Genomic DNA, 117,937 nt, shown 5'->3' with positions numbered 1-117,937 from the left:
GACGATTCCCAGTCCCTTACCTTCTATAGAGGGTATTTTTTCTTCGGTAACAATTGCTTGTTTCATATTGTCATCCAATTCTTCGGGCTGGGTAAAACAAAAGCGATTCAAAAATCACAATAAATGAAACATTTTATGATGATGCCAGTGTTTAACAAAGCGATTGTTTGTTTCTGTCCATGTATGTACTTTTTATTACTGAATGGAGGAAAATTACTAAATGGAATGCATGCATTGAAGATACATAATCGAAGCTCCTTCCAAAATTAAAGTTATGAAAACCGAAATAATCTAATAAAACTATGATGCAAATTGTATATTATGAGAAAGCAATTTGAATTTTGTTTCATATTGATGTGAAACGCTTAAACTACGGAAGGACGATCTTCTCTCAAGTAATATGTTATATCAGAAAAATAAAAAGTAGCAATGAAAGATTGATCCCTAAATTTTGTAATAGGTCTCCCATTTGAACACACTATAAGTCGCTCCTTTGTCACGTTATGAGGCAAACAACGCTAGTAAGATACTTTGAGTTGATATTATGTGTAATAGTTAAATTATCACAGACATATAACACTAGGTCAAAATTCGTAATGCATAGTCAATTGTTATTAACATAGGCACAAAACAGCGCAGAACAGACAGTGAAGAACTGGTGCACACAACAGAGTCAATTCATGAAAAAAGATATATGAACCTCTGGCCAAAAGACCAAGAAGTCATATCAGGTGTTTCAGAAATAGCGAGCGCATCATGCCCAACGTGTGACACCCGCCATATATCAATCTGTAAGTAAATATATAGTGGTCACTAACTGAAGACCGATGTCACTGATGCCATCAACGATCATTTGTCGAAGAGGGATATAGCATTTACCTTCCAGCTTGTGATACCTGCCAAAAAGTGTTTAATTGTGGATACAAGTCTTTCTCTGGTGTAACGTTCATTTAAAAGTTTGTAAGGCAGACGTCCATGTCTCTCTGCAAAATCTCGATATAATATTATTGTAAAAATGGTAACCTTGAGAGTTATAACCGGACAAGAAATTCCTGAAAAAACAGGCAACCGCTACGGTTGTCACATTACAGTGTAACGCCCTTCCCTGTAGAGATTTTATCTTGAAGTATCCCTCACATGGCCAAGGCGTGTGAAGGTCATTGACTCAGATCGTACGAGAAGCAGATAAGAGATAGTGTGATAGTTTAATTAATTATTGGTTAAGATTTCAGTGAGAACAATCGAGAACGGGAAATTCCATGGTGTGATCTTATTTAATCCTAAGAAACTATCAAAGACGGCGGGAAAATTACCACGTGATATTTTTTTTTAATTATGTACGTTTAGAGCTGTATTAAACTTTGTAGAGAGCTTAGACTAGAGAACTCGAGATCAGATCTTTGACGATGAACGACATGGTCGCCATCTTGCAATAAAGTACAAGGTTGTATTACAATCTACATCTTGGTGTGTCAGCTCCAAAGACTGGTACCTCAACTCGTAATTCCCACTAAATACGAGCGCGATAAGATTACTGTGGCAATAGCCTGGATATATGTTGCCAGTACGTGACTTTTTACCTATACATAATTTATTACAATATGAGGGAAACCTTTTCTAGGACATATTCTGTGGACGATCTAGGCAATTGTTTTTGATGAGTCAAGTTTTCTGGGGATTTACGTTAACCTCGCTAAAATCTACTCTGTACACATAGTACAGGGGCTGAAGGCAATACAAGGTTAACTCACATCTACATCTGATCCAAGTTCAGACTCGCCATAACCTTCGTCGAATTCCAAAATAGCAGATTCATCTCTAGGAAATGCCTCTCCTGCAGTACCTTCATCCATATTGTCTGGAGGACTTCCCAGTTCACTCTCGGGTTTTCCAAGTTTGTGTGCACTTTGAACGCCATTGCCTTCAACAAAAGCAAAATTATTTTAATGAAAACAAAAGTTAATGTCTGTGAGCTAGGAAGATCTAATAATAAACTACGACGACTCCAACATTACAAAATTACAAGTAATGTAGAAACGATCACACGTGTATCAATACAAATCACAGATGTATGTTACAAGAACAGCTTAATGTCTGATGATTTCGAAGAAGTGTAACTTTACCCTATTCTCATTATCTCATGTAAAAAGAAAATGAACTTTCACACTTTCTCCGCTTCTAAGTTCAAAGAGTTGGATTCTTTACAGGGTCTTATATTAGCGAAGAACGAAGCATTGCAAAAGCAATGACCATTCTCGTTCGTGCTTGTCTTTATGAGAAGTCGAAATCTTTGATCCCTCCTGTTTGAATTTTATACTTACATTGAGTGAAGTAATTCTCAACAGCCTGAAACATTTCCTCATCATATACGACCTGCAGATGTAGCGGTAATTCCATCCTTGCGGCTTCTCTTTTATTTCCTCGGTTACAAGGAGAGGTTCTAGGCTACTAGCAAGCCTTCCATTCTTACAGCTGGACTTAAATATATAGAGATTAATAAAGCTGAGAAAGTTGCATGACAAACGAAGAGACCCTTCGATGATATTCCTCACTTCATGCACACCATGCCCTCCCTCCGTGAATCGTTTATCAATAAATGATGCTCTTCTTCCACCACTTTAGCTGCTTTTCGTTTGTAACTTTGTTGACATCTTTTTAAAGCATTCAATAAATCCATCATACGTTTTACGACAGCAGCTATGGCAGCTTCGTTGTCAGGTGTCTCCCTGGACAGACGGTTCAACTGATTTTCTAAATCCTCAAGACATGTTGTCCATGGTATTTCGTCCAAATCTACGGTTACACAACATCTAAGGAATAAAGAGTAAATTTATCTTAATTGAGAAATATTTTCTGTCTACTAGGTTGTTGATAAAAAGTTGTATTTTGTAATGTTATTATTTGTAAAATAAAAATTCACTATTCAGAATACATACCATTAGATGGCGTAGATTCTTCGGAATCTGAAAATAAATTAGCAAATCTAGTGTAGCTCTCCTTCATGTCCTTGCTGCCAAGATAGTCAGTCTTCAACTTCATTGCATCTTCCAAAGCCGAATGCGGAGACGACACTACATCCATTACTCTATCAAACCATTGGTCTTTCTTGTTGACAAGACAACTGTTTGCATAACTTTTGAATTTTGTATCAACTAGGTATCCCAGCTGAGAATCTTTATCTACGAGGGAAGGTAATCCCATCAGCATTGCTTCCAAGCCGAGAAAGCCATACTCTGCAGGATTCTCTGCAATAACACAAAGATGGCACCGGAGGAGGTACGTAACGAGCTGAGTGGGGCTATATTCTGGCGTAGTTCTTAGATCCAGAAAGTCTCTTTGCTTGTTTTCGGTAATGCATGTACGGAACGCCTCTTCATTCTGAACACCTGCCACGTATATATTCCACCTTGGCGGGCGCATTCGTGTACTTTTCAAAGCTGTTGTGACATTACTGATAGCAGCTGCTTTTGTTATGAATTCTTCTTGAGCATTTTTGGTAAGAACTTCTCCATACGACACTACTACAGGTTCATTTATATTCGGTGGAAACTTGACGTCTCGAACAGTGAATTCTTCCCCAACCTTAGGTATGAGTTCAATATGGGGCACGCTCTTCTCTGGAATAGCTCTGTATTCATTCTCAAAGTGCTCGTACATGGAAGGACCGATAGACACCACTGCGTCGGCCTCCTCGGCTGCTCTAAAGCATTTTCATGTCGATCTGCTCTCGTTCTCTGGATGCCAGCTGACAGTATTGTGGATGGAAATGGTTGATCTGGTACAACTTCGCGTAAGGAAACAGATCCTTGCGGATGCTAGCCGCAGCATCACATGTTTTTGGAGCATAACCGACCACGCACTTGATATTCTGCAAATCCTTTAGGTGTCCGTAGTAGCTTTTATAATTGGAGAGCCAAAGTAATTGGACTGGGTCATCTTTTGGTCGACATACTCACTTCTTGTTGCCGTAATCAATTTTATTCCTGCTGCTTGTATATCTGCTTGTTGTTGTGAACTGATTGTCACATCGAGGGTTGTTGCATATAGTTTTAGAGCCTCTCCTCTTCTCGTGTGTAAATCTTTCAAAATAACTCTATGAAAGTACGGTAAACCACACTTGCCAATGTCCCAAGAATCAAAGACGAACAACGCCCCCAGTGTGTTGCTACCAGGAAGAAGAACTAACTTTGCATCGTGAAATAGATTTTTCTGGACATCTTCAGCTACGGCAGACGTCAACGGTTTTAGACCAACCACGAACTTGACATTTTTCAATTCAGACAGAGAAGGATAGTAGATCTCATGATTTAACAGCCAATGGAAGCCTGGTGGATCATTCATAGGTGTTGATCTTGTCTTTCTTCTTGCGGGTATTAGAGTCACCCCTGATTCTTGAGCACTAAGCCTTGTGTCCTCGTCTAACTTGTCAGCCACAATTGTTGAGAAAATACTGGGCTTGGTATCTGATCGCGAATCTACATGCTTGGCGTAGAAATCGTTGATTATTGACTCATTTAGTATGGGTAGTTTTGTGAAGGGACCGTGCTTCAACCCATTATTACCCCAAGAGGCGGATAGGAATAAAGCCTTGTCGGATAAATCTTCACCGTTATCTCCATATTATGTCTGCCCAGCAATTGAAACTGGCGAATACAGCTGTAAATAAATAAATAAATAAATAAATAAATAAATAAATAAATAAATAAATAGTAACGACGATAGCATTCAATTAATAAGTTGACGATTAAGTAACTGATATATTACATCTAAAGTTAGTAATATTCACATCTCTTTAACTGAATGTATTCGCAGCGCATTTTATGTGTGCTAGCGTGTTTGTAAGCTTATGTGTTGTGCTTCATTGAACCAATGGTCCAAATTGCAACAATGTAGCTGTCCTTGCATCGCAGTATGATGTTCACAACTGAAATGTGAAATGAAAGACAATAAATAAGTAAATAAATTATAAATATTATTTCGCACAACAGAAGATTAAATTAATCTTTACGGCCCTGATACCGCTTTTGCGGCCGAGGTCGTACGGCGGAAGGGCCCGAGCGTGCAAGGGCCCGTACGCCGTACGACCAAGGGCCGCAAAAGCCGTATCAGGGCCGTAAAGGTTTTCTCATATACCTTATGGAATGATAAATATGTAGTTTACATAATATTCAACATTGTTTAGGGGATGAAAATGCGTGCGATATCAAAATTCATCGTCATTTGTGTCAGTTTTTCAGAAATACGATGGCCGCTTCCCGTCGCGGATTGACATACATAATGACGTCATTTGTTTTCCTGCAGAATTCTGGAACGCGCAAAGCAACATCCGTACTGAACGTGACCACAGAGAGCAAGGCTGAAATCGAGGTGTAAGAAGGACAAAAGCGTGATGTCAGTTTCTGGTATTTATACTGAACAGGCACGCACTTAGTATACACAGGATTTCACTATAATTTAGAAATAAAAGCCAATGTCACCGGCGCGGCTCCAATGTCGCCACGCGCAACTGCCATCTGAGCGAGCAGCCGTTTTCCTAATCTCGCGCTGGCTTTGTGTACGAATGGAATGTTTGCGGATACCAACGCCCGTAGTAACCAGAATCGAGATAGTTCAGAATGCACGCGATTGCCCATATTTGGGCACCGGGCCGGGGCGTGATACGTAAAAAAAAATGCACGGATCTGAGGGCGCTTTCTTTGAATAGCTTTACACATTCACGTTAATGTAGGTATATGATAACAAGGACTAAAGTCAATGTCTTTGAAACAAGATGAATAAACATCGTTGTGTAAAGCAAAATTACACCGAAAAACATTCAGAAGAGAGGAAAAATACACTGCCATAAGAACAGCATGTGTATATTCAAACAAGTTATGTTATGTACGACGAAATGTCATTGACAGTCCGTCTATAGGATGCATAGTATTTCAGTGACTCATGGACTAGCGTGATCGTGCGTGACCTGGCCAAGAGCTAATCAACTGATCTTTGCTAAGGGATGGACCATTAGATCTTGGGAGGGGGTGGTCAAAAACAGAAAAAAAATTCAGAGCAGAAAGTTAGGAAAAAAAAATCTTCAAACTAGTTTGCAAAATAAAAAATAAATAAGAAGACAAATGCGTAAAAAGAATCTGCAACAGTCTTCAAAATCTTGATTTTTTTTTAAATTTTACCGACAGGAAGCAACTTTCTGTATTTTTAGTACATCCTCCAGGCACATTTTTAATTTTAATTTATACATTTAGAGTGACTGTATCCCTTATACTGGAAGTTGTGATTATCTTATCTTTTAAGGACTTTTGTATTCTGATCACTTGGAAATTATAAAATTGTAGAGCCTGTTTTCTACTTGTTTCCTGCATACAAACCAAGCAGGTACACTAGGTAAAACATTGAAACTATGGTATGGTTGTCAAGACAGAAAGTTATATTTGCCTTTTAAGATCAAGGTAAACAGATGCAGGCCACATCAGGTTCATTTTTTTCACAGCATTTTATTGCAATGTTGAATGCATGATGAATAATGGGTGAACAAGTAGAAACACGTCAATAATGATAAAACAACATATCAAGTCATTATGTATTATTTTGCTTTTAAAAAGGCATTTTCAATTCTTTTTTCTCAAAAAACAGCCTCAAAAAACAAGAGCAACACATTTTTAACATTCAACAATACACTACGTAAAATGCCATCTATCCAACAAATCCCAACACAAAAACACACAAAAGGGTTGAACTTTGAAAGTTTCTCGATAACAAATACTGAATAAATCTGCATGAATAATCGTTTGTGTGTAGCAAATGCTGAATGACAATTATCTGAAGAATTTTTCCACCACAAAAAAGAGCATGATTTAAACAAATCTTAAGGGACTTATGTAGCAAATTTCAAAGAAATTGGACAAGCCCTTTCAGAGAATACAGATTTTTTGACCATGAATGGCATAAATTGCCCTAAAAAGACAAATATTGAAATTTCACCACATCTACACACATCCAATCAATTTGGACATGCTGCTACAGAGAAATAGATGTTTTGATCAAAAAAGGCAACAATTGCTCTAAAAACACAAATATGCAAATTTCACTATATTTTGCAAACAGCTTCTCAGCTTGTCAAAATCAATTGTAAATCATGAGATATGCATGATGTTTGGTGGGGTGAATGTAGGCATTTCACCACGCAGTAGAAAGGGAAGCCAGGAAACCAAAATAGTCAATTTTCAAAACTATAGGAAGCTACTGAGGAGCAAGAAGACCATGTTTCAGAGGAAGATGTGTAATCTGAAAAAAATGCTCCCCAAGTGCCATCAAATAACACCATATTCTCTATTTTTCAAAAGCTCCAATGACAGGAGGGGAGACACCCCCCTCCTAACCTCCCCCCACAAAAATACTCCCCAAGTGCCACCAAATAACACCATTTTAATCTCTATTTTTCAAAAGCTCCAATGGCAGGAGGGGGACACCCCCTCCTGACCTCCCCCAGCAAAAATACTCCCCAGGTGCCACCAAATAACACCATTTTTAGTCCCCACGGACACCGTCCGGGGGGACTTATAGGTTTGGTCATGTCCGTGCGTGCGTCCGTGCGTGCGTGCGTCCGTGCGTCCGTCCGTTCACGCAGATATCTCAGAGACGCCTGGAGTGATTTCGTTCAAACTTGGTACAAGGATAGTACCCTACCTCATACAGATGCACGTCGATTTGTTTCACAATGCGATCAAATTTGGCCGTGTTAGAGGACTTTTTAGTTTTCACCTCCATAGACCCCCATGTATAAGGCAGTCCATAGACTCCCATGTATAAGGCAGATCTCCATAGACTGCCATGTATAAGGCCACGAATTATAAAAATTTAGTTTCTCATCGTATTCATATTGCAAAAAGGATGCAGTGACACAGTTTTTAGTGCCCACAGATAAAGTCCAGGGGGCTTATAGATTGGGTCATGTCCGTCCGTGAGTCCATCCGTGAGTCCATCCGTTCACGCAGATATCTCAGACACTTTGACAAAATGTCACGTGACCTTGGTGACCTTTGACCTCGAATATACATATTTGTCCATAACTCAGTAACCACAAGTGCTAAACATTTCATATATGGTATGATGGGACACCCTATGACGCCACATATTGTACCTCATTAATTATGTGCATATCTAATTTTGAGCGAGCCAATAGACCTAGAGGTCTGATTTTCAGTATATATGGATAACTTAGCAATACAATTTTTTGACAAAGTGTCACGTGACCTTGGTGACCTTTGACCTCAAATATACATATTTGTCCATAACTCAGTAACCACAAGTGCTACACCCTTCATATTTGGTGTGATGGGACACCTTATGACGCCGCATATTGTTCCTCATTATTTATGTGCATATCTAATTTTGAGTGAGCAAATAGAGCAAGGGGTCTGATTTTTGGTATGTAGGGATAACTTAGCAATACAATTTTTTTGACAAAATGTCACGTGACCTCAATGACCTTTAACCACAAATATACATATTTGTCCATAACTCAGTAACCACAGGTAATACACCCTTCATATTTGGTATGATGGGGCACGTTATGACGCCACATATTGTACCACATTAATTATGCACATATCTAATTTTGAGCGAGCCAATAGAGCTAGATGTCTGATTTTTGGTATATAGGGATAACTTATCAAGACAACATTTTTTACACAATATCACGTGACCTCGGTGACCTTTGACCTCAAATATACATATTTGTCCATAACTCAGTAACCACAAGTGCTACACCCTTCATATATGGTATGATGGGACAGCTAATGACGCCACATATTGTACCTCATTAATTATGCGCATATCTAATTTTGAGCGAGCCAATAGAGCTAGATGTCTGATTTTTGGTATATAGGGATAACTTATCAAGACAATATTTTTTCACAAATGTCACGTTACCTCGGTGACCTTTGACCTCAAATATACATATTTGTCCATAACTCAGGAACCACAAGTGCTACACCCTTCATATTTGGTATGATGGGACACCTTATGACGCCACATATTGTACCTCATTAATTATGTGCATATCTAATTTTGAGCGAGCCAATAGAGCTATATGTATGATTTTTGGTATATAGGGATAGACTATAGGATAGAAATTGTTTGACAAAATGTCATGTGACCTCGATAACCTTTTACCTAAAATACACGATTATGTCAATAAATAAGTAACCACAAGTGCTATGTCCTTTATATTTAGTAGGACTGGAGACCTTATGACAACACATGCTTTACCTCATTAATTAAGCACATATATATTTGTGGGCAAGTCAATATAGCTTGAGGTCTGAATTTTGGCATATATGGATTAATTAGCAATACATTTTTTTTCAAAATGTCTCGTGACCTTGATGACCTTTGACCTTGATTATGCATATTTGTGCATAACTTAGTAACCACAAGTTCTTTACGCTTCAATTTTGATAGGATAATAGACCTTAAGATGTCACATCTTGTACCTCATTTATTATGCGCATATGTATTTCTTGGCTGGCCAATACAGCTAGAAGTCTGATCTTTTTCCCGATTTAGAACCATAACTTAGACATGCCTCTTGTTTCAAATGGGAACAATGACATAGACCTATGTGTCCATACATCTGAACATATACACTCCAGTGATACTTCTTAATGATCACATTTCCCTGCCCCATCAAGACTAATACTCCTATTACAAGTGGGGACTATGTCATTGTCAATGACTTGTAAACTCTATTTTCAAGAGCTCCAATGGCAGGAGGGGGACACCCCCCTCCTGACCTCCCCCCACAAAAATACTCCCCAAGTGCCACCAAATAACACTATTTTAATCTCTATTTTTCAAAAGCTCTAACGACTGGAGGGGGACAACCCCCTCCTGCCGTCCCCCGTGACCATTTGCGTGGTCGCTTGTGGCGCTTTGCACCACATCTTAGCCCTCTTTATCCTCAGACAGCGACGAACTAAAATCTGAAAATTTACTTTGAAAAAAAAAATTGCACAGCTAATCTCAATTGCAATAAAAAAACATTAGAAATTTACAATAGTAAAAAAATTTTCACAATTTCATTGTGACCACCCCCCTCCCAAGATCTAATGGTCCATCCCTAACAACTCCTTGCCTGTCGACATGTTCCATTAAAAAAAGTACCATAAATATGCAATACATGTACTGTAGTACTGCGGACTATTAACTTGTGTCTTTCCGTCACTTCCTAAATCGGTCACACTATTGCAGCGCCTGACTTCCCGATTTTTAAAGAGCGTAACAGTTTATTCGAGAGCACTTCTCTGTCAACCTGCTGACTTACGTGACTGTCAACGAGTATATCGAAACTCCGCAGATCGATGCGGTAAATGAAAGCCTGTATGGCTATCGCGAATGATTGCAATGTTCTTTGCATAGTTCCATTATCCATAATAGCACAAGATATGACGTCACAAAATTAATGATGGATTGATGATAGAAAACAAAAGGCGTTGAATCAGTATACTGTAGGTGTAATAATTTATTTTGTCATCAATGTGGGCGTGTGTAGAGAGGGTCATATTTTTCGTTCTGACCTATGAAGTGATCAATGTCTGGTGAGTTTACGTTTATGTTTACCTACAGTCACGTGATAATATCGTCATGACAAATGTCGGGCTGGAACTCTTTCACTTCCGCATTCCAATACAGGCAGACAAATGCAATTCCATTGTACTCTGTTAGGATATCGATCTACAGTGCGATGGTGATATCGCTGCAGTTGACTGCGACAAATATAAAGTCAATGTGCCTCACCTGCCGTTTAAAAATAGCCACGGGGCGAGATATATGGTATATTTGACAGCCAAATTAGCCTTACAATCTCCCTTCTGTCGCCGAGGAATCAGAAAACGACGATGTGGGAAATATATGCTCCAGGAACTGACAGACAAGTTTTTGTGTGAATGGTCTACGACTGTCGGGGGGTTATTTTTGCACCAGTGAGAAATTCATGTTCAAGAGATTGTTTTCTGGAAATCAAAGCGTAAATAGAAGGCATTTACATTCACATATCGGTAACGTTTTGATGATTCACTCAACTAAATAAATGTACCCATATACTTGTGCGAGTCCCAAGAATGTACCCTTAGTTAGGTTTGAGTTTGGTTGAGCAAACTAGCTGCGGGCAAAATTTGCGTTTTTGATCTACTGTAAGTTTCTTCAGTTTACGATTAAAAACTGACGTTAACTTATATACCCTACACTAAACGTCATGATACATTCTCCGTCTAAATAAGTTGGGAAAATCCCTTTTGAATGAAGAGGGTGTAACATAGATACAGCAGGTACACAATAAATGGCGATTTTGTGACTCTAGGAGAAAACGAAATATCAAAGTTGAGACTATTAAAATTCCTTGTCGGGGCGAAACAAATACTCACTGAGAAGTAGGTCACGATTTCGTTGGGTCAAGAGCGGTGTCCTATCGCAGGGCACTGTCAAAATTATCCACGAACGGGACTGCTGCTGAGCCGGAGCTATGATGACGGACGGTTAATAGTCTGTCCTGGCTACCTGTACAACTGTGCTCGATATCACGTGATAACTACAGGTCAGCGTCTGTCTCGCCTGCACGGGTCATTCGTTATTCGTTCAGATCACGGTTCTTTCGTTGTTTCTCAGCAAGTAAGTATAAGAAAATATTAAGCACGTTTGAAGTATGTGACATCACAGACTGTTGTTATTTCGGATATATATTAATATCCAACAGGTCTTTTGTGGAAATGAAGAGATTGAATTATGACGTTATATTGTAAAATCCTTTAAGAAGTGGTCAACATTTGCTTAGGTGCCTACGTACTTAAACAACGTTAATTTGGTTAAAACTCGTAAATGTTGTGCTAAATAGTCCCATCTAGGAATGCCTCCTTACATCTCAATAGATGTGGTGAGAATGAAAACAAAATTACTGTGGAGCCCAAATTTGCACAAACTTTACCTTTGCAGCTTAAAATTGACAAACATGCTGCCATGGTTGACAGGTGAAGATAATGAGTATACGGGAAAACTAGTTTTCAAAGTCAGTCATGGCTCAAAAAATGACGGAAAATGAAGTGGAAAATAAATAACATGATCTAAATCTGGATACCCCTACGCGGACAACAATGCATGTTGTGCGCGCTTTTGGCACACTTCCAGCGCGCTCTGTATACCTGAAACAAAGGAGGCTGTTCTATCAATCTTCACGATACCTGCAAACACATCACAGACGAATTACTGGGAGTGTAAGGTTTATTCTTCTGAAAATAAATTATCAAAAAAAACCTTTAAAACAGCCATGCTTCTATTGCTACGCGCATGTTGAATGGTTTGATCTCCATGGCAGCCTCTTCCAAGTCATGATCAATCAAACAGTCAAGGAAAGAAACTTTGAATCGATAAACCCTGGGCTATTAAATATTTGCCGATAGCACAGTTCCCTAATGTGTATTTGCTGTTAACCAGCAAAGGAGGCGATAAATCATCTAATTGGCCATGTTAAGAGAGCAACGGACCCCTTGACACGCTAACTCTATGTAATAACGCTTTGTTGCCGTTTGCCAGGTCGTGTCAATAGTGTCAAAAGTCAGTTACATAGCCGTGATATTTACAGATTGGTCGCTATGAGTTTATGATTTTCCTTCATCATTGATAAGAGTTAGAACGTATGCATTATGTAAACAGACGTATCAGGACTGCATGTTATCTACTTTTATGAAATATTAAATTTAAACTAATGATGTTTACAAAAATACTTGTTATGAGATGACTGAAATCTCCGATCGCGGTCGAGTCACTCGCTCGGAAGGCATTTACAATAAGGCTATCCTAAATAACACCATGGTGTAGATTCGGCTTATTGTTCCTAAGGAGATTGTTGACACTTTATTAATACATTAACTTCCCCCGTTAGGGTGCTTACACAAACAGCCATTCCATTTCTCAAGTGCCGCCAACTGGTAAATTTAATCAATTTCGCAAAATCATCACAAAACATGTTTTGAAGGCTGATATACCAATTTTACTTATGTTTGACCTTGACCTAAAATTTGGCGGGGAGAGTAGAAATATGCCCGCCAACTAAATTTTGATGCCCACTGCCCTCTAGTATCTACGGTCTGCCCGCTCCCCACTCCCCACAAAAATTAAAGCTCCTCACTGCCCTCTCCCGACTATCGAAATTCCCCATTGCTCACTAGATGCCCACTATAGGCAACCCAGATCAACGCAAAACCGTACGAGCAGTTAGCAGTATACCTTGGAACATTGCTCCCCTCGAAGTTAGGGGCTTAATCTCCCCTCAAATTCTATCAACCACGGCATTCCCCTCCCTCTACGTATCTTCCGGTGCCCACTGTCACAATTTTTCTCCCCGCCCACTGAAAAAAATGAAATTTCTTTGCCGCCCACAGTATATATCGATTTTTTCTCCCTGCCCGCTCATTAGTTTTTAAATTTGCGCGCCCGCTGAAAAACTTCGCACGAACACCCTTTTGCTGGAACAGCTTAGTCGGTAGCACCTGATTTCTGGCTCGAAGTCATGGGTCTCCTCGAATTTCTGTGTCTGATTTAGTATTTGTTCCAAATAAAAAATCACAACAAAAAATAAGCTAAGTGAAATTATGCATTTCTTGGTCTAATCAATCTTCTATGCATGGAAAGAGAAAAGTCAGCCAAACAAAACTTTCCCCGAAAAAAGCAATCCTGCTTCTTAAAGTTTCTTTCATCATAACGTAAACCTACACATCAAGTTTTAAATTTTCAACAAATTGCGAGTGGGTGACTCGCACACTGAAAAATCAATGTATTTTATAAGTTACATGATATATATACCAAATTTCGAAACGATCCGAAAGTAGTTTCAGAGATCATTTTTTCACCAAAAAGGTAATATGACATTAACCCTTTGAGCACTGTAATTTTTGCCCTAAAAATATCAGGGCAACATTTCACCAATTTGTATGAGTTTTTCTGTAATATTTTCCATGATTTTGGACTAGATGGACATACATTTTCATGGGCTTAACTTTTTGGCAAAAATTTTGGGAAAAATCAGAAAAAATTGTGTACATCTCAAAGAAATAGTTGGTGTCATATTGTATAAAGGCAACAAAAAAAACCGCTTTGTCACTCAAAGGGTTAAACTGGTCCAATAATCATTTCCATTGAAGGTAATAAATTACCGGGTCCATGGGACATTTGTGATTTACAAATTTAAGTAGGGCCATCCTGAACCACTGATAGTTAGTGGTGGTACCAGGTGTCCGGAATGGGTAAGCGTACGCTGCTAGCATGCTACATCCGTCAGGATTGATCAAAAAAGTGTCTACATATTGTATGAAATTATATAGTATATAAATCACTGTAATTAGTCAAAGCCGGGAATGCTGTCACTTATCATTTGAGTGACCGAGGTGTCATATTTGGCCACAATGTCATCATATCGACCGTAGAACTTTTTGAAAGTCCTCACGAGTCTTTTGGATGTATATCCCTGTCTCACTAGTTTTGATACCAATAAGCTGTGTCTCATTTGAAAATCAGCGTAGGAATCACAAGCCCTACAATATCTGAGAAGTTGAGACACGTACACACCATAAGCAGGTGCAGATGGAATATTACTTGACAAGTGGGGATAATTTATGATTTCAAAATCGAAATTATCCCTTTTGTCATACAGCTTAGTGTGTAGCCCATCATTACCCACTTGTAGGAACAGATTAAGATATGAAGCTGAGTTCTCACTCTCGATTGTTTCTTTGATTTCCAAAAATTGCCCCAAAATACAAATATGAACATTTCATCACAATTTAAAGATACTGAATTAAAGTCAAGCTTAGACATATGCACATCAATTACACTCACCCTTAGACATATACTCATCAAGTTTCAAAGCACAAAAACATTTTTAGAGAAATGATTGTTGACCAAAACTGGGGGAAAATTGCCTAAAATACAAATTTCACCACAATTTGATCAAACTATGGGCGCCCCTAGGAAAATGCAATGAGTTTCAAAGCAATCAGACACACAGTTTCAGATAAAAATGATTTTTTTTAACTAAAATGAGAAAAATAGGCCCAGAAATGCACATATGACAATTTCAACACCATTTGAAGAAAACCGAACTGAGGTCACCATAGGATCATGCAAACCAAGTTTCAAAACAAGATGAAGAAAAGTAATTTCTGAGATGATTTCTGAACAACAATCGAGAATAATCAAGTATAAAAATTTCACCACAATTTAACCAAATCTAAATTAATTTACCTTAAGAAAGTTTCAACCAAATCTGGTCAGTGGTTACAGTTTTAGCAACTTGAAGGTTTTTGCTTTTTTTTTTCCTCATTTGCATATTTTTAACACTGATGCGTTCATTTTAATAATTTCACATCTTCACCCCTAATACTGAGATGGTAGGTGTTGTAGTTGTTGAGTTTTTGACGTGGATGGACATACATACTACATTCATGGTTACACACACACATGGATAGAGTACATTATAACTTGCAAATAAGACTAACTTATCATCTAAGCTCCCTTTGGTATATATAAATATGTCAAATATGAGCTAAAAACTTCATAAAGCTGCGAAAAATAAAGGTGAAGAAAGAGGTTTGAAATGAGATATCAACAAAGCAAAGAAGTTTGACCTGAGATTCAAGAAGATACGAAACCAGATATGGCAATTAAACATCCAGCATAAAAATTTTGCCAAGAGAGTCATGTCAATAGGTCAAACCCGGAATTCGAATGGACCACGGTACAAACAAACCCACGTGTGTAAACGCGCATAGACGAACGTGTATTTCCATATGCGTTAGTGCACATGTGGGTTTGTTTGTACCGCGATCACGTGATCTCTTGGGCGTACTGAGTCTGTAGAACGCACCGCGTCCTTTTTATTCCGGAGTAGAACCATTTAATCACCATCTGAAGTTATGGGATCTTTCTTTTTATCTTCTTTTCTAATTTTGTAGTGTAAGAGTTCCAGAGAAGAATGGGTTGAGAACAACATAGGAAATTTGCTACAACATAAAACTCTAGTCCGAAATTTAATCATGTAAATTTAGTCACCACTTGAATTTGCAAGATCTTTCTTTGGAACTTCTATTCTAAATTTTTTTTGTTGAGAAGGCTCCAGAGAAGAACAGTTATGATTAACATAGGAAATTTGCTAACACATTGAAATATATAAATTCATCATCATTTCACCTAATGTGAATAGGGCTAGCATTAGGAATCTGCATACCACATAGTGTGAAATTGATATGTGGATTGGTGAAAAATACTTGAACAATGATGAAAACAAACAAACAAATTTAGCGCTTTTTGAATAAATCTGAATGTGAGCATTGTTAGAAGCAGTGCTCCCAGGAGAAAAACTTATAGAGTACTGACTAATTTACATAACAATATATGTAATTGTTATGGTAATGAGTTTCTATTGTTTACCAAATATTAAGGAATGGAAGCCACTACTCTATAATGCTCTGGGGAGAACACTGAGAAGCATATCCATCAAATATGAAAGCATCACAACAGAGTATGTTTATGAAACAAAACAATTGATGGCTATGTGTCAATATATTTTATTGCACGATCAATGTACATCCACTGACAGTGTAATATATACAATATATCATGGAGAATATCATGAATTAAAGCATACCAGTATATTGATGGTGCAAATACAGTAATCTGATCAGTCGAGATGTGAAAATAACCATGCTATGTTCGTGATAAAGCACGGTCAAGCTCTGGGCAAGAGCAAATCCTTTTTTGATGTTCCAAACGAGAATTTCAATATACTGTTATGATACAATAGCACATCCAGCAACGGTATACCACTTGGATTTGACCAGTTCACTTCATATATGCACTTGCTATCGCTCATGTACATATGTTGTGAACTGGTCAAAATTTAGTGACATACTGTTACTGGGTGTGGTTTATTGCTCAAATATTTCACCTGCAAATTTATCAGCATTCTTCAAACCTTCTACAAAATTTTCAGCATTGCTTTATGTGCCATGAGTCAGTTTTAGGAATAATGTCTTCACACACTAGAGTGTCAATGTACTGATGAACACATTTGTCAAAGCAGTGTATGATATCCTGGAGCAATTTTTGAAGAGTTCACACAGCAGGTCAACCGGTGTCATTTATATGTCTCTCATTTGTTTTTATTTACAAACCAGTACTTTATGTATATGCTATGATGATGAGTCAGACTGATGGGAAGTTATATCAAGGTTACCCTGTTACAACTTTTGACGATGCCAGATAGCCCAGCTCATAAAACAGTAGGGGTATTTGTGACCAAAAAACAGAGACACATCTTCACGAACCTTCCCTTTGCTAGGATTCAGTCACCTATTTTCACCATGAGTGAAGCTGTTTGTAGCGGCTGGCCTGATGTACCTCATTTGTATCGTGATCATGTGATAGGAAACACATTTACCTTATGTCAACTTTTGTACAGTGACATGATGCAGCATCACAGTATGTAATGGTTACATAGGACTCACATAGATCTACCACGTGCTCAACTGATGACCGATGACCTTAGAAGCTGGTCTAAAGATGAGAGAGACTGTGGCCACCATAACATTCTTAGCAGAGTCATTTTGGGTAAAACTCCTCACTGTGAGTCACTTCTGAAATGGCAAACATTCTGTTTTTGCTATTAGAATGTTTTACTGTGTTTCAACTCAATAAATCTGATGTATACAAGGTCCTATTGGAAGGTCATCATAACAATGATGAAAACTTATACAGTGCCAATATCTCAAGGAAAATTGCTCAAGGGGCTGTACAATTTAAAAAGATCACAATCATTTGGCATATGCCTTGTTTATATAAAAGACACATATACAACAGAATTTCAGATGACATCAATTTAAAATTTTCATGTCCTGAGTATTCAGTTCATTCTATTGTCACGACTGCTCCAGTGTCCTAGCAAAAACGTTCATACAAGTAATCATCCTGTTGAGTGCCAATTTAGCCACTGAAATTAAAACTATGCTAGAATTTGAGGTGAAAGAAAAACAATGTTTTGTTACTCCAACTTTAACTGCCCCATTGAAATGCCACATAAAGATTGGAATTATACTTGACGGTTAAACACCTCACAATCACATGTATCTTTATATAATGAATGTGAAGTCAGAATGTTCGCTCTATCAAGGTTTCACTGATCACCTACAAAGTAGCTTTTCCACAGTCTTCTTGGAGTTGAATATACAGTCATTGACACTCACACCCCTGTAAGATGCTCCTGTTATCATCAGTGGCAACTGCCCTGCTGTAAGGTAATCGTCTACGTCATCTACAGGGTAGGGAACATAGATATAGACAACTAGTTATTCGATGTTGAGAATGCATGTACATGAAGTGAAGGAGTTTAGCATGCACTTTGATAATAACTTTGTAATACCTAATGGTGTGACTGCAGTCAGGAGTTTGTGCAGATTTAACTCATCATGGCCCAGATCTGTTTACAACATGTGATGTAAGCATGCAACAAATATGGTTTTCTACCATTGCTCATGTTAGCTGTGACTTGTAAGTTGTCACTTTTTGAAAAAGAGCTCAGAATATAACTTCAACTACATTTTGATCATCTTTATCTGTCAAATAAAGAGGAACTATAGGTGAAAAATATATCTTTAGATGAAGTTACTGATTTATGGTAAATTGTAGACAATCATTTTGCTATTCTTTAAATGCTTGCCCAAATTTGTCCAATTACAGAAAAGAGCGGGTGCAAAAAATATCCTTGCTAGCAATTTTACTTCTCTTTGTTTGTACGCTTGAATAACACACCAAGAAGTTGCAAGAAGCTAAGCAGTGTGTTAGCATTATGTATATGTCAAAACTCACTCGGCAGGGGGTTGGGGGATGGGTGAGGGACACAATAACACTTCTGCTTACCAACAACCTGGCTATGGCCCACTCTGTACTGTGTGATGCAGTCCTTTTGGATTGTGACCAGAGACTTCAAAGGGGTGGCTGCAATGCCAATGTGATCTTTCAGTGTTTCCAGGGCAGTGTTCAGCAGAAACTCTGGACTCACTCCATCAGCTTCTCCAAAAAGGTCATTGAACCAGTGACCTCCCATCATGCACTACAAGAAAATGATTACATGTGCAAGGAGCATGTGAGTTAGAAATGTGTTGCAGGAATTTGACACTAAACTTGTCAGAATTTTAACTTGACTCAGAGGGCGCTGTTCAATGCCCCTTTCCTAGACCATCCACACTTGTGATATTATCAAAGGCAGCTTTGCTTTGATTCCGTGGTGTCTTTAGCCACATAAGCTACATGAATTAACATAATTGACTTGATATTATAGTGACACTTTGTTGACATGAATATGTTCAATCATTCGCAAAACTGGGCTAGCACCTGGCTCTTCCATAGATAGCATTTGAAAACCAGATCTTCATGTGTGCTGTATCAATGGGATAATACTCACTGTGATTCTGGTAGTCCCTGGCCCTGGTCTGTCATGCTGTGGAAATGTACAGGAATCATATACAACACCCAGCAACTTTGACCTTTCCCAGGACGGTACTAGGTATCCAAAACCCTGTCCACAAAGAGAAAAGAAACTGTGATCACAAAGTTTTCGACATTTTTCTCATGTTTACATGTCAATGACAACAATGCTGGAGTTCTGCATTGTGTTTATAATTACAGATAAAATCAGTATTATTTTATGCAAATTATTTGGGTACACTGGTGAATGACTTAATGATAATGGTTATGTTTCCCTTTCACTTTAACATTGTCAGAATTGACATTCACAGAGGTGACAAAAAATTTTCTATCAGTCTATTGTTGTTATAAAGACCCTATCAAATTACAAATATAGAGGTAAGTACAGGAGATGTGTTTTGTTTCATAATGGAGGGATTTTGTCTACTCTTGGACATGTCTCTATTTATGATATCACACTATTACACTGGTTGATTTTTTTCCCAAGCAAAGAGGTAAAATTTCAATGGTTTTTACCTCTCTAATATGGACATCTTGCTATTATGGGCATTTTGAAATGCTAACTGGGTACACTTGGCAGAAAGATTTCAGTGTGATGGGTAAGAAGTTGAGACAAAGCATCAAGCTAACAAACACATCATGTAATATTCAGTGATAGCTTTACTCAATAATTCATTACCTCTTCCGGTAGAACAGCACCTTCAAACTCCAAATTTATGACAGCCACCGTCACGCTGTCGATTTGATTCAGAATCTCTGCTAAGGAACTGTGTTCATCTGGTAAGACAGCGGCTAACACTGAAACAGTAACACAAGTATGGTGATCATTACTATCACAGAATTCAATTGTTTCTTTCTCAATTTTCCCCAGACGCTTTTAGGTACATTTGTAGTTTGCCTCAAAATGTATGTACCTTGATGGACAACAACACTCAATACAGTTAACTACACTACATTTGCTATTCTCACAAATTAAATTTCTGAGAATTGAGAGACATATCAATTGCATTACTGTATTTATATCAAATCGATGTTGTTCAGAAAGACAGTCCTTCACATGAGGTCACAAGTTCAGAGGTCATTTGGTCAAAGCTAGTCCCAAACTACACAATGAGTTATGACGGAAATGAATATGCATACATGGTATTCATATTTCCTGTGAGTAATTGGTGATACCCAGGTTGGTACATACGTGTCAGACGAACACTCAATATCATCTTCTTGGTCATGCTTGCATCATTCAGTTTCAAAGACTTGCATTGACCGATTTTTGGACTGGCAAAGTCAAAGGCCATTGCAACAAGTTTTTTCATAGTTTGCAAAAAGTTGTTTATAGTTTGACTGTCACCACTGGATTTACCATATCCATTGTTACACTTACACCACAAATCATCTTATGAGTTTCATGTCATTTCAAACAGCACTACACACTGCCCCTTTTGATGGGTAGGCTCTACTTGCATTTAAAATGCATGTGTCTGCAAAATTTCATGCTAATGTGATGTGAACTTGTTCAAACCCCCCCCCCCCCCCCCACCCCCCCCCCCCCCCCCCCCCCCCCCCCCCCCCCCCCCCCCCCCCCCCCCCCCGATTCCCTGTAAACAGGTCCACAATCACCATTGATAACAATGGGTTTGGACTAAACCATAGTGGTGAAAGGGTTAAGGAAAAGACGGACAGAGAGAAAGAGAGAGAGATAGAGAGAGAAGGAGGACAGGATGTACACTTCACTGAAATAGAAATTAACCATGGCTTACCTTTGGCAGGCAAGGTACTGATGACATGATCTGCATCAAAATGTTTGTCTTCAGAGCTGATCTAATGCACGAATGAACAATTTGTATGCAAAGGATGACAGATATTGTTATGCACATCAATGATGATGGAGATTTACCACAAAGCAAGTCCATATACAGTGACAAAATATCCATTTTCCGAACCGCATTAACCTGTGAGCTTGGAAAGTCATATCCCCTGCTCTCCTTTGAAGTACAGTGAGTATTTTGTTTTTCAAATTTCCACTCAAGGTTTAAAACAGGACCAAGACGATGATGGAGCATCTCGTAACATACAAGAAATTACAGAATCAAAAGTACTGTGGTATGTTATGTTGGCAAGCAACAAGGGTTTGACAAAATAAGGCAATATATTGCTACACACCAGTATCAAATTTACCAATATTTGCAATTCAACATGGCTGCCAACCCTGTGTTAACTCCATGGGGAAACATAAAACAAAATTTTTAGACTTTCGAAAAACAAAGACAGTGAAAATTGTTCTTACACCAAGAGCTTTAAAATGAGCTCCCACAAGTGGTAGATATAGAATTGTAAGAGTTTGAGAGTCCGAGTGTCTGTCCCCACGGCACTTTCTACCTTGAACTGTGTGCACAGCTTTCACAACAATCACACACTATTTTGTAATATGCCAAAATTTATGAATCTGATTTTTTTTATTTGCCCCGGAGTATCAAATTACCAAATAGCTTAATCTAAGCAAAATCTCACAATGATTCATATACCTACCTTAACCATATTCTCTGCTGTAAATTCCATTGATGTACAAGGTGCACATTTGTGAATTTCAACCCCATACTTTGTTGTTAGGGTTTCTGCCAAGGTGTCTGTCAGTCCTTGTAGTCCCTGTTTCAGTGTCCATATTGGCCATCGTTCTTTCCTTGCTCTCTGAACTAAGGCACAGCTGTCTTTGGGCACAGGGTCTGAATAATTTATGAATAGACGACTCTGAGAATATGTTTTTATCAAAAACGTGATTTGGGGAATGTTAATATGACATTACACAACGGTATAATCAAATTTATAGTGACTGACTTTTTACTGCAGAGAAAACATGATCAGATATTTATGCAGTACTTCCGTGCATACTTCAGTTACAGGCACACCATCGGACATAGAGGGCGCACTTTGTAAGCTGACTGTAAGGATTAAGCATGAGGTTCATGAATTATTGATATACATGTATGATGCACACACAGGAACTATGACTTGGTCTCTTGCTAAAAGATTCTTTTTACCTTTCTTGCCGAATAATTCCCCTTTGACGATTGATCCGTGTTGCCTTGCAGGATTGAAAATGACTGGAAAACAGGACTTGGCACTCAGCTGCCTGGCATCACCAGCAAACACACCGATACAGAGTGGATCAATGACGTAGTCGGCCAGCTGTGATCAAATGATAACATAAAATGTGAAAAATGTCTACATAAAAATTTGGATAGACATTTTTTTGAACTTGAATATTATCAAAATTTATCGACCGAATAGAACGTATTCACTCAATGACATCTTTTTACTGAAATTTATTGCAATTTGAAGAGAGAAGTTACGCTGACAGATACAAATGACACTATAAAATTGCGTTTGAAATTTGATTTGTTAATATGAGGCAAGGGAAATATGTCAAACTGAAAGTGACAAAAACTCAGGCATGGTGGTCAGCACTGACAATGCATTGCTAAATTGTTAAAATATACCAGTAATAACAGTGTTTTTTACAACAAAGCAAATCAAACTTTGGAAAATATGCAACAGCAGCTCAAGATGATTATTGGAGAGGAACTAAAAAAGCGGTTTTTTTTAACTTAAGACGGAACAAATATGAAATAATGTAAAATATGTAAAGACACAGTTGATAGACCTTTGACATTCAGAAGTGAGTTACAGAGTTTTAACAATTTGTTAGATTTTCCCTTTTTTTTATCTCATTTACATATTTTTGCCGCTGACATGTTCATTTGAACAAATTCACATCTCCACTCCTGGGTGCACCTTAGTACACCAATTACTAAGATGGTAGGTGCTGCAGTTTTGAAGTTTTTGATGTGGACGAACATACATCCGCACATACTAACATACATACATACATATGTACAGGCATACAGATGCCGCCGACCTGTACCATATGAGCTCTCCTTGGTTTACATATACCAAATGTGAGCTAAAAATTAACCCTAATTCTGCAAATTTCAAGTTGGCTAAAACCACCAATGCATGCTGTGTCCCCTACATCATATATGTTGCATTTTAAGACAGACGTGTATATTTGAAGGTCCCTGAAAACAGAGACACTGTAAACCAGCGTGCGAAATTAACGCTGGTCCGCTGGTCCGAGACCAACAGAATCCCGACGGACCAGCAGTTTTTCCAGACCACTGGTCCTTCGGACCAGCGCAAAATTCACATAATAATTTTGAAATCGAATTTGTTTGGCTATATATCCAACTATTTGTTGGTCTGATCCAGCTCCGCTTGCATGAGTTGTTTTTCCTAGTTTTGCTACTGCAGTACATAACGAATTACCAACTCTTCGGACAGAGAACGACAGCCACTATAGCTAAAACGTTTTAAAATAGCGCACGCAATAGGCCAAACCCGGAATTCGAATCGACCACGGTACAAACAAAGCCATGTGCGCAAACGCGCATAGACGTACGTGTATTTCCATACGCGTTAGTACACATGTGGGTTTGTTTGTACCGGCATCACGTGATTATTTGGGCGTACTGAGTCTGTAGAACCCACGCGTCCTTTTTATTCCGGAGTAGAACCATTGGCCGATTTCACATGCAGGCAATTATTTGGACCAATCACAATTTTTGATACTAACAAAGTTTGTTAGAAGGTCATAGGTCTTGCAAGTCTGCTGTCACACGTGCGCGACCTGACTATGCTGTTCTAATTGCTCTACCAATATGTAGTGTGAGCCCCAAAAGAAGAATACAAAAACAAACGACAAGGAGAAGCAACAGGCAAGAAGGGAATACGATGCCAAAGAAAAAAAATTGTGCTGTTCAGATAACCCGACCTACCCTATTTTGTGCCCGCCGACCCTAAACTTTTATAACTACGTAAACACGGAATTAAAAAAAAAACCAAAGGAAAAACCCGCAAAATCGAGTGTTCGTTACTTGGCGTTTGAGATTACTTGAACGAGGATGTCTCTTACGTTTTTATTCCTTTTATATGTATGATACGTTTTTCTGGAAATGTTGTAGTCAGTGTTTGATCACCCGAACCCCTGAAAAAGTGCATATTTGAAAATAAAATATTTTGAAAAAAAATCCTCGTCGACTTACCTATCTTTTTTTTAAAGCCACGATATCGGTGCAGCACAATTTATTATTGATTTTTTTTGCCTAATCCAGAAAGAAAAAAAACCGCGATCTTTTCGGCATGCATGGCAGAATGAGTTCCGCGACTGGTTTTTACTTGATAAGTCGAAGATGTATGTACTGCATGCCATGCCGACGAGCACTACATACGGTGATCTCTCTGCCCGTTAGGTAGCGGCATATCTTGTAAATCTGCTTTCTCAACTTATTCTAAGGATCCGTTTGTGGTTGGTACTGACAACTTTAGACTCTCGAATTTAGTCTCACACGTACAGTTAGTCAGGTTCATAAAATCGCAGTGGAACACGCTAAGAACCGCAATATAATACTGAGACTTGTTCCCATGTAGTAGAGATATGAGATGAAAACTGAAAGACTTTTCCCATGTTTATTTGAAATGAAAACTGGAATTATTTCCCATGTTAATTGAAAATGAGGACTGAAAGAATTTTTTCATATTAATTTGGAATGAAAAATCATGAGGGGAACGCTCCATTAACTTGGACGTACCCGAGTAACCCGAGTTGGTTATCAGAGGATTAATCTCTATGTCAACATATGCGAACAGATTATCTTTTAGTGTAAACAAAACATTAGCACTGCCGGAACTACTTTTAGCATGGCCCATGCCGTGACGGCTCTTGTCCGGCACTCATGATTTCCGACCAGCGTTAAAAGGCCGTCCAGCACTTGCTGTTACTTTGAGGTCATCATTTAGTTCATAAAATTGCATGAAGAGTTTACAAAAACAATGGTACTATAGAATCCCTTTCAAATAAAATGCTGTTTAAACAATACTAGCAGTTAATTAACGTACGCTGATTTTGCATACCAAAAGCTATTTTTGTATGAATGTTTATACCCCTATAAAAGAAAGTACGGTAGCGAAAATCAGCACAACAAAACAGGACTTTTACTAAAACGTACTCTTTCAATTTCAGTTCAGACTCACATTGCGGAAAGGTGCATGCAATGCAATGAAAGTCACGAGCAAACTTTGGTGTCAACGGATCCAGTCTTTGAATTATCAATGAACACTCACTTATTTTTCTGGTCAAAAGCCAAAGGCTACTTGTCCATCGCAACAAGCCTCTCTGTTTGAATCCGCGTGTTCATTTTTAGCCGGATGCCGGCCAAATTGACCAGCAACTTCCGTATTTTGGCCGGCTTCGCTCTCTAGCCCCGAAATTCTGGTTTTGATAATAATATTTTGATATTTGTTGTCTTGCAAGCCGGAGATAGCCTATGTGGCTATATGTAGTCTAGCAATTTACGCGGTGAACTTGTTGCTATCTAGTATCAGCCTGTAGTACCGCGATCTGCGAACGTGTACTGTACTGGGAATCGCTCTCGAGGTCATCCTTGCTTTCCCGACTACAGCCCGAATTATTCCGACGTTCACATCGGGTGCAGCTTACCATTGGACTGACGTTACGCCCACCAATAGCCGGCCATTTCCGAATAAAGCCGACGTTTGTTTCTCTCAAACGCGAAAGAGAAGAAAGTCTCAAACGCGGAAGAGAAAGTCGACGCTTCAGAGCTTTTGTTTTCTGCGTAAGAGTTGGGCCTTGTCTGATGGGTAGGTTTTTGATCAAATGTAAAGCAACCAAAAGTTACTGAGTCTCATTTTTCATACTTTTGAAACGCCACGTCAATCCATCCATAGTCGATCATAGATCTACATCGCGTTTTGTGGAGGGGCCGTGGTTAAGCGGAAGGGAAAGTCTACGCGGGAGTCTACGCTTGAAAACGTTGATTTTCTGCGTAAGAGTAGGACTTTATCTGTTGGTTTTGGGAGGTTTTAGATCAAATCTAAATAAACAAACGATTACTTGGTCTCATTTTGCGTACTTTTGAAACGTACGTACCACAGCCCCTCTGTCTATCCACCGGTCTGGAAACGCCTATTGTAAAAGGTGTCAATCACCTGGACCGCACAGCCAAACCACGATACGAGGGGCAGTCACGTGATGATGCGTAGCTTGGGTTTGTCCTGCATGCCACAGTCCCCGATTGTGTGTACGCTTTTCTCGAATTTTCGCTGTTTTTGGCTCTATTAAGTGTTCTCTGCGTCTATCTACGACACGAAGACAGAAATCATCATATCTTGAAACCGGTGTTTGTTTTTCGTGATCCTTCTCCCATCGTAAATGATGATAGTGTGCGATAATTTCTGGGGTTGATCGCTGCGAGTGTGTTGACGTAGCACAAGCAACGGCTGGAATCAAACCGGAAAATTTGTCGTCGCTTTCTCTTGCAATGCTAGTATTCAGTGCCTCCAAATATGATAAAATATGTTTTCTGTGTAATATTCTGTGAAATCATGTCTGTTAACTGAGCAGAATAGGAAAGACAACTGCAGAAATGCATGGATAGAGGGACTGTGGGTCGACCGATATTGCATTATGTGTAAGCTTACTGTGTCACAATCGACTAATCGACTGCAGCTGTGTTGTACACATACGGGGTCGTACAGGTTGACGTTGGGTGTCGTCAATTTGGAATTTTATCAAACATGAACACTGGAATTTAGCTCTCTTTTCAATTATATTCAACATCACCAAAAATCAATGGTAAGCTTGCGAATTCGTTTTATTGTGAAATTAATACCGTGAATTAAATCACTGAAAATTGTGCCGTCCGCCGACCGGCCTCGTTAACTGCCTCTACTATTTCTCCTTTCTTATAATATGTACGAGTGGCCATACTGTTTACAGACGGATCCGGCTAGCAATTCATTGACTTAAATTCGCTCCATACGAGATGTAATGTCACAGGATACGCGCAGCTCTTGGAGTCCTTACTCACTCGTTAAGTTGTTTGCAAGTGCAGAAAAATCTCGCCACATGGAAAGAACGTTTCATGCTGTGCTGATCACATTTGCATATACGATCAATGCGCGTTACTGAAGTGAAGCGTCCGAAAATAGGAAACTTGAATGAAAATGAACGAAGAACAATATTTTGTTTCACCATAATTCTAAAACTTAGTTTAGAGCCTAAATTAAAGAATAAACTAGATTACTTGCATTGAAAAAGGGCAGTTCACTTTTTCCTGTCAACATAGTTCCATGTGCAAGCATATGTGTGTGCCCGTGGTATTGAGTGAGTCGTTACAGCCCTGACGTTCCTATCATAGCACCAGCTCGATAAGATAATCGCAACAATGGAAAATTAACACCTTGGGGATTAAAAGTCTTCTGTTTGTCACCCGAGTTGGCAGGCAGCAACTCGGGTTTCAGGTACCATCAAAGTTAATGGAGCCTTCCCCTAATGTGAAAGACTTTTTCCCATGTTAATTTTGGAATGAACTATAAAACCTTTTTCATAGAGATCTGGTTCTTGGTGATACCTACCTGTAGTCATGGCATATATTATTGAGCAAAAAAAGATTAAATTTTAAATATATATTTGTTCATTTATTTGTATCAATATTATATAACAAAACCAGAGTAGGAGAGACTGATAATGTACCATGTTATCAGCTCTTTTCAATTGAAAGTACATTTTTGAGGGCTTTTTGTCAGTTTTCTGTTGGACCAACATACATCAAGAAGGACCAGTAGATTCCCTTTGCTATTGGTCCTTCGGACCAGCATGCATTTTAAGTTAATTTCACACACTGCTGTAAACATACATTTTACTGACTAAACCTGCGATAACACATAGTACTAAGTTGGTGAAACATGTATACATAGATTTGGCTCAACACCGCTTTTTACCAACTCAGCAGATCTAGGGAAGTGATACTGCCTTGCAGGATGAGGGTTAATATATTAGGTCAGTATTTTAGGATTGGGCTAAAAAAACTCCACAGAAGGAGAGTGTTATCTTACCTCTTGGCCCAGCCTTTTCCTGATAAAATCATGAACACTTTCATCGTCCAGGATTTTCTCCTTGATGAACGGTTCTTTGAGAATGTGTGAAATGAGAGGCTTTGAGAAAGGCGGCCTTCTTGTCAGCAGTGATTTCAGACTGGAAGGCAGTTGATGCAGCTGTTGGTTTGCATAGATGAAACGTTTCTTTGCACCAGGGTGGTCACGAAGTACAGGAACAACGCTGTCTGCAAGGCCAAGATCAGAAATCTAAAATAAAAGATGCAAGAAGTTTTAAACGACCAGTAATCCAGAGACATTAACTGGCAGACAGAGGCTTTACAATGATAATTTAATTCTTTCCCCACCAAATAAACCCTGTAACAGTCCTTCCACACAATTGTAAACAATGAGAAAATTCAGTGCAAAGTTGAAAGTTCAAAAGGTTGAAGTTCTTTTCTTGCTTAAAGCTTACTTTAGTTGGCATGATTCAATCTCCATAGGCTGTATCTTTTGGCTATTTTTTCAGAACTTTTGTTCTGTGGTTTCCCTACACTTTCTGCATTGAATCCCTAAACTGTAATTTAATGCCAAGTATTTAGCATATCAACACAACCTATATGAGTATAATCTCCATTGTTATTGTTGAAAATTGTATTCAAATCCGGACTAGAATTCATTGTAAACAATAAACAATGATCACTACACACATACAAGCTGTGTTGACAAAAAGAATACTCGAAATTTCAGCATGACAAACGGATTAGGGTCAGACACGGTAGTTGATATACAGAAGCAGAATACTGAAAAACTTGCCACAAGTTAAAGCTTATGTCCCTTTCACTTACCAGTTCCAGGCTGTTTCTTCCCACCACCCCAGCGGGTCTCATACTGCGTGGTCCATGTTCAAAGACACCGCCATCTTCATTAACAGTTGTGTTGACCCATCCACCAAGCCGACTGCTGGCCTCTAGAAGAATTATCTTGGATAGAATAAAAAAAAGATTTACAAGTCATGTCAGTGGTACAACTGGCATGTGTTACCACACACACTTGAAATTCAATGTGTTTTACTCAGCTCAATAGCATGGTGCAAAATTAAATTTGAGATTGTTGGTGTAATATCGCAATGCTGACATTCAAAAGGAACAACTGAAATAGAATACAAACTATATTCATGACTCCTGAGGAACCTTGCAGTCCTGGGTATACGTGAATTAGCATTTTGTCACTTACATAGTTCAAAGGCAGGGAATTAATACTTGTACTTCATATGTGTACTTGCAACAAATTTTCTGTTGCTTATGTTCACCAAAGGAAAATGCTATTTGATGATACTACTACGAAACAGGTAGTACATGTAGTTAGACAGAATCAGAAAATATAAAATTATTAGCTCGTTTTATTGAAACAGCTTATAATGTAGGGAAATCCCTTTGTCATTACCAATGTTAATTTATTTTATCCATTCTTTTTTACAGTGACTTGTAAGCCAAACAGAGCTGGTTGTACTACAGTTCTTTTCGTGTCAAGTACAGTATGTTAGATTTTTCCTCTCTTTACCTGTAAATGTCACTATTATACGTGAACCATAACACACCATTGATGCAATGGTGCTGGTATGCATTCATAGTAGCCTAGGCAATCTCAGCATTTCAATATCTGAAAACCAATTAGCCACAAAACAGTTGTAACTTGTATTATAGTCAGCATAAGCAAGTCCCTATTACTACTCTCTTCTGCTTGCTATGGATACGTCCGATAGCTGTACACCATTGTTACTTTACATCGATTTATTTTTTAGAGTCACACAGGGCGGTAAGTTGATGAAAGGCATCGGGTATAAGTTAACATCACTGAACATGGTTCAGCTCAGACAGTGATGTAACCCCTAGCTATCGTAAGGTTGACTACATCACTGCAGCTTGTGCAATCTGATTAAAATCAGATGTAGAGCACGGCGACGTCTTTACTTACGCGGTATAGAGGCGACAGCAAGAGAATACCACGTAAGTAAAGACGTTGCTGTACTCTACATCTGATTTAATCAATGCAGCTAGACAGAGCTAGTATTGCCCCAAGACTGAGGCTTCTGCGCCTTCGTCCCATGACGGACGTCTTTTTTACGTCTATGGTCTACACGTACGAAAATAACGACGTTGTTGACATACCGTGGTCGGACGAAGGCCGAAAGACGTTGAGATCTTGACTACACATGGAGCCTGGAGGTAATAGAGTTTAGACGAATGTCTATTACCTCCATTATGACATGGTCTACATAACGTGCAGGCCTGTGATTACTCTCTTTACATTACAATTACAGACTGTACCTAAACTCAGCCGTACAGCCCTGTGACTGCTTTGTAAAAAGAAAAATCAAATGGGACCACCTTGTCAAGTATGTGCTGTTACAGGAGTACCAAGCTAGGTACTTCCGTGGCAGCATACTTGACAACGTCCATCACAAGGCCTTACACCATGGAGCTACCAGCAGCAGCAGAATGAGCAAAGCTAGCCCTGCGTACAGGTCTGTGTGTTCCCGGCGTTACACGGCCTCCACCAAAGCCCTGCAACGGTCTATGGAGATAACTGGCGAGATTCAAAATGGCGATCTCCATGGTAAACAACTTGTCGAGTACGTTATGTTTCAGAAAACGAGCGGTTTTTGACGTTTACAAGTTGATCGCATCTTTTCTGGGGTAGGCCCGGTTAGGAGGTAAAGGTAGGCAGGGAAAGGATTTTGCCCTGATAGAGTAGAATTTCGGCCAAAAAGGCCGTTTTTTTTTCGTTGCGGTCCGGATCCGGACCACAGAGTCGTCAGTTATCTCCATAGACCGTTGCAGGGCTGTGGTAGAGGCCGTATAACGCTTGGAACACACAGACCTGTACGCAGGGCTAGAGCAAAGCGTGGGACAGTCCACGTCCGCACCTTCTGAAAACGGGCTGCTGATGATTTCGCTAGGTAGTATGCAGATGCCAGACCACTTATGCCTCCTCCAAGAACAACGACCGAAGATGCAGACATGTCAACAGTCGTCTCACATCGTATAGCACAGAAACATGTTTGGAAATCGACGCTGAACTGCGTGTTCCACTACATCACGGACGCCGCCATATTTACAGATTGCATTGATCATGCGCGATGAACCGAGCGAGGTCAAGCAGGGTTCAGTTTTACAACAAGCGAGTGATGTTTGCAGTGCAGTGGGACGACACAGAACAAAGCGATTCACGTCTGTTGGCAAACACAAAGGGATACGCCGTACCATCGGCAGATGTCTTTTCATTTATCGAGTCTGTCATTGGGATTTTCAGTAAGTTGACGTTTTAAATATTACACTGAGGTGGGTTAGAGTCGAAAACAGAAAAGGGGAGGGGCCGCATGCACGTACCGTGGCGTTTATATAGCTACACTTCTCATGCTGGTCTGGCGAGTGACATACTGACATACCATGGTTTCGCATCCATGGGTTTCGACGTATAATTATAGGTCAAATTGTTTCGCGTACTCGTGGAAATATACCTATGTGTTGTGTTGCATTATTCTCGATATAATAAACGATAAATTGATTAAGTCCCCCGGTGATTGGTTAGGGCCTTAAAAATTCATGACCACATACAAACTGATCTGACCGGCCCGTTCGTGTAAAATGCATGTTGATCTAAATTTGTGTCAATCACACTTTAGCTGAAATGGCATATAAATGTAGTATTTATTAGATATTATGGTATTTTAGTCAAACGCGAGTCTACTAGATTTCCTTGCTGTGCTTGGCTGTGACTCACATATTCCCAACCGAAGTCCAAAGTCTACTGTGTTCTCGAGTGTGCTGTTCGATTCAGTCGCTTGGTTTCTGAGGCATCAGTGAATGGCCAAACCGCTGTGTTTGTTTCTGCAAGTGAATGTTCCGCGTGTTTTATGAAACAATGATGTATTTTGCAAATTGCCATACGTCCCTTCCTACCTCAATTCCGAAACATGGCCAAGATACTTGATATATGATGAGCTTGCCATATAGCTAATCCATGGAGGGGGCGAGTCCCGTGCCTGAAGTTATAGTAACGTACACTGACACCCCTCACGTGTCGTGTGTTCGGGCTATTGACGGCGTTTTTGTCCTCCCCGAGCAGCAGAGGTAGTTGACGAGATGCCTGGACACCAAACTTTATAACTTGTAATTTGCGAGTTTACCATTCTGATTCTCTGAGTCCGTAAACCATGATCGGATCCATCTGGCTGCCCGCCAACCTCGTAAACTTGTGTTTAGTTTACGTTTATATAGCTGAAATATCTAGGATAACTGTTGTTGTGTGAAATATGGTTCATATGATATCAGACATATGGTGAGGGGTAAGCAAAATTGGAAACGCCATATTGAGTGTATTATCAGCAAATCGTACAATATGTTCATATATTAGTGTAACTGTTGTACATATGGTACCAGACTGCAATAATATGATGCTTTCCCATACACAATTTACATATACCGAAAATATTTGTATAACACATGTATAACCTAGCATTAATATACTAGTATACAGTCATCTGTAATCTAAATATGCCCATATACGGTCAAAGGGGCGTTCCTTGGTATTCAAAATGCCCATGTGAGGGCGCTGTTTTTAAAACGCGGCCACCCGCTTAAAATCTGTGATTGGTTAGATTTTCTCTTTCCATGGTAACTGTTGCAAAATTGGAACAGGTGACTGTGGTATATGTACTATGTATTGTATTATAACCTCGTTTTTGTTCGAAACAACTCACACGTTGCGCGAACAATGCACTTTGCACTCTAAGGTCACTGATATTTTATCCTCGTCACCACTTGTAGTATATGTACTATGTATTGTATAGAGAGAGACGGAGGCCGTTGTTCACTAGTCTCAAGCATGAGGAGAGTCATACTTTATTCTGCACATGCGCACTACCATAATACGTCATTACATGAATACATTAGCATAAATTACAGTGACAGTATACCTTAAGTGAGCTTTGATACAACTCACACCATTTTGGTATTCTTTATTGGTATTGCAGTTGGAACATTCTCTGGCATGTCACAGTTGCCTTTTCTGCAAATGCCAATTGTCTGAAATCAAAATTGTATTCACATGAGAAGTTAGATTTTTTTGAAAAGATTTGTGAATACACATTCTTAATATTCCATTCATTTCAATATTTATCGTTTCAATCTTCAGATCTATGGAACACAGCTGTCTCTCCTGACTGATTCTTATATTCCTGTCACTCCTGTGTCTCACATTTGTGTCTCTGTCTGTCTCCTGTCTGTTTGTCTGTCTGTCACACCACTTGTCTTCACTAGCATATTCCCCATTTCCCAATTAAACCCCTTTTTCTGCGTACACCCTCGGACTCTGGAACTTTTCCCTAACTTCTCCCTGTTGTTCCGCCTCTGTCCGTAAATTCTTGCCAGGTTTGACGTTGCACAGCAATGGCATGCATGCTCTGCTGTTTTGATCAGAAGACAGAAGACAATGTGGGATCAGCAGCGGCCGAACAGGTTCCCGCGGCATCTAGTCAGAGACAAATATCAGGAAGTAAGAAATTTAAATATTTTTATTTTTTTGGTATCAATCAATTAATCAATCAATCAACTAGTCTTGCTATAATGGCAAGGGTTGTACGGTATGCATGGAATATTGAGTTATTCTGGTAACTTAGTAATAAAAAATGATATGTTTCCATCGCTTCATCAAGTTTAAATTCTTAAAAGGCAGCATTCCAACAAATAACTGGACTGACACATAAGAACCGGAAAGAGACTTTGTAAATTGAATGGAAGGTGTCGTCAGAACTCTGCTCAAAGGTTGCCAGGGACCCCTACGACCGATGTAAACACTGTATCTGGGGTACGTCGGTGATTGCAAGATGAAGGTAAAATGTTTACAATGAATATTGTAAAATTTAAATGATACAGCTACCGTATGTTGACGAGCTGCATCTAGACATCATGCATAAAATACATTGTAAACAACAAAGTTGCACACGCACAGTTCCGACGACGCCCTCCTTTCTTTAACTTGCATGACAGGCTATTAGTATGGAGTATTTGATGCGTTGACACAACATCGTGCACTTCACACAATCTTCATCAACGCACAACAACCAAATCATAGGATTTAAGGTAGTATATGCACCTCGAAAGTGAAAGACTTAAACTTTTCCTCTAACTTTGCTCAAGGGATCTTTCAATCATTATCTTTCAAAATCAAGAATAAAAATAGGGGGTCACCGAGCAAATTTTAGTACTAGAGAAACAAATTACCCAAGATTTACCGATATTAGAAATTCAAAATGGCCACCATCCCTGTGTTAACTCTATTGAGAAAAGTAAAAATTTTCGAATTTCGAAAAACTAACCGCGTTAAAAGTTTTCTTTCACTGAGAGCTTTAAAATGAACTCCCACATTTGCTATATCAGAAGAGAATTGTAAAAGTTTGAGAGTCTGAATATCTGTTCCCAAGGTGCATTCTACCTTAAGTCATACCGTAAGTCATTAGTATTTTTATCTTTTATTCATCAGATAAATTAGTACAGGTTAAAGCGGAAAGCGAAAGACTCATGCTGGACAAAAATTACTATGACGCCATCGCAAAGCTTGAGGAGAGACTGAAGCTGGAAAGAGAAATCCACGGAAAATCCACTCAGCATGAGGATATTGCTGTCACCCTCGGCCACCTCGGGGAAATGTACTTTCGACTGGAAAACTACGGAAAGGCGCAACTCTTCCTGATCGAATCGCTGGACATGTGGAAGAGGCTGCACCCGGATTACACGGAATACGTGGACGAACGCCTCGCCTCCATGCTGACGATTCTCGGGAATGTGTGGGAGAAGCAGAAGGACTTTGAGAAAGCTGTGAAATATCACGAGGAGGCGCTGAAGATGAAGAAGGCGATAGAGGCGGGAGTGGCAACAAATGACGGAAGAGCGCCTTACCTTTCAACTCCAGGGCCAGCTGGATCAAGTTCTTAGTTTCTACCACAAGTGCCTATGCTAATTTTTGTTTACATCTTGTACAGAACACTATGGATACAAAATATTGGTCATTTGTAACTTTTAGACTGCCTTTAATTGAGAAAATGTTTTCGTCTGATTTTTTTATGTAAGTATGGTTAATGGTAAAATGTACTTTTGTCAATACTTTTTCTCACATACAATGATTCTTTACAAAATTTTGTTCAATTTGGCTTGTGCCTCATAGAAATACCAGGTTGGAGGCGGGTTAATATTGTAATTGGCAACTGTGTTGCATCCCAAGTCACAAACATCTTGCATATATTTGATTTCTGTACGTACGTATGTAATTCCAAGATTTTCAGAGTTGTAAAAATACAGCTTCGCAAAACATACTGTAAACATATATAGGCACTTGCCAGAACTATCTGACACTCCAGGTGTAGGGGAATTATCTATCATGGCACGGGAAAATTCCAGTACTCAGGGTTGTCAAGGGGGTTAGCAAATCAGTGACAGCTGCTGAGAGAGATTGCCTCACCTCCCCCTCCCCTCACACACAAACCCTGACCCTTTCCATTTATATCTGAGGGGTATACAATTTTAACGCTCAAAGCAATCCGTATTGTTACTGTGATCCTTTTCCAAGTTTGATTTGATGTACAAACTTGTTCCGAAAGAGGGTCACCAAATGAAACTAATTTCAAAGACAGGAGCAAGGGGACAATTTTTGAGGGTGATAACTTAAGGAAGTCTTTCAGTTGCCGCGCCATGATTTGGTGTGCAGGATTTTAAAGCACTATGGAAAATGCTGCACATAAAACTGATGGGTTTCTATATGCTCAGTGTGCACTGTACCAGGCTGACTTTGACCTTGACATGCAGATTGGACTGTAATAGCTGTCATTTCTGTAAGAAATTTGCTGCGTTTGAAGGTTGAACTTGACACAGTGGGAATATTTTAGAAGTCTATCAAAGACACTGATGGGAATCTTAGTCCAAAAAAGAGAAACTAAAGTATAAATTGTGTCAGTTACTTTACAGCTAGCAAAGACATCGTCATCAGATTCATGCTTGCGTTTGATTAGATATGATGCCTCAAATTCAGTGATGATGATGTCACCAAGACAGCAGAACAGTTGTCAAGGAAACAGACCAATTGCTTTCAAAATGCTTTTCAATCTGGAAACGTTTACTGCCATAAGTGCGATGAAATCTTTACAATCAGTGCCTTCATTTGTGAATTAATGGATAAAAAAGCAAGTGCAGTGAGCTATCCTTGAACTTAGTAGGTCAGAAATTGAATGATTCAGACACATGTTTCTGTGTATGATGAAAAGGGTAGTTTCTCACCAACAATGTTCTTGAACATCATTTAGCTTCCATTAAATCCATTCTTTGCATAAAGTATCTTCTAATGTGATGGATCATTTTGACTGTTTTCATACAATGTCAAAGGGAAAAAAATTCAAAATAGATTTCCTGTTCTAAATCTTTACATATTGAAACTTTTTTGATAAATTTTAGGCATATTTTTCCTAGTACTCATCATGTATATAAGTCAATGTAGCGGTTATAGGTATAGATATGCGTCTAGTCCTCCAGATATTTTGAGTTTAAAAATTGGTGAGAGACTGATTTTTTTGTGAAAATGTTTCTTTGCAAAGTGAAGCTCCCATCTACACTGTTCTTTGTTCTACCTACAACCAAATAGGTAAATTTATGGCAGTCGTTCACCATCTGTGAATTGGATTTTACCTCCTGTCAACAAACCACAATGGGAACACTGTTCCATTGGAACCTTTGACCTCTTGTGAATGACGAATTATGCCAATTTTACTACTGGTTGAAGCCAGTTCAGAGGTCAATCTCTGTCAGTACATGCAAAATTATATTATCTTGTTTGTCGAACGGTGTCGGATGTGGGGTGTGAAAATTCTGAACGAGTGCTTTGGACAATCTTTAAAAAATAAAACCCGAAATGCACTATCTTGCAGTTTTACAAATCAACATCATCCGTATGGTTCAAGTTGCTTCATAATACGATGCATTTTGCCTCTGAAGATGCCATCGTTTTCACACCAAAATTGATTCCAGTGTTCCTGGAGTTGTTGCTGTCGTCACGAAAACTCACACAGATTGTGCCTTCACAATGGAGTTGTGCGATAGTCAGTTTAAGCCCCAGAGGGGGGAACCTCTGAAATACACAACAAATGTTGGGGATATAGATAAGTATTTGCCAGGAAAGTGAGCCCAAAAGGGGAGGGAAATTACCTCACTTTTGGGTCCCATGGCTTTATTTTTTACAGACCTGTGTGGGCTCTATGCAGGAGACTGTGTCATAGATGCTATAATGACTGTCCCCATGTTGGAACTTTCTTGACTGCCCCTACCCCAGGGGATTGGACATTCAGGAAATTTCACAAGATTGATTTCCAAATCCCCTACATAGGCCCACAGTGGGGGAGTGTGGGGGGTTGGGTCTGTCAAGGATGTTTACATTGGCTGCTTCATAACAGAAGGATTTTTTACAGTGTGTTTTACTGTATCAATTATTGGTTTGTATGTATTGATATTATGATGTATACTGCTTGAAGTTAGTTTTACCATATTGTTTCAGTTTAAAATGTTTAAACTTTTAAAGTGATAAGCAATAACAATCTGTGCCTTTTAAGAGACATTTTTATCTCTCACGTGTATCACTCTATCGTTGTAGTGTAGCCTAGCCAATATTATATGGTACTCTTTGTATAACTGGTTTCTATTCCACTACAGGTGTGATTTTTAATAACGTTTTGATAGCCTAATAGTATACAGAAAGTTGGCCAAATTATGTATATTTTTTTCACTGAGCTGAACAATATACTGTTGATACCGTGTAATTGTACAGACCTCTAGTATTGTACTGGCAGTCTGCTCATAATGGATATGTCAATTACAAGTTTAACGTAATTTCACCCCGATTCCCTGTGAACTGGTCCACAATCATACCAATCACAATGGGTTCAGGCCAAACCAAAGTTGTGAAAAGGGGTCAATGGCTGTACTCATATGTGATATTTTTTTTCTGTTTTTGTCTTTAACGTCAACCAATCTTTATCGTTCTACTCCTAACCGCATGTTGAGATACATGGTGTGCAGCTTGTCAACTAAGCATGTACATTGTGGACAATTAACTCTTTGAGCGCCAAAGTCAATTTTTGTTCCATTTATAAAATATACTCTGGTAAATTTTTTTCAGATGATTGCAAAAATTTTGGTAAAAAACTGCACTAAATAAAGTATGATGTCTTTTTGGTCCAAAATTATCCAAAAAAAATAATGGAACAATTCGCAAAAAGTGGTAAAATGTTGTACTAACATTTTGGTGGGAAAAAATTACGGCACTCAAAGGGTTAAGTCAATTCTTGTCTGGACTAAAATTCAAATGTTAACAATAACAGTGCAACCTACATGTATAGATGCTAAATAGTTTGATGTTTCACCATGCTTTGGGGAGCAGAACAAAAACTTTCAATGACATACTGAACAAAAGTAACAGGAAAAAATTATCAATAGTTACAGCTACCAACCAAGCACAGAATAATCACAGGATTGTCTCCATATCTATGATGTGATGTAGATAAGATGGGTAACACGGTAGCACTCTACATGTGTGCTCGATTGAACTATTGTCAAAGTGGGTCACTCAACTACCAGTTCAATTTATTTATGTGAGCACCAGACTAGACACAGGTACCTGGTACAGTGTATTAGAGGTCAAATATTGGTCCTTGGTAGGACAAGCCGACATGTATTGTCAACCATCCAACCACAAGCTGATTTGACACGTTGAAATATTATGTATCAGTTTGCTATTGTGTTTTGGTCACCTGCATCCAGAAAATGAAAAATATGAAAAAAAACACGAAAAACTCCCAAATGGTCAATGCAATTGCCAAGAAGCATCTTACAGGCCAAAAAAAGCATTTCATTTTGGCCTATATGCCAAGGCTCCTATATGAAAGGAGATTTCTTATCGGGGAGCATGTTTCTGCTGTAGACTTTAATGTAGTGATAGCTTGGAATCTACACTGGTTTTAATTTAAACGACGAACCTTGAGGCACTGAATAATTAATTAGTAGCTATGAAATAGCCAAGCGTTTATCAAAAGTGGATCATGCTGCTTCGCAGACTCTACTGTTAATTGAATTCAGCGTGTGTGAATGAAAGTGTGCCTGAAAAGGCCAGTAACTGTAAATTGTGATGATTTCTGCAACTCTTTTTGCTTTGTATGTCAATTGCCAGTTCTTGTTTTACTCTCATGGAGCATGTTGAAACACCAACCGTTTAGCTTCTTAATAGGGGGTCTATGCATGTAAAATACATCATTATTGTTCACAAGTGTATTCAGTCCAGACCAGAATTCACTTGTGAATATATAAGGACAGCGATTGCAGTCTGCACATGTATAGACTGACCTGAAAACAGAATACTGTATCTCAACATGCTTTTAGGGTTTAGAAAACAAAACTAGTTAACATAAAAAGCAAAATAGGTAAAAATATCTTCAAAAGTTGCAACTACTGGCCCTTTAAAGAAAAGTGTTGGGTTCTGCTATGTTTCTTCAAGATGTTTGTGCAAGGCTGATACAGTCTTGTACAAGTAACTGTTATAAACTGATGCTTAATATCAACTGCCTCAACAGTACAAGATTTAAAACTTTTGCTCAAACTTTCCCACCGTGAGACTTTCAACATTGCTCATAAAAATCGGGTCACTGCACAAGGTTAAGTAGTCGGGAAATAAATTACCTAACATTAACTGAAATTTGAAATTCAAAATGGCCACCATTCCGATAAAATTTTCCATTTTCAATAAACTAAGATGGTGAAAAATTTTCTTACACGAGGAGCTTTAAAATACCCCCACAAGTGATAAATCAGAAAAGTGCTGAACAAATTTGAGAGTCTGAATATCTGTCCCCGGTGCACATTCTACCTTAATCAAACAAAGGCTGCTAATTTGGAAATCATATTTACGGAGGGAACAATTTGACCCCGTACAACGTTATTGATTAAATAGTTTGGTATGTGTTACTTATATGTAGATGTCATGAGAAGAGAGATAATTAGGAAACCCAACAGAGTTGAAAAGCTCGGTTTATATAGCTGTAAGATTTCCAGCCTAATTCTTCAGTCAGCAATATACAATCATGTTGAACTGTATGGTAATGGCCAGCGTTCACAGCCTGTATATATCAACGTCATTGCTGACTAGTGGATTTTAGTCCAGACAAGAATTCATTTAATTAACAATAACATGGCGTATTGGACAAAATGCATTGTGTTGGCAAGGCCAATACTTTGTTTCTAAAAACACCATAGGGATTAATTTTTTTTGTTGAACAGAAAATGCTAAAAATAGTACAGTCATTCAGGGACGAGACAAACAATGTTCTCGTCAATAGAGGGCGCACTATAAATCAGATTATTTTCTCAGTAAGTTTAATTCGTCACAGATCGAAACGATAATCACACAGGTTATTTGAAAAGTGAAGAATGTGTGCCAATGTTTAATTATTTCCTCTCATGTGTTAACAGCTGATGCGGTGATTTTGCTCATCGCAGACAGCTGATTAGATCTGAAAATTGATCGATAAGTAATGTCAGATCTACTGCTAATTTATTTAGAGTAATTTTTGTTTGTTTTACTTTTTTCTGTATGTATATGTTGTTCTATTTTCGATTCTTTGAGTAGATTTAGAAAGAGCCTCCATCCATTGAGACAAATCGTTTTTGAAAATGTTATGGCTGAAGCTTCATGAAAACAATCAGTTTTTACCGTCGTGAATTATATTATGTCTCCAAGCAACTCCTGACGTCATAGTTCATCACACTTTTAGTTTTTCTTTCTTCTGTGTGCGGTTTTCATCAATCAAAGGGCAATAATTTTCAATATTTATCTTCCTTTGTTTACTGCAAGGAATGTGTTAAAACCGTTGAAAAAGATATTTCATGATACCTTTTGTACAGGGAAATATTTTTTTAGATTCGGATTAGTCAAAACCCGTCACGGAGAAATTGTAAATTATTTTGTAAATTTAAACAACGTAACAGATGGATGGAAGGATTTTCAAATGATGGGTGTATAAATATTTGAAGAGTTTAATATTAACATATATTAATGTTCGATCTGGTGTTCCTAACATGTGTACATTTTATTGAGAGAGGAAATTTCTGATGTGAAAATTTAAATATGGATGGAATTATTTTAGACAATTTCTTCACAAAAGATTGGCTCTGTGTAGTAGAACGGCGTGTTCAGTATTTTTATTTGAAATTAAATATATATCACAAACATGCAACTGAGTGTAAATATTCCCTAAGTGGTCAAAAAATCTAATAAAACATACTGGTGGCCATCGTTCCCGCAGGACGTCGACAGCGGGACGCTTCGTCAGAGTGACGACGATGTAATTTGCACGTAGGGGCGCAGTAAGCCATACCCGTTGCCATGGTCACTCCTCAGCCTCTCAGGAGAACGCGGGCGACTACAGCGCTATCGTGCGGGTCCACGTCCAAAATCCTCCATGAATTATTCACTGCCTGTTTTTAACGTGCCCCATTCAAATCGACTGTCTGCCGCAAACATCATCGGATCCAATATTTGCAAGCTACGTGTGCCTTTTCCTAAGTTTAATGTAATTCAAAAACTAAAATGTTTCCAGTTGGTTTGCATGTTTGAACATGTGTATACTATGTATGTATGTGTGTATGTATGTATGTATGTATGTATTATGTATGTATGTATGTAGTACGTACGTACGTACGTACGTATGTATGTATGTACATGTATGTATGCATGTATGTATGTACGTGTGCCTTTGTGCGTCTGTGTTTTAAGGCTATATGTTCACTCACAGTTACTATAGCAATTTGCAAGTGCGTTTATTATCATATTTATCCGGGGTACGTTCTGTTCGTGTATAATTCAGTTTTACTTCCTGCTATGTTTGGCCCAGTGCCTGGGTTATGATCCTCCAGGTCGCGTTGTCATTTTAAAATGTCAACACGAAAGGCAGTCATGATATTACTTGTACTCTAGCAATCATGGAGATAGAAACGATCGCTTCCACCTTCATGTAGGGATCTACATGGAAAAGCGAGTCTACATCCTTCTGTCTTCCTTTTGTTCGATCAACAGTGATGGTGCCAGGGTTTCAGCACGTTTCTCAGATTTGCCAAGAATGAATTGACAATGTCAGTTTAGGAGTTTACGAAAGTCTCGATGCTGAATGTCGAAAACATGTATCAATGAAGACACCAGGCTTAGTTCTTTTGCCCAATAGTAATGAAATCCTAATTACTGTATGGGAAATGTAACCTGTCAAAAACTCGAATTATTGACCGTCCTCGCCGAAAACTAACCATTCACTTGACCACCTTCGAGAAGCATTGAGCGATATCGAGTTGCAGATCATCAGTTCAACACTAATCTCGACGAAAAATGCCGAATTTACCATGGGGTTCTCGGGCGCATTGTTTGGTTGCGTGCGTGTGTGTTTATTTGTCACACGTGATTTGTTTAATGTATACAACAAAGAATCAATAAAGGGTAGTACTTCTGTTTATTTGTGTTTGTCAATTAAGAGCTGTTTTTGTTTGTCTGTTTGTTTTCAGTGTGTGATGGATCAGAAGAGAATTGTACGAAAAAATTATAGTAATAGTCGATCGACTATCTGTTTCCCGAGGCATATTCTATAGGGTGTATTTGAATGAAAAAAGTATGTTGTTGTCGCTGTTCAGAGTAAAGCCTCAAGGATTCACATCATTGATGGTACCCTGCAAGTTCACTAGCTCTTCGTTAGTCAAGACATAAAGGTGATGAACCCCTTTCGTATTTTCACGGTGATGGTTTCCATGCTTCTGTCCTTTTTTGTCAATTTTGAGTAAGCGTTCGCTGCTGAGATAAGAGTTTGATGTGAGCTGTGCTTAATATCTAAAAGAAGCACGAATGCATGGAGCAGAAATTCCATAATAGATGGGACTTACAGTCGAAGAGCAGTAAACCCATCGGAGTTATCGTGTGGTTGTAATTTCCACGTCTTTGGCCAGTTTCCAGAACCGCGCTCCTTGGCGCGATTTTGTCTCTTCACTTGATAATGTTTGACAAGATAGTGCGGGTTTTGCGAAGTCGGCTTGTCAGGAGCGAGCAGGCGATGGCTGCCTCCCTGGGTGATTCTTTAATAAATCACCAGGTTTTCAAGTTGGTCACCTTTAATTTAGTGGATTTTAATAAGCTAATGAACGACCGACCATACATTACTCTGAACAAACGGTCAAATGTGTCGTCGTGGTTTTGTGAAAACTGGTTTGCCTCGAGTAATGAAAGTGTTGTCTGCCGAATCACTGACAGTACAGGCTGTCGTGGTTGAATAAAAACATATATAATACAGCAAGTGGAATGTGGTTTCGTAATTAAAAACTGTTCTGTCTTTCTTTGACGGTTAATTATTAGTTTGCATGCATGGACACTGTTATCACTGCATCCTGATGGAGATTTAACGGCAAGGCTTCACGGAGGGGGCCTAGTCTTGTTTAGACTACAATTGCATGTAAACAGTTTTGGGTGTCATCATATCACTCCTGTGTCAGGTCATGATACCAGACAGACTGTGGTACGGTTGTCTTGTGCGATCTGACCACGAAGCCCATATCTGCTGGTTTTCCTGAATGTATTATAGAATATATACCTGCAACGTGTAGTACTGTTGCATATTCTAACAACATATGAGAGAGATCTTTATTGATAGTTTTTCTAGAATTTGAACGTGTTACAATTGTCGTGCTTGTTCTTATTCTGTACTAAGGGGTCTCATTTTTTCGAAAACCTCTCAGCCGATCATGTAATATGACGTCAAAGCAAATTCAATAATCCAAATCATACAAGGTAATAAATTACCAGGTCCTTTGGTAGAAAAAAAAATCGAAAATAAAGTATTTACAAGGTAGCGAAGGACCATCGTGAACCATGAATTCAATCATAAGTGGTGTGGTACCAGGTGTTTCGGTTTACATAAACACAGCAATCTTCAATTAAAGGGGGCTCAGCACCCAACACAGCATATTTTGTTCAAATTCACTCTTTTTTTGCAAATATTCATTCAATTTTAATTAATTTGTTAAACCAACATTAAAATATTGGTTTGGTTCATCTTTTACCTTGTCAAGAAGTCGTAAGTTGCGTGACGAACAGGTGTCAATTTATGCAAACGCATGCAAATCGCCCTGATTTCCTGGCTTCTTTTTCCTCCCAATTTTAAGATTTTAAGAATTTAATCCACTCTGGCTGGGTCAAATTTCCTGAAATTTTCACACCATGTTCTTTAAATGCCATACAACAAAACGACTATTTGCCAATAAAGTTCTTTCATTTTGAATAAGAGGCATTCTAATTTTGCTATCGCGTTTTTAATCACTTTTTTGATCGTCAGTCGTTCAACCCATGTCATTTTAGAATGATAATAGATAATGCAAAATAAAATAGTCGTTTTTTTCTACATATACTCTTGTCTCAAGTGAAATATTACATTGCAGAAAAAAGTATCAAGTTTTAGACTTCAATCATTTGTTATCATAAAAAATACCAAAATTGAGGTTATTTTACCCCTTATATACACCCCCTTCATCCTCTTTAGATTCTCTGCTTTTTGAAAATATATAGTATAAGAGGGTTTCCTTGTCATCTTCGATGAGAAATATTCCTTTGAAAAAACTGTGTTGGCAACATGCAGTCCCACGTTACAGATATTTTACAGCTAAATTGTAACCTACTTAAAAAAAATCCGGGATTTTTGGTACATTTGCATATATCAATACAAGGTAAAAGATTTTTGTACGAACACTAGTGGCAAATGTTATCGCTCACAACCGAGGCTTTGGTCAGACTACAATTTGTCAAAAATGACATTACATTATGTACGCAATGTCACGGTGCTGTTCTTTGCAGGAAGCGAATATTTTTCAATCAAAACGGAGAAGAACGAGAGGATTTACTGGTTTATACAGAGCAAAATAATGAAATTTATAAAAAATACAGCCATACTTTCAGACTACAAGCCAAACAACGAAGCCTACAGACGGTAGTAGGCCTAAATAGCCAAGACACAAATGTCGTTGAGATCTCCCCAACGGGCAACCGAAAAAACTACTCACGCACGACTGCGTACACGTGTTACCCTTAAATGCGACCCATATACCAGCTTGTTGTTCACTCGCTTCAAATACCCCCCCCCCCCCCGGCTATGTGTAGAGATTTTTAAAGCACCTTGTATTCCAAACAACGGATAACCTGTACGGTCAAAGTTGACTGAGCTCCCCCTCGGCCCATAGCCAAATGCTTTGTGTATACTGAAACTCCATAATATATGAGGAGTGAAGGCAACCTTTCGCCCTCTACAGGCGCATTTCAAGGTACTGGATAATAAATACCAACAGTGTCTTGAAAACATGATTTTTTTTTGAAGTCGCTTGGCGGTCATACGCACACATCGCGAGATAAGGCCGACATGTGGTTTCAATCGTTCGAGTCGAGAGAAGTGACCAATACAAGTACAAACACAGCGGTAAAAATTAGACAAATGTACGTCGTACAAATTCATGCTTTAGGTTTACAATGTTGAATGCAGGCTTCCAAAATGTTTGTTATCACCATACAAAAATGTCATATCGAAATTTAACTTAGGGCCTGGACAGAAGGGGGTGGTTGCGATGGAAGGGAGGGGGGGGGAGAGAAGCAGGAGCAGGAATTCACCATATTCATTTAACTGTTTAGGGGAGGGTCATGTCACATGCACCGATAAGGGGGAGGGTCACAAATTGTTGTGCAAGATATGGAAGAGATCCAGGGATCGAAATTAGAGGTAGTCTAGCTTCCAAAGACTACCAACTTTTTCCTGGGGCTACCAAAACCATCATGAAATGGTAGCCAACACGGACTACCAAAGCCTGGGACATGAAATTCAGTCAGAACTGGAACTTGGTATGCGATGTCCGTCACTTTGGGACGAGCTGAACGCAGTCAAACCTAGCTAACTAGCTGGACACAGAAAGGCCAGACTATGACTTTGTTGTGCGAATTGCAAAGTACGGCGGAATTTTGCAACATAGTTTCAATATCTGAGATGATGTACTTGGTTGACAGGCACAGGAAATGATGGCCAACGAAAATGCATTTTCACTACGTTTAGATCATAATGTATCAATCACAGTTACACCGAAATTATTGTCTAGTCTCCTCCCCTGCACAGAAAGCCCATGCTCTATTATAGCTCTGTTTGCTACAGTGTATGTCTCACCGGCTAAGAGGAAGTCGTTGTCATGGCGACTATCAAAATTTGCATAGAACTCTTAGTATGACATGGGATGTCACTGAGTCACCAAACTTTTGAGTGTCACCGTTGTACGATTAATCATACCGTATTACTGGTTTCCTTTTGGTATTAAAGGTGTACAAGTATTCACATCAAGTGAATAGAAAATTCACTTCATGGGCAGAATCTTGAATAGAATAGAAAAATAGTACATTTCTTGCTTGGTTAAGGGGAAAAAATATCCCTAAACTACAAAATGTATGGGCTACCAACCATTGTCATCGGGCTGCCAACTTCAGAAAATGGTAGCCCGACTGGACTACCAGGGAAAAAAGTTAATTTCAAGCCCAGAGATCAGCTTAGATTTTAAACACTGAACTGAAAGGAGAATGCCAAAAGCAATGACATTGTAAGTGTATGGGGAAATTATGAAATATCCACAAGAAAGTACAGATAGAGCACTGTGAGTCTATTACAATTGGCGTTGTTTACAAACTGGCATTCTTTCTACTGGCAATGCGCCCAGATTTCCAGTATTCCAAGTTAAATGTAAATTATTTGGCATAGGGGCTAGCCTCTTGCTTTTGACCAAGGAGAAGGGCGGGCAGCATTCTTAATCAGTGAGGGTCAGTACGTATTTTTGTAGTGTTTATGCATTGTAATATTTATGCATTCAGTTTTTGAAAAGCACCCGGCTAGCCGCCTTTTGTTGATTCTGTCTACGTAATTTGAAGCACATTTGCTGAAAAAAGCTATCTCATAAAAAACACACACAATGTACGAAGCTTACTGACATGATTTTGTCGAAGAGAGTGGAAAAAAAATAGAACTGAAAAAGTTGTGAACATTAAAGGTATACTGTCACCTGTTCCAATTTTGCCACAGTTACCATGGAAAGAGAAAATCTGACCAATCACAGATTTTAAGCGGGTGGCCGCTTTTTAAAACAGCGCCCTCACATGGGCATTTTGAATACCAAGGAACGCCCCTTTGACTATATATGGGTATATTTAGATTACAGGTGACTATATACCTTTAAAGCCTGCCGCTTCATCGAAGTACATTGAAGCACCGAGCATTAGCCTCCCAAACACACCACCCATTGTGTTTGATGTTGATACACAATTTGTAATGTGAAAACCAAATGAACTTGAAGCTGTCAACAATGACATTCGATATTGTACACGTACAGGGTCAATTAACGAGTCAAAAACAAGGTATTTCGAAATGATTTTGATCATAAAACACGAATCCCTCTTCAAAAACAAACAAGCAAAAATGCAAACAAAGAAAACAGGGGAAAAGAGCAGGAATATGAATTTTCAAAAAAAAATTAGTGTTTCGCCCTCAAGTATGAATAAATATTTCGTTGGTGAACACAACAACATATATACGATTTCATTGCTGCGGGCCTGGCTACGGGCGGTCACTTTGCAATGTCACGTGATCTCCACACGCGTACTTCAGTGAAGAAGACGTGAGGAAAATCACTTTCTCCGGCGCATACGGTGAGGAACTTGCATCGCGAGGCAAGAAATACCAAACACGTTGGATATTTTGCTCAACCGCTCGCGATGGACAAAATTGAACTCACGAACAATCGACCCCACACGAGAGTAAACTAGCTCAGCAAACAGCCTCGAACGAGAAAATGTATATTCCGCCAGTAGTTCCCGCTCAGCGATTTTTGAGTCGCGATGAACATTGACTACGATTCGGTACAGACAGACCGACGCCAGGTGCAATTAGAATACTGTAGTGTGAAGCTTGACTTGACGAACCGTGCTATTGTGAATTTATGTGGCCCGTTCACCTTAAACGAACCTTTGACCTGACTGTAAATGCAGAGGTGTTAAGTCTCTTCAGCTAGTCACTCTGACCAGTTAATAGCTGACCTGCTGTAAGAGTCAATTTTAGTCGAATAGTTGAATAATTACCAGTTACACAGATCGCATTCGACGGGGAACCTATTTGACATGTAATGTCAAGTTGATACCATTAAAAGGATATAGGCTAACTGATGAAGAGAGAGAGAGAGAGAGAGAGAGAGAGAGAGAGAGAGAGAGAGAGAGAGAGAGATGTTACATCATGTGTTGTCAGACAGCACACACGACACGAATTACAAAAGTAAGCTTACACATATTCAGCGAATAAAACGCTGAAGCGCGCGTGCCCTCATTGTGATCGGTAAACGACGCGGAAAGATTTAAAGGTATCCTCGAATTCCAACAGCGCGCGCACGCAGTGAATAATCAGGAGGCCTTTATACATAAATTACCGAAACAGACTAGCGCATTGGCTACCCTTACTCACAGTCATCGCTTGGCGCTGCGTGCGACTCAGGGACAGACTAGCTTCTCGTTTTGTGCTTGCGTCACCGTCCGTACTGTTCCTATCATTAAGTGGACATCAAAACGCGGTAGACAAGGTGAGTTTTTTTAAAAACTAGTCTTATTTTCATTTCTCATGTCGAAAAGAGAGTGTAAAGAAAGAGGTAAAATCAATGAGACTGGAGTGACCGCGAAGGACAGGAGCAAGTTGCTTGAATAAGCCGTTGACAACAGTTTTGGTATCACACCCCATCACATCATATCAGATCATGGTTATTATTATGAAAAGGCGTTCCGCGTTGAACAAAGTACAAAGTCACCTGTCTATTAAGTTCTAACTTCCCTGTGGTTAATAATATTTTCCGTTTCACCTGGTCACCCCCTCCCTCGAATTAACTAAAATGCCTTGTTCACCTGCGAATATGCACATGACGTTGGATCTATGGACTTGATGTGCAAAGATGAGCGTTAAGAGCTTTCTGCTGCGATTGTACATACTTCGAAAACGGTTGATAAACGCCCGGGCCCCTCCAGCTAATATATATTTCACACGACTTCACATACCCTACACTGTTCGTGTCGCCAACTTTCAGAGGTAAAAACACCACCATACAATGGCGGGACTGTGTTAGGCTCATCGCGTATACTTAGAAGCCGGACTCGACAGAAATAATATAGGAGGGATTTGTGCTCGCTTTGGGGTCAACTTTCCGCGCCGCCGAGGTGTGGCAAGGGGCTCCGGTTGCCAGCCACGTTTCTCAGGCGGCGGTAAAAACATTCCATTTTCCACGTCGAGTGTTATTAAGCGGGTCTCGTTACCACTTTCCAAGCTTCCCGCTGTTTTTTTTTTGTCGATCCCAGCGTACTCTCTGTAAAGCAGTGCCCCGGCCTTAAAAATACCTGCGTAGCCGGGAGCGAACCACTACGTGTCGAAATTCGAGTACCAATTTCCGATCTGCTGAGCACAGGATGAAAAAAAACCAGCGAAATAGAGTCATCAGCCTTTCAAATATGGCATATTCTTTTTGTGTGTGTGCAATCTGAGCAGGTAACAGAATATTCGGCTGCTTCCGTACATTGTTTTTCTGTTTGGGCTACAGCCCTTGCTTGCCCATTTTGAAACTCGACGTGTGCGTTAAACGAAGGCCTGAGCCAAACAAGTTTCCATTACGGGTCATTTATATAAGCAACTTGAGCCCTTCAAGTCGGTAAGAAAGCTGTATGACACCTATGCTACGAAGTATACCACGGACAAAAGGTAAAACTAGCAAGAATGCACGATGCAAATATGGAAAATTCATTCAAATAGTCATGTCAAAGGGGATGGAATAATTTTGACCTGTATCTTGTGTTGAGCTAAACTAGAATAATAAGTTTCGGGTTAGCAAACGGTCGTGTTTAAGGTAGTTTGCACATCGGAAGTAAAAGACAAAAATGTTTGCTAAAACTTTCCAAAGAAAACGTTTAACCATTCCCTTTCAAAATGAAGAATAAAATCGGGGGTAACCGTACAAATTTTGGTACGTGAGGGCCATACATTTGCCTACTAGTATATCTGAAATTCAAAATGGCCGTCACCCAGCCCTCTCTGTTAACTCCGAGTGAGGGTAAAATAAATTTTTGATTTTTCACAAAAATAAGATAGTAAAGATTTTATTTACGTCAAGAGCTTCAAAATGAGCCACACAAGTTGTGGATCAGAAATTTAAAAAGTAGTGTAAAACCGTTTCCGCGTTGAAATATCTGTCTCTTAGGCGCATTCTAACTTACGCCGGTAGAACGCACCTCGGGGACAGACATTCGGACTCTCAAACTTTTACAATTCTCTTCTGATATACCACATGTGGGGGTTCATTTTAAAGCTCTTGGTGAAAGAAAACTTTTTCGTGGCATATTTTTTCGAAATTCGAATTTTTTTATTATCTCCATAGAGTTAACACAGGGATGGCAGCCATTTTGAATTTCTAATATCGGTAAATCTTGGATAATTTGTTTCTCTAGTACCAAAATTTGCACGGTGACCCCCTATTTTTATTCTTGATTTTGAAAGAGAATGATTGAAAGATTCCTTGAGGAAAGTTAGAGCAAAAGTTTAAGTCTTTCACTTTCGAGGTGCATACTACCTTAAAAATTCTGAAATGGGCTGCCAAAGTTGTGCCTCGATTTTACAGGCTTTTTTTCATGGCGACCTTCTTTTTTGTCAGCGAAGTCTTGCCAAATAATACAGAGCAGTTACTCAACGTAAGGGCGTCACAAAATTCCGTCAATAATTTATACGAGTTCTGTCGACAGCTTTGTCAACACGGTAATCGTGCAGGCATGCTGGGCTGGTAAAATTCGTGACATGCTGTCCGCCTGAAACAACGAATTTTTGTGTTGCTCCGCCAAACAATGGCGCCGTTACATCTTAATCTGTCGACTTGGTGGTGTTATCGGGGAAGACTACACCGCTCAACAGAACGTGGCCTAATTATCATTTAAGTATCAGAAAATGGTTGATAGGGGTCGAGAATGCTTCTTTTGTCAGTGTCCACATAACCTAGATCCATTTTCGGTTCCTTTTCAGCGTGCTCAGGCCCCGACAATACCATAGAAACAGGACGTGCGCCTAAGCCATGCCAACGCGCCAGTGTCGACGCATTTTCTGTCCATATGTCAGTCTGTCAATCCGCCCATCACCATTGTTTCCTAGCTTTCTCCACAGTGTGTCTTTCTTCGCGCAGTCTTTTATACCGAAATCAATAAATGTCATGTAACTGTACTTTCTGTCCTTGTTTTGCACGCTGTGCCCTTTCATTCTCTCGTGTTAGTCTATTTCAAGCACTGTACAGTTTCTTTACAAACGGCTGTAAACAATCTTTGATTGAGAAATTCAGGCGCTTGAGGGACGCTTTTGATTCTGAATTTCTCTTCCTTGTTTTGAGGAGTACGCGAAGTGGTTTTGTCCGATATCATTTCTTTCTGCTCTGTCTACATTCACAGCCTGTCAGTCACGTCCCTAAAATATTTTTTTTCCACGGGTATCATGAAATGAACTCTTCGGAGAAAGCTGGTCAAATTTGAAATTATAATACTGAGTGAGACTTACCCCGGCCCGGCAGCATTGCTAGATTTTTCGCCTTACTGTTTGCAAAAACTATTCAAGTGACAGTTTAGTGAAAATATATCTACTCCACTCTTTGAAAGCGAGAACAAATTGTACTCTTTCGATCTGACTAGTGTCCTATAAAGGCACCTGAACTCGCTTCGCGACCCGCACGCACCGCGTAAGACTGAAAGATCCGTCGCTCGAGTAGAGAGCGCCCTCGAGCGACGGATGTTTCAGTCGGTGGGGGGGGGGGGAGGGGGGGAGGGGGGGGCCTTCAAGTCCATGATCCATGGGTTCCCAGACACTTCTCACCAAAACCACTTCGCACCAAAACAACCTCGTACCAAAATCTCTTCGCCCCAAACGTCACGTCGCCCAAACCGTTCACCCCCAAAACAATGCCACTTCGCCCCAAACTTATCGCTAACCGTTAAAACCTGAAAATAATAACCAACCACAGCCATCGAAGTTTTAATCACTTTTCTATCATCCCCCGGGCTGAAATCATGAAATTGTACGCATTTTGAGAAAATGACATCGTGCAATTCCGCGCAGGACACCTGAGTTGTAGCGTTCAGTGACAGTAGTTTGCGTGTTTCTTTTCACTAAAATACCGTTTTTGGTTTCGTGCAAGAATAAATGGTTCGTGGTAGCCAAAATACCCACATTAATGCGTCTGAGTTGCAGGTAAAAGCAACGTCATGATAAGTCGTGGCATCGTTGTTTTAGGACGAGTTGACGGTACTATACTTTAGGCGAAGTGGTTTTAGTACGAGGTTGTACTTGGGGCGAAGTGGCGTTGGGCGAAATAGTGTACTTGGGACGAGGTGGTTTTGGTACGAAATGGTTTGGGGGCGAAGAAGTGTGGGCGAACTGGTTTTGGTGCGAAGTGTCTGGACCCCGATACATGCACGGTCTGAAATCTCTGAAGGGTCCGTTCCTTAACAACACACATTTGCCTGTAACATTTAACACACTGCATTCAGCGTTCAAACAAGGTTTGGTGGTAACGATCTCATAGCTATAGCTATCTTAGCTAGAACTATAGCAATTTCGCTACAGAAGAGCGCTATACGAATCAGATTGCCACGACTAAAATTGCCATGGGACATTGTGTATTTTATAAATGGGCAATGTGCAGTTCTATACTCGTGCGTAATAACATTTGTCGTCCCATATGGAGACAACAGAATCACAGGCGCCCATGGGTTGGGTAGTCTGCTAGATCGATCGATTTTCTGCTCGATCTATCGATCGCATGCTCGATCTGCCCGCCACGCGTGGCGGGCAGATCGAGCACGGTATCGATACTAGTAGATCGATCGAGCAGAAAATCGATCGATCTAGCAGAGTACCCAACCCACGGGCGCCTGTGAACGGAATGAGCGGTTTATTAGTGCTGTTGATAGATGGTATGTGTAACGAGACACGTCATCATGGACGCACCATTAGAAAAAAAATAAAAATGCAATCACGTACACCAAGAGTGACTGACTGACACGGTGACGTCCCCACCCAATGGTTTATACAACCTGTGGACAAATACGGAATATATATCAATTCGATGCACCCTCAACATTAATTAATTTTGCAAATAAGAGCAATAGTTACATCAGTGTCCTAGAAATACCCCTGTTGTATAAAGCCAAATAAAAAAGTGTTCTTGCGGTGACGTATACCTCCGAAAATTAAGGTCGGTAGGTTGGAAGTAAGTTTTTTCCTTTTGTTGGCTGAGACCCATAGAATACGGTAAATTTAGAATATTTACGCGAAATTATTTTGAAAATGCGAAAAAATGTTCAGGGTCAGCGGCCAGGTTTCCTGGGGTAGGTCGGGTTTAATACCAAAAATTACATTTTTATTTGGCCTGATAGTGCAAAATTTAGCTATCCAATGAGGTCAAGATGACCATTATGTTGCCTATTTGTGTTCACATCTTACCATATTCTCACTCTTGAGAAAACTTATTTATATTTAAAAGAAATTTACATAAATTCAGTTCTGATAATTTCACCAGATTTCGAATGTTCCTTTTTTTTGCAGAAGTGTGGGTTTCCCTCTCGAACCGAGTGACTTCTAGCCAATCAGGGGACGCGTCACCATGGCAGCGAACTCGTTTGAATATCCCACCATGCATTTTCAAGTCATGGAGAAATTCGGCAGTAAACGTCTCAAGAGCCCTCATGGGGTCGCTCTCTCGCTGAACGGTGACGTCATAGTCGCCGACCGCGGCAGCAAAAGAGTACAGTTCTTCACGTGGAGCTGTCGGTATATGACGAAACTGGACGTGGCTGAGGACCCTATAGACATCGCCCCCATCACTCGCGAAAGATACGCCATAACCGATCACGTAAACGCAGTGGTGTACATCGTCACGCAAAACGGGAAGATTATTCGGACAATCGGCGAAGGCATACTGAAAGCTCCGACTGGGGTGGTGGCCTTTGGGGAGAAAAATGCCGTCAGCATTTACGTGGTCGATTCGGAAGACGGCTGCATTCACGTCTTCAGTCTCCTGGGGAAGCAGGTGAAGGTCATCGGTTGCTATGGAAATGAAGACGGACAATTGCAGCGACCGTCTTACATCGCGCTCAACAGCAAGCAGGAACTCGTCGTGTCGGACTCCGGCAACAACCGAGTGCAAATCTTCACCAGCGAGGGAGACTTCGTGCGCTGCTTCGGGGCCAGCGACGACGACAACGAGAACTCGGAGGGCTTCAACGACCTCAGGGGCGTGGCGGTCGACGTGCACGACAACATCTTCACAGCCTGCAGCGGAGGCGTTCTGATGTACTCGCCGAGCGGGAAGTTTATCTGCCGAGTGGACTCTGACGATGACGAACTAGGCACGCCCGTTGGCGTCGCTGTCACTCAGCGAGTGCCCTGTGAAGTCGTTGTATCCGACTCGGACTGCAACCTTATAAGAATATACGACCGGGAACAGTGAATGAGCACACTGTATGCTACAATCAGTTTGGATCAGTTTAATCTCAGAAAAAAGTAAAAATTTTGATAACCAACAAGATGTAACATTTTATGAACGTTTTCAACCTGTGCGGTTTCAAATTAGAGAAACATGAATATATAAAAAGCTAGGTTACAGCCTTACTGGATGTATTACATACATACACACATACATACAAACAAACATACATACATACATACATACATACATACGTACGTACGTACATACATACATACATACATACATACATACATACATACATACATACGTACAAAGGAAACGTTCACACTCTGAACATGTCTTTTTGTTTAGCTGCAATCCAAATTCGACCAAAGTATGACGTCACTGTGAACCCTTCCCTAGGGACGGTCACTTTGGAATCAAAGGCGTACCAGTTGTTTATTGTAGGCAAGCCAGGCAGTTTTGTCGCGTTTATTTTCGATGTCGAAGTAGCAGGCCTAATACTCTACAACTGGTCATTTTTCACAGTCTAGCGCTTTAAGACTAGAGTTAAGAGACAGAGCAATAGACAAGTTTACGAGAGCGATAGACAAGCGTACATTTTCTGCGATGTAAAAACACTGGAAATTTAGGTAATGTCAAAACACTGGAAATTCTAGAGAATTCCCGGACAATTATCAAGTGCAATTTTCATCCTTTGCCATATACTGCGAGACACTGCACCTAATAATTATTTTGTACCCATAGATTTTCATCTGCAGTAAATGCATGTTCTGTTAGTACTCAATAAGTTCTTTCAGACCTATTATATTGAGCATTAGGATTTAAAATGTGTCCTTTTTAAAATATCTTCCAGGTTTCCGATGGAGTGTATGTACGTGCATGAAGTTCTTATTCCGTTTCAGTTGAAATAAATACTTATTTGAAGCTCGCGTGTTTGTTTGGTTTGGTTTTAAAATTTTATTTAGGTAATTGTAAAACATGCATCAGCATAAATTGAATATCAGCCTGTCAAATATTGTGGTTTTGTTTTGCTGGAGTCAAAAATTGACTTGAATGCGTGACTGTAAGTAGCTGTACTATTTCAAAGTAATTCCTCATGTACTTATTATATACCGTACCAATGGAAGTGAAATACATGAGCGGAGTGAACGCGATGCGCCCGGGAGGGGAAAGGGGGTCGATCCGGGATGATCAAGGCACAGCTTACTGAGCATCCTCAACGCTGATGCACCACGTTCGCCTTGATCCGACGATGAACTCTCAAAATCCTATAGCGTCGGCAATTGATTCATTACACTCTTCACAGCGACCATTTTTGCTCACCGACACCGACTTGAACCAAGGACTCAAAGACCGATTTTATATATATATATATATATATATATATATAATATATATATATATATATATATATATATATATATATATATATATATACCCATGGTACATATCTTAAACTCCTTCCCATAGGTCACGTGAATCAGTTTGTTGACGGGCCGGACGTATACGTGCAATAATTTGCTACAATATATTTCATCTCTGCACTGTAAAGAAATATAATTTCTCGCGGTTCGATAGTATAGAGAGAAATTGATGTCTTCACGTTACGTAAATTTGGCACGTGGCATTAATGATTAATGCGTGGGCGGGGCTACGGAGCTATAAGTTGGAAGTTTGGAATTAGGTATTCAGTCTAGCCAGGCACTTCAGCAGCCTACAGACGGGTTCGTCCAAGTTATCTTCAAAAACAATGTTGTTGTTGTGTTTTCGTATTTAGGGAATGAACGAAAGTGGTGAAGTCCGACACCACCCGTGGTCCTGTGTTATGCACTGTTTTCGGACACAGCTTTCCAGAGAATTTCCCTAATCTAAGGTTTTTTTACCTCTGGTTTTTCCTGGACGGCACAGGTGACGCGGGTAATACATTTCAACCGCTTCCGCCACGCCATTAGCTCCCGCACCCAGTTATAATGTGTACTGTATACTTTGCTCTACTTGTCTGTAATAAAGCTGCCCTCTGGCTGATCCCAAGCTGCCCCTCTGGCTGATCCATCATTATGAATGAATGGAGTGGAACGTAATTCATTTATTAGAATGAGAGTATAGAGAAGACAAACAACTTCAGACGGACAGTGACAACGCCCTCTAACACAATTGCTAACGAGTCGTTTGTTTTCTTGTTTAGAACTTTGGGACCAAGCTTACAAAACATGTCCGGAGATATTGTCTTTGAAAAGTATCCATCTGTATATCTATATTTCGTAATGATATTCCAAAGCGGCAAATTAAAAACTTTCAATATGGAGAAACTTTTTCAAATGATAGCCCCTGTATATATCCTTAACTTATTTCCTTAATCTCGGAGCAAAACCGGAGCAAGATATCGATTTGTACACAAAGAATGCCATGGGAAGGTTACCGTGATATGGGTCAAAGGTGAGCTAAATACCACGTCCACGCGACGCGTATGTAATCTTAAGTTGATAGGCTGTGACGTGCATTCGTTGGTTCCAAAGTTGCCGACAACATTTTGTGCCAGCTACAGCGAGGGCTTTCCGTATCCTTCCCGGGCCAGCCTTCACCTCGACAGAGTGGGTTTTGGTTTTCATGCCGTCCATAAAAATCGCAATTCAAATGCGGAATTAATTGTAAAATCTGTCGATCGGGAAGTGATATCTCCTAGATCGTAACAACGCGAGAATGTCAAACAAGTCGTTGTCACGTGATATTAGGATATGACGTCATGTCGTTCACTGCAGACAAAGGTATTAGCTTTTACAGACGGTACAGGTTATCCGCCGATGAAAAATCGCATTCACAAATTGTCGATTTTCGACGGTTCTTGTTATTTATGCGATAGGAGACAATGTGAATGTATATACATTTTGCTGAGAATCTCGTAACTGCCAAAGGATCTCGAGTGGATACAGTAAAATCTTCCTGACGTCACGACAAAGGTAAGCCATTTCAACGATTAGTCGTGTTGCTGGAATTATCCGAGTCGCCTGGTCTACTAGTACTTGCAGTAGTTGAGCGGACCACGTAATGACTAGGGCGAAACTTGATAATGATGTACACATCAAATATACACAAGATCTGGAGTCGTTTGGAAACCGAATTGATTTGCCCTAGATTCTGTCTTCAGGATTTCCACTACCGTTATAATTCACGTGGAGTGCCCCCTGTAGCTTCGCCGGATATTATGATAGGCAAGCAGTTGACTTTGCCCCAATGTTGTTGTGATAAGGTTCGAACAAGCAAGTCTGAGTTCTCCTTTCGGCGCTTTACACGTGCTTCCCTAAGGTCTCGGCGCGTCGTGGTTTGCAATATGTTGAGTTGTGATACGAGTTTTAAAGCGTCACTTCAGTATTTTCGCAACACATAATCTTTCATTCACAAACTGGCTTATACCCATCACAGTTTGGTTGTTGACAAATGAAACATCAAAAGCGACTTACTTCAAGAAAAGAAGGAAGTTTTCGAATATAAAAAGCTAGCGATACAGAACCAAAACCAAGTTTTTTACATAATTTGCATTTAAGGTTGGTGGAGTGTATAAACAATCGCAAATGGCTGTGTGGATATTGACTCAGTAGGTCACCATACATGTACACACAGAGCGACAATGTAACGAGTTCTCAGGTTCTGGAACTGAGCGACACAGAAATGCGCGGTATTTCTTCGAAATGGCGGCAATTCAACGGCAGACAACCCATAACCCGCGTAACAGTTACAATGTAGCAAAACAATATTGATTGACAAAAATAGCGATGACACTCATTTGGACAATACATATGCTGTCATCATGATCTAATACATCTGTAATGGCATCACATTCCTTGATCATCGAGGAACTTTCCACAAACAGTGACGTAGAATTCCTGACAATAATCCCTGTCCTATGACAGAATTAGAGAGAGATAAACCCAAAACAGAAATGTTATTGTTCTTCAGGCGGACGGATAGGAATGCTATCGGCATGGAGAGAATACTTTTATCATATTCGGCATATGTTTGATACAGTAGTGTGCCGCTCACTCAGTGGTGGCTCGATATTTCACAGGCCAAGGTTCAACAGCGTTACTGTGTAAATATTACACAACAAAGATAATGGTCAAAGTAGCCATTAATAAAAACACAAAACAATACTGTCCTCTTTATATGATAAGTAGTGGTCATTTGTTCAGTACGTCCGTAAAGAGTCTCAGAAACAATGGCGACATTGAGCTGAGCAATTGCGTTCGAGATTTTGCATCCTGTGCTGGCTCAGACAAAAACACAGTACTCTACACAAGTGTCAAGATATTAAACCAACAATTAGCTGTTTCCTGCAACATTCCGTCTGGAAATAGTTAAGACCGGTTTAATTTTATTTGTATCTTTTATTTCAGTTGGTTATTGAGACCAACGAAAAACGGCAAAATTTGAGAACTCTGCGCTCTCTTTTTGAAGCTTCGAAAAAGTATCTGAGTCGGTAGGTTTATAACATGGCAGGTAAAAGTGGCGGAAAACATAATTCTCGCCCCCCAGCCACGTTCGCGCTTTGAAAGACTGGTGCTATCACAGACAAACAAAGATATCTATGTTTGTCTGTAGTGCTATTGAAAGAGGTCTCAAATAAGCTTTGGATATAGTAACACATCCTAGTGAAGACACGGAAAATAACGAATTTGTCATGATGCCTATTGCAATAAAAATTTGATTGTATTCAACAGCAGTTCTTTCCATGAAATTCCAACATATAATGAACAATGTTATAAGGCGAAGTTAACGAGATCTTTAACAATAACGAGGCAAAAATTTGTCGGGACATTGTGCTAATAAAGCTTAAACAGGCACAGATTTCCTGAATCTCAAAACCTCACTGTTGATCGCTGGCCTGAAGTCTTTTTGTTGATATATTTTGAAAGTCTTCGAGCAAGTTAACGGCATCCTTGTGTTTTTTTGAGACAATAAAATATCTATGCTTCCTACTGAGCCAACAAAGAGACAGGTCGCCATTTTGGCGCAAATATCAGTAAATTTGCCGGTATTTTCCCACTTCGGCTCAATACATTACTAATTATTGATTGTGCCAGTTTGAACCTTTAGTTTCGCCCTTTTTATGACGTAATAAATAAAGTATTGTACAGTATCGCTCGATGATGTGTCTGCAAAGTTTCGACGGGCGTACCATTACCTTAAAGAAGGGTCAGGTGTCATTATCGATCAAGAGGAAGACAGGTTTCACTTCTCTATACGTAAAATGAAAACAGTTAAAGGGCCAGTAATGCTAACTTTTGATGAATTTTTTCTTTGTTTTTATTTTGTACATCAATTGCAACTTCTTATTCTACTCCCCAAAGAATGTTGAAACGCCCACTATTTAGCTTGTCAACTTAGCATCTATATGTGTAAAATGCATCGTTATTGTTTACATTGGAATTCAAGTCCAGATCAGAAGTCCCTTTTCAACGATAGCAATTGCAGTTTACAACCATAGGGGCTGAGTTGACAAGCTGAACAATGTGTATATCAACATTCTTTGGGGAGTAGGACAAGGAATTATGGTTCACATTCAAAAATAGTGAAAAAAATTATCAAAAGTTGGCACTATACTGGCCCTTTAATCATTAAATCCATGAAAAATAAGTGGCAAAAGGACATGACATTCCCCATAAACCCAATTCCCGTATGTGAAGCCGCATGCGTTGAAATCCTTCACTTAAAAAATCGATAAGTAAAGCCCAAATAGCTGCGAACGTGTTGTAAACTGATCTCAAAATATCTTGTTTTCTAAGACATCTCTTTGAATAAGACCTAATAAAGACTGAAAAAGTGTATAACACTGTCATAACGTCGAAAGTGGCATGTAAATTCAAACGTTTTAACATCATTTTAGATTTCCCGCCATTTTCAAAAAATAATCATATGACAGAGAAAATAAAGATTACAACAACAAAATGTTGGCCATCGTGTGTTTGCATTCAAGTAAATGGCATCATGCTTGTTTCTGGTAGGACAAAGATGTGTGTGTAGGAAGTACTGTGTTTTTTGTACTATTCTTGGGGACGCCATTTTATGAGCGCGGCACCCGTTCATTATTTAACCTGTTAAAAGTGTAGGCTTGATCCAAATCAGCGAGCAGTGATACTTCTATATAAATGTCCTTCAGTTAGCACATTTACACAATCCAACTTTGGTTTGAAAATAAAATCATGAAAATAATGTATAAAATTTGCAGCTATTGGGGCTTTAAATAATACATGAAGTGTACATATTTGGTATCAAGAATAACGTTAATAAATGCAGACATGTACCATGAAGAGAGAACACGTCTGTCCTTGATATTCATCATTCATTTCCTGTTTTCGCTGTACATGAAGGCCAATGGCCTGTAGTACTGAATAAATATCACTTACTTACTCACTCACTTACTTAGTCAACACCTATCTATTAAACAGCCATCAGTTGTAGTGCTATTAGTACATGTATGTTTGAATCACGTGCGAGTGGTTTAATCTGAATTAATATTGCAATAGTATTATCACAGTCCTTCTTAAATATAACGAGTATCGGTAATGACGTACACTTCGCATCGTTAATCACATCTCGTAGCATTCGTAATAATGCTGTATATACTGAGTCAAAGAAGGCTGATACTGTGATAGTAGGAAGTTGTTAACCCATTTAAAATAAAGCGGCGTCCTTTACTATAATTGATGTCTGCCGTTCTTAGATCATTCTGAAAACAAATGAACAGATAATAAAAAATGGCTAAGTATGGCATTTCATTTGTGATTCATTAGATGTACATTTAAGCATGTTAAGTATACGATGTATTGATCTACTGATATACTGTCGTCATAATCTACCGTGACTAACTGAATATTTACCAACTGACAAGTGGGCGAGGTGCTGATATCACTGCCATTGCGATCGAGTTAATCATTAAACAAGAGCTGAACATGTTTCGATACACTAAAATGGCTGCCGGTGTCACTGTTCACAGTATGGCCTGACAGATAAGAAACTGAAGGGGCAGGTTAGCCAAACAAAACGTTTACCGAGGTCATAACAGCACGATGCATCGAAAAATTACAGAGAAAATAATATTTGTTTTATTGTAATTTTAACCGGCCGGGTTCGAGGCTGCGAGTGGGACGCTCCTGGGACGAGGCCACCTTAATGTTGACCTCAATTGGCTTCGACCTTCGAGCGTTGTGGATGCATGAAAAAAATTACATATGATTCATTTTGGAAGTACGGTTTTGTGTGTAGGGGTGTTGCTGTTTAAAATTCATAAACACAAGATATGTGACAGGGTAGAAATCTACTTTGCCGGTTCATGGATATAGGCAATTGAAAAGTTGCTTATATGTAACTGTGTTTGTCTACACACTTGACATAGATCCCCGTCCCCCCAACTGCGCCTAAACATTCATTCCTGCGCGATGAAATAACCACCTACGGATAAATCTAAGCAGACCCATTCCACTTGACAAGTCGAGTGGGCGCTAAATTATTTGCGGGATCTCTTTCGGTCTTTTAAACAAACATCCATGCCACGATTTACGGCGCTTTGTTCTCCGTCCCAGGGCAGCATACATGTATCGTATCACATCGCAGCCCAAACGTACGGCAGACTCCTGTTTTCGCACACAGATGGGCAACTTCTTGAGTACCCTCTACCGCAGGATTACCACCATCCACTCCCAGACTGTCAGGAGCGTGACCAACCTGCATATTGATGAGTTGTTAAAGGTGAATTTGACGGCAGCTTTGGATCTTTTTTAGAGACACTTCGTGTTCGTGTCGGCTACATGGACGATCTACCCTTTTTAGATCACCACAGTGTGGTAGGCGATTCTATCCAGTGTCAAACTTTCGTGATTCGTACTCAAACGAGCCAGCATCCAACGAAGATTCGTGTGAAAACTTTATTTGCTACAGAAAGCCTGAACACAGGTTGTGTCTTCAAACAACCTGCTTTTGCTGTCACGGTGACAGCAATATAACACTCAGGCTATTAAATGACCGTTTATTAGTCCATTGTAGCCGGAGACATCAACATTGATAACTTAATAGGAAAAAAACTGATCAAATAGAAATCGAGTAAGCTTACAAAACTACGTGATGTAGTACCTTCGAGTTGACATAGTTCATGATCTGAGCTGTTTCTTCGCGTTCTTGAAAGTAATGGCATTCGCCGTGTTCAAGTTGTCAAGTGTTGTAAATTATGTGATTATATTGCCACTTCTTGTCACCAAAACACGATTATTCACTCTGTATTCTATGCTTGACCGATGTCGGCGTACATTTAATCATTCTTGGCGTTATTATTGATATACCCTACATTCAAAGTTCAAACACTACCATGCAATTCAACCTTAATCTGTGACAAGAGGTCACTGGACCAATAGTGGAAACATGCACACGTGATACTAACCAACCAATCGGGAATGAAACTGGCGGAAAATTAGGTAGATTTCTACGTACAGTTTTTGCCAGTCATTTTGAGGCATACGCTGTACCATAGCAGCTCGCGATTCGATAAAGAGACTGTGCGCTGTGTGTGGTAGTTCTGATGTTAACTCCTTGAGTGCTGTAATTTTTCCCACAAAAATTTTAAGCAACATTTCCTCAATTTTTGTGAAGTTTTCCAAAATTGTTTTGATAATTTTGGACCGAATGGACATTGCATTTCGTGGGCTACAGATTTTTATCAAAATTTTGTTGAAAATCTGTAAAAAACTGACTAGGGTATATATTAAAGGTGACAAAATTGACTTTGGCGCTCAAAGGGTTAAAGCGGAAAGTTATGGGGCAATACAGTTCTTATTGTTCTAAGACGACAGGAGGGATTGTTAAGTATTTAATTGCACAGCTTCGGTCGTCATTTTCTCTAAAAAGAGGTTGACGGTCATGTAGATATCTCGACGGCTATGAGACTATCTAGATAGTAATAGTTCAACGATTTTATAAATAGATGCTGTAGTGTAAAATATAAAATGGTACTGGGAAAATTTACTTTCAAACGCGATTAGAAATAACATTTATTAGCAGTGATATTAATCCGTTGGCCTTCTCTTCTATTTCAGTCTGGTGAGATGGGTGCAGCATTATCAGGACGGGTTGTCCATAAAGAGATGGATGATCGCTTTCTGCAGTGTCCGATATGTCTAGAAAGATTCCAGAAGCCCAAAATCCTACCATGCTTCCATTCATTCTGCGAGACTTGCATAGCGTCTGACGCAGAGAGGAGGAAGAGGCCAAAGTGTCCCCTCTGCAGGAAAACGTTCATGATACCGAAGGCGGGCGTGCAGGCGATGGCGGACAACCAGCTCCTGAACAATTTGCTGGAGTTGGTCTCGCGGTCCGAGAGCAAGTACGGCGGCAGATGTGCGAGAGCTGCTCCAAGTATCCGGTGGCGTCGTACTGTATCGAGTGTGGCCAGTCTTTCTGCACTGGTTGCACTGACAGTCACGGCAAGATCCGCGTTACCAGGAACCACAAACTGGTCACTATGGAAGAATTTGAGATCATGCACAGCGACGAGTCTCCCTTTATGAAACCGGTTATCTGTCCAAGCCACGAGGGCAACCAACTAAAGCTCTATTGTCGAACTTGCGAGATACCCATATGCTTGGAGTGTTCTGTGTACGAACATTCAAAACCCGATCACGATCATGAAGAGATAGACGAAGCAGCCGCCCTGACGAGATCGAAGGTTGAGGACCTGAAGAGCTCCCTGCAACGCGAAATCTCGACGATAGACAGGACTATGACGCTGCTAACGGAAATGACGAAAGAGCTCGAAGAAGCCAATGAGAACGCAGGGCACGACATGGGCGACCACTTCACTAAAATTAGATTGCAGATAGATCAGCAGGAGCAAGAGTTGCAGGAAGAGTTGGAGCGGGAATACGGAAGCAGGATGAAAACCTTGAAAGCAAAATTGGAAAAGCTGAAGAAGCTGAGGGGAAACTACGACGGGTGTCGGTCGTTCGCAGAAGACTTGTTGAAACAGAGCAACGAAGTCGGGATACTGTGCCTGGAAAAGCAGCTTGACGAACGCGTGAAAAAGTTCCCCGAGGAAGACATCGAGCACATCCCGGTGTTGGTGGCGCTGAAATTTGAGAAAGCAAGAGTGTGGAGAAGAAGGTCGTCAAAGACAAATTGGGTAAGATAGTGACCGGTGAAAGAAAGAAGAAACGTGAAGCCCCTTTGATTTGTCCGACTTTTGAACTATTTTCATCATTCGGAAAACACGGTGAAGACGATGGGCAATTCCATTATCCCGATGGGGTAGCAATCATGCCAGACGGCAACCTAGTCGTCGCTGACACCGGAAACGGGCGTATCAGCTTTTCGACAGAGACGGCGAATTCCTGAAGATGTTCACCATCCCCGAGATGGAGGATGAAGTGATTCCCATGGCAATAGAGGTGCTGAACCAAGACGAGCTGATCGTGTCCGACTTTGCCAAACAAGACCGTGATAATCTGTGATTTGGAGGGCAAAGTCAAGATGATATTTTGGGACGAGGATCGTCTTAAGAGACCCTGTGGTATTGTCAGCTGTGACAGAAAGGGCGTCTTCTACATATCTGATATTACCACGAACTGTATTCAGGTCTTTTCAAGGTATGGGTCTTTTCGGGACACGATGGCACATGAAGGCGACGGGGATGGTGAAGTCCTCCGGCCTTGCTTCATGGCGAGGAACAGCCGCGGGAGCATCATAATCGCCGACAATCAGAATAACCGTGTCCAGGTGTACGACAAGGACGGAAAGTACTCTCACAAGTTCGGCCAACAGGGAGACGCGGATGGCGAGTTCCAGCATCCGAGAGGCATTGCCCTGGATAAGAGCGACAACATCTTCGTGACCAGCGACGACAAAGTCCAAATGTTCACACCTGACGGGCAATTCATCTGTCGGGTCGATGCCGCCGAAGACGAGCTGAACGTTCCAAGGGGAGTGGTTGTCACTTCTGATGACCCATACAAAGTCATTGTCACGGACAGCCAAAACCACCGGGTTGTCATCTTTAAACAGAAAAAATAGATTACAAACGGATGACTTAGCCATCGAGAATACATTGTGTTTGGCCGAGAAAATAAGAGAGATTCGTTTCTGGTCCTAAGTTGACAGTTCACAAAACAAATGCAGTGATACAATTCTGTTGTTGTGTTTTCTTATCTTTTCTCTACACCTCTTTGGTTTCAGGTTTCGGCAACAGGTTTCGTTAACTTTGTACTTATTGCAAATTATGTTTTCTTTCTACATAGTATTTTATGGGTGCGAAGGACGGGGAGAGAAAAAACTGTCTGTGTGACTTGCCATTAATTTTTCTGTTGCGACACATTACTTGCTTTCAAATATTGTTACTGCGTCAACAGTTTATTTAAGGAGAACTACTATGGACAGGATTTTTGCCGAAGATACCAAGGACGGATGGGGGCATGAGGCGTAAGTTTATGACCAGAAAGAACTCTTTTTGTAACTTATCGTGATAGACAAATTTCGGAACTTTTTTTCACCCGAGCAGCTGTATTTTAATTACAAGCCGAAAGAGCGTTTATTCCCACGCACATTGTATAAATACGCGGTGAACATTTAATGACTGTGACCAATGTCATTGACTGTGAAACTGAACTTGGAAATCGTACACACGTTGAGCTATCTTCGCTCCTGCCGCTGTGTTGCTTTTATTTTCCTTGAACCGTGTCAAGCGGATTCGCTCTAGAAGTGGGCAGTGATCAGTTGTGGTAATGTTAGCGTTTTACATTTTGCTGGTTTTACTCCAATGATTATATGTTGTCATGGCTGCTGCCTGCCTACAAAAGGTTTGTTGTTGTGAAGTGCGCCCTCTCGGGCCAATTATGGTTTTGCACGCAACAACGTTCATGTTTTCTGACATCTGCGATGTTGTTTAGCAAAAAGTTCAACAGTGCTCGTCGGCAAGGTGAATAGAGTACAGGAACAATAAAATAGCACTAAACTTTGTTCAACAAGTCTGTGATTTGAATGAGTTGTTGAAACCGTGGTATTTATGTTTCTTTTCGTTTAATTGTTAAGACTGTGCGCCTGCTGGAAAGTGAAAGACTTAAAAGAGAGAGTGTCGTCGGAACTCTGCTCAAAGGTTGCCAGGAACCCCCACGACCGATGTAAACACTGTTCCTAGGGTACGCTGGCGATTGATGAAAGTTAAAATGTGTCAACAATGAATATAGTAAAATTTAAATGTTGTTGCAGCCATGTTGACGTGGTGTACCAGATATCATGCATAAAACACACTGTTTGCAAACAAGAAAGTCGCACACGCGCAGTTCCGACGACATCCTCCCTCTAAATTTATGGTCAAATTTGAGAGTCCGAATATCTGTCCCTGGGGCATGTTTTACCTTTAACTGTACAATACGGCTGAACACGATGTCTATAAAACAAACTGCATGGCGTTCAGCCAATCGTAATGCGCATACTCTTTTAGCCAATGGTACTGAAACATTTTCATGTGAAACAATAAAGAGACATACATGTATAGTTATTGTACGTGACGTCATTTATATCAACTTTGACCAAGTCCAACATGACACAGTTAGCAATACATAAGGCCAATTTACCATTATATGACCCGTACCAAGAATGGAAGTTTGAAATTTCTAATCACTGTATGATGCTCATCTTTTAGGTAGTATGCGCTTCAAAAGTGAAAGACTTAAACCTTTGCTCAAACTTTGCTTTAGGAATATTGCAACCATTCTCTTTCAAAGTCAAGAACAAAAATAGGGATCAAATGTTGGCACAAAAGACAAAAATTACATAAGCTTTATCGATATTTGAAATTTAAAATGGCCGCTTTCATTGTATTATACTCCGACCTATGGAGAGAAAAAAACATTAATTTTCAATTTTTGAAAAACTAAGCATGTGAAAACGTTTTTTATACCAAGAGTTTTAAAATGAACGCCAACAAGTGGTAGATCAGAAAAGAATAATAAAAGTTTGGGCGTCCAAATATCCGTTTCCGAGGCGCATTCTACGTTAAGGTAGTATGCACCTCGAAAGTGAAAGACTTAAACTTTTGCTCAAACTTTCCTTAAAGAATATTTTAATCATTCTCTTTCAAAATCAAGAATAAAAATCGGGGGTCACCGTGAAAATTTTGGAATTAGAGAAACAAATTACTCAAGATTTACCAATATTTGAAAGTCAAAATGGCCGCTATCCCTGTGTTAACTCTATTGAGAAAAAAATAATTTTTCGATTTTCGAAAAACTAAGCCGGTGAAAAGTTTTCTTACACCAAGAGCTTTAAAACGAACCCCCACAAGTGGTAGATCAGAAAAGAATTGAAAAAGTTTGAGAGTCCGAATATCTGTCCCGAGGCGCGTTCTACCTTAAAGGGGACAGCAGCTGTTTTTGATAATGCGGCTGCATTATTTTTGTTCTATTGGGTGAATACAGTTTGGTGAAAACATTCGATTGATTTTTCTCTGAAAAAAAATGAATTCTTGTCATGACCGAAATCTAGTTTTGTCAAAATAGAATGGATATGGCGACTGTGTTTGCGGCATTGGCAAGTTGGACATCGATGTATTTCAACATGACTCATGTGGGCGAAGGAAAAATATTATACAAATAGGACCAAGGAAATGGGCGGGGGATCACAAAGCACGGCAAATAGAACACTTATGCGGAAAAAAAGAAAAGTTGATCGCCTGTTTTATCAGAAAATCCAGGTCCGCCTCGGTAATTATGGTCATTTTATCCGTTGATATGTAGTTGAAGTAAATATATAAACTACTGTATTTTATTTTTTGTTGGGATAGTATTCGATGTTGCCTTTCAACTTGTTCACAAAAACTTTTAACACGTGGTAAGGAGAAAACAATTAATATTCGTTAGAGAAGTTACATGTGGACAAATGTAAACACACGCATAAACAGTGTCTTACACTTTCTGTCGCTGGGGGCGTAGTGCAGCAAGGTGTACCATATCGGTCTATCTGTTTGGTCGGACTTGATTGGGGCGACCCGTGTAGACCGGTGCACGCGGGCCAACTGAGTTCGTACTTGATTGGTTCGGAGATTGTGCGTGCGCAGCTATTCTGGGATCCCGACTACAATATTGCGGCCACGTGACGGAAAAAAAAAACCGGTGAAGCTCCGGTCAGGTAAACCGGGGCGCCTCAATCAAGTCCACCCACTATGTCACAGCTCTCCCAGAAGAGCTGCTGTATAATTGCATTTCAAAGAGGGACCACGATTTATTGTCGTTGATCATGCGGAATCCTAGCTCGGGTGAACTCCAGAACTCTTCCCTGTGACAAGAACTGAATTCTCCTGTCCTGAAGACCAAACGAAGACAGAGTCAAACTAAAATAAGTTTGTAAAATAAAAGCCATCTTGCAAACACTTACATACTCACTTTATATTTTTACCATTCAGAAAGTACACCGCTGTTGTTTACCTGTAAGAAATAATTACAATGAAGTCTTCCCGCGTGCCGACAAACGTCCTGGTGATATTTTCATGCCCTCCCCCCCCCAAAAAAAAAATAAAAAAACCCCCAAAACACAAACAAACAAACTTGGCTTTGCTAATGTGTCACAGCAGGATCTTTCGCTTCCCTTTGGTGAATTGACCCAGCTTATTTCGACAAGAGCTTGTGTAGCTTGGCTTGAAACAGTTGAAGGTTACTCTGGCAAACTCCGAAAACGTCAATGTGGTTGAGTTGTGTCTTTTTTATTGGGGAGGCGCCATGTTTTCAAGTCAACGCCATCAATAGATTAATTTTTAGCTCACATTTGGTGTACCAATGTGAGGTTATCGTATAAGCTGAAGCCGGTGGCGTGTATGCATATGTGTATTTATGTAGGTACGTACGCATAGTATCAACATCAAAAACTCGCTAACCGCTGCACTTTTTAGCTTGGTATTTGGTGTGTAGATGCATCCTGGGCTATAGATTGAATTTTGTTCAAATGAAATTTGCATTGCCAAAATTATGCGAATGAGCGTAAAAGACGTGAAAATGGTCAAAAATAAATAACTCAATAACCACAGTTTCGATTGCTTTGATAATTAGTGTGCCAGTGGTGGACCTTATACAGTTTTATGTTTACAACTTTTACATGTAAGACACACAAGAACTCATAAGAAATGAAGATCCAGGATAATTCAAGATGTCATAATCACCCAACAGTGGAAGACATTTCGCTATCTGTAACTGCTGCTGTTTACATTCGAATGACAGGATAGCATTTAAATAAACCCCAAGGTTGTAAATAGCTCAACTACTTAACATTTCCTGCCTCCTGGCCATTGTAGGTCTTTATGTAAATACGGTTAATATCAAGGCGTGGGAAATTCGACATCCGGGGGATAGTGGGATGAAGGATATGTAGAAGATTGACGAGGTAGCATTAATTTGTTTACCTGATCCTTTGTACATTATTTTTCTCCACTCTCCCACTTTTTTTTCAGATCATAATCACCCCCACAGTGGAAGACATTTCGCTATCTGTAACAGCTGCTGTTTACATTGGAATGACAGGATAGCATTTAAATAAACCCCAAGGTTGTAAATAGCTCAACTACTTAACATTTCCTGCCTACTGGCCATTGTAACTCTTTATGTAAATACGGTCAATATCAAGGCGTGGAAAATTCGACATGGGGGGATGGGGGATATGTAAGATTTACGAGGTAGCATTAATTTTTTTACCGGATCCTTTGTACATTATATGTCTCCACTCTCCCACTTTTTCTTTTTTTGAAGCCTAATCTGGCTGATTTTTTTATTGACATTTGCCAATGTATATGTAGGATCTGCTTGTCCCATTGCTACAGAAGTTGATATACGTGTTTCTAAAGTTGACCTCCATACTTTTGTTGCAGACCTTATTTGCTTTTGTCATTCTTGTTTTTCAGGTGCGCTGCGTAGAAATTATTGTCATAATGTAGAATTTTGCCATACTTAACAGACAGAAAACAACATTCATCGTTAATCTTTGGTACCAATACTAGTATGTACCAATCCCGATCAAATGTGAGCAACACCGTGTCATTGGCGATATTTTTCCCTACGATGTTAAAAATTGTTGCCGGTAGTTCGCTTTCAGTTTTTGCCCGTGGTACAGCTAATCCCGCATTCTGTCGGTGTGCCATAACATAACTGAACCAAAGCCGACTCTTACCACGCAGCCAGAAGGTGTGTCCAATACGTTGGTCTGCCAACTCACAAGTTTGCTCTATCAAATCTCTTTCTATAACAATGGTTCGCTGGCCTGCAGTGATAAATCTGCAATATCTCGTTGCTTCATTCCTCGTTAACTGAGTTGCCGATGAGTAAAACGTTCTTTCCTGCAAAACACCTTGTAGTCAACAGGCCTACAATTTGTTATGGCAACTCTATGGCGCCCGCACTCGAAATGAGCTTGCAAGCATAAAAAAGAAACACAGCGCAAGTATGGTACAGGCATGAAAGCAAACTACCAATCAAAGGATCGCAGTTAGGTGAATTGATAAAGGGACAGTGCAGGTACAAAAGCAACACTGTGACGTCAGCATGCCATTTATTTCATCAAACGTCCGTTGCAAGTAAGCTAGAATCTATATTTATAATTAAGCATGGTTTATCATATGTTGATGCCCGTCCAATGACAACCCAACTTTTGAGTATAACCTGAACATTAAGTCTTTCTGTTGAACAATTTTGAGGACTGTGCGTGCCAGGCGTCACAGTTGGAGCGGCGACTTCAGGATGATAGCAATACAAGGTGCGCAACGGAAGTGAAAGCTGGTGTGGTTTACCGGTACCTCAACTTATGTTTTGTAAAAGATATAGAATGCGAAACTGATACGCGAATGAGATTACCCAATACCGTGATCAAAATGTTTCTCTTTAAATGTGACATCGTCCGATAAAAAAGTCTTTACGGGAATACTGAGTCTACAATTGCTTGCTCTTACTTACTATATGTTCAAGGAAGAGGCATCGTGCAATCAAAGTATTGTACATGTTGTACCGATAACAAGGTAGACAGAACGCGACGGCGGGCGCATTACAAACTGACGAGCAGAATTTCCAACCATCTTCTTGCCTCGCTCCTATAAATTCAAAAAAGTGCAATAGAAATATGAGTAACTTTCAAAAGATAATTTCTACTTTACTTCAAGTTTCCTGAAAACACCAAATTGAAATTAAATTCAATCTACCAACATGACCCTTATGTATAGTTATGTTATTGACAATTTTGTTGCAAATCGTGTTCTTCAAGTGCAGTTCAACAAAGACCAATAAATGTCTCCGATTTGAGCAGAACACATGAGAGGCTCGTCACTGCCCCTATAGTTATAAAAGTTGTTACAACCCAAACACAAGCCAAAATTTCTGCGCCAAATGTCGGACAAATAGACATCCCCGCATATACCTAGTGTATTTAATGAAAGGGAACTAAGCAAATAATAAACTAAATACAAGGTAATGCAATTGCTTTCAACTTGGCGAGACTTGGAAACTTAAACAACCTAACATGCCATCATTTTTTTTCAACGAAAATAGTGTGAATACCCGATGGAATTGCGTGAGCTTGCACCATCGGCGTTGATTGTGAACAGCGCCCTCCACCACGGACGTACTACGCATGACGCCGGGTCCCGAAGAGCATCCTTTTTTGCCACAGTTCACGAAGATTTTCGGCGTTGTAGTAGAACAGGGACTCTGGTCGGATAAACGGCCCGCGAAGGCATAACTGCACGAAACTCCCTCCTCGGTTGCGTTACAAAAGTTCCTGTGTCACGCTCCCCATAGAAGATAAATATCTACACAGTAGAAAAATCCATATCAGGTTAAGGGTGTCGCCGAAGACGTCAAATTTTATCACTGACGATGAAATCATTGCCGGAAAGCAAACATACCCGTTGAGCCCCGCAGATCCGACTGCTTACAGAAGGTAAACAGCTTGTCAACGCACGGGCTTTTATAGCACCGATGTTGATATCTCCTGATCTCACCTGGTACCACAGAAAGGCAAAACACATGTTTACCTGGTCTCATCGTCAGCAAATTCCTTGTTTAACGTATTATCCACGGACTTTAATGCATTAAGCTTTTTTGTTCAAAAGGAGAGAGAGAGAGAGAGAGAGAGAGAGAGAGAGAGAGAGAGAGAGAGAGAGAGAGAGAGAGAGAGAGAGAGAGAGAGAGAGAGAGAGAGAGAGACAGACAGACAGACAGACAGACAGACAGACAGACAGACAGACGGAGAACAGACAGACGGACATGTAGACAGACAGACAGATCGATAGAGATACAGAGACAGACAGACAGAGAGAGAAAGACAGAGAAAGACAGAGGTGTAGAAGAAATGTTTCATTTTTCGAAACGTTCATATTTCTAACTCTACAATAGATCATCAACATCCTCTGTGCGCAGCATAGGGGCTACGTTATGAACATGTTCTAATTCTTTGCATAATGGAAGACTGTGGGGCTCACAGTTTTGGCAAGTTCCACACAGAAGTTACCATAATTTATACAATTTGTAGAGTTCATAGAAAGCAATTCAGTCGTGCAAGCTTGATGAAGTTATGAAGAGGAGGGTATGAATATCCAACCAAAATGGATCATCTAACGCTGCGGACAGGTAATATAGTAAGACTCAATTTACAGCTATGAGTACCAAACTTTGTACAGTGACCCCAAGTTTTTATTCTTGATTTTGAAAGAGCGTGGTTGAAATATTAATTGAGAGCGCAGTTTTAGCAAAAGTGAAGTCTTTCACTTTCGAGGCGCATACTGCCTTAAAGCATAGATGAGCAATATCTGAAGCAATGGATTGTGGGTCGACGGTACAGCGATACAGAAACGAGGCAACGAGAGGTCTCAACCTAAGAAGTATCCCTAACCCTTGTTGGAATTTCTGTTGAAATGCAGCCTTCCATTGATCGAGTAAAGGATTGGGACTTTGTTTTAAATAATAGAGCCGGCCAAGTGATTCGGGGGGGGGGGGGGGACATCGTTCAACATGTTAGAAATAGATTTCAATTGTGTTTGGCGGTTGAAACTAAAATGACGGTCATCACTTTAACTGAGTTCAATTGGAATTCATTGACACTCAAGTCAGAATTTAGTCAATCAATTTTTGTATCCCCCTCCTCGCCCGATCTCATATCATTTGAAAAAGTTCAATATAGTCACATCAACATAAAATCTATTTGCAGAACTTCCTTAAAGAATCCGCGACATTTCGCGGCCAAACGATATATCTAGTTGAAATCGATACATCGACATATTGGTATTCCGGCAGTTACCTAATTCCCTATTTGATTTTTACACCTGCATTTTCGGTCAATCCCTATATATACCAATGTATCGTTATCCCATATGACGATCGGCATATGGGACGTTCTTGATTATCATGTCCTTTTTTGCCAACCAAACTCCATTTATCTAAACTTTTTTAGGATTCGCAGCATGTGCGGTACATTTTTACGGCCATCAAATTATTGGAATATGAAACCTAATCATTTAATTTTGAATTAATGTGGGAAATGCGATTTTTTTTTCTGCCACATGTTGAGGGACGTTCGATTCTAACTTTGCTATTGACCAAACACGATTGGAACTAATTCGGGATAATTGGATTTTCATATTTTGCAAATTTCTCAAAAGTGTTAGGTGCCATATGGCTTAATGTTGCAATATCGCAAATTACTCATAAAAACAAGTGTGTAATATGAAAAGAAAAGCAGATAAGATTACATTTGTAGATTAAATCGACATTAATACTTCACCATCCAATTATCTCAAATTAGTTCCAATCGTGTTAACACCAATTGTTATCAGAGAACCCCTAATGATATCGATATACCGCGAAAGTAGAGCCTCCAAAAAACGTAATCGCAGGCGATTTCATTTGAAGTAGTTCAAGATTAACGGTGATATGATCATCGTAGTGTCTGAAACTCTCCGTAGATGCATAGTATACATGCGCAATCCAGAAAATATGGACCTGAAATATTTATTGCGAAAAGTCAGCAAGACCAATAAACATCCTGTTTAACAATCATCACGTGCAAACTGCATATACGGTATGTCGTTGGATAAAGTGCCGTGTGAAAGTGTGTAAACATTAACATCCCCTCAAATGGGGAGTAAAATTTAGATTAATTAAAAAACGAGACCAGTTGCAGTATATATAGCTATAATAGAGTCATGCTCCATTGGTCTGAGTGCACGCTACTGGCTACGAGCATTAATATTTTACTGGTAACCCGGCGAACTAGTTTCTCTTTCGATGTAGCGTCCGGGTATTTACCAACCATGTTAGATCAATTTTTTGAATAATATTCTTGTAATATTCCGTCTGAAGGTAGTCTGTGACCTTTTGACCGTTGCAGAGCAAAAAAAGGCCGAACAATGTGGCGCCAAGAGTAGAATTTAAGAGGCTGTTGGCAGGGGACATTTCCAATCTTATTAAAATCAGATGTAGCGCACGGCGACGTCTCTGTTGACTTGTGAGGTTTTCTCTTGCTGTAGTTAGAGGCGACAGCAAGAGAAAACCGCGCAAGTACAGAGACGTCGCCGTACTCTACATCTGATTTTAATCAGATTGAGGACATTTCAAGCTAGTACAAAGTACAACATTAACTATTTTTCCGTTAAAAGAGGGCGTGGTCGCATTTGGTCAAACGCTTGTCAAAACACTGAATGTACTGAATGCAAAGATAGGTCAAGTGTTTACAAAATCTGGGTTAGAGTAAAAGAAACAAGGTTCAAAAGTTCACATTTTTGAAGCATTTGCCTTATCACAAGTCTGCAGGAGGTGATAAGGGGATGTCAAAATCGCCGAATATTATGCCTATATCCTGCCTGTGGCAGTGCCCCCCCCCCCCCCCCCCGAGAGAACTGGTTCGCTCAGTTCGATTTCCTTTACAAACTTGGGACAGTACTCTTTTACCAACATTATATTTTAAAATCGTGTTCTCGGCTTTACGGAAGTAGTGCATTATGCAAATTCATGTTTTTTATACATTTGGTAGACGAAAATGCACGTGTATCGGTACCACGGTGAGCATATATAGTAGCAGCTTATGACCCTGTTTTCATAAAAATCTGTCACAAAAATATAATTTTTACGTGTAATAATCAGCCAAACGGTGAATGCACATATAAAAAACAAACTTGATTTTAACTAATTTCTTCCTCGCGCGACCTTTTTTGTCAAGGTCGTCTGTTGCAGTACATGTTCAGAATGATATGCGCGACCATACGGGAAACAAATCCATTGTAACTTTTCACGGCGGAACTACTCTTGTAGAATCGGATTCCTTTGTGGATGTTACCGCAGTAACAGCTCCCGAGATTTCGAAATAATTCAGGAGGGAGATATCTTCCTTGGTGCTGAGAAAGTTCTTGGTGAGACCGTTCATTAGTGTCAAACGTGGCTTAGACAGGTAGTCGCAGCGGGACCTGTCGCTCCCTTCCGGCGAATTAATCCAAATTATCTTGCCGTCGTTGGCCATGAGCTTGCGCAGCTTGGCTTCAAACGGACCTAGTTTACTCTGGTACACCCCGAACACGTCGAAGAACTCGGGCTTCCTCCTCGGGCACGCGTCGTGTAAGCCCGTCAGCAAGACTAACAAGTCTATCTTGCCGTGCGGCGCCAAAAGTTGCTGCAGTTTGCTGTCTGATTTGCCAACCACACAGCTGATTCCACATCCAAGAGGCGTCGCCATCACAAAGCTGAACCCGATCCGGCCACCATCGGTCGCGGGTTTCGTCCAGTGCGTCGGTCTTCCAACCCATGCTTTTTCTTTGACCAATCCGCTTTTCATTAAGGGTGGTTTGTTTGGCCTGAAGTAATAAATCTGCATTAATTCATTGGTTAATTCCTCGGTGATTGAGTCCCCGATGAACAAAATGTTCTTTCCCGAAACACACTGCTTCGTTTCCTGGGAGTTGTACAGTTTGTAGTGGCAGCGGTATGGTGCCCACACTCTATTGGAGCTGGCGAGAACATTAATGTTTCCCTCGCAGTGTATACCATCGCACCCAGTTCTCGGGAGAGTGACCCATCGACCAGGGACATCCCCTTCTAAGCAAAGAGCGGTCGAGTTAGGCAACGTTGCGCATTTCCCAGTGTCAACCATAATGATAGATGTCGGGGTGTTCACCAGCGGTTCATCGAGACACGGAACCCTCTTCAGTGTGTTGTACACAAGGTCCCTTGATGCTCCTTTGTGGACGAGGAGAATTTCAAGTAGGTATTTCCCGGATTCAAGTGGCGGGATTTTCACTTCAAAATTCCCTCCATGAATGTAGGAAACTTCAACTTTGTTGAAATATAGATTGTACTGCTTAGCTTCGGGATAGGTGGCCAGATCTGGCCCAACTATCCTCCCGTATATGTCAACCCATGGCTTACATGCAACATTTTGTCCATCCTTGCCAACAGCCCCGACTGTCAATATATTTTGTGCACAAGCTTCTAAGACGACGCTGTCTCCTTCTTGCATTCTGTTAGCAGTCTCGAGGACGAATTTCTCCGGGAACTCGTCTTCACTGCATAGACTGGAAGGTGGAGGCACCATATTTGTTAAGAAAGTGTCCCCTAGTTCCATGAGATTGTTTACAAGAAATTGAGAGGTTATTGATGGGCCGACTGTTCCATTCTGAAAAATATGGATTAAGAAATAACAGATAAGGTGAATGTAACTCTTAAGCTAGTATGCGCCTCGAAAGTGAAAGATTTAAGCTTTTGCTCAAAACTTTCCGTAGGAATCTTTCAACTATTCTCTTTCAAAATCAAGAATAAAAATCGGGGATCGCCGTGCAAATTTTTGTACTAGAGAAAGAAACATCCCAAGATTTACCGATATTTAAAATTCAAAATGGCCGCCATCCCTGTGTTAACTCTTTGGACAAAAAAAAAAATCAAATTTCGAAAAACTAAGCCGGTTAAATGTTTTCTTACACCAAGAGCTTTAAAATGAACCAAACAAGTGGTATAGCAGAACAGAATTGTAAAAGTTTAAGAGTCCGAATATATGTCCCCGAGGCGCATTCTACCTGAACTGTTAAATGAATTCGCTCAATCGTCAGAGGACGAAACAAAAAGAAATGGATAATGGCTTGCGAAAGAGCCATGGAGTACCCCAAAATCACAATGAAAGATTTTATCACTAAGATTATTCCTTCCAATATATCAATGTTTATCGCCTTCATTCTGTTTGTTTACAATATATACAAGTGCATAGATAAATGCATGCATATATACAATCAAAAATGCAAAGGGCATGAGTACAATTAACCCTTCGAGTGCTGTATTTTTCCCACCAAAATTTTAATGCAGCATTTTACCAATTTTTATGAATTTTCTGTACTTTTTTGATAACTTTGAACCAAATGGACATCACATTTCATTGGCTACAGTTTTATATCAAAAGTTTGGCAAAAATATGAAAAAAATGACTGGGCTGTATTTTTTAAAGGCGACAAAAATTGACTTTGGCGCTCAAAGGGTTAATTGAAGGGGACTGAAGAGAAAATGTTTCGTTATTTTTTTGCACCCCTCCCCCGACTGAAGCCAAAACATGCGCCAACAAAGTGACAAAGTATTGTTATTATATAATTAGTCCGAATATCTGTCCTCAAAGCATTGCTCCCCTAAGGTGGAAATATGTATGAAATAAATATAACGTTGGAATACTTACTCTGGCTTTATGTAAAGGTCCAACAACTGTATTATTGGCTTTCAAATACATCGTGGAATAAAGGGGAATAAGGCAGAGGCATGATAAACAAACTATGATTCCGATCTTCTTTTTGTTCACCCCAAGCAATGAGTCCTTCGATGGTCCTGGAGATGTCATTATTTTTGGTATTCCCACTGACATTCATTCATCAATCTCGATCTATAGAGAAGGATTGATGTTAAAAAAGATCAGCATATTTTCTATCCATGTAGTAGATCTTATTGTTTCAGATACTTGCCAGTTTGCAAGTTCTCCCTAAGAACAGTCAAAGCAGAATAAAGTTCACTGAGCGTTTTCTGAAGTCTAAACTTAATTTGATAAACTACTACTAATAATCCAGTTTACCTGAGCACCTTTACATTTGACGATAAAATCATGCATAACCCTGCACCAACTTTGACACTAATAGGACCGGACTAGATATAGATACTGCTCAAGAGGTGAAAAATTGAAACAAAATGGCCGCCTGGCGGCCATTTTGTTTCTGGATCACAGTCAAACAAAGCCTCAAAGACATTCCGTGGTCTTGAGTTTATTGGAAATTTATTGTTGAGAGTGATCCACTTGTCAATTATTATTTCAAAAGTGACAACTATACCGGCGTTATTATGTAAGTCATTTTGAAGTGGCAGCTTTTGCTTGGTTCTATAAACTGAGCTGTGCCCTCGACATCAAAAACAAAATTTGAACGATAATGACACGGAGAATCCATTGACCATAGGCATTACGGGAAATGGTAGACAAAAGCTTTTCAAAAATGTCACTTCTGCTTCTCGTCGTACCTGCACAGACTGCAGGGCAAATAGTCAGGTAACAAATAATGTCGCTTTAGTTGTGTAACTCATCTAAGAAAACACTTCCCAATTTATTTTTCTATTCAGAATATTTATTATTTTGAATGTCACATTTCCGCTGCTTCTGTAAAACATACGAAGCAGAAATGTCGTGTTAAATAAGGGGACAAGGCATGATTTAGACTTTCTCCAAGTCTGTGGGTATATAGATATCAAAACAGAAAACAATGAAGAAATGAACTTCAGCAGACTGTCACGTTTAGGGTGAACGCGATGATCCATCAGCCAGTAACAACTGCTGCCGAAAAAAAGCAAAGCGACTGGGGGCCATTCTTGGCATAAGCAGTTCTTTCACCTCAATTTGCATACTTTTTAATTTTGCCCTACTGCATGAGGTGCAACTCGAGTGACTTTGCAACAAGTGAATTGTGGGAAATAGACGGTATTACGGCACAAGGCTAATGCGAGGTCTACATGACCCATTTTTACGATGATAAGGTTGGATGACCTTCATGTACAGATATTCGGTCTCTGAAATTGTTCAAATATTTGTCTTCTTACCTTGCGAATTCAAAGACTACACGATCCATTTTTACAATGAAAAGGTTAAATGAGCCTCGGGGATGCACACATTCGGTCTCTGAAATTGTTCGAATACTTGTCTGGTCTAGTTCTTGTGGGGCTCGTTGTCTTTACCAGAGGAGGTCATACGTTTTTCTTCTAAGGATTATCAAATTATCCTCAATGAAACTTTCAACCATTCTCTTACCAAAGCAAGAATAAAAATCGGGGGTCACCTTCAAAAATTTGGTTCTAGTGAGACAAATTATCTAAGATTTCGCGATATTTGAAATTCAAAATGGCCGCCATCCCTGTGTTAACTCTATGGGGAAAAATTAGAAAAACTAAGACGGTAGAAACTTTTCTTACACCAAGAGCTTTATCAGATGTGACCTGAATGTGCTCACAACAGGTTCAATCAACAGTAGTACGCTTCACAGAACAATCAGATGTCTGTTATATCACTATATGTAGCAGGTTTCATCAACTTTCGCACAGTACACTCAGGGTTAAATCACTAATTACAAAACTTTATTTAATGTGCAAATGAGGTGTTTATTAACTTGACACTGCTCAATGCTTCATGGGACAATTAGATATCTATTAGATCAACATCTGTAGCACGTTTCATCAAATTTAATGCTGTAATTATGGAGTAATATCACTACTTACAAAGTTCATTAAATATGCAAATGAACCCTTAATTAACTTGACACTGCTCAATGTTTCATAGCACTATTAGATATTTATCAGATCAATATCTGTAGCAGGTTTAACCAAACTTGGTGCAGTAGTTTTACAGTTATATACCTAATTACAAAGTCATTTAATATGTAAATGAACCCTTAATTAACTTCACACTACTAAATCCTTTACACCACAGTTAGATATCAGTCGGATCAGTATCTGCATCAGATTTCATCAAATTTGGTGCAGTTATTTCGGAGTTATATGACTAATTACAAAACTTCATAAAATATGCAAATGAGCTATCAATTAACTTGACACTGTCCAATGCTTCTCAGTACAATTAGATATCTATCAGATCAACATCTGTAGCACATTTCATCAAATTTAATGCTGTATTTTTGGAGTAATATCACTAATTATAAAGTTCATTAAATATGCTAATGAACCCTTAATTAACTTGACACTGCTCAATGTTTCTTAGCACAATTAGATTTTTATCAGATCAACATCTGTAGCAGGTTTAATCCGAATTTGATGCCGTAATTTCAGAGTTATATACCTAACTACAAAATTCATTAAATATGTAAATGAACCCTTAAATAACTCCACATTACTAAATGCTTTACAACACAGTCAGATATCTGTCAGATCGGTATCGGCAGCAGATTTCCTCATTGGTGCATTTATTTCGGAGTTATTGCCTAATTACAAAACTTCATAAAATATGCAAATGAGCTATCAATTAACTTGACACTGCCCAATGCTATTCAGTACAATTGTCATTACTGTCTCCATAGGGAACCATTGTATGAAAAAAAGATATGTCATAACTTTGTTAATATGCAAGCCACACTAATCAAAATCTAATCTGTTCTTGCAAGTAGGGTACCTCTTTACAAAATCTGACTTTAATCTGTTAAGGCATTTTTGAGTTATCGTGTAAACGACAGACAGACACACACATACACCACACACACGGACAGACAGACAGACATCGCTATGACATTAGCCTACGTGTGAGCTAAAAATGAACTCCCACAAGTGGTAGATCAGAAGAGAATTGATAAGAGCTTAGTTCAAGGTTATAAGTGAGACGGTCATTTGACGAGGCTACCTCGTTGATTCATCCACTATGGACCGCGACCTTCGACCTTTCCCACCCTTCCTGCCTTCCTACCTTGCCCTCAGCTTTTGTTTTTTGTTTTTCTCATCTTGCACCTGTGCAAGTTGCCACGCCTGCTACGCTGGAATTCGGCCTTGTGGCTGATCAGCCTTATGGTGAGGTTGTTGACCTGCAGTCCCCTCCAAACCATTCACTGTCTGCCTGTGAAAGGTCCCGTTGATTGTAGCCAACAGTCCAATTGTGTTTAATGGTGTTTAGTGGTCCAAGGCAATGGCACATTTTCTTAACTTTGTATGTGGAGCATATTCTATGCATGTATCATCTTTTGTAAAAATTTTCATTGGAAGTCACATAATCTTAGAATATTGAGGTAGGCTTGACTTGTCTTCATAATCAAGAACTAAGCGAAAAACAGTCACAAGAGTTGTTTACCTCTAAAACCACAACAAGAAGAAAATAAATAAGAACGAGTCGTTTGCAATATTCGTTGCGCGCATCGGTTTAACAGTTGAGGTATACGTAATATGGGGTACCCTATCACAAACGAATGGTCAGTAATATGTGCACGTAGGTTTTTTCAAGTGCACGGACGTTATACGAAGATATACGCTAGTATTTGTATTTGTACACAGAAATGTTGACATGCATATATTCTCCGGGACTAGTAATTTACTTCTATCCTTCATTCATTATAATCTTTCAGTCGGCAGGTTAGGAGTGGCCAACCTGTGTTCTACACTGGAATTAAGCTTACTTGTTTGTGTACCGTGACCCGGTATGACCTATGACCTGCCCGCAATTCAGAAGTGTAGCCAACTTTATCCACCCCCTTTGATTAACAGGACATATTCAAAGCTAAACCGGAGAGATGTGACCTCAATTTAACAGCCGTTTCAAACAAATCACGTGTTTTCAACCCCCTGCCCTTGACAGAGAGTCAAAGGCGATGATGAAGTACACTAGCTAAAACAAGGAAGTCGATATGCTAGTCACGGTGAAAAGAATCAATGTGTAAATTAGACCGCTTGCAGTGTAGGACTAAGGTTCCCAGATAGTCGGGACGCTAATACTATATGTTTTTTTTTCTTTCGTAGTTAAACAGATAATTCTTAAAATTCTTAGAAGATACAGGATGGGTGATTGGTGATTCTTAAACGTACTTGTAAAGAAATTCTCTTCTGCGACTTGGGCAAATGAAACAGATTCTCTGAAAGACATAATAATGTGTATAATTCTTTGTGCTTCACTGCCATAAATACAGCACAATAAAATCTAATCTACCCTCCTCGTTTCACATGTCGTGTTTTTGTCCTTCGGTCACAAGTTGTATTCTCCCCAGCAGGTCCCTTTACGGATAAGAGGTATTTTTGTTTCACTTTGGGTTACTGTGTTACTGTGCTTTATCAAATATCCTTACCGTGGCCACTGATTGAAAAACGAAAGTAAGGGTCAAGTTTGTATGTTTCCAACTCAATCCGGCAAGCATATACTACCATCAAGATTGTCACTCACGAGACAGAAAAGGGTTATTTTTGTGACTCCTCGATTACTTTACGTCCATTAAAGTTCAAAGGAAGCTAACATAATAGTTGGCATTTCGCTTTGAGAAACAAAACTTCAATTTATTGTTTGAAAGAAATTGACTCCACGTGGTAATTCCGTATGTGTGTTTGCTAATACTCACTTTTCGGTGAAATAATTGCTTCTTGCCAACAATAAATCAGTGTTAAAGGTCGTATAGCTCTCATGAAAGTTGTTAATTTGCAACGTAACGCATGTGCGCACAACTTAAAAGTTCCATTGTCCTTTAAGTGGCGCATGAAATCAAGTTAGATACACTGGACAACTACAATTACACACATTATGTTATTGATCTTGATTAAATCACCAATTTATATTGATCTATAAATGAAGAATTTGAAAAAAAATAACAACTACAAATTTGTGTGTAAAATATTTCCCTCTAAAAATATAGTTTACTGCCGTCCAGAAACTTATAAACTTCATACACTATGAAGTAGATGAAATAACTCTGTGCATAAACATTATACATCATTTCTACTCTCCATAATTGAAATGGACCAGAGAGAGAACGCTTTTCGGTATATGTGCCTCGAAAGTGAAGACTTCAACTTTGGATCAAAATTTCCTAGAGGTATCTTTCAAAAGTTTCGTACAAAATCTAAAATTAAAATCGGGGGTCACTTTGATAAATGTTCAGCAATATGTACACTAAGGTTTTTTCAAGTGCATGGACGTTATACGAAGATATATGCAAGTATTTGTTTTTCTACACAAAAAAACCCCGATCGACATGCATATATTCTCCGGAACTAGGAATTTACTTCATTCATTATAATCTTTCAGTTGGCAGGTTAAGAGTGGCCAACCTGTCTTCGAAACTGGCAATTACTTGTTTGTGGCCTTGACCCGGTTTGACCTGCCCATAATTCAGAAGAGTACCCGACTCCAACACTTTTATTAACACGACGTATTCAAAGCTGAACCGGTGAGATGTGACCTCAATTCAACAGTCATTTTAAACAAACCATGTGTTTTCAACCCCCCTGCCCTTGACACAGAGTCAAAGGCGATGATGAAGTACACTAGCTAAGACAAGGAAGTCGACATGCACGGTCACGGTGAACAGAATTGCCGTGTAACGTAGACGGCTTGCAGTGTAGGACGCAGGTTCCCAGTCTGAAAAGGGCTATTGTTGTGACTCCACGATTACTTTACGTCCCAATGAAGTTCAAAGGAAGCTAACATATAATAGTTGGCATTTCGCTTTGAGAAAAAACCTCCAATTTATTGTTTTGAAAGAAATGGACACCACGTGGTATTCCAATATGTGTGTTTGCTGGTGCAGACTTTTCAGTGAAATAATTGGTTCCTGTCAACAATACATCAGGGTTACAGGTCGTATAGCTTTCATGAAAGTTGTTAATTTACAACATAACGCATGTGCACACGACTGAAAAGTTCCATTGTCCTTTAAATGGCACTAGAAATCAAGTTAGATACACTGGACAACTAAGATTACACACATTGTGCTATTGATTTTGATTCAATCATCAATTTATATTGATCTTTGAATGAAGAATTTAAAAAAGAATAATAACTACAAAATTGGTGTGTAGAATATTGCCCTCTAAAAATATAGTTTACTGCTGTCCTGAAACGTCATACACTATGAAGTAGATAAATAACTCTAAGCATAAACATTACACGTCATTTCTCCTCTCCATTGGAAATGGACCAGAGAGAGAACGCTTTTCGGTATATGTGCCTCGAAAGTGAAAGACTTCAACTTTCGATCAAAATTTCCTCAAGGTATCTTTCAAAAGTTTCGCACTAAATCAAAAATTAAAATCGGGTGTCACTTTGATAAATGGTCAGCAATATGTACACTAAGGTTTTTTCAAGTGCACGGACGTTATACGAAGATATATGCAAGTATTTGTTTTTCTACAAAAAACCCCCGATGACATGCATATATTCTCCGGAACTAGTAATTTACTTCATTCATTATAATCTTTCAGTCGGCAGGTTAAGAGTGGCCAAACTGTATTCTAAACTGGCAATTACTTGTTTGTTGCCCGTGACCCGGTTTGACTTGCCCTCAATTCAGAAGTGTAGCTGACTCCACCCCCCTTTATCAACACGACGTATGCAAAGGTAAACCCGTGAGATGTGACCTCAATTCAACAGTCGTTTCAAACAAACCACGTATTTTAAACCCCTTGCCCTTGACAGAGGGTCAAAGGCGATGGTGAAGTACAATACCTAAACCAAGGAAGTCGACATGCATGGTCACGGTGTACAGAATCGCTGTGTAAAGTAGACGGCTTGCATTATCAAGCAGGTTCACAGGGAGTCGGGACGCTAATAGAACGTCGGTTTTTTTTCTTGCATAAGTTAAACAAATGATTCTTAAAGATAAAGGATGGGTGATTGGTAATACTTAAACATACTGTAAAGACATTCTCTTCTGCGACTTTGGCAAATGAAACAGATTCTCTGATTCTCTGAAAGACATAATTTAGTGCATTATTCTTGGTGCTGCACTGCTATAAATACAAGGCAATCATAATCTGATATCTCCCTCCTCGTTTCACGTGTCCTGTTTTTGTCCTTCGGTCACAAGTTGTATTCTCCCAAGCAGGTCCATTTACCGCTAGGAGGTATTTTTGTTTCACTCTGGGTTACTTTGGGTTACTGTGCTTTATCGAAATATCCTTACCGTGGCCACTGATTGAAAAACGCAAGTCAGGGTCAAGTTTTAATGTCTTCAACTCAATCCTGTAAGCATATACTGCCATCAAGATTGTCACGCACGAGACAGAAAAGGGTTATTTTTGTGACTCCTCGATTACTTTACGTCCCTTAAAGTTCAAATGAAGCTAACATAATGGTTGGCATTTCGCTTTGAGAAAAAAACTCAAATTTTTTGTTTTGAAAGAAATGGACACCACGTGGAAATCCCGTACGTGTGTTTGCTTGTACTCACTTTTCGGTGAAATAATTGGTTCTTGCCAACAATAAATCAGTGTTAAAGGTCGTATAGCTTTCACGAAAGTTGTTAATTTACAACGTAATGCAAGTGCACACGACTGAAAAGTTCCATTGTCCTTTAAGTGGCGCATGAAATCAAGTTAGATACACTGGACAACTACGATTGAACACATTATGTTATTGATCTTGATTCAATCACCAATTTATATTGATCTTTGAATGAAGAATTAAAAAAAATAACAACTACAAAATTGGTGTGTAAAATATTGTACTGCCGTCCTGAAACCTATAAACTTCATACACTATGAAGTAGATGAAATAACTCTGTGCATAAACATTACACATCATTTCTACTCTCCATAATTGAAATGGACCAGAGAGAGGACACTTTTCGGTATATGTGCCTCGAAAGTGACAGACTTCAACTTTCGATCAAAATTTCCTCAAGGTATCTTTCAAAAGTTTCGTACTAAATCTAAAATTAAAATCGGGTGTCACTTTGATAAATGGTCAACAATATGTGCACTAAGGTTTTTTTCAAATGCACGGACGTTATACGAAGATATATGCAAGTATTTGTTTTTCTACACAAAACCCCCCCCCCCCCATGACATGCATATATTCTCCGGAACTAGTAATTTACTTCTTTCATCATAATATTTCAGTCGGCAGGTTAAGAGTGGCCAACCTGTATTCTAAACTGTCAATTACTTGTTTGTGGCCTTGACTCTGTTTGACCTGCCCGTTATTAAGAAGAGTACCCGACTCCACCACTTTTATGAACACGACGTATTCAAAGCTGAACCGGTGAGATGTGACCTCAATTCAACAGTCGTTTCAAACAAACCACGTGTTTTCAACCCCCTGCCCTTGACACAGGGTCAAAGCCGATGATGAAGTACACTAGCTAAGACAAGGAAGTCGACATGCATGGTCACGGGGAACAGAATTGCCGTGTAACGTAGACGGCTTGCAGTGTAGGACGCAGGTTCCCAGTCTGAAAAGGGCTATTGTTGTGACTCCACGATTACTTGACGTCCCAATAAAGTTCAAAGGAAGCTAACATAATAGTTGGCATTTCGCTTTGAGAAAAAAACTCCAATTTATTGTTTGGAAAGAAATGGACACCACGTGGTATTCCAGTATGTGTGTTTGCTGGTGCAGACTTTTCAGTGAAATAATTGGTTCCTGTCAACAATAAATCAGGGTTACAGGTCGTATAGCTTTCATGAAAGTTGTTTATTTACAACATAACGCATGTGCACACGACTGAAAAGTTCCATTGTCCTTTAAATGGCACTAGAAATCAAGTTAGATACACTGGACAACTAAGATTACACACATTATGTTATTGATCTTGATTCAATCATCAATTTATATTGATCTTTGAATGAAGAATTTAAAAAAATAACAAAAAAAATAACAACTACAAAATTGGTGTGTAAAATATTGTACTGCCGTCCTGAAACCTATAAACTTCATACACTATGAAGTAGATGAAATAACTCTGTGCATAAACATTACACATCATTTCTACTCTCCATAATTGAAATGGACCAGAGAGAGAACGCTTTTCGGTATATGTGCCTCTAAAGTGAAAGACTTCAACTTTCCATCAAAATTTCCTCAAGGTGTCTTTCAAAAGTTTCGCAATAAATCTAAATTAAAATCGGTGGTCACTTTGATAAATGGTCAGCAATATGTGCACTAAGGTTTTTTCAAATGCACGGACGTTATACGAAGATATATGCAAGTATTTGTATTTCTACACAAAAAAACCTTTCAGTTGGCAGGTTAAGAGTGGCCAAACTGTATTGTAAACTGGCAATTACTTGTTTGTCGCCCGTGACCCAGGTTTGACCTGCCCATTATTAAGAAGAGTAGCCGCTTCCACCCCTTTATTAACAGGACCTATTCAAAGTTAAACAGGAGAGATGTGACCTCAATTTTACAGCCGTTTCACACAAATCGCGTGCTTTTAACCCCCTACCTTTGACACAGGGTCAAATAAGGTGATGAAGTACAACAGCTAAATCAAGTTAGTCGACATGCATTGTCACGGTGTACAGAATCGCTGTGTAAAGTAGACGGCCTGCAGTAGCAGGTAGGCTCGCAGGGAGTCGGGACGCAATATAACCTCGTTTTTCTTGCACAGGTTAACAAATGATTCTTAAAGATAAAAGATGGGTGATTGGTGATTATTAAACGTACACGTAAAGACATTCTCTCCAGGGGATTTGGCAAATGAAATAGATTCTCTGAAAGACATATGTGTATCATTCTTTGTGCGGCACTGCTATAAATACAACACAATCATAATCTGATCTCCCTTCCTCTGTCGTGTTTATTGTCTTTCGCTCGCAAGTTATATTCTCCCAAGCAGGTCGCCTTGTAGCTAGGGAGTAGTTTTGTTTCACTTTGGGTACTTTGTTACTGTGGTTTATCTGATAAAACACGACATGTGAAACGAGGAAGAAAAAATTATCGGAACATGGTTACCCCGGTCACTGATTGAAGACGACAGTAGAGGTCAAGTTTTTATACCTTCAACTCAATCCTGTAAGCATATACTGTCATCAAAATTATCACTCACAAGTCTGAAAAGGGCTATAGTTGTGACTCCACGACTACTTTACGTCCCAATAAAGTTCAAAGGAAGCTAACAATAATAGTTGGCATTTCGCTTTGAAAAAACCTCCAATTTATTGTTTGGAAAGAAATGGACACCACGTGGTAATCCAGTTTATGTGTTTGCTTGTACAGACTTTTAGTTGAAATGATAGGTTCCTGCCAACAATAAATCACGGTAAAAGGTCGTAGAGCTTTTATGAGAGTTGTTCATTTACATCATAACGCATGTATGCACACGACTGAAAAGTTCCATTTTTCTTTACGTTGCACATGAAACCATGGTAGATACACTGGGCAACTAAGTTCACACAATGTTCTTGATTCAATCATCAATGCATATAAATCATTGAAAGGCGAATTAAAAAAAAACTACAAAATTAGCTTGTTCAGCCATTCTCTCTACAAATACAATTAATGCCGTCCTAAAACCTGCTAACTGCACGAACTAAACGAAAATAACTCTGTGCATAAACGTTGCGCGCCATTTCCACTCTCCATTTTGAATGGCCTGCCTTCAATTTGAATTTCAAGAAGGAGGATATTTTTCGGTATGTGTGCCTCAACATTATCACCCATGAGACTGAAAAGGGCTATTGTTATGACTCCTCGATTACTTAACGTCCTCTTCCGTTTCAATGGAAGCTGACATAAAAATTGACATTGCGCTTTGAGAAAAAACTCCAATTTATTATTTAGGAAGGAAATGGACACCATGTGGTAATCCAGTATTTGTGTTTGCTGGTGCAGACTTTTCAGTGAAATAATTGGTCTACCGACAATAAATCAGGGTTACAGGTCATACAGCTTTCATGAAAGTTGTTAATTTACAACATAACGCATGTGCACACGACTGAAAAGTTCCGTTGTCCTTTAAGTGGCACATGAATTCCAGTTAGATACACTGGACAACTAAGATTACACACATTATGTTATTGATCTTGATTCAATCATCAATTTATATTGATCTTTGAATGAAGAATTAAAAAAATAACAACTACAAACTTGGTGTGTAGAATATTGCCCTCTAAAGATAACAGTTTACTGCCGACCTGACACCAATGAACTTCTATATAAATTATAAAGTTTGAGAGTCCGCATATCTGCGCGTCACGGTTCTACCTAAAGAAAATCAACTAAGTCAGTTACCATTTACATTATATAGAACTGTGTTAGTGAAACCTTTTCCCCCAATATTGGAAGTCCTAAAAGAGCTGCAAGTAGCTTCCGAAGAAAACATTTAAAAACGGAGAGACCCTCGACTCTGCCGAATTAACATAATTGTTTTATCAAAGTCCTGTCATGTATAGGGTTATACGGAAACACAACAACTTTGAACCTTGCCCACAGGTTAGTCGAGCTAACGACAGCCAACGAGCAGGCAACCTTTTTTCAACGGGTTTCTGAACAAGGTCCTGAGGGCGACGAGCACTGATTTGAAAATTGTATCGGACAGCAGTCTCCTTGTCTTTCGGTGCTATTTATTACCGTTTGTGGAGCATTCGAATGACATGATATACAAACCACAGTTTAAAGCGTAGCGTCTGCAAAATATGCATATTGCACGTTTTTACCGCCAATTTATAAAAAAGTGATTTTAGGTGTACGCGTCTCGAAAGTGAAAGACTTCAATTTTTCCTCAAATTTACCTCAACAATACTTTCAAACATCAATTAACTTCTCAAGCCAAGAATAAAACAACAAAGTTTGGTACTACAGAAAGAAACTTCCTACGATATCCTGACAGTTGAAATTCAAAATGGCCACCACTATGACGGTGAATTTTTTCTTACTCTAAGAGTTTTCAAATGAGCAAAAACAATCAATAGAGCAGAAAAGTCTTGAGAGCAATCGAGAGTCCAAACATATATCTCTGAGGCGCATGGTGACATGGTGTCAGGCCACAAATGTATGTACAAAGTTCACCTCCCACAAAAGTGATAGACTGTAGACCGAGCACGGGTGACATTTTGAGGAACAAGCAAGAAATGAAACTAGCCTCGTTGCGTCTCTCGTTTCGACAAATGGCCTATCAAAAAAGCTCAGGGATTTTCGACGCTTTGCGTGCCATGAAGCGGAGAAGCCGCGGTGGAATTAGACTGGCCCCCAGTCACATGGCTTCTCTCTGAGGTATTTACTGTGGGCCAACGTTAACGCGTTCACCCCGCTATCTCTACGCAACAGCCAGCAAGAATATATTACTTTAATTTAATTCAAATACGCCCACAGACCTTGGGCACTGCATGATATAGAAATCATGAAGGCACAACACTATTATGGTGACCTTTCATAATATAAGTTTGTGTGTTGTGTGTTACAGGAAACAACTACAATAATTTTTCTTCGCGAGAAAAAGTATTTTTTTAAACATTAGCCTTCAAAAACGAGCCAGATTGTGTGTCATACGCAGTTGTTTTTGTCCACTAAAGCGGGTTGTTGTCAGGTCTAGAATTCAGCATCCAATCGTCACGCACTAAACACCAGGGATTTATACGCAAACGCACGCTGCGTCGACAAGTGTACACTGTACAGTAGGCACTTTAACATAATGTGGGGCATAGGACAAGAAAACGTCTTTTTTTTAACAAAAACAACGGACAACGCATTGACGGTGACAGTACAGCAGACTCAGACGATCATGGAGAGATCCTATGCGCGTTCAAGGTGTGTTCGGTACAGCGATTTTAACATATTGTCAAAGGTTGTCATTGCTTACCTCGTTCTTGGTAACACCTTCTTGGCGCTGTTTTCGCTCTCACAGGACTTAAGATCATACAGTTACTTATTCACAATTTTCCTATCGCACAAAGAACAAGGCTGGCTGAAAACTGAGTACGATATCCGAAGCAATTTTAGTCGACAGACAGAAAGCACCTTTCTGCTTCAAAATGTCGCGAAGGCATGACGTCACTACTTAAAATCACGTGACAGTTCATTGCGCTTGAAGTCAACGCTCGCTTCCTTGGCAGAGTCTTCACCCTTAGTCTTACGGTGAGTCCCCTGCGACAGGCTACCAGCAATGATGCGTGGGACTTGGCCGAGCTTTTGCAAAATATTGCCGAAAGGTGTTCGATCTAGGAACGATGGAGTAGGCGCAAATAAGACTATAAGAGAAGAGACTTCGCGTTGCATACATTCGGTCTGTAGTACCACAACACCACGCGGCAAGTGAAATGTCTACACCTGGAAATGATGTTGCATGACGCATTCCCTCCCCAACCCTTTTTGAGGTAGGTGTCAAAACTCCACTCAAACCACTTGTTCGGTAGGATTTTTATTACATGCCTTGATGTGCGTGCAATTCAGTGCATTGATTTGAGTAGGAACATCCGGGGAGTTAGAGGGCAGGTGAAAGATGTACTGACCGGTTTCCATGGTTATCCATGCCAGTGAAACCCTTCGGAGTTTTCGACGTCAAAGTAGACGCTTAACGCTAGATGCGCGCAATGCTATTTTGACTTTCGTTAAAATCTGTTTGACGCTGGTCGATAATGGTAAAATTGTTTGACACTGCCCTGCACGTAACTAAATGTCATATAGCGTTAACTGTGGTAGTGCTCCTGGCGTCGGGCAAATTGTCACCTGCTCTCGAGGACATAACCCATGTATTCAGGCGATAATATATAATTCCACATATATTCAAGGAGTAGCTGCAAATGAGACTATAAGACAACTGTGTGATAGAAAAACCACATCCTTACATGACCCCCCCCCCAAAAAAAAAAAAATAAAAAAAAAAAAATCCCATTTAGACGACTGGGACGTTTAAAATTTATTGAAATTGAGAGAAATTTTCTGTGACTTTCACCTTAGCTGAGATGTAAAGCCGGCATGCTCACATATACTGTCTATCCATTTTGGTCAATATTACTGAAATTTTTGCCTTGGTCCTACTTGGTGCTGTTGCGTATTTTATTTAAAATGATTTTATTCAATCTAACAATTTTGAATTGTTATATTCCTAATAAGGATTCAAACTACCAACCTTTGGTACCTTGCACTGGTTTTGTAAAGATTTCTTATGTTTTTTCCCTTTTTTGTGTCATGTATTTGTTCTGTTATAAGTGAAAGCTAAGTTTTATCATTGTGCATCGTCTAACATCTGACGCGACTGATGAGCCATATTGCCTAATCCGTCAGAAAGACCGCGTAATGCCTCAGCAAGATTTGCCAAATCCGTCAGCAAGAACGGGTTAGGGTGAGTTACCAATCTATGGACGCCATCACCTGATGATTTCTGACACAGAAAATAAAAAATATCAACTGTTGGACTCTGTATTTTGTGATGATAAGGAATGGTCAATATTAGCGATGAAACGCGAACGAAAATCCCTCACTGCCAAAACTGTAAGACTTGACCTAGGTTTGTACTAGGTTTGTACTAACGACTGGAGACATGGTAATTCAAACAATCTGAACACTCCTACAAGAAGATTGCTCCTCTTTCGATTTTAAGTTGAGGCGACGATGACATCAAATAAAGACTTTGTCCCTTTGCCCTGGCGTCTTTTCTGTGGCACGGTGAACACCTGCCCATTGCCAGCGAAGGAGAGGGCAAAATGTCATGCATGTTTACCGAACGACTACACTAGTGTACCATGACCATGCATTCACAGGTCCGGTATGCACTCGGTATTGAACAACAATATGTGCCCTGCATACTTGAATGGCAGCATATTGTACTTCAGCTTGCAATTCATGCAGAACTCACTGAATGGTCGCAAGTCGCAAGTCGACCATGCCGGCCCGATCACGACGCATGCACAGTACGTACGAGATGGCGTCGGAATCCGTTCACAGCAGATTATAAAAGTAGCGGACACATCTGTCCGCGTAATACCAACAGAAATTACTAGAGCCCGTCATTTAGACGGCTGGTTAAGGGCCGTGAAAACTGGTCAAAGTTTACTCGAAATGTTTAATAATCAGCTTGGCCGACATTACAGCTTGCTGCAGAGGGGAAAGAAATAAAATCCGGAAGGTAAATTAAATGACACTTGAACAAGAACGACATAGCAGATACTCTATGTATTTACAGGATATTTCAGTCGCAGCTGGTAGTCTCCGTGTTTTCGACTGTCTACAAGTTCTGTAGCGCTTGAAGGAAGATGGCCCGGCCTTGTGGTTTCGGTGCAGAAGGATATAAATTTACACAATTGTTGAACCATAAATTATGAGCATTTCACATCAGTTTGTATTCCACTTCTGACCGACGCTTTCAGGAATGAGCCAAACAGCGTTACTAAAACACGCAGTAAATTTCCTCCAACGAACGACGCCCCTAGTTTGGTATCCTTCAAACAGACTACGACAGGTAAACTGCAGGGCGCAGTTAGTAATTAGGTGTACGTAGGCAATAGGGGGGATCGAGGACCTGGCCTATAATGGAAACGTTCATGTCATTTCTCTGTTTCTTTGTATTTCTCTAAATCAATTCATCCGAAACTGGGTTTTCAAGCCCTTGATAGAACACAACATAGTTAATAATGAAAATAAGATGTAGTCTGTTTGACGGTGAACAAAAAAAAACGTATCAATTTACAAAACTTAAAATGGCGCCAAAAATGCAGAGCATAGCAAAATAGGAAATTACAAGTCATTAAAAGTAGCGCCATGCAAAAGGGAACCAGAAATCAGCATAAAAGAAAATGGGTCGGATAAAAAGTCACAACTAAATAATAAAATCGTGACTCATTTTTTTTGTAACGCATTCGCAAGAACAGGTGCATTATGACATCTAAACAAATGGCGGTGGCTTTAGAAATCAAATGCCACCTTGGAAGCGCTGTAACTACTACGTTTAAATACAACATTTCTGAATTTTAAGGTTTTTACTCGTCTAATCTATAGGAGGTATTTACTGATCTATTTTGACCAAAAAGTTCAAGTAAAAGGCAAGATCTGAGTTTTTTTTAGATGACACTTGCAGATCTAACTGACGGCAACGTTTTGACCGCTGGGTCAAGCACCGGGTGAGATATTATATACAGCACACAGTTGTACATGTGGATTACATAGCAGGACCGTTATGGACCCTTTATCGGTGATGGTGGACAATAATTGACAAGTCTTAGTTTATTCCGATACGCATACGCTGGTTGTTACCCTCGATTTACCCTGGCGATCACCCATACGTATTTTTATCTGCCAGACAGTTTAGGTACGAGCGATTGCCGCGAGCACCGCAACGCTCGGACCATTGTGTCGAAACAAGCTTTTGATAGCGTCAAACTGAGTAGATTCGTCAGCCTTTGAACAGTGAGAGATGTCTCCATCAGAACAAAACGTTTTACCAAGTCTGAAACAAAAGACAGCGGTATTTAAAATACCATGACCTCACAAATAGTTTTTGCTAAGATACGCAAAAAGCGGAGAAGAAATGTGCCATAAATTTCTTGCATAGACCTCAGTCCGAGCAAGTCTGTATATACACGGCATATCCAGTAGCAAAGCCCGTCCTTTCGGGAACCGTCCATCAGAACAGAAGGTGTACGCCCCCGAGACGGAGCTACCAAAGTCCTGCGGACCGGACGGCCTGTCCATGCAACTTTTAAAATCATTGTCCGTGACGAGACCTGGCTATGCCTAGAAGCATGAGCCAGACTCATCTAGCCCTTGCAGGTAAGCTAGGGAGCGCACGACGGCTATACTCACACTTGCCCGTTGTCGAACGAGCTGAAGGACACATCGTCAGAACGAACACACAGATTGTGTTTGCTTTTGGACACGTTTCAAGCGGCCCAGTCAAATGGCAGACAGCTTTTGGCTACGCCATGGAGGCAGAAAGGAAGAGCTCTCCCTTTTGCCATCATGGCCATACTGAGGCGACAGCCGCGGCGTCGCCATATCTGGGACCCAACGCCGTACAATGTCGTCGAGCAAACACCGGACACCCAACCTCATACTATGGAGCCTGTACTTCTTTCTCTACTCCCTCGTGGAGGGACTCTGTCGTGAGATGGGCGGGGGACGACAATGATTCTGTTCAAAACGTGAGCACATTTTGATACAAATGGACAGTCTGTCGCTGTCAGCGATTTTTTTCAAAGATGTGCTGCAAAAATGTGTCATGTGTTGATTCCGCGACCTATGTTTGTCTTCGTGTGTTGAATCTAGCGCTGCGCCATCGGGTAAAAATCGCAAGGACGAATTTTGCGAATGACGCGGATGGACCGAGAATGTTCCAGGGAATATGGTTGAATACGTATTACTTGATCGTATGCTTTGATTTCGATTAAAAATGTTAGTGAATTTCAATGCCGAGCTACTACAAATTAGTGGGCGCTTTTGATCCGTCTCCGACTAGCAGGAAGTGGCTGATGCTTGTAAGTGTTTGAAGTGGAAAAAATATAATCGAAACCAACAAAAAATCCCACCATCGGAACAGCGAGATGTTGCAATAACTTGTGTAACTTGTTGAAAATGATCTTGTTGATACTGGTGTGGATACGGAATACCTTTAAACGTGCAACAAATTTCAAAAGGCCCATCAATTTTGTTGCAAATGTTACCAAATTTTGTCGAAGCGTGCGTGTACTTCAAATTGACATGTTAGGTAAAAACATCACCAGTGAGAAGAAACAGCGTTGCTACGGTCCGAAGTAGCACTATCACATATATTGTTTACATTATGTCTGCAAGGATTAAACCCCATGAAGGCTTAATGAATTATTGCCTAGGGCTAAAATTATGCGAAAGCAATAAAGCTTGGCATCACACACAAATAGCTTGTTTAGACAAATGAAAGACCAAGCCCTTTAAAGTACTAGAATGAGCCCCGGGGACATATATTTGGAATCTCCACCATTCTCAATACGTGTACGGTCAACCATTTGCGCGGGTCTATATTGAAATTCTTTGAATCACTAAATTATTCACCAGCTTATTTATATGAAAATCGAAAATTGTATGTCTCCTCTTGGAGTTTACACAAATAGCAGCCATTGTGAATTTCAAGGGTCAGTAAATTTTGGGTAACTAGTGCTTGGTTTGTGAAGTACCAACTCTTGCATGGTGACCCCTGATATTTTATTCTTGATTTTAAAATATAATGCATTGAAGTTACCTTACGAAAAGTTTGAGACAAGGTTTAAGTCTTTAAATTTCGAGGTGCATGTTATCTTAGCACGATTTCGGGCTTGGATTCAGAAATTGGTTTTTACAAACGACAACAATTATGGAATGTGTACAAAACCTCGGCTGACGAATCTTTCTTGATCAACAGTGCTCTTTGTACAACAATCAAGTCATGTTTCTTATCAAAATAAGTTAATAGGAAAGAAAAGGTCAATTCGTGTCAAATTTTTAGACGCTATCTGGATAGATGAAATCATAACACACCTTTTGTGTTCAGAAAATGGCGTCACGTCATTCCAAACGCGGCTTTTGGAATAAGGCTTCCTCCTCCGATAAAGTTTTCCTCGAAATATAAAAAAAAAAAGATGCCACCTGAGTTATGTTGAAGACCATCAGGGGTGAAAGGTCAGCTCGTTACCAGACATGCGCGAAGATTTCGGATGCACGGACGGTTAGGGATCAATCGCTTGTCAGCTATGGCGCCTTTTACGTAAATGCGTACCGGGAGACGGCGTTGATCCTTGTCACCTGTTCAAATATACGTACACCTATACAGCACCATGCAGCCTGTTACATTAAAAGTAGTGATCAAATGTATCACACCAAAATAAAGTGTCCTCGTGTAATAATGTACTGCATGGAATTCAAGTGGACAGTATTTGATCCCTTCACTGTCTATGGTTGCACGATTGAAGACTAAGGTAACATGTTAAAATGGGCACTCAGCATTGTGCACTCTTACAAAATCAATGTAGGTTTATAGGTTTATCGAACTGAACGAAAACTATAGTTTTCAATCAGGGTTTCTCCAGGCTACCACTGCTAAGAATGCTGCCACACCTACATGACAATGGCATGTGCCAAGCTGCAGCTGCAAGTTGCAGTATCATAGACAAATTGGGAAACTTCCAAACTCAAACCTATATCTACCATGGAGCCTGTGCCATTAGATATCTACATCTGTTTTAATGTAAGATTTGATGATTTATAGCCTGACTTTGCTTGATTAAGCTGCCAAATTTGCCATCTATACAAAGGACATATTTGTTTGTATGTATATGTTCATGTCATCCTGCATAATCATTTGTAAATAAAAAAGCATGTTGTTTACAAGATCTGTGCGTCACAGCCTCTTGTAGACTCACTATATGGTTACCCATCCAACACTCCTTGTACAATATGGTATGTTACAGCATGAGTAAGTTGTTAGCTGCCCTGGTTACAATTCAAGATATGAACAACATGTAGAAAGTGACCAACACATACGAGGTCTTACACGTGTATCATGCAAAATATATTTTTATAGATTTCTAAGATCAGGGCACCTGTCAGCCTTCTACGAAAGCAAACTAAAGAAACAATAACCACAACAAAATAGTAACACAACGTGGACACTGATTAAATGGTAAACTGAACACCATAGCTTTTAATGGTACTTTGGCCAACTCAGTACGAGGCAGCTCCGTAGGCAATATTAACCTGCCAAGCTAGGTCAAGCGCATCAAAGTGTGTGCCATACATTTTCTGCTAAAATTAACTGTTGAGACACAATCTGTTTTTCACATTTACATGGTGATTACTTTTTTGTTGAAAATCCGCCAGCTATTACCTTCCACCGTCAATCAATTGCAAAAGCAGTTTTGAGCTAATACATGCCAGATGGCACTAAATTCTGTTAGTTACCGCCACGGCGTAAATCGAAGTTGGAAAGGCCTTAATTTTTAAGGACGCTAGAACCTTGATTTTTGGTTAATGATAACATTAATGTTTGTGGACTAAACATTATTGTGTAGTCAATTAATCGAAAATCACAAATAAAGTTTTTAGGAAAGATAGAGGAGCAACTACAGAAAATACAGTTTTTTATTAACACGATTGGAACTAACTTGGGAGAATTGGATCTTCATGTTGTTCAGATTTCTCAAACGTGTTAGGTGCCGTGTAGCTGAATGTTGCAATTTACAAATTACTCATTAAAACAAGTGTGTAACTTTAAAAGAAAGGCAGATGTGCTTACATTTGCAGATTGAACCGACATTACTTCACCATCCATTTATCCCAAATTAGTTCCAATCGAGTTTGTTGGAAATATCACAAATAATCATCAAAAGTATATGTGATTTTCGAGCCTCTCCCTGTAGTCGCGGTCAGAGGTCGGTGATGATTGGACTGTGGTCAGTCAGTCAATTTGTCCACACTGTTTAATGCAGGCTGAAGTCGAAGCAATATGGTAAGGCACAGAATCACCATTGATGATTAACCATAGTGGCCGACAATTATTTTATATTTTGATAACCCTTGTGTCAAGGATGTCACTGTACCGGTCACTGTATCTGTCTTACCGAACGCCAGGTCGAGCCGGGTGTGGTGGAGTGACACGGTGTCCATCATAAACCAGATAGGAACTGGAAATGCTCATGTTTCAGTACATATTGCCTGTAAAGTGTTGTCTGTAAATTTGAACTTTTGCAACATGTTTGCAACTATTAAACGTTTTATGATCAACATAATGAACAACATTCTCCACAGATTAATTCTAAAGGTTATTAAGTATACCAACGTCATTGGCTGAAATTTCTTTGACCGCTGTCATTGTATCACCACTTTATATTACAAGAGTAATTGCCTGCGGTAAAGTTCTTCAGGCTATACAAACTGTGTATACCAAACTGTGAAAATAAAGATATACGAATTCTAAATTAGCTGAAATGAAAATTCAAAACATCTTCACTTATACAGCATAATATTCTCATCAATATACATAGCAAATTTCCTTCCAGTCTTATATCCCTAATTGGTCGAGTCAATCCAGATATACATCCCTTATTAGGAAAGTTCGTTAAATACGCAAATTAGTCAGTAGCTAAATTAATATGCTAAATGACTTCAATATTGTTATATCGTAGTATCTTCAATGTACAGAGCACGTTTTGTCAACTTTGATAAAGCCAATCCAGATGTATATCTGTTATTAGGAAAGTTCGTTGGATATGCAAATTAGTGATAAGAAGTTTTAAAACATTCTAAACCTACCTTTGGTCATTATAGTTTCTTCAATGTACGGAGCAAGTTTCAACAATTTTGATCAGGTCAATGCAGATATATATCCCCAAAGAGTAAAGTTCGTTAATAGCAAATAATATTAAGCTACAGTAAAAATTGCTGAATGACTTCAAATAAAGTATTAACTTATTATCTTTAATATTCATTGCAAGTTTTGTCAACTTTGTTCATGTCAGTCCAGATGTGTTCCGATCAAGAAAATTCGTAAAATATGCTAATGTAAAATTATGTAAAACAACTTTCATGACTGTTATATCAGTGTATCTCGAATATACATAGCAAGTTTCCTCAACTTTCATCTTGTCAATCCAAATATATCTCTTTCTAGTTGGGAAAGTTTGTTCATTATGCAAATTAGTGATTAGCTGAAGTGAATATACTAAATGACTTTCAATATTGTTTTAACCTAGTATCATCAATGTGTATAGCATGTTTCACCAACTTTGATTAAGTTAATCAAGGTATATCCCCGATTAGGAAAGTTCATTGAATATGTAAATTTGGAAATTGCTTTAGCAAAAAATCTTAATGACTTTCAGTACTGTTGTATCATAGTAAGCTTATATTCCATGTACACAGCAAGTGTCGATAACTTTGGTCACGTCAATCAAGGTATATAACCCTAATTAGGAAAGTGTATTAGATATGCAAATTAGGCATTGGCAGAAGAAAATTTAGTCGAGGTAATCAAGATATATATCACTAATTAGGAAAGTTAATTAAATATGCAAATTAGAAATTGACTGATGTTAAAATGCTTAATGACTTTCAACAATGCTATATCACAGTATTTTCCATGTACATAGCAAGTTTCGTCAACTTTGGTCAAGTCAATCAAGATATATAACCTTAAATAGGGAAGTTCATTAAATATGCAAGTTAGGAATTGGATGACGTAAAATGCTTAATGACTTTCAATAATGTTGTATCACAGTATTTTCCATATACATAGCAAGTTTCGTTAACTTTGATCGAGTCAATCAAGATATATAACCTTAATTAGGGAAGTTCATTAAATATGCAAGTTAGGAATTGGCTGACGTAAAAATGCTTAATGACTTTCAGTAATATTAAATCATAGTATCTTCAATATACATACCGAGTTTCATCAATTTTTATTGAGTTAATTCAGATATATATATATCCCGCATTGAAGGGACAGAGTCGGCCATTTTTCATGAATTTTGTTGGATACGAGATACTACTTATATTGTTTGACATGTTGAAAGATACTGAATGAATGGGTGACCATGCATATGTTCGACCCCGGTTTAGACACGATACATGAAACAATTGAATTAACGATTAATTCATTATCGCCATTGTTTCATTTAATTTGTCTAAAACCGGGGTCAAATATATGCATGGTCACCCATTCATTCACTATCTTTCATTATATTATAGCTTTGTCAATACCAGTGAATTTTGTGACGTCATATCCACACATTATTACTGATAATGTATTCCATTATTCAGCATTGCGGCCCCACAGCGAGCAAGTTTTTTTTTTTGGAAAACGTAAAAAGGACTGCGCATTTAAAAGGAGGGAAAATATCGGATAAACCATGTAAATCTTGATAATGGTGCACAATATTGATAATAATATCTTACTGTACGATTTATCACATTTTTGAGTCCTCACGTACGCACTTGTCGTCTGTCTGGCTGGCGCTCAGCATGCAGTCCCCGTCCGATACGCTGGTTGTACTACTACGTTTGTTTACAACATGGTTCGCTTCGTTGCCGTGTACATTTGCAAACTCCTAGATGATACTGGGTTTGACACATGGCATATTATGTATGTCAGTGGCCATGTAAACGATGCAAGCGTGAAAGGCTACTCGAACCAGCCGTAAACGGGCCAACAACGGCAGCTTGCTGTCATCAACCTTGACCGGAAGTGTCTACATACTACGGAGCCATTCAAAGTCTCAGTCCAACTCGACTACCAACAATCATGATGACCGTGGACTCGTGATCTAACATCTCGGCCACCTAATTCTGATGCACTGACTGTAATCGGAGACGACTTTCAGTCATCATTTTTTTCTCCATGTCTGTGATTTACCTTGCCTTGTTCTCGATATCGCGACGGTACCGAGACCTCCAGTATGTTTGTAAACTGTACCTTTCAAGCACCCGTTTACGTCAAGTTCTGTCGTTCGCCGAAATAAAATAGCTCTTCTCAAGAAGCCATCGAAAATTAAATTTATAGACACAATTATTATTGAAATATAAACATTTGAATAACAATGTTGAACTCTGTTGATATCGTTTGCAATGAATGCTGTACTACTATATAGCGACATAATAATGATCGATCAGCTGATACCATGCAGCTCGCTGATCATACTGATGTCGATCCATGACATTCCGTTTTCTTCATCTCTGGCATTTCACCGTGTCGGCTTTTTGAATGGCATGATATTTAAAGGTGATGTTTCAAGTTTGATATAGACGGTAGGGATGCGGTTACTTTTCATTTCCTTCGAAAATACATCGTTTTTCAATTCAAAATGAACCGTGAAAGTGCTGGTTATTTTTTGTGCTGAACGTGCGTGTTCAGTGCAGTGCACTGTGCAGTGTGGAGTGCATGTAATATGTACAGAGTCAGGGCCGATCATGCTGGACGACGCTCACTGGCTTCAAACTCAGTTTAAATTTCCTTTTTTATTCGTTTTCTACAACTACAAATTCACTGGCATTGCCAAAACTATAAAATAATAGCAATAATGCACCCCCCCCGGCCCATAATGGACTCAAGCAAACTTTGCACTCCATAATGTACTCGGCTTCGCCTCGTACATTATGTCGTGCAAAGTTTGCTTTCGTCCATTATGGGCCGGGAGGGGGTGCATTATTGCTTAAACATGTCAAACAATATAAGTAGTATCTCGTACCATAGACCCTCTCGAGGGTCTATGCTCGTACCTAACAAAATTCATGAAAAATGGCCGACTTTGTCCCTTTAAGAAAGTCCATCAAATATGCAAATTAGCAATTAACTTTGATGTCACTCATGTCTTTAATTGCAGATAAATTCTTGTGTGATCAACCATAGACAGTCTAGAAACTTTCTCGACTGTCTATGGATCAATATGTTTAGCAAATCTCATCCAATTCTGTGCAGCCGTTCTCACTATATGTCTATTTTGTTTTCTATAATCATTAATTATGCAATTGAGTCTAAAATATGCAAACCGCACCCACCAAAAACTAATCAGTTAGTTCTTACCATTCTCAAACAGAATCTGTGTACCTGACTTGATTCTGATCCGATGAGCCGTTTTAGAGATATCGGGACCACAGACAGACAGAAAGATAGAGAGGCAGACATCGGAGTGGGAGTCTATGGAGGTGAAAACTAAAAAGTCCTCTAACACAGCCAAATTTGATCACATTCTGAAGCAAATCGACCTGCATCTGTATGGGGTAGGGTACCATCCTTGTGCAAAGTTTGAAAGAAATTGACCTGGGCATGTCTGAGATATCTGCGTGAACGGACGGACGGACGGACGGACATGACCAAACCTATAAGTCCCCCCGGACTGTGTCCGTGGGACTAAAAAAAAACCAACAAAAATAAAATGGTTAAATCCAATAAAAGCGAAACCAGTTGGAGCAGGTTTCCAATTCTGTTTGCAGTATTTGATGTTCATCCTAACACTTCCCATACTTGCAAAATGCGAATATAATGGGCGTGCTCACGGTGAATACTTTTGGCAAGTAGCTCGGCACCTTGGCGAACTGTGACGAACCCAAAAATGTATACTTTTAGCCATTAAGATTAATAGGTGAACTTGAAAAATTGAAGGGTAACCTACCTGTGACTTAAAGTTGATACACAATCATTCGATTCATATTTATTAAATTATAATACTTTTCCTCATTAATGCTGTTATAGTCGTCCAACTTCGATTCACCGGCTGTCGACTTCTCAGTGATGACAACGCCCTCAGTGTGGACTTCTCGAAGCCCTTTAAAAGCTACGGTCTTCATGTGCAGCAAAACCTACCGTACATGCGCAGCACTCTGAATATTTTAAGACAGCAGGACCAATAACATTTATTTTTTTCCGATTTTATTATATTTTTGATTGATTTATCTAAACGCTACCCTTATTTATCAGGTCTGTTTGACGTCGGACCACTCCTTAGTCGTCCAAGTTTTGGATAATTTTCGGGGTTTGCTCCTTGGAGAGTAGATGTCAATCTTCACACAGAGTATTTACCCGCCAAAACATAAGCTTGCAAAATGTACACTGTTACGACGCTCACTTGGTATCCCTGCGTGCTCAAGTCTGCAAGAATGATTCAAATCATGATGCTAGGAAAATTCGAGTTTCTGCGATGTAGACTGCTTATTTGCGCTTCTGTCGCTGTCTGCTGATCGTGTCGTACTGAGCGTCATGATTATGTATCTCTTTTATCTGCCGGACTCAGTGTAGTTCTGCACATAAACGCTAACATAGTGACGTAGTTAAGTGACCGCGAATGTTTTCAAGTTGTTTGGGTTTTTTTTGGTTTGTTTATTTGTTTTATGCTGACGGCAATGTAGTAGCGTTATATAATAACCTTTATTTCGACAACCAGCTCAGAATGTACAACACGATTTCAATCAAGGTCCAATGGTTAATCCTGTCAAATGCATTTGTCGCATCAAGAAAGCATAAAAATACAGTACTGTTATGTTAATTGTAAAAATCAATGACCTCTTTCAAAATAAAAAATACACACATCAGCAGCTGAGTGGTTGGAAACTGGTGATCACTGGTGCTGAGAAATTGCTTACATCTTTCCAAGATAATTATTTCGTACTGTTTGGAGGTGGAAGTAGTTATTGCAATTGGACGGTAATTGTTGGATTTAGTAACGTCACAGTTTTTGTTTTTCATGAGTGGAACTTAAGTAGTGTCCATCATACGAGGAGGTATAACAATGAACATGAATAGCAGAAAACAAGATCGATAACAAAATACACAAATGGTAATGCGCATATTTCATATGCTCTTAAGTAATGTCGTCAGGTCGTGCAGCCTTGCCAACAGTATGCTTGTAAAGGCCATTTCTTATTTCACCAAGTGCAACGATCACATAATTATCAAATACTGTTTTAGATATATCATCCTCTACAAATGACTCATTACTGTTCTCAGTGACAGGTGACATTCACAATAAGCCTCAGTGAAAAGTGGTCCCGCCACATCTGTGCAATCTCTGTACGACCATCACAACCCCAACGGAGGATGAGAGAGATGAAGACTTTTTAGAGCCTCCAACACGTTTCCAAAACTATTATCTCTCTTAATTAGGGCACCAGCAATAGCATTGGCTCTCATTTGATCTTCATTCTTTCTGCATTGCTTTTAACCTTTTCAAAACCATGGTTTGGTCCACACCTATTGATATCAATGGTGAGTGTGGACCTGTTTACACGGAGATGGGGATGAACAGGTTAGGAAATGGGGATGAACAGGTTAAGGCATACTTGAATTTCGCACGTCTTTTTCTCGCGATCTCAAAGATAGGGCCGGGGCTGCCCATCGTTGCGCCAAAGGAGAAATGCATCTCGAGCTGGTGAGTGATAATTCCTGCCCATTTGATTCCACCCTGGCACACACTTTGGGGCGCTGTTGGCAGGCTTTGTTGGAAGGTGATCAGCAGCCGCAAGACGTGAAGCTTTCACAATATCATCATATAAAAGTTATCTATTGCAGCAACATGAGAATGAAGCTCACAGTGCGAATGCTTCACTATGCCAATATCACAAAGCTTACTACCTGTCTATGCACAGTATCGTTTCAGAGAGTTTTTCTCCATAGAAGACCGATTAATATCTGCAGAATTAACAGACTTGTGTATGCTGGAGATCGTATTTCTGTAGGTTATCAAGATTACAACACACACTGACGGGAAAATGATCGGAAGCAATCCACTAATGAAAAATAAATAAATAAAATAAAAAAGGGGGAAAAAATACACTGATGAAAAATGCTGATATCACAGATGCAGACAATGGTCTCACAACAAGGTTGTATGATGGCTTCGCTGTAAAATGTGAAGTTCTATGGATTTTATAAGTTCTCAGGAAATTAACATCAGAGTAAATCAACTTGTCATCATAAAAAAGAGGTGATTTCATTAAAAAAAAAATCAAAATTAACATCAGCATACCAGTCGCCAATAACCATAACATCACTGCTTTTTGCTTCCTGCACACACGCGGGCTTCACGGGAGAAACTCACTGCCGATCGCGTCCACTGCACGCATGCGCACATCTACCACTCACGGAGTTCCGCTCTCAAGCGAGAAAAGCATTGAGCGTACCGTCCCGTCATACCTCCATGAAAGGGTCGTACGGTGAGAGTCTTAGTCAAAATATTTCGAATTCAAGGTAACATTAATGCAATAAAACTTGCTAAAATGACTTTTCTTTACAAATCCATATCGATTTGAATAGATCAGTTTTAAATATAGAGAAAATTGTCTGTTCAAAGTGTATGGGAGCCCATGTTTGACTTCGCATGGGCTCCTGCAGTGCATAAACGACTAAAGTTCTATAGGGCGCGACATCAAAGTTCAATGTAGGATAAAAACTTCATTCTTTTAGTTTGGGAAGAGGGTTTTTGGCCTAAAATGATTTCTATCAAACAAACTGATTTAAATTAAAGGGAAACAGTCGTCAGAACTGCGCCTGTGTGAGTTTTTTGTTACAAACAATGTATTTCATGCACGATATCTAGGTGCACCTGATCATCATAGCGGCAACATTTAAATTATACGATGTAGATTATGACAAACGTGTTTCAAGTTTCAACAATCACCATCGTACCTTGGATACAGTGTTTACATAGGTCATATGGGTCCCATACGACCTTTGAGCGCAGTTCCGAAGGTGATGTCCAATAAAATGCTGGGGAATATCTAAAAAAATATGGCAAAAATGCGCACTTTCGAGTTGAAGCCAGATTTTTTTTCAACACGTGCACGACCGCCCCTGCCCTGGTTATTGCAAGCAATGCATGCTTTTGGCATCATTTGCACTCGGAATTCATTATTATACTTTGTTACATTTCGGGTGTACGTGTTGATATTTTACTCGCAGATGTGATGATATTTTACACGCAGATGTGACCTGGTTTCGGCAATAGGTGCAATATAAGTCGATAAGGTTACTGGAGGTGGTTGGTGGCAGGGTTGGAAACTAAGGGATTTCAATTTTTTATCTTCATTGAATTTTTGACGCGACGTCGCCCCTTAACCGAACAATCAGAGCTACCGGCGCACAACAGAGACACCAGCATCCCACACTACATCTGTACCTCAGCCTCATTATCTTTAATCGACGGTACAAAAATACCAATCGCGGCCATACTGGCAGCCAATTCACCAAAAACAGGTCGACAAAATCGCTCAGTAATGTATTCCCGGGGCGATCCGAAAATTCAAAAATAAAGTAGGAAAAAATCATTGTTGACCGCCTTCCCTTTAACGATTTCTCAGCCGGCCCGTGAGGCCCATGCAGGAGACCTCACATTGTTTTGATAACCTCTGAGGGCGCGCTGTTTAGCAGAGATCTCACGTGGGCATGGCAGGTTGTGTCTATGCAGTATGCATCTATCAATATTTTCCGGGAGGGGGGGGGGGGGAGGGGAATGTGGGCCAAACAGGGGACTTTGACATTTTTTCCCCAAGGTAAACTTTCCCATCAACACGTTACAAAAACATGTTCAAACCCAAGGGAGAATACAGTCTACACGTTGATAATTTAGAACTTGGTATTTGTAAACATTTAAACAGCCATTTTTGAGGCATTGTCAAATTTCACCCTTGCCAGACGTATCGCCGTGATCAAATTCCCCTACCCATGCATACAATTTGCGACTAATTTCCTCTGTTGTCCAACACTCTTCAAAGTCAAAATGGCCACCATTTCTGTTAACTTCACGTGTGAAAAAAATTAAATTTTTGATTATCACAAGACTCACTCAGTGAAAACTTTACTTATTGATGGTTTGCTCAAAAACTTTCCCGATGACACTTTCTACCATTCTCTGAGCAAATCAAGAATAAAAATCGGGGATTCATTGTGCAAAATGTAAGACAAGAGAAGTTCCACCCTACATTTACTGCTACTTCAAATTCAAAATGGCTACCATTTCTGTGTTCACTGTATGAGAAAAAAATTGATTTTTCACAAGACAGACTCGGTGAAAACTTTATTTAGTCCATTAGATTAAAAAATATGCCTCCGAAATAGATTGACAAGAAAAGAAACATCAAATATTGATAGTCTGAACAATTATCTTTCGGCGCATTCTATACTAATGCCAGGAACACAAGGTTCTTCAAATATCATTCACCCGGACAAATGTTGTTGATAAACTTTTTCAGTTGCAGTACACGTTCAAAATCATGTGCGCCACCATGCGGGACACAAAGCCATTGTATTCTTTATCTGCGTGACTGCTCTTGTAAAATCGTATTCCTTTGTGGATGTTACCGCAGTAACAGCTTCCTGAGATTCCAAAATAGTTCAAAAGCGAGATGTCTTTATGCGTGTTGACAAACTTACTCGTAAGATCATTCATTTTTTCCAAACGTGGCTTTGAGAGGTAGTCGCAGCGGGACGTGTCGCTCCCCTCCGGTGAATTGACCCAAATTATCCTGCCATCCTTCGACAAGATCTTGCTTAGCTTGGCTTCGAACGGTTGCAGTTTACTCTGGTACACTCCAAAAACGTCAAAGTAGTCTGGTTTGTGCCTTGGGCACGCGTCGTGTAATCCCGTCAACAGCACTAACAAATCTATTTTTCCGTGTGGTGCCAACAGTTCCTGCAGCTGCTCATCTGTTTTACCAGTCACACAGCTGATTCCACACCCTAAAGGTGTCGCCATCACAAAGCTGAACCCCACTCGACCGCTACCCTGCAAGGGCGGAGTCCAATGTGTCGGTCTTCCGACCCATAAATCCTGCTTGATCATATTGCTTTTCATCAAAGGTGGTTTGTTTGGCCTGTAGTAATAAATCTGCAATATCTCATTGGTTAATTCCTCAGTAATTGAGTCACCGATGAACAAAACGTTTTTTCCAGAAAAACACTGTGTCATCTCCTCAGGACTGTACAGTTTGTAGTGGCAATCATATGGCGCCCACACTCGACCAGAACTAGTAAGAATATCAAGATTCCCTTCGCATAGTGAACCATCACAACCGGTTTTTGGAACAGTGACCCATCGACCGGGAACATCTCCTGATGTGCAGAGGGGGGTCGATTTTGGTAGCGTTGCACACTTACCTCGATCGACCATGACTATGGACTTGGGTGTATTCACCAGTGGTTTATCAAGGCATGGCACTTTCAGCAGTGTGTTGTATACACGTTCCCGTGCCGTTTCCACGTGAATCAGCAAGATTTCCAGGACATACTTTCCAGCTTCCAGCAGAGGTATTTTCACAGCAAAATTCCCACTGTGGGTGTAGGTGACTTCAACTTTGTTAAAATACAAACTGTACTCCTTAGCTTTGGGGATCTTGGCCAGATCTGGCCCGACTATCCTTCCCGTCATGTCAACCCACGGCTCACAGTTTACATTTTGTCCGTCGCTTCCGACAGCTCGGACTATTAATACATTTTGAGTACAAGCTTCAAGAACGACGCTGTCTTCTTCTATCGTTTGATCAGATGTGTCCAGGACAAAATTGGCAGGGTACTCACTTATACTGCAAAGATGAGAAGGTAGAGATGTGGTTGTGGTGGTTGTGAATTGGCCTGTGAGGGCGCTCGTCACATTCTTTTTAGCGCTTGCACCAGTGCTTGCACCACTGCTTTCAAAGTGCACAATTTGACTGCTGCTTGAAGAGTTGACTGTTCCAGTCATGTGATGTTTTTTCTCCGGTGCAGCAGCGCTGACATTAGTGTCAGCTGCCAATGCTGTGAGGGTTTCATTCACCTCATGGGAAATATTCTGAAAAAATATAGTAAAGGGATTGACATATACGTATAATGTTGAGACTATTTAAGAAAGGGAAATGATATTTGTGGCTAGACATTGTTACTCCTATGTTACTCCAACAAGCAACCTAGAGGCCTATACAGGCCCCCTATTTTTCTTTCTGTGAAATACAAGATTCAAACTTGGAATGAATCTACCTTTGGCTCAAATGAGAATTTGCGGTTAGTTTGTGATTAAGTTATGGAACAATTACTGCAATGTGTCAACATATCAGTTGCATAATAATGAACACTTTGGCTGTTACGAGACTAAAATAATTGTGTAAAGAATTGTCATCTACTATAACTATCACTGAGCACTGTTAAAACTGAAGTACACTGTAAGAAGTGTAAGCATTCAAGAGATGGGCTCTAACTCAATTAGTTATAACCTAATTTTCTCGCTCCAGTGTTTGAGCCAGCTTTTGACAGAATGGGGACATAGAGTCATTATGGGTCACCATGACCTAGTTATATATTTGATGTTCAATAGACAAGTCAGGTGAGTGCATTAAAGATAAGTACATAAGGCCACTGGTGTTGCGCCAAATTGTGCCTACGTGAAACTTTCAGTATCATTTAGTTTACTGCTACCCCCCTGGTATGCGTATAAACTGCATAAATTGACCAGAATAATTAGCCAACTCATTAGCCAAATCATAAATCTTGCAGCCACTTGGAACAAATTTTAGACAGTTTATGATCTCCAGTGTGGCAACAGCTTTCGCTGCATTCATGTGTTCCTAATTTACAAATCATGATGTTTTGCATGTTGTTTATTATAGTTTTTACATTAATTACAGTAAAGAAATATTTGTTCAGTTTTTATTGCATTAATTATCTGTGTTTTTATGGCATTTCAGGTATAGAAATACTTTTTCATTTATGGTGGTGAACTTTTGCCACCAGAAATAATATTAGGTTGTAATTATGAAAATCTGGTAGCAATGTGAAGTGTATATTTACCATTTATACAGAATATTTTGGCAGCATTCAGTCAGTGTTCACAGTATGACCGCCTATCGTAAACTACTAGCTCCTCATGTGGTAAATTTATGCAGTCTTTTAAGTCATGACCAAAATTTTTTGAGCCACACAAATAAAAAAATTTTGTGCAAAAGAAATCATTTAGTAGTATAGTGGCAGTGTGTGTAGATACAATTACTGTGGTGTTTAAGGCCCTGGTGTTGTGTCATAGTTGTGATCAAGCAGGCTCAATAGCATCTTGAGCATAAGTATATTTCTTGAGACAACAAGGGTTGGGTCAAACCAAAACCCTGTAAAACAAGACACAGTGATATATGTTCATTTAATCTCCCACTGTTTGAACCATTGTTTCAATGATTATGATATTTTAGCCCAGAAAGGTTTTTATGTAATATTTTTATATCATCAAGAAAAGTCTGGTGATGTTCACTTCTCCATCATTAAACTTGTGGAATCTGCAAAAATATTAAAATCATTCAGAATCAAATCATTTCTTGCATAACTTATAGCAGTTTGAAAAAGACCAAATGGACAATTTCAACAGTTCTCCTAGTTTAGATTGTTGCTTTGATGTTAAGTTACCATGCAAAATTGCAGTTATCAAATGTGATGATTTGAAAATGGATGTGCCTTACTGCAACTACTTTTGACAATTTCCCTTTGCCATGAATTTTAATAAAATTTAAGTTAATACTGACGGTCAAGTAGACTTGGTTCAAGTCTGTGATTTGTGAATGTTTGAGTGGAGTGAAGGCAATGATTTGTATTCTGCTTTCATGTGAAACGCGCGCGTGAGTGGACGCGATGAGTGGGTGAACGCGATGAGTGGAGTGAACGCTATATACACCGGAGTTTCACCCGGAATCACAGACTTGGCTTTCTTGCACGACCTGCGTTGCTACAAATTATTCATGAGATGACGTTTCTTTACTCATATATTATTCATAAGATGACATCACTAAATTTTTTCACATTGGGAGGAGTCACCAATTGACCCAAACGAGACATGCATAAAACTCACATATGCACATGGTGTTGTTGACAAAATGTTGAGTGCGATCACTCCCACAAAAGTCAGCACGACCTCTGTTGTATCACCGAAAACGAGTGAAAATATCTGTGTTGTTTGTTGGGCCCATGTTGCAAAATGCGAAAATCATCGCCAGTTATTCAAGGATGGAAAAAGACACCGTCCTTACAGTTGTAGCTTGTTCTCTTACATGCCCAAAGCGATGGAAATCAAAACAATGTGGGGCGACTTCGTATGTCAGTGATTTTCCGCTGCCGGTTGGTGCGCAGACGAACACATCTTTTCCCTCAATGTAACTCTCAACAAGCTTTCTTTGGTAATCTCGCATGATTAGCAATGGTCGACCAATCAGTTGTAAAACGCGGTTGATGTACGAACTTGATGCCATTATTCGCCAAGATATAAAACGTACTCGATGTCTAGCTTTGCACGGAGATGACAACAAACTTTTTAATACATGCAGAGGTTTATTAGCATGCGTTCTTCTTATTGGCCAGAATAACGGCGGGGCTGTCAATCATTTTGTATTTGCTTACGTCACTGTGTACACAGTCCGTCTCACCGCCACCGACTTGAACCAAGTCTAACGGTCAAGCTGAATGCCATTTAAATTGGAAGGCATCGACCTTCAGACATAAGGTTGTACCCATTGGACTACCTTAGGTGGTTTCCTTTTGAACTTTAATTCTGTACCTGAAGGGTCTTCATGCATCACATCACAGGATGAGATGATCTAGATTTAACCTTTCAGAAAACCAAGTTTTTCACCTTTTCTCTTGTATTATGACTCTGTTTGTGAAAATTTCCTTTGAAATTATGCTTTTTACAATCAAACTGGGTAGTTGCAGGCAAAATTTTAATTCAAGCAAAGTAGGTAAAACAAGGACGAATGGGGTCATACTATATGAGTGTCACCGAAACACAGCCAAGCTGCACTGTAGTATCAAACAGCAACAATGTTTGTTTTACATCCCAGGGAATTTGTAACTTTGTAGAAAGGAGAGTAAACTGTTTCAATACATTGCAACTTTGTAGGAAGGAGGATAAACTGTTTCAACACCTTAGGGACCGTCTCAGATTGTCGCAGAAGTTCAAAAAGCGAAATTTATTCGCTTAGGGGGGGGGGGGGTTGACCTCCATTCAAGTAGTGAACTTCACTTTCGCACTTTTATTTTGTGATTAAAAGTTTTCGTGTGTTTATTTTAAATTAAAGAAAAACTGCACACTCGTGCCAACAAATTTGTAACTGTTTCCATCTCGTTTGTGCCCCAAACACAATTTACCGATAGGAACATTGTACCCTAAACATTTCATTCATCAAATATACAAAGACAAAGGTATCATTTTTTAAAAATGTGCTATTTATAAGCGTCTGCTCTAACCACTAGATGTCTTTATTCTCACTTGTTATGCACCTGGTCATAGTCGTTTTAATTAACATTCCGGGCCCCCTTGTCAAAGTTTCTCGATTATTTACCGCCCATACCAAGTACAAATTGTGTGTTCCCTAAGACAAAGAACAGTACAAGAGATGCAAAAAGGGAAAGTAAGATAAAATGACACTTTTATGAGGTAATATGCCCTGTTAATACTCAAATCTGATCGATTATTTTAATTGTCATGTGGCTAGGGGAATACGTCTTTAGTAGCTATAGCAAAATGCAACATTGTACTCTCAGGCAGACATGAACATTTCGCACTTTTGAAGTTTCGTTTAGGGGGAGGGGGAAGGGTTTTGATCTAAACGAAGAAATTTCGTTTCTTGAACTTCTGCGACAATCTGAGACGGTCCCTTATAACATTTTATTGTTAGCTATAGTTTTCTGTTTAGGAGGCACTGTCTAAAATTCAATAGTCACTAAAATATGGCCTATGCAGATTGCGTCAATGGTGACCCACAAAGATTAATTTATAATAATTGGGACAGAGCAAAAAAAATGCATCAAATGTCGCAATGCTGAAACTGTGGCTCCATTATTGTCATTTTGTGTACCATTTCTCAATAGGCAGAATTAACACTATAAAATTTAATATTGGCAATAAAGAATGAATAAATGAATAAAATATGCAAATTTGTGTGAATGTAAACACAATTAAAAAAGGAAATTCCAAAGAGGTTACATTAGGTAAATTGGAAAATATACAGGCACAATGAATATCTATGGCTACCAATTACCATGATGGTGGCAGTTTGTCTATGTCTCAACTTTGTAAAAGCAGTATCGTTCACTGTCATCTGCTACTACAGATGCTGCACCTGATAATACTACAGCATGGCCATTTCATCTGTCCCTCATGTTGACGGATATGGGCATTGATATATTTCAAGAACATATCAGATAATACAAAACAATTTGAAAATACCACTCGAGAAGTCTGAGAGGGAGTGTGTCAGTGACCTAAATAAGCCAGACGGTAATTGATTTATCCAACAAGGTGACAGATAATGGTACAAATTACATCACACATGTATTTCTTTTCAGATGCAATTGTAACATATGGCAATTGAAATGTTGGGCAATTATACCAGTCATGCCAATAGAGTATTGAGTTTCAAAAGACCTCTTCATCCGGCATGACATGTGGCGTCATGTTTTCAGGCAGTCATTTTATTTTGATTTCAAAAAAATAATCTCTGTAAATATTGTCAGTATAAATGACCATATTTACGACAAGATTTAACTTGTTTTCATAGAGATCAGAATACTATTGCATATTATTTTCAACAAGAGAAGTGTGCAGGGTGGATATGCAATCTAAGGCAATATGGACTGACACTGCAGTGGGCATTTGGGCGCGCGTGTGTGTGTTGTATGTGTGTGGTGTGGTGTATATATATATATATATATATATATATATATATATATATATATATATATATATATATATATATATATATATATATATATATATGTATGTATATTGAAACCTGTCAATTAAGGACACCTTTTGGACCTTTTGGAATGGAAAAGTGTCCTTAATATAGAGGTGTCCTTAATAGACATGTGAAATTCTATTCAAAGTGTAACTTTTGGTTTGATAAAATCTGTCCTAAATAGAGAGGTGTCTGTAAGTACAGGTTTCACTCTGTGTGTGTATATATATATTATATCTATCTATCTATCTATCTATCTATCTATCTACCGGTATATATAATATATGTATGTATGTATAGTTGCTGATGCATTTCTTCAATACTTACCTTAACCCAGTATGCAGGTCCAAGAAATGTCAGTGTGTTGTTGAAATATATTGGACGACAAAGGAGAAACAGGCTGAAGGATACCACACACACCACGATGAATCCCAGCCTCTTTCCCCTTGTGCCATACCAGGTGGGAGACTCCTTAGACGCTCCTGAAGATTCCATCGTGCCTGAATTTGCACGAAGCCCAGGACGTCATGAACCTCTATCTGTGAAGAAGGATATTTGCAATGTAACATAGATAAATGTCTGTGCATGTGATATATTTTCTCTGTAATATACCTTAGGTCAGCCCCACATTGACTGCATCTTTAGAGACATGCAGCCAATCACCATGTACAATGATAATAATAATAATGATAATAATAATAATATTTTATTGCTTGCTTGTAAATATAGGATTTACTTCACCTTTATGGCAATAAATGTTCAAACTTGAAGATAAGTTATACAGTATAGCGAACAATGAATATAAATGGGTATTTCTTCGTTTATATTTAAAGTAAAAATATAATCTGCAAATTGTTCATTCAAAGACAACTCTTGTTTTGTTAGTAGAGAAATAAGCTGATTTTCAGTTGTATAATTTGGAAATTAATTTTAATGAAAAAGTAATTTTATTTGAACTTTGTATTTCTGACAGACTAATACAAAGTGCATTTCATCTTCAATATTGTTAATGTTACATTGATTGCAGTATCTATAGGTAAGCGGACGAGTAGGAGGCGGTTTACGGATTTAACGGTACAGTTTGCCAGTAAAACTCTGAGGCCCGCAGGGCCGAGGAGTTTTATGGCAAACTGTACCGTTAAATTCCGTAAACCGCCGACTACGAGTTCGCTGACTGTGTTATACCACGAATTTGCCAAGTTCTAGCCTTGTTTGAACGCCGAAAGTTTTTATTTGTAATTTTAGTGCAGTGCAAGTTGAAACTTTGGCAGGAAACATTGACGCGTTTTGACACCTTGTTGAACGAAAGTGTAAAAAAATAACCCATGATTGGATAAAACAAAGTTGACATGTGTTGCTATTGTAGTGCGATGACGTGGTTGAGCACCTGGTTTGATTTGAATTGTATGAATAAGTTTGATTGATTGGTTGGTTGAATGAAGTGAAAAGGTGTTTGCAGATCGACGTTAGAGTCACGCTTTGCTCATTTGGGTCGAAAACTTTGAGCAGTATACACGAAATTGCTGAGTCGCTCTACGTATATCGATATGGCCGATGAATACAAATGAAAGCTGTATCCGGTGCACTTCAACTACCAAAGCCAAAGATGGAAAAGAAAAGTCCCCCTGTCACGCCAGTGCTAACGGCCACAATCGGAAGACCAAGCTACACAGCCACGTCAGAGAAAGGCGCAACAGAAACTGCAAGTACAAAAAAATACGTGTAGATCCACAATGACTGTGGTCCTGCGTGTGTGTTTGCCTGTAGCTAGATTTAACTTTACAAAGGCGACTGAAACCTCTACATTCAGTGTTGATAACTGACTTTCAGCTTCGAATGATCGTGATAACAATAACCTTAACACTGAAGTGATATTTGCAATCAATGCCGTTATTTCACGGTGACCTGTAATTGATTTTGAGATGTACAGTCGTGCAAAATTTATTCAGTCCGGTGATTCTTTTAAAGTGTCTTTACTCTGTACTTAATGGTGAAATAAATTTCTTCTGGTATAATGTCTCGCATTTGTTTTTTTTACTCGTCGCCACATGACTTTCTTTTGTTTAAAAAGTGTCCATTTTACAAGTTCTTTTGTTTAAAAGTGTCCGATTTACTAGTAAACCGGACAGTTTTTAACAAAAGAACTGTCCGATTTACTAGTAAATCGGACACTTTTAAACAAAAGAACTTGTAAATCGGACACTTTTTAAACAAAAGAAAGCCAGGTGGTATATAATAAAATATTCGGTTATGGAAATTAGAGAGCATGGTAAGAATAATGGGCACGAGGGGGAGAGTGGTATAACTTTCAGTAATTGGGGTTTTTTGAAACAGTGTGTTTCTCTTTTTCAATTGCTAGATCATGATTGCTAATGCGAAGTTTGGTGAGTAATTTTCTTTCTCACATTGTAACTGTGTTATTAAATGATGTTTTATTTTGGCGTACATTCTCAGTTTACTATTTTCATCCGTGATCAATTTTTCCAAAAGACCTCATATTTGTTTATTGTTTTCATTAATCCAGCTATCACTTTTTGTGTTTAAGTGATGGAGCTTTATCAAGGAGAAAGTTCATTCCATGTTTTTTTTAATTAAAGCACTTAAGCAATTAAACCAGGATCTATTGTTAGTAGCATTTTACCATTTGCTCCAGGAAAGCTTCTTTAGCAAGACTGGTATAATGTGAGAGTTATACAATATGA

The 117,937-nt window shown here is 39.4% G+C and overlaps 6 protein-coding genes across 8 annotated transcripts in view; 3 read left to right on the top strand and 3 right to left on the bottom strand.

Annotated features, from left to right (window-relative positions):
- Nucleotides 1-16,583: 16,583 nt before the first annotated feature.
- On the bottom strand, nucleotides 16,584-31,596 carry LOC139130073 (protoporphyrinogen oxidase-like). The gene is made up of 10 exons (XM_070695793.1): nucleotides 31,403-31,596; nucleotides 29,322-29,456; nucleotides 28,495-28,743; nucleotides 22,563-22,710; nucleotides 22,054-22,247; nucleotides 21,285-21,345; nucleotides 20,207-20,325; nucleotides 19,505-19,618; nucleotides 18,961-19,153; nucleotides 16,584-18,355 (listed from the first exon to the last, which is right to left on the bottom strand). The coding sequence occupies exons 1-10, from the start codon at nucleotides 31,496-31,498 to the stop codon at nucleotides 18,225-18,227; spliced, it is 1,440 nt and encodes a 479-aa protein (XP_070551894.1). The 5' UTR covers nucleotides 31,499-31,596; the 3' UTR covers nucleotides 16,584-18,224.
- Nucleotides 31,597-31,614: 18 nt separating this feature from the next.
- On the top strand, nucleotides 31,615-38,329 carry LOC139130074 (nephrocystin-3-like). 2 transcript variants are annotated; one of them, XM_070695795.1, is made up of 3 exons: nucleotides 31,615-31,787; nucleotides 33,909-34,032; nucleotides 35,020-38,329. In XM_070695795.1, the coding sequence occupies exons 2-3, from the start codon at nucleotides 33,927-33,929 to the stop codon at nucleotides 35,469-35,471; spliced, it is 558 nt and encodes a 185-aa protein (XP_070551896.1). In that variant the 5' UTR covers nucleotides 31,615-31,787; nucleotides 33,909-33,926; the 3' UTR covers nucleotides 35,472-38,329. The 2 variants fall into 2 exon arrangements, with proteins under 2 accessions (XP_070551896.1, XP_070551895.1); XM_070695794.1 differs by having other exon boundaries at nucleotides 31,616-31,787; nucleotides 33,673-34,032.
- A 10,794-nt stretch (nucleotides 38,330-49,123) lies between these two features.
- Nucleotides 49,124-55,235, top strand: LOC139126630 (tripartite motif-containing protein 2-like). The gene is made up of 2 exons (XM_070692691.1): nucleotides 49,124-49,235; nucleotides 54,269-55,235. The coding sequence occupies exon 2, from the start codon at nucleotides 54,327-54,329 to the stop codon at nucleotides 55,170-55,172; it is 846 nt and encodes a 281-aa protein (XP_070548792.1). The 5' UTR covers nucleotides 49,124-49,235; nucleotides 54,269-54,326; the 3' UTR covers nucleotides 55,173-55,235.
- A 2,659-nt stretch (nucleotides 55,236-57,894) lies between these two features.
- Nucleotides 57,895-67,682, top strand: LOC139130066 (tripartite motif-containing protein 2-like). Of its 2 annotated transcripts, none has more exons than XM_070695785.1 (2): nucleotides 57,895-58,111; nucleotides 64,235-67,682. In XM_070695785.1, exon 2 carries the CDS (start codon nucleotides 64,534-64,536, stop codon nucleotides 65,323-65,325), a length of 792 nt encoding a protein of 263 aa, XP_070551886.1. In that variant the 5' UTR covers nucleotides 57,895-58,111; nucleotides 64,235-64,533; the 3' UTR covers nucleotides 65,326-67,682. The 2 variants fall into 2 exon arrangements, with proteins under 2 accessions (XP_070551886.1, XP_070551887.1); XM_070695786.1 differs by lacking the exon at nucleotides 57,895-58,111 and adding an exon at nucleotides 62,670-62,897.
- An 8,353-nt stretch (nucleotides 67,683-76,035) lies between these two features.
- Nucleotides 76,036-92,105, bottom strand: LOC139130065 (uncharacterized). Its single transcript, XM_070695784.1, has 3 exons — nucleotides 91,927-92,105; nucleotides 78,858-79,058; nucleotides 76,036-77,816 (listed from the first exon to the last, which is right to left on the bottom strand). The coding sequence occupies exons 2-3, from the start codon at nucleotides 79,038-79,040 to the stop codon at nucleotides 76,440-76,442; spliced, it is 1,560 nt and encodes a 519-aa protein (XP_070551885.1). The 5' UTR covers nucleotides 79,041-79,058; nucleotides 91,927-92,105; the 3' UTR covers nucleotides 76,036-76,439.
- A 16,450-nt stretch (nucleotides 92,106-108,555) lies between these two features.
- The window catches only part of LOC139130064 (uncharacterized), a 16,323-nt gene continuing 6,941 nt past the window's right edge, over nucleotides 108,556-117,937 (bottom strand). The window contains exons 2-3 of the mRNA XM_070695783.1: nucleotides 115,563-115,774; nucleotides 108,556-110,317 (exon numbers count right to left, since the gene is read on the bottom strand). Coding sequence (XP_070551884.1) covers nucleotides 108,740-110,317; nucleotides 115,563-115,730 — 1,746 coding nt within the window. The 5' untranslated portion in view covers nucleotides 115,731-115,774 and the 3' untranslated portion in view covers nucleotides 108,556-108,739. The remainder of the gene's footprint in view (nucleotides 110,318-115,562; nucleotides 115,775-117,937) is intronic.

Source organism: Ptychodera flava, chromosome 3 (genome assembly GCF_041260155.1).
Source record: "Ptychodera flava strain L36383 chromosome 3, AS_Pfla_20210202, whole genome shotgun sequence".
Lineage (NCBI taxonomy): Eukaryota > Metazoa > Hemichordata > Enteropneusta > Ptychoderidae > Ptychodera > Ptychodera flava.
Note: the sequence above shows the minus strand (reverse complement) of the source record. Positions and strands in the feature narration are given on the sequence as shown.

Bases quoted from the DNA above. Each gene is read 5' to 3' on its own strand.
- LOC139130073 (XM_070695793.1), bottom strand. From the start codon at position 31,498: ATGTCTGCATCTTCGGTCGTTGTTCTTGGAGGAGGCATAAGTGGTCTG. The intron at 20,326-21,284 runs GTAAGCCATGGT...TTACTGTTTCAG, and splicing joins CAGTACCTTGCCTGCCAAAG to TGTTAGCCGCTGTCTTACCA. The intron at 19,619-20,206 runs GTAATGAATTAT...CTTTGTGGACAG, and splicing joins GTGCTGTTCTACCGGAAGAG to GGTTTTGGATACCTAGTACC.
- LOC139130074 (XM_070695795.1), top strand. From the start codon at position 33,927: ATGGCATGCATGCTCTGCTGTTTTGATCAGAAGACAGAAGACAATGTG. The intron at 34,033-35,019 runs GTAAGAAATTTA...TTTATTCATCAG, and splicing joins TCAGAGACAAATATCAGGAA to ATAAATTAGTACAGGTTAAA.
- LOC139126630 (XM_070692691.1), top strand. From the start codon at position 54,327: ATGGCAGCGAACTCGTTTGAATATCCCACCATGCATTTTCAAGTCATG.
- LOC139130066 (XM_070695785.1), top strand. From the start codon at position 64,534: ATGTGCGAGAGCTGCTCCAAGTATCCGGTGGCGTCGTACTGTATCGAG.
- LOC139130065 (XM_070695784.1), bottom strand. From the start codon at position 79,040: ATGTCAGTGGGAATACCAAAAATAATGACATCTCCAGGACCATCGAAG. The intron at 77,817-78,857 runs GTAAGTATTCCA...CATATTTTTCAG, and splicing joins GACCTTTACATAAAGCCAGA to AATGGAACAGTCGGCCCATC.